Raw genomic sequence first — 137221 nt, 5'->3', positions numbered from 1 at the left:
TTAGGTATTTAGTCAGTATCAAACCTCATCTACCATTAAGTTAATTTACAGCCGTAATCTTCGAAGGATGGCCGTGTCGGAAGTACGAAAGCTTATATATCGCTTTAGTAAAAAGAAACTTATGAAATATTTTCAGAGAAAACTATGATGTGAAAAAATTAGTTTTTTTTATGTTACAAATACAAATACAACGCCACAACAGGCAAATTACCCAACGAGGTGGCTGACTTAAGAACATCATGGATCCCCGAGCCATTTTTTGGAGGCCCTACCTACTACTGCTACACTACACATGCACCCCCCCCCCCGCGGAACCCCCAACGAATATACCCCCCATCGGTACATGCGGGAATGTACGTGTAGTGAAACCTGACGTGAAGTTTTTTTTTGTTTCTCTGTAATGCTTGTTATGTGTAGTGCTGCCATCTGCCACCAGTTTTTCTAACTATGAGTGAAGTGTTATAATTTATCGTTGTAGGACTGTTGTTCTCTGTGGAGAGACTATTTAACGGGGAGATCGGCTCGCATTTGCGGCTTGAAGTTGGGAACCACAGATAACCAACTTCAGCCGACCACCGCTGTGGGGTTCGAACCCAGATCCTCGCATCGCGAGTCCGTCACTATAACCACTCGACCACCACAGCGGATGTTAAATCCACACGTGTGTCACATTAAAATTTGGCTAATAAAATATTTCGCACTTTGGTTCACTTTCCTTTATGCGTTGGAATGATGACTCTGCTCTAGCAGCTCTTCCATCTTCCGAAAAGATTACGGTAATTTAACTTTTTTTTATTACTAGCACAATCTGAAATGTATCAATACGTAGTTTGGAAAAAAATTTGAAATTCTTATTAAACGTAAAAGACAAAATCTAGAAGATTGGGATAAATTTTTAATGCGACTGATGCCGTGATGAATAAGCATAGACTTTATAAAAACCCAACTTGGACTGGATACCTCAAATATATGGCTAACCCTGAGCTAAGACAACATTCATTCAAACCTACCACAACTCCGGTCTATCACCATGGGCAATTTAATACCGATTGAGTAGTGCCGGAAGTATGTGCGGGTATAGGTACCTAACAGTCTGAGTGTGTATGTAGAGCCATGTTTTTGAATTTTCAGTACTACCAGTAGTATTATATGTGCTGGGCTAGTAAACAATAATGTTACGAAAAATATCGGTAGCGCAATTTGTTGAGGAACCCCCCCCCCCGCACCCAAATTAACAAAGCCATGAGGAAAAGAAAAAAAGAGATCATTCTATTGGCCGAGAGAACATTTTGGAAAAAGTCGGCCCTACGTCCAGAAGCGCGCCACTCTTCGAGAAATACGAGCAATGATTAAGTTTTCTGGAATCATCTGTCTCTCGAAGGTTCGACGAGTCTATAAAAATGATGCGATCAAGAATTTCGAATAAACTCTTCTTAGTTTTGTCTTTACGTCATGAAACAAAACTTCTGCCTAAACTTCATGAAACAAGCGCAACTCTGACAACATAGTAACGCTAGAGTCACACAAACACATATTCAGCCGTGTACCGATTCGTTAGAAATTCTCCAAAAGAACGTGTATGAAAATGAAGTGCACGTATACAGTCAGCCTTCAGTTTACGAACGCCTACAATTCTATTTAAGAAAACAGAAATTTACTCGGTTTACAAATCAGAAAAAATTGGACTGAATCCAAAGGAACAATAGAAAAATTGCCACATGGTGACTTTCTTCTTCTTTTTAAGTTCTTTTCTCTGAAATGACTCCTCTTATCCCCAGCGTGGCATTTCACACTTTGAGGAAGTTTATATCAAATACATTTTTCAGAGATGTGCAATAATCTTTGACACAGGGTCGACACACACTCGATGACTTTTGGAAACATCATTTTAACGTCGCACATTCAGGGTCTTCTTAAGAGCATCCTGGGTCCCTGGTCAAAGTGGTTTTTCTAAGGCTGAACGGGACATTTCCAAAATTTAAATGTAGATAGATCAAGAAACATAGAACAGTATTTAAATATTCTTGAACCCGTGGCCCCCACATCTTGGAGCAGGCCCCCCAGGCTGGGATCTTTTACGGGCCCTTAATGATTAATTTGTAGTGAAGAAAAACAAAAAATGATAAGAATCGTCCCCGGCCCTAGAGCTGGTGCCCTGTCAGTCACACCCATGTGGGGGGGGGGGGGGCCTGCTTGAACCACTCCCATTTGTTGAGCTATTTTCCTACTCAACCCCAACATTTTCCGAAAGGAAGGGGACAGGGCCGGATTAACCATTAAGAAAAATAAACACGTGCTTAGGGCATCAGTACTAAAGGGGCGCCACAAAAAGATATCAAATGGTATTTTTTTTTAATGTACAATTTGATTTTCAACATCGATCAGTCCGATAGAAGATCCTAATTGATCATTTTTGTCGCATCGCGGTCATTTTCTACACACGAAGGCTAATTAGACCGGGACCTACAATTCATTGCCGATTCCGAACGGCAGGCTTGTTTTTTATACTCATCGAGAGGTTGGTGCCCTAACCCCTCAATGGGGACTCCCTGCGGTAGCTATTTTTTCTGCGGTCATGTCGCCGTTTCTGTTGTACCCCTGTGTCGGGAAAGTTTTCTGACAAGGACGAACCGGGTATCGAACTCGCGACACCTCTAAACACCCTTTGGTACTTTAGGCGGGTATCTTATCGACCTGGGCTACCGCGCCCTAGAAGATCCCAAAATTTTAAAAACACTTGATTGTATAGTTGAAGATCATTATCACAAAGATGGCATAAAAGATGAGAAACTAATAATATTGCAAACTAGACCACACATTATTTTGCTGAGTTTTTCACAATTTTCATAAAGCACACCCCGGGCTGTCTTAACGTTATATCATACGCCCACATACAAAGCGATTTTTCTGAGAGAGGCACTACTGCCTAGCTGAGAATTCCTACCTACCTATTTGCATATTTACTCTTGAAAATCGGAACCAGATCTAATTGTCACTTGACACCCCTGCGCCAGAAGTGCCCAGATGGGCCCATGCAGCAAACCAAGTTCTACAGAATAAGGACAGGATTTTTGTGGGTCATTAGTGGATCAACTGTGTAGTTTGATCTATAGAAGTAAAAGAAATGCTACCATGTGTAAATTACAAACTTGAGAATGTATCTAAAAAGTCAAAATATCCAATATAAACGGTGATTCGTCAGAAATAAGATACCTACTGGCATGGTCGCAACTGGATACTTGGTTAGCCGGGGCAACCTCTCATTTAAGCAGCCCCTCCCCCTCGTAATGCTGAAGGATAGGTTGAATGGTGAAATTTGCGCCCCCTTTTGTGATGCGCCCGGGGCCTCAGATCCGCCTGTTCCCCCCCCCCTCCACTACATGCGGCTCTGTCTACTGGTAATATATTATGGCCATCCTAACATTTAATGGTTCTCCTGGGAGTGTTGTTGCAGTCATCAACCGTTCGTCGTAGTGCTATGGTTCTAATTTTAAAAATTCTCAAAATGACCAGAAATCACCCTGTACGAGTTTTGAAGATGAAAATACAGTGTACAACAAAATAAAAAATGTAAATTTTTGTACGATCCCCCCCCCCCTCTAATTTCCAATCAGACAGTTGTTGCTCTTTCTCTTCTGGGCCCAACGAACAAATCACATGTTTTTAACTGCATTATTCCCTGAGATATTTAAATTCAAAAATCGGAGACAGGTCCGGGCTTAGGAGAATTTTGCGGCCCAATGCAAAAAAAAAAAAAAAAAAAGTTGCGGGCTCCCCCCCCCCCCCTGAAAATTTTTTTATGTAGTTACCCCCCGATTACGAACGTAAGTCGTGAAGGGGAAATTTTTTTCACAAAGAAAACGCATTCTTATGCTAATTTTTTTCATTACTTCAGGAACGCGTTGATAGTCTGGATCGTTATCAAACACGATCCATTGAGAGGGACATAACATATAAATTGGTTTTACGAAATTCATGGATTATTAATAATAATTAGCGCGTGGTCCACCTGCTGACACTTCATCGTGGCTCGAATCATATTGAAAAGTCATAAAATTTTGTCATACTTTTAAAGCGCTTCATCATCTCCTTATCAAATATAAGTTGCAATTCGATAACTTTGATCGTTTTTCGAATTTTTTATTGCTATTTTTGTTTAATTAATGTAAATTAATAGAAGTAAAGGAATCAATTACTGGAATTCCATGACTTCCACAAGAGTAGGGCTGACAGGCAGGATCGTCGTAATAGCGTCATGGGCCCCCGAGCCAAGGGATTTTTTGGAGGCCCTACCTGGAAAATTCTCGAAAAATTCAACTACGTCTCGTTTTTCTGAAGCACCTCTTCTCTTGAGGCCCTTCGGGCACGGCCCGGGGTTGGGGAGGCATGCGTTAAGACGGCACTGCCTAAGGTTCGCACAAGGAGTCCCCCTTTTCCGGTTTGAATCTAGTAACCCTATCCAAATACCACATAATATGTATTTTCACTTATTTGTTCGGGCACACATATTGTCCGAATTTTTTTGTGGAAAGAAATAATTATTTTTTCTACATAAAATCGATTATTGCATCATGTCATCTTGTCTCCATCGAGACTCGAACCCAGGCCCTCTTGCATACCGGGCAAGCATGCTACCATCTACTCCACTGGAGACACGACCCTGCCTTCCTTATTTCACGCACTGTGGCGTGAGGCACTGAAGTAGAGACTAGTATCCTTAACTTCTGGAATTGGCCCCCCAGGTGGGACGGTTTTAGAGAGATAGATGGCTTTTTCTCAGCCCACGATGTATCAAGGAAACATTTTATTTTCTGGATAAATACTCGGAAAGAAATCGCATGAGTTGCCTGGAATTTCGAGATTAGATTTCAGCACCAACAATATATAAATCAAGCCTCCACCGAGCGTATATTACTGGAGAGAGTATGATGTCAGCGGTCTCCGCCTTGGCAGTGCTGAGAACAGTGTCCCCCAAAATCTTTCGTCGGAACATCACATGACTCAGTGAAAACAAACACAATCCCCGTTATTTTCTCACGGCATCCACAGGAATTTAAACAATAAATGAAAGAAAGCATTGGCGAGATAATTCCAGAATTAATGAAAGAAAATATTCTAGAATTAATGAAGGAAAATTCCAGAATTAATGGAGGAAAATCCATAATTTATGAAGGAAAATTCAAGAATTGATGAAAAAAATGATTCCAGAATCAATGAAAGAAATAATTTAATCTTTTTTCACCTTTAGATGAGGTCTTTATCCTTTTTTTTAATCTTTAAAACGCAATATTTAGAGACCGAACTGTACATTTCTATGGGCAAATTGCCAGGCGGGAACTTTGTTTTCACGGAGTCACGTTGCATTTGATGTCGCTGCAGTCGCGGCGGCTGGATGCTTCCTCCAGTAATAAGAGCCGTTAGAACCTAGAACTCCTTAATACACGTATATGAAGGCGTCTTATTAGAACCCAAAACGGCTCAGTGTAGCCCCGAAACGTACTGGCGTGGTTTCATTAGTTTATCATATTTGGCAAGAAATAATACTTTTCAATCTTAGAAACAAGTCGCCAAGATGACCTTATGTTGCTATCTTTCAAAACAGAACTGTATCTGGAAATCTCACGACCATGTAATCTGTATTTTACGGGACAAAATGACGTAGAACTCAGAAAATTGCAAACGTTCCCCCGTTATCACGTCATTTCTAGTAAAAATACGCATTTTGTGGATTTTCGTCTTCGAGAGAAAAAAGTTTTTTTTCAAACCGTGAATTTTTAATTCTAATGAAAATTTCCCATCCATGAAATTTCTCGTTTTGAGATATTGGTTGCATTCAATACTACTGTGCTGTTGTTTCATACATGCTCGAACCATGGCCAACTGTGGTCCTCGGACTTATCTGATGTGGCCTCCGACCTCAAACTTAATTTTGTAAACATTTTCAGATCACTTGAGTGACCGCCGCACAGTTCCAGAGCACACTTAGACGGTCCGTGGCACATTTACAGAGAACTTGAATGGCTCTTGGAACAGTTTGACATCAATCACTCAAGTGACCCGCGACATATACACAGATCACTTACCTGCGGCATGGTCTAGAACACTTGAGCGAACCCGACACATTTCTAGATCATTTTAGTGATCCGCGGCACATTTTAGATCACTTAAGGGGCCTTTGGAACAGTTCACATCGCTCAAGTGGCCCGCGACACATTTTAGATCACTTAAGGGGGCCTTTGGAACAGTTCACATCGCTCAAGTGGCCCGCGACACATTTACAAATCAGTCAAGTGACCCACAACATAATTACAGATCACTTAAGTGCGGCACAGTTCCAGAGCACGTAAGCGGCCTGCGGTGCAGTTCCACATATTACTCGTGGCTCAGCTCCAGATCACTCAAGTGGCCCACGCTATATTTCCACATGAACTAAGTGGCCGTGACACATTTTCAAATCAACGAGGAAGTGGCCCGCGCTCTCCTAAAGATTGAGTATCCTTGTATTACAGTAATGTTGAAGCGAAGGATCAATGGCAAGATTCCGGTTGGTCCGTGTAATCACACGGACTAAACTTTTTTCACTTCCCAGCTTATAAGCGAAAAAAGTTTCGTCATGATTCTTATCAGTATAGTGTTTTAACAATAAGAGAGCCGCTAGATCAAATGGACCCCAGGACCAGGGCAGCAAACAGATTTGGTGCCCCGGACCAGAGGGGGCGCAAATATAATCAATTAACCCCACCTTCAATATTAGAAGGACGAGGCACCAAAATGCGTGCTTGCATCGGCTAACTAAGCATCTATAGTTGCGGCCCTGTCCAGAAATTTATTTTTGAGGGGAGGGGACAGAGTAATAGAGAGCAAACGAATGTACCATGTTATAACATATATCTCTGTTATTTTCTTAGGTTTTGAGGGGATGGACCCCCCTCTCGGCACGGATGGACAATTGAGGGCTTTTACCGATTCTCAAAATTTTTTTCAAAAATACAATTTTATAATTACTTGTCATAAATTTGCAATTGCGCATTTCTTTCATTCATTCTAAATTTTCAACAATGGGGTTATAATTAACTCTCACATTAGATTTTAATAATGTATCTCTTACAATTATAAATTTTCATAATTTTTTACTTATTATATGTTCATATTTTTAGTTTTCATCATTATATATATACTGAGTATGCTGTACTAATGTGCAACATACTGAAAAAAAAAGCGCAGAACCGCTGACGTACGCAAGATGGGGTTCAAAACCCCCGAACAGAAGCCTACGCGGGGGAGGGGGTGCTCAGGGAACCTATATGCCCTCCCCAAGCTATCAGTGGATTTTGTTTTTTTTGCAGTGAAAAAAAACCAGCACCTCTCCTTAAGAAAATCCTGCGTACGCTACTGAGCAGAGACCAACGGGGAGATCAGTAATTTGGCAGATTTTTTTAATTGCTGGAAAAGAGACGTTGACACAAAATGAAATGTTGTTCGAACAACAAACTATCAAATTAAATTCTTCGGTGCGTCTTTCTATGCTTTGGTTTTACACTTGAAGTATTGGAAATATTGCACAAATAAATTGAGCTATTCAAAATTTCGTTTGTTTGTATGCGCTCACGTTATCAGGTTTCACCCAAGTTTTGTGCTTTAATCACTAGAGGAATGATGGATTGGATGGGAATACAAGCAACCTACTGTTTTTACATTGCTTTGCACTAAATACACTGCTGGCCACCGTAAATGCAACACCCTGAAGGAAGCATGCAAATAATATGAAATTTACAACATGCATTAGCGGAGGTGAGATATGCAAATGATTAGAATTTCAGCGCAGACACACATCGCGCGCGCCTGTGGCGCCACTTCAAAGCGCTATTTAAGGCTTGGAGATTTCGACGATTTGAAGTACGGCAATTGTGTTTTTCTTGTGGTTTTTTCAAAAAAACGATCAATTATGCCTCGTAGAAAACAGCGATCATCTTTTGATCAAGTATCCGAGTTCGACAGAGGAAGGATAGTGGCCTTCCGAGATTGTGGATTATCTTTCAGGGAAATCGGTAGTCGTGTTGGACGAAACCAAACAACTGTAATGCGGATATGTGATCGTTGGATGCAGGAGGGTACGACGGACCGACGTGTTCGATCGCATCCACCTCAGTGCACCACTTCACGTGATGACAGGCGTATTGTGCGTATGGCAGTGACGGATCGCTCAGCCACATCACGAACCATAGCACAGCACATTCAGTCTGTACCGCATCATCCAGTGTCTGCGCGTACCATTCGACGCCTTTACAGCAGAGTGGTCTGTCCGCAAGACGTCCATTGCTTCGTCTACCCTTCACGCAGAACCACAGGCGTCTCCGCCGCCAATGGTGCGATGAAAGAAGGATGTGGACGGCACAATGGAATGAAATTGTCTTTACTGATTTACTGACGAGTCACGCTTCTGTCTGCAACACCACGATGGTCGGATTCGAGTCTGGAGACACCGTGGAGAGAGGATGCTGAACAGCTGCGTTATGCACCGCCACATTGGACCTGCACCGGGTATTATGGTATGGGGCGGTATTGGATATCACTCTCGCACTCCTCTAGTACGCATTGCCGGTACTTTAAAAAGCCAGCGCTACATCTCCGAGGTGTTGGAGCCAGTTGTCCTTCCTTACCTTCAGGGCTTGCCCACAGCCATATTTCAACAGGATAATGCGCGACCACACGTGGCACGCATTGTCCAAAGGTTCTTCGTCAATCGCCAGATTGAATTGCTTCCCTGGCCAGCTCGCTCTCCGGATCTTTCGCCGATAGAAAACACGTGGTCCATGGTTGCTCAACGATTGACCCAGATTACATCCCCAGCTGCCACACCAGATCAACTTTGGCAACGCGTGGAAGCTGCTTGGTCTGCTGTACCCCAAGAACACATCCAAAGTCTCTTTGAATCAATGCCGAGGCGTGTGGCAGATCCAATGTGGTGATCTCCAACAATGGCGGCTACTCTGGCTACTGATTTTGGCAGGAACCACACTTCACAGAAGTCTATAAATTTAATCATTTGATGCTTGGTCAACATGTTATCTACAAAATAAATATTGTTGCGATATCTCTTGTCTTTCTTGGTGTTGCAATTTGGGTGGCCAGCAGTGTATTATGGGAAAAGAGTTAGTGGCCCCCTGCTGTAAAGACAGTGCAAGAAATATTGTGTCACTGGCGTTTTTCTCGAGCTAATCCCAGAAAGCACAAATGTGGTGAACTTTTTCTCGCTGTAGATTTTTTTTTTTAACTTAGTGAGTTCAGCCCTGACTTTAAGGATTGTAGGTGTGTTATCACTGAATTCAAGGTCTGAAAGGGTTATGGTGATGCTAGTGCTGGTGGATGTGTCTGGTTGTTATTTCGGAAACATACAGTCATGACTCCTTTCTTTTTTTAGTAATTTAATAGAAGAGAGAGAGACTTTTAGGACATGTTCGGTCGACAGTTGGAGCCAGACTGAACTGCAATACAAGAACACACTAGATAATGCCTAGCTAGTAAGTGGCATAAAAAATATAATAAAAATATAAAAATTGTAAAAGACAAGTAGCGCCACAGGATAATAACATTTTTTTTGTATAGGCTACCATTATTGCCAAAAAAGCAATACCCAAATACCTTTATATTTTCAAAATTCAATGTTATTCAAAATATCTTTCCATTTCTCGAATATCAAAATTCATAAGCTGGTGAATATAAATTAATACAGTAACAAAGGATAGGAATCAGACTTGTTTAGAAAAAGTTCAAAAGCACCTCCGCTCCAAATCCTAGCAAGTCTTCAGAGTTCAATGAAAATTTCACATCATTTTTGTAAATAAATCACAAAATAAATTGAAATTGAAGTATTTATTGATGAAAAAATATTAACTAATGTTCATTTACAATACGTATGATTGCAGCCACTATGCACATGCAAAGGACTTTCTAAACTTTCGATCATTTCTACTTTCTTAGAATAAAAGTGTCAAACTCTTTTTGAATGTTGTCTTTTTGGTGATTAAATGTTTCCTTTCCAGAACTGAAACTAATGAATCTCTGATATCATCTAGTGTTTTGTGGAGAAAGACCCCAGCTTTCATTTTATCTGAAAAGAGAATGAAAACAATTGTAAAATACTAGACAAGCAGTTATGATGAAAAAACATTAATTTAACAATTAATAATACAAACTGAAAGACCACAACAGGGAAATTTCCCAAGCGAGGACTGATGCTGGGAATAGGTTTTTAACTCAAGCAAGGACGGTGAGCAAATAGATGGTGTTCCAAAAGAGATGGGATAGTTTTAAAAAGATGGCAGAACAGGTGAAACCCCATTTTCACCTTAGCATCATGCATGGAACAAAAAACGTGCTACAATACACTTGAGCAGAATTGACTTCTGAGAGGGGGGGGGGGGGACAAGGAATTTCCTACAGAAAAACTACCAACAGAGTTACCAACCTTTAAAAAAATGATTTAAAATTATTGAAAATGATTACAATAGCACGTAAAAGGTGTTTTCTTTTGTAATATTTTTTTCTGAAAATATTTGAAATCATTATTGTAATATATTTAACATTTTGCTGACAAGGGAGGTGGAGGGTATCGGAGGAGGCCAAAATTCTTCTTACACAATACAGTAGACGCGGTTTATTGAAATCATGCATAATGCTATCATTTGGATATTGCTATCAATCACTAATATAAAATATAGAATGGACCAATATTGTAACATAGGCAAAAGTTCATTGATAGTTATCAGGACTTATGGCTTTTGTTATTTTTTTTTTTTTTCCCCATTTAGAAGCTGAGGTTTAACCATACTTTTGTAGGAGATTAAAAAATGTAACACCCCCCCCCCCCCATTGACAAACATTTCTGTATTCTGGATGATGATTTTTGCTTGCACGTGACATCGATAGGCTATCTGAATATTATTAGCTGCTATAATCCATGGACGTGTGAAGCTGCTTTTGTAATGAACTTTCGGCAATGCAGGCACACAAAAGATAAGATCAAAAAAAGAAACTTCAAATTCTCAGTCAATTATCCAAATCCAGTTTTTGATTGAAAGACTGTCTCGAGGGATCTATGGAACACATACAGTACATAAATTAAACACATGACTGAATTTAAAAAAAAAAACCCCAGCATGATTTTTCCTCAAAACAGTCCTAAATAATGTTTTTAGACTTTTCAGAGACTTAATGACTCCTCCTGATGTTGAAAGGCACACTGCAATAAAATCAGAAAATTTTGTGCCACCCTTAGACTCCATTTTAACAATCACATGAATTTCAGGCGACCATTTACCCATTTTATAATCACCACGTCGACTGAGATTTGTCAAACCCTGAGCTATATGTATAATGGAGTTGCCCTATTTTCATGTATCCTGTTTGACCAAGTAGGACTCAAGATCATCATTTGGCTTCTGGGTTTCTTTCGGCTATAGTTATCAATTGGTTATTGTTATCAGAAACTATACGAGTCCTTATTTTGGAAGAAAAAAATATTGGTTTGTTTTTTTCTTCTTTTTATGAAAGCCCCATTTTTTGTGATTCCAAAACAGGCCTTTGACGCTTAGAACCGAAGCTATGCCCACTTTAGAGTTGCATTTTTACCAGGATTGGCAAGTTTTTGACGGTTTAAACATTCACATCAAAAATCTCAAATATTGCTTTTCAATATAAAAATTTTCATTGGAAATGCATATGTTAATTACATGTAATGTTCAAAGTGACTGTTATACAAAGAATAAATACTTAATATGATTGTAAAATAACTTTCTACTCTAAAGAATTATTTTGGACAATATATGTTTTCTTTCTTACAAATACACTTTTAATAAATATACCCTTTTTAATAAAGCATAGCATAAATGCTGAACGAAAAACTATGGAATGATTTAATATTCCTCAATCCAAGATGATTCCTGATCCTCCAAAATTTCTTTAAGTACTTATATATGCGTATTGATATAAATCATCTGCTGTACTCTTTTCATAACAGAGAGGTATTTAAAAAAGTTCTTTTACATCATATATGTAATGTTGTTTTCTGTTATTATTAAATTATCTAAATAATCACTGATATTCAAAGCGATACCCTTATCATGCATAACATTAGAATATATCTAGCAATCAAAATAATAAATTGTAAGACTAAAATTTTCTCTAATTTGGCAGTGCTGGCTTGTATATGATGCTTAAGAAACTCTTGTAACTTAGTGCATGAGTAAGGATAAGTTTTTTTACCATGATATATGGTATATTTACTAGCATTTATAATGCAATGGTTTTTTTGACTGAAGCTGTATCTAAATATGCAATGGGCATCATGTCCTGCCAGTTCTTTGATTAAAAATACTTGTTAAAACTCTGGATTTATATGACTTAAGATATAAAATTTTTAGGTGAGAATAAATGAGCACAATTAGTGTATTAACAGATACTACACGAGAAATTTTATATGGAATAAAATTTTGTGGGTAGATCAGAAAATTTAAAATATCAAAATAGATATTTTGTGCTTAGTAATTATAATTCAAAATATAAAAACATGTTAATCTACATAAAAGTGTTTTGTTATTCAACCTATCTATCAGGTTAACAAAAACTATTTGACATCAGTAAGTTTTTGACTGTTTTAATACTGAGCTAAGAAACCTATAAGAGATCAGGGCTGATCTCTTATCATACATATTTTGAATAAACAGCTCCACTTTGCTAAGTAAATTGAACACAGGTAATCAGTAGTGTAGATAAAATTAAACATATGAAAGTGTTTTTCATAATGTTATACTATACTTATTGTGTTCAAAACATTATCCAAAAGCATTCATTTAAGATTTTGACGGTTCAAACCAGTTTTTGACACTTATGTCAAAAACCCAACCCTGGTTTTTACATCAAGTAATCTGTGAATGAAAATTTTAATGACATTTTATGAAGAATGTTATTTCTGACATTTTACTTGGGTTTAAAACACAATTTCTAAAAATCTATTGACTGTATCATTGCAAAATTTTATTATATTTTTGCCATTTATTGTTAAGTGTCATAAACCAAAACCTAAGGTGTATAAAAATCTAAGTATTTGTCTAATTGCAGTGTTTTACATACACGATATGTTAAGTGAGATTTCAAAAAATTCCCATGTACATCAATTGAGTGAAATGATACTTTTGCCAAAATTTGGGATTCAAATCAGAGTGAAAACGTAGTGTAGTTGAAGTTATATGATGCATAAATGAAATATAACTTTTTTTTAAAAAAGTATATAGAATAATTGAGGCTAAACCTAATCGTAATATAAATGAGAAAGTATTATAAATTAGTTATATAAACAGGGTTCCACTGTAAATAAGTGATTTCCCAAATTGTCTGGAAATACAATATCCTGTTCCCGGAGGCTCGAAAATGTCAGGAACTTAGAAACCCTAATGTCAGCCTCTCTCGCAAGAGTTTTCTTTAGGGGCAGCACACAAGGCTTTGTTAGGCAGCAGTTAAGCTCGAGCTGCCTCTGTTGGAGGGGGCCCATGGTACTATTTCTAATATAACATTGATTTTTAGATTCTTTCTGTGGTTTTCATGGCTATAACATTTTTGAAAAAAAAAGAAGGCACAATTGGATATAGAAAAATGTAGGTTAGCGTGCTAATGACTTCATTGCTACCAACATGTCATTAAATATAGAGGTATAAGCTCAATAACTAGAAAAGATGCATTAAGGAAGGGGGAAGAATCACAATTTCTTACCTCTCTGCTTTGGTAAGAGCCAAAGTGACTTTGCCAGTGCTGTACTTTGATTCCTGAACGTTCAAATAATATTATTTCAGCAGGACACTAGACATTCATCTTTCCGCTACCCTGACTTTTGCAACCTCTATGGCTAGTGCATCTGCTGGCAAAATTTCCTGACCTATGACAGACAAGGGTCTTCCACATTCATTTTTGATAGAAATATTTTGACTGCCTTTTCAAAGATCAAAATCTACAAAAAAAGAAAATCGTGTATTTCAAAAACACAACTCAGGGCCAGAACTGGGGGGGGGGGCAACAAAATTCGGAAGGGCTACTAATTTCACATGGGGAAAAAACACAGTTGCAAAATCATTAATCAAATTCTAGTGGTGGGAGCAGCAAAATCACACTTGGCCCCACAAAAATCACAGTAAACCCTTACAGCGGCAATCTTGAGATATCTTGTTAAACTTGATCTACTTTATTTTGGTCACCCCGAAATATCTCTGGTTCTTTTAGCACACTTTTATAAACATAAGTGGCAATTGCGATGCACATCAGGAAAATTTTAAAAACCACTTAAAGGGTTAAAGTTCTGGCGTAATTTCAGCCATTTTAAAGTTGTCGCCACTGGCGATTTCATGGTGGGGTGAACAAAAAAAAAATTTTTTAGCTTTGTGTTTGCTTTACACGCAAACAAACGTATAATTTAAGAAATATGTCAGATACTAAGGATATGTTTACGTAGATTAAATGAATTAATGGAAATACAGTGAACAAACATTATAACGACCACGTTCTTATCACTACCCAATTCTTCAACGTTTCCTATAGTGGAAAAACCATTATTTTATTCTAATTAGCTTATTTATTCAATATAAATTGAAATCAATTTTTTAAATGTATCATGATATCCTCATTGAACCTTGGTTTTCCCGCATGCTGGAAATTGACTAGACTACAAATTTCAATAAGCTGGATTCTCTCCTAATTTTTAAGGCATACCAGCTAATGCAGGAAATAGGCTACTGTAACTTTGATGCCAGTGTCCTCTTAATGCATGGGACCACCCCAGCGTGTGGGGTCGCCGCCCCCCCCCCCTCCTACAGCCTGAGGGCCTCGAGAGCAGCATGACTGAGATCCGGTTTAAATTGGACAGTAAGCATGGCAATTGGTGGGCAACAATTTCTGTCCAGGTGGGGGGTCCCTCATTTTTTCCTAATTTTTGGTCGGTTTGGGAAGGGCTTTCCCCCCCCCCCCCGGCACTGCGTACACCTCTGGGGGCCGTGATGCTCTTAGAACGCCCCTGCCCAGCAATTTTAATGATGGTCGTATCACGATTTCTTTGATTTAAGGAAGTTTCTGTGCATATAGCTGCATTAATGTCGCCCCCTCCCGAGAAAACAATTTTCTCAATTTAAGGTATGGAAATGCCGGTTTTACACAATTCGTTAAATCGAAGTTTGACACTTTATTACGAATAATTTTAACAAACGAATCAACTCACCCAGGATCGATGAGCAAAGAATATTGAGCCGAGTGTTTTCACATTCTGAACGCATCAACAGTAGTCGAAGTAGAATGTATAGTTTGTTGGCCGTTTATTTTGAAATTTCGACGCCAACCATGTACTGCCACTTTCTTCACCAAATTCCTCGCAGCCGGTAACCAGAGTTGCCAGGTCCTTAAAAAATTTCCAGCCAAAATCCTCTTCAAAAGTAGCCAAAAAGTAGCCCAAAATATTTGAACTTGTGCTGCCATCTATGAAGTAACAAGCGAGCTACAGTTTGACGATATTCTATCCTGCAAAAGTGGCTTATAACTCTTTTCCTGTCACTAACTCCCCCCACTTTTCACTTTTTCGTGAAAAAATATGTTTTTTTAGAATTTTGCGAAAGTCAGGGCTATACATTCTCTCTCCTGGAAAAACGGCCCAGATGTGGCCTCAAGTGTAGGCCGTCTTAAAAGCATCATGGGCCCCCGGACAAATTGATTCTGCTCAGCCCTCTATTCAGACTGCAAATTCCAACTTACCAATTCACATGCTTAATCTCGCAAATCTTAACCATATATCATTTTTTATCCCCCCCCCCCCCCCGCTCTTCATTCAAGGCCTCCGTGACGTGCCCGGGTTGGCCCATGCGTCAAGACGACACTGCCTCAAATTGTGCATAGGTGCCTACGAAATTTGGTACAATGATTTTAAAAATTAGGTATGGGTCCCAGACCAGATTTTTCACGGTCTAGTAAACAAAAAATTTAAGAACTCTTCTGGGTTCCTGGCAGGGCCGTTTTAAGAGCATCATGGGCCCGAGAGGCAAGTGATTTTTCTTATTCCCTACATGGAAAATCCCCGAAAAATACAACTACCTCTCGTTTTTCTGAGGCCCCCCCCCCCTCTTCTCTTGAGGCCCCGGGCCATGCTCGGGTGGGCCTATGCGTTAAGACAGAACTGGTTCCCGGGCTTGAGCCCTGCCAGCTCCACGCTTGTGGAGGCTACGGTTTCTTTCACAGGCTTCTGTGGTCTAGATACTGTTTCCCATCCGTCAGGCCAGAGCAACACCTTCTATAGCTGAAGGCCTCCGCGCGAAGCTCGTGACGTCACTGAAGTCTCCCTTATAGTGTTGGATATATTATAACCGATTGGCCGCGGTATCATGAAGGTTGGTTTTCAAACTTTGATCTAGAGCCTAGGACAGTTCCAAAGTTTTTGTTTTACGGTACCTTCAATCATTGGGTGGCAAAGGCATTATGGTTGAAAGTTCTGGCTTTCCATAGTTGGGTGAGATGTTCCCACCCCTTCTGCCTTGTCAGGAAGAAAACACAACATGAGGTGGGGACTAAAGTGAAAAAAAGAAAAACTTCTTTGCTCGCAAGCAAAGAAAAATAGGGAGAAATTCGCCATGAACACAATTTTGGAAAAATCGCCCAAAAAACCGCCACCCGCCAAAGCCAAAAATTTCCCGCCGAACCGTTTTCAAACCAGCCCAATTTGGCGGGAAAACCGCCAATCTGGCAACTCTACCGGTAACCAAAGCGCTTGCAGAGACCTCTTCAAGCGCTTTGCCGGTAAGCGGTAACCCATTCATTTTTGTTACATCATCGGCAGCCAATCATATCACGGAGCCGTTTTGGGTTTTAACGGGTCATAGCTTCAGAATCTCTGTCGTCTGCTTCTCTCCGGGTTACTTGTTTTGGACGTCTCCTTGTGTCCCGAAAAAATTTCTGAACTGGCAGTTCGAACTTCCAGTTCTGTTTGTGAGCTTAGCTTGTAGGGAACCGACTTCTTTTCTGTCGTCTGCTCATTAAGAGGCTCTTTATTTCGGACGCCTCTTTATGCTCAAATAAAATAACCGAACATATAGTTTGAATTTCCAGTTCAGTTCACGAGCTTTGTTTATAAGGAACTAAGCGGAATAAACAATATAGTTTTTTCACTTTGAACTTCATCATCACCTCAAAAGTCACTTTTAAGTTTGAGACTAGATGGCAGCACATTACTATAAAGTGGAGTGTGGAAAAATTCACTTTTTACAATCTTACCTGTTGTCTGCTTGTGTGGTGGTCCTTTGTTTTGGATGTCTCCTTGGGTCTTGAAAAAATTACTGAACTGGAAGTTTGATTTTTGAAACAAGGATGAAGCCTTTCAGCCCCCACAGAGACCGTGCGACCTGTGCAGCCACATGGGGCACCTCTCTAGAAAAGTGTGCCAAATCCGAGTTGGAAGATTAAAAAAAATTGTTGAGCTTAGAAACGTCATCGGGGGCACCAAAAATGGATCCTCTCACGGGCAGAGATTCCTTTCTTTTTTCTGCCCCTGTTAGGGGCAGAAAAAAGCTACGTAAAAATGCGAAAAAAGTAGTAGCCACTTTCGCAAAAATGCGTACATGAGGTACACAACGAGTAGACATCCAACCATCAATCATTACATTAGGGGTCATTCAAGTATTACGTCAGCATCGGGAGGGGAGGGGATTTCGGATTTGCGGACTTTTGATGACAAGGGGGGAGGGGTTTGAAGGTTGCTGACATCATCAACCACCCTTTTTGAAGGTATGAAATATTCTAAGCTGCTGACGAAATTTTGCTGACAAGGGGTGGAGGGGTCAAAAATTGCTAAAAATCTGCTGATGTAATACGTGAATGGCCCCTTAGCATTGTAGCATTTTGCTAAAGCTTTTCCCCTCATTGTCGCTTTTTTGCGAAAGGAATTTTTTTATCCAGCTTAAACCCTGGCCCCTACCCATTTGTACATCAAGGCCACCTTAAGACCATCGTAGAACAGAGGCCACAACTAGGGGTTTGGTCAACTGTGTCAAGCAAGCATTTTGGCACCCTCTTGTAATGTTGAAGCAGAGTTGGAAACAATTCAGAGAAGAAACCATAATCGCTGTTCTTAACTAGGGACGGTTCTTTGGCCATGCGCCATGCGCGGCTGCATGGGGCACCGCCAGGTGCGGATCCACGTCGATGTGTCGGGAGAAGCGAATTTTGTAGTTCGTTGGATCGTCCTGTGTTTTACGGGACAGGAAAATTTTCCAGTGTTATTCGATTCTTACCTATCGCCCCACCCCTGGATCCGTTCCTGAGCAAAGGCAGATATCTTCAGCTGCTGCGAATGGAGCAGAGGCAGAAATATTCAGCTCCGAATGAAGCGGAGGTACAGGCACCTTCAAGCATCGACCGTGTTGCGACCCTGCTTGTGGGAAGGGGCCTATGGGGGGGGGGTCCCCAGGGACGTAGTGTGCCTTCTCGGGGCCCTGGGACAGACTTTCTTGGGGCCTCTTGAAAAGATTTATTATCATGCAAAATAAGTGTATGTTTTTGGTAAGCCCCCCCCCCCCATTTGCTCAAGGCAGGACTCTGGTTGCTCCAGCCCTTCTACGGGCCAGGGTCCACCCGGGGGTCTTCAGAATAATAGGATTTGGTGAACTTTTTTTCGGAGCATTTTTCATACAAATTATTAGGTGAGCATTTCCAGCCAGAAAATAGGGTGTGGGGGCTGAGATATATCATTTTGTTCGGGTGCCAGGGCCGTCTTAAGAGCACCATGGGCCCTCGGGGAAAGTGATTTTTCTGAGGCCCTACCAGGCAAATTTACATGTATGCTCCTCGAAAATTTCAACTATATCTAATTTTTGTGAGGCCCCTTTTCTCTTGAGGCTCCACGGGCCGTGCCCGGATGGGTCCATGCGCTAAGGTGTCACTGCTGACAGGGCTCCAGCCCTGGGATCTGGGACAATAACCATAATTTTCTTCATGCAATAAATTCATTAAAGAAGGGCCCGTGAAAAGTCTGGCTTGTGGCCAGCAAAAGATCTCAGCCTAGGGGCGGACCCTGCTTCAAGATGTAAGGAGGGGGATGTGGAATTCACAAAAATAAAGAAAAACATTTTGAAACACGTTAGAACTACATTTGCAAATATAGATTAATTTAAAATTAATACAGCATATTCCGCTTAACACGGTCCCATTTAAAAAGTTTTCTCGCTTAGTACGACTTATTTTCGTTGTCTCCCAACATTTACTAACACTTATTGAAATTTCCCGTTGAAAACGTTTTCCCACTAACAACGTTTTTCATGAGTTTTTAGAAAACGCTATAAGTGGGATTCACTTTATATGAGCTCTTCAATGTTATTACTTGTTTAAAACCGTTTCTTGCCACAAACAAAATCCAAAATTGCAATCTCAATATTGGAAATTCAAAAAGACTCTCTGGAATAGGTTGTATATCGAATATTAACAACACTAGCTGCAATCAGCCTAAACCTCAGATATAATTTATTTAATAGTAAGCAATGAACTACCGGGGCTGTAAGAAACGAAGCGTACATCCTAAATGTTCGGAAATTCGTGCTCTTAAATGTTTTCATGCATGAACTCTATTCATGAACAGGTTTGGTTCTGGGCATTTTTCAAGTGTAAGCGAATGATGTTTTGGTGATAAAAAAAATCACCCCTTTCACTTGACGCCTTTTGCGGCTGCGTAGTTCGCAGGATACGCGCTCCGGCTCTGTTCATAAAGCAAAATATCTCTAATGTTGGTATTGTACTAAGTGAATAATTAGATTGAGAAAAAAAATCAGAGAGAAACGTGTTACTTTTTTTTTTGGAAGTTGAGTAGTAAAAATTATCAAAATTTAGGATTTATATATTGTATATCCGTCTTCCGGAATATATGAAAGAATGATTCAGATGGTAATGTTGAAAAATTCTCATCCTCCCTAGGGAAACATTACAGTTCAGACGTTTCCAGGAAGGCATGCAATTAACACGCCAGACGACAGTTGAAGTTGCCTCGCTCCGGAGCAGTCATCATCAAGAGATATAAATGCTACGGTAAGCATCGTCGAATGAAACTACAAACATTCACCTTGTGCGCACTATTGGTACCTCCAGATCAGATGGTAACTCCAACGAGAGGGGAGATTTTCAAGGAGCACAAAATTCTAGATATCTTTTCTAGCTCCTTTTTCGTTTGATGTTCTAAGCGTGCTTTTTTTTTTTTTTTTAGTTAATATATCCGTTATTCTTTAACGGCAGAAAAAAAGGCCAAACTTTTTCCAGGGATGAAGAATGTGACCACCTGCATAACATAAACTTTTTTCTTTTAGAAATAAACTACTGCCATATTTAATAACGCTAAAAATAATATTGTTGGGGCTTTAAACTAAAAACCAACTTTCACAATCAATAATAGTTTAATGGGAAAAAAATTAAATTTTAATCAAAAATTTCCAAAGCATCTGCCGAGAAAAGAAAAAGGTTTATTTTGAAAAAAATTATGTCCCCTGAAATTTTGCGGCCCGATGCGACTGCACCTTTGGCACCCCCTCCCCCCCCCCCCCAAGTCCGGTCCTGATCGGAGACAAGTTGGGAAAGAACCGCATAAATGAGGGAAAGAGGCTTATCCCTTAGCTTACATGTTCTTTCCCAACTTTTCGCAGATTTTTGTATTTGCAACAACTTTGTAATTGGGTTTTTTAGGACAGGGTGTCCATGTAAAATCATTTTTTTTTTATTTTGTGACACACACTGCATTTTTATTCTCAAAACTGAAGCAGTAGTTTCTGGACACATTTTTAGCATTTTTCAAATTGGAACCTTACCTCTACGAAAAATAGTTGATGAGATGAAGGGCGAATTAGCAGAAGCCACGATAGCCATGGATATAGCTACAATAGACCATGGATTTACTATATAGGCCTATATAGTAAATCCATGGTCTATCTAAAAAATGAAAAAAAGTTCGAAAACGTGCATTTTGGCAATTAAAAAAAAGGCAAAATTGGCACATGCATGTCTCTTATTCTTGCATAATTTTAAAAATTAATCTTTTAACAAATTTTTCATAAGAATTTTTCAAGAAAAGTATAGAGATCAAGCTGAATTTGGAGATGAAAAAACCAATAAAATTTAGCATTGTAATTTCAAAGCCAGAATCAAAACACTGAAAGGAAAATTTAGGATGCGTTGAGTTAAGAAGCAAATAATATGGAAAAACCCTTTTTTTGATTGAGGATCCATTTTCTCGATTTAAGTATGTAAAACTATATGATGGCTCATCTCTACTAAGTATAGACACAAATGTCGTAAGTAGCATTAGTTTTAAAGATGTTATCAAAGACTTTGAGCTAGAAAAAGTAGGAGAAAGCTTTTAGATAAATGAAGTAAGTGCTCAGAAATATCTATATATCTATATATCCAGATCATATATTCAACCTTAGACACAGTCACGGATCCACAGCGATAAGTCATGAGGGGTGGCTAATTGTGTAAAATTGTAGGATTGTCCTGTATTTTACAGGACAGGCCAAGTTTTACCTACCATCCGGATTTTTGGAGGGGCGATTACTCCCCACCCTACTTCTGGATACACTACTGGTCTTACATTAGTTACTTCTGAAATACTAAGTTTTATTCAATGCTTTTTTTTTCCATCGATAGATTCAACATTGTGTAAAATATACATACAGGGGGGGGGGGGGGGGCACCAAAATCATTTAAGTGCTTAGGGCCTTCAAACATCTTAAGCCTGGGGGCAAAGAACATGTACTAAATATATGGGGTCATTCAAGTATTACGTCAGCATCGATGGTGGGATGTCCGATTTGCTGACTTTTGATGAAGGTGGGGGGGGGGGGTTGGATGATGCTAATGTCATCAACCACCCTTATATAGATATGAAATATTCTTAATGGCATCTTATTCGGCGCGCCAAAAACGGAAAAAACCTTTTTATAGTTATTGGGCACCTGAACTAACATTCTTCCTATTGATAAGTCCCCTATAGAGCAACTTTAGTGATCCCTAAATGTTTCACGGATGATCCTTCAAGTGCGCTGCAAATGTGTCCAGGCCACTTAAGTGCTCTGGAACTGTGCCACGTATCACTCAAGTGATCCGTAATTATGCCACGGATCACTTAAGCAATGTGGCAATGTTCCACGGGTAACTTGAGTAATGTAGAACTACACTGGGAGTGCCGCTTAAGTGCTCTAAAACAGTGCCACATGTCATTCAAGGGATTTCTAAATGTGCCAAGGATCGTTTAAGTGTTTTGGAACTGTGTCGAGGATTAATTAAGCGATCTTTGAATGTGAAAGTGATCTTTGAGGCCTACTTCAGTGATCTGAAAATGTGCCGCGGGTCTAAATACTCTAGAATTGTGCCACGGGTCATTTAAGCGATTTGTAAAAATGTTCCGCTCAGTTCATTTTTACAAGCCACATCAGATAACCTTCAGGGCCACATTAGGTCTGCGGGCCAAGGGTTTTCTTAAAGGGTGGGTGGCAATGAATTTTTTTAAGAGAAATTTTGAGTTCTTAGCCTTCAAATAGCATTGAAATTAACAGAAATTGATTATAATAACATTTAAAGGTATTTTCCTTCGAAATTTTAATTTAAAAAAAATATTTTTTTACGTCTGGGGGAAAGGCGCACGAGCCCCCTATGCCCCCCTCCCATGTACGTATTTGATCCCACCAATATGCTAGGAGGTAGGGGGGCAGTGCTGACGAAATTTTGCTGACAAGGGGGAGGGGGAGTCAGAGTTTTGCTGACTTTTGCTGACGGGGGTGAGGGCGTCAAAATTGGCTAAAAATTTGCAAACGTAAAGGCGCGTATACACTAGCGCGCAGATCATGCAATGAAAGCATTCGCAATTGGTTGTTCAGTAATTTGTACGGTGTTGCGAACGATTCTTGAGCTTTTTTCAATGGACCCACCTGGAATCGGTTTTTTCAACGAACACAAAGGAAAGAAAGGAACACAAAGGAAGTTTGTGTACCCACGAGCGGATTAGAACCGCTGCAGAGGGGTCGTGCGTTGCAGGATCGGCGGGCTAGTGTATACACTAGCGGCTAAAAATCCGACATTCCCTGGTGAACTTGGCCAATCACAGAGGAGCTGGAGGGAGTTACTCTCGAACCGGTCGTTACTTTGTGGAAACTGTCGTGACTTCGGAAACTGTTCGGAACTTACAATGCGCAAGCGCGTTCTCGTAATTTTGTAATATTTTGCGCTCTTTTCTCATTTTTTTCTGGCTCTCATCTTTATTTTTTTTCCATCAATATTTTCTACATAATTCTCTTTTTTTCATAAATTTCTTGTTGGTTTAGGTTCATGTATTTGAGGTTAATTGATTTTTCTTTTATAATTATTTTTCCTACATTGTGTATTTTCCTGTAATTACTTTTCCTACATTGTGTATTTTCCTGTAATTACTTTTCCTACATTGTGTATTTTACTGTAATTACTTTTCCTACATTGTGTATTTTCCTGTAATTACTTTTCCTACATTGTGTATTTTCCTGTAATTACTTTTCCTACATTGTGTATTTTCCTACGTTACATGTACCTTTCTGTTCATATTTTTCCTGCATATTAAGTACATTTTCTTGTAATTATATTTTCTACAGTAAGTATACTTTCCTGCAAAGAAGGATAAAAAATCTGAAAATCCTCTTCTTGAGAAAATTCTACGTACACCTATGCCTTCCTGTAATTAACTATATGTTTAATTTCTGTCCACCCCTTTTAAATATGAATCAATAGAATTAAAGAAATCTTTGGTATGAAATAAAATAGAATTTACAATGTCTAAGTCTCTTCGCGCATGCCGTTTCCATGATTTATTCAATGTGGGGGGAAAAAAGGAACCAAAAAAATGATAAAGCTGTCTAAATTCATTAACATTCGAGCACTTTCAAAGTGGTTTACTACAATTTCTGCTTGTATCGCTGAACTTTTGTGACAAGCTTATGACTTTTGAATTTAGAAAACTAATCGTTTCCACAACCCTTAAGGTTTTTCTTGACTTGGTACACACTGTGGATACAACACATCCTCAGACCAATATTTTGGGATTAGCTCATGATTAGTGGTAAGTTATTAAAAGTTGTTTTAGCTCCACTGTTTGGGATGGTCAGCTCAAGTTGGTTTTTCAATTTTAAGGTGCAAATCTAAGCCAAACTCCCATTTAACCCTTTAAGTGGTTTTTGAAATTTTCCTGATCAGCATTATAATTGCCACATTTGAAATTGCGAAACCTTGCCATTACATGTGTGGCTTTCTATGAAGAGAACCCTTTTTGTATTATTTATATATTGAGCATATATTTCTCTTTTTTTTCTCGCTTCTTCTTCTTATCTAACCTAGAACAATAGCTAACTCTGCCCACTAACAGTTGATTGGTTGGAGGGGAATGGAAAACATTTTATTGTAAAAAAACAGTTTCACTGCATTTTTATAGAAGACAAAATATTTCGGTGTGACAGAAATAAAGCAGATCAGGTTTGACGAGATATCTCAGGATTGTCACTGAAAGGGTAAAAAAGGCCTCTTTGGGCAGAGCAACAGGGTCTATAATATTAAAAATTTAATTCATGATCATGTTTTATTTTTAATATTGTAGAATCGATTCTGCAATGTCTTATTGATGGCCTTATCCTCTCGGCTGTTAGAATAATTGTTTAGTCTACAGTTTATATCTGTTTATCTACTGTATATATATGTTTATCTTCAATGTTATAGAATGTCTGTGATCTCATATTGATTTTGATGGTCTGATCATCTATGCTATATCAGGAAATTGCTTATTCTATAATGCATAAAAATTCAAAACACCACGTACATCTGCATAGTATTACAGAATACTATGAAAAATAGCGTTTTCAACCTACGGAAATACAAGCAGCAATTAAAAAAAAAATTTTAATTTCAAAATATATAAAATCATTTTTATTTCTAATTGGCTTTGGAACTATGACATAGTGTGTGCAACTTTGTTTATTTATGTTAAACATCATTCAATAACATATGACTTAATAAAAAATTTTGTGTTCAAAAATTTTTTCCCTCTCACTGTGTATAATTATTTGTGCATTTCTATTATTCTCACAACCGTTCAAATATTACGTAAGCACCAATAAGGAAAAATAGGGTTTTATATTTGCTTTTAATAGCAAGGAAGGGAGGGATTGGAATGAAGATTATCTAAGCATTTGGATGAGAACATATTGGCGTGGCTTTCTTCAAATCGGGTTTGAAGAAAATTTAATATATCAGTTTATCGAGGATATATAACTACAGTACTTTGGCTAACAATTTTTTTTTTCATAGTTTTTCTGCCTTGGCCAACGGATGCGATTAATGAACATTTTCTCTGATACGAATGCAAGCAATGACATAAATCAGCTGCATCATGAGATGAATTTAAGCTAATCATTGCCAGAATGTCACTAGAGCATTGATTTACTCACATCCCCCTTTTTTGTAATCTGTTCTCCAGATGTACCAAAACACAAATGGATGGGGGACACCTACACACTCGACTGTGTTAATAAAGCTGGTGTTTGTGCGCATAGTTTAAAATAAAAAGATCTGTATCTTATACTCCTATAAATTCTCATTTATAGCTCTCACAGCTATTCGTTTTAGCGTTTGGCCAGTTTTTATCGTCTTTATAACATTCCTCGGTATTTCAAAAAACAAACTTGGTATTTTAAATTTTGGGCCATACCTGGAATAAATCAAACAATATTCCATAGAAACTTATGGGAAATTGTGTTTCAACAAACAAAAGTGATTCTGGAGCGAATTTCTTCATACAGTACTGTATCCTCATTCAGAGCTGCAACTAGATACTTTGTCACCCAGGGCAAGCTGGAATTTTGGCGCCCCTTGCATGTAGAGGAAGCAGTTAAAGAGTGAATTTGGAGCCCCTTCTGGTTCAGCACCCAGGGCACCAGACCCGTCTGTCTTCCCCCCAGTTGCAGCCCTGTCCTCATTTCCAACCAAATCTAATACAGTATCTCATACGACTAAAGACATAATTATCAAAAATTTCCTGTTAATTGAGCTTTCATCGCACTGATATAGATTTTTAATAGAATCATTTTTCATCCTTTTAATCAAAGCATTGATGTGTGATTTGGAAAATGATGCATCAGTAATTGGACCAGATTTTGACCACATTTGACATTTTAATGAAATGAAACTCACAGGGCACTTAGATATGCTACACATATTAGTAAACAGCTCAGCAAACCATGCATTGAAGATTATTGTTTAGATGAAAGGGGTTTTGAAACCAACTTGATCGATGCTCTTCAGAGCATTCAAAATTTACATGCACTATTAAGGAATCAAAAAGTTATTTTTTTAGTTTTGCTGGCAAAAGATGTTAGTAAAATATTATAAAGCACAATGGCAATTGATGGTTGTTTTGTTGATTCGTAGAGGTGCTCACCTCAGCAGTTAATAAATCCCGATCTATTCTACTAGGTTGCTTCAGATCAACAAGAGAAGTAAAGAGAGCCCGGGGGGGGGGGGGCTTACACAGGACCTACCTTTAAGGGGGGGGGGTACAGGGTAAAATATTTCCTCTCATCACAAGCTTTCAAAAAACATTTTAAATTTTCAGAAATTAATGAAAACAGTACAGATATTTTCATACGATATTTCATTAAAATTATTTGAATTTAAATTTTTAAATTCAATTCTTATCTCCTGGAGGTCACGAGGGGAATATACATTATACAATAAAATAATTATAATATCCCACCCGCGTATCTCTCCAGAGTGGGGAGGGCAGCCGAAGCCCCCTTGGTCAATAACGGTACTAATCTAGGAAGTTTTGGTCCAGTTTACTTGATTTTGCTGACAAGTGGGGTTGGGGAGGGGTAAAAACCCATAAAATTTTGCTTAAGTAATACTTGAACGGTCTATAGTTACGGCCCAACCACTTCCTTCTGGAACTATTTTAACTTTTCTCCAGCTCTGAAGGTTTCAATCTGTTGTTTACGCCGCTAAATTTACGGTTCGAGAGTAACTCATTCCCGCTCCTCTGTGATTGGTCGAGTTCACTAGGGAATGTCGGATTTTTAGCCGCTACTGTGTATACGCGCCAAGGTTTCTAGAATATATAAGGTTAAGTATTAGCAAGCGCGCGCTTCGGAATGAAACTGGTTTTGACGTCACCCGATTCCTCACATGACCCACTCAAACGGGAGCATAATGTAAAATTGTTGGTTTTTAATGAATTTTTTCGCATAGTCTTTACGCTCAAAACTTCATCATTTTTTTTGAGCGGATGCCACAAAAACCGCTTATTGTCAAGATATTTTTTTTTTGTCTTTAAAAAATTTATTTGATTTTTAATGAATTTTTTTCCCAACTCATGTATGCAATGTTAAGTCAATGGAAGCAGCTTCTCTCTTCCACGAGAGGGAAATTCTAGAAACCATGAGAGGGAAATTATCAGGAACGCGTCTTTACGGAGAAAAAAACATACAGGGAAAGAGAAATATTAGATACATTTGAAAGTGTTTAATAATTTTGGTTGAATTAAAAAAAATTTCTTGGTAATAAGAGTTATTATTTATTATTATTTATTATTATTAATTATTAATTATTATTTATTACTAGTTATTTATTATTATTATTATTATTATTATTATTATTATCATCATTATTTTGAACTCGCCCACACCTGAACTTGTTTAAACAGTTATAATGTAGTGAAATTGATTCCCAAACAGGATGCCACGGAACCGTGGGTATGGGGCAATAACAAGAGGAAGGGGTTTTCGTTCGTGTTTTAACTGCATTAAAAAAAGTAATCGCGCTCTTTCCTAGTGTAGTCTTAACGTATGGGCCCCACCCGGACACGGTATGGAGGTCTCACGCAGAGGTGGCTCACATGATAATGAGATATCGTTCGAGATTCAGCATGCAAATTGGTAAGCAATCACGGGGCCGCAAGGAGGGGGAAGCAGTCATGTCTGGTGCCCTGGACGCTGAACCAGAAGGGGTGCAAATTTCAACCATTAACCATAGGGGGAGATTGACTTGGAAGTCTGGGGGGGGGGGCGGGCAAGGTCATTATTGCTGGGGGGGGCACGATGATGATGATGATGCCAATTCATATATACATTAGATCAGTCAACTCCACCTTTGCCCCCCACGCATCTCTTCCCATGCCTTTAACCTCTCCTTCAATATTAAAAGGAGGCACTGAAATGCGTGCTTGTCCCGACTGACCAATCATCTAGTTGCGGCACTGTGTAACCATTTCTAGTTAGGTAGGGAGGTCTTAAAAAAGCAATTTTTCCGGGGACCCCAAGATTGCTCTTAGGACGACTCTGCTCTTCTCGCTGAGTACGGCAGTGCCGCGAGATATGTTAGGGATTATATTGAAGACAGTGAGACGGGGGGCTGTGATTCCCGAATGGTGAGCCACATCATCTTGAGATGTCATTGCTATTTGTACCGCAAATATTCTGATATTCTGCTGATACTTTTATTGAAAATTGTCTTATTACTACACACAGGCGTACGCAATATTTTCTCAAGGGCTGGGTTTCATTTTTTTTCTGATGGGAGTGGGAGGCCCGTCATTACAATATTTTCTGTGGGGGGGGGGGGGACAAAGAACTTATACTCAATATATGTATACATATATATCGCTTCTGGTGCATTTTTTGAAGAACCCTGCTTTATAATACGATTGGTTAGACCCAGCGTGCACAACTTCCGGTTCCCCATGGCCGAAAGTAGGCAGCTGCAAAACTTGAAATTTTATTGAATCCATTGATGAAAAATACTTCGATTTATTAAAAGACACACACATATGGTAGTGAATCTGCAGCACCCCACATCCTTGGATGGGGACCTTAATTTTTGAAAAGACCCCCAGACTAAGATTTTTATCTGGCTTTCTTGGTTGAAATTCAAGAAATTTTATATTTTTATATATTTGTAAACATAAGACCGATAACTAAAGCCCCTGCAGCCCGGTCTGCCTTTCCCATAAATTGGCCATGCCACTGTGATGAGCCCTCGGTGCAAGTGACTCACCCTATCAGACTTAAAGCGCCAGTTATCCTGATTCAAAATCTTATTTCACAGTATTAGACATCAAGGTCGCAACTAGATGCTTGGTCAGCCGGGACAAGCATGCATTTTGGCACCCCCTCATAATGTTGAAGGAGAGATTAAAGAGTGAAATTTGCGCCCCCTCCAGCACAGCGCCCGGGGCACCAGACCCACCTGCACCCCCTCCCCCAGTTGCAGCCCCGGTAGACATTATATTGTTTTACATATTTCTCTTGAACGTGAAGCTTTGTAACCACCTGCACTGCCCATACCCAGTCTGCCCATGCGCTAGAGCGGCCCTACTTACTGGGGCCTCCTCGTCGGAAATATTTTTTACGGATCCAAATTCGAAGACCCTCCCACGCACCTAAAAGAAATTTCGGTGGATTTATAGAGCAAAGATTAGTTAACCTCTGGGCCCAACCCCTATCACCAGGACCGCATAACTGTTCTTGCACCGGGCCGCTGAATGACTAAATCCGGTCCTGCCCCCGGGCCATAGTCACTGGAACCTGGGGTTGAGGCAGTTCGACCCCTCCCTAATAAATTTTACAAAGGCGCTGAGCACCCTCCCCATAATTAATAAATATACAATGCAACAACCACTGCCCCACCCGCATAAGGGCTAGAGTCCCGTATATATTGGACTACCAGTCTCCCACCCATAGTGGTGGGATGACAAGAGATTCCATACGGCTCGCGAAAAAGTGTTGTTAAGAAAGTACATAGTGCTTACAACACGATAATTGTATCAGAGAGAGTTTGTGGCCAGCAGCTAAAAAGTACACGCCTGGGTAACACGTATGCGAAATCGAATTATATTATATAATGCACTAATGATTGTGATGCAGTAGTAACTATGCAGAAATTATTCGAGCATCAATTAAACATTTTGAAATTAATTTTATCCCTGTTTTCATTGTCATATGGCCCGCAAACCTAAGAGTTTGAACATCTATGTCGGGGCCCAAATCAGACATGGGGGTTATCCGTGAACTGGATCAAAGACGTTTTGTTAATCAGTAAACGCATGTTGTTTAAATGCTGGAGCTAGTAGGCAGGGCCATAAACGGGAGGGGAACGGGTGGGGTCTGGTGCTCCGGATCCTGGGCTAAATTTTATCCTCTGACCTTTCTTTCGACATTAAAAGGGGACGCCAAAATACTTGCTTGCTTGCTTGCTCCGACTGACCAAGCATCTATTTGCGGTCCTGTCCCAGGGCAAATGCTTCACTTCCCCATGCGGAAATCAGGCCCTGTTCTATGTTCAATAAGTAATGTGGGCAGAGCCGCAACCGATGCTTGGTCAGCCAAGCAAGTACATATTCTGGCGCTCCCTTGTAATCAGGGTCGCAACTAGGGGGAGAGGGCAGGTGGGTGTCGTGCCCAGGGCATGCCCCCACAAGGGGTGGGCTATCAAGGCTCCAGCCCTGGGGCCCCGGGACGATTTTCATTATTTTTTGTTTTTCACGCTATAAATCCATCATAAAAGGGCCCGTGAAAGTCTGGTCGGGGGACCCGCTGGACCAGAGGGGGAGCAAATTTTCTTCCCAAACCTCTCCTTCAATATTACAAGGGGGCGCTAAAATGCGCACTTGCCCTGGGTGACCAAGCATCTAGTTGCGGAACTGCTTGTAATGTTGATTGAAGGAGAGGTGAAAGGGTGAAATTTGCCCCCTCCCCAGACTAAACCCGCCTGCTCTCCCCTAGTTGCGGCTCTGAATGTAAGGCCGAGTTATAAGAAAAAGATGAAAATTTATTCCAATTAATATATTCCCACTGAACGTTGAACATCAAAAGGCCATCATTTATGGGGAAAATATTTTCCCCCATTCTGATAATTCCCTTTCCGTTTCCCTTTTCGATTTTACAAACGTGCATACTTCCCATTGATTTAACATTGCATACATGGGTCGAAAAAAAAATCTGTCAAAAATAAAAAAAACTTTCAAAAAAATAAAAAAAATATATTTTGATAATCAGCGGTATTTGTGGCATCTACTCTGAAAAAATGATAGTGTTTTGTGAATTAAAACTATGCAAAAAAAATTATCAAAAAACAGTAATTTTACTCAGTGTTCCAACGGGAGACGGTCGCGTGAGGAATCGGGTGACGTCACTTGATTTTTCGAAAAGAGTAGCTAGAAAACCGGTTTTACAGCACCCCCTGATACGCGCCTTAGTACTTGAACGGCCCTCATGTGTGTGTGTACCCCCCCCCCACCTCCCGACGAGCCTGAAAACAAGTCCTTCAAATCATTATCACGTGATCCAAAAAAGCCTCATTGGAAATCAGATAAATTTAAATTTTGGCAAAAATGAACCTAAATTATAAGATCTAAATCAGAACAAATCAAAAAGTTTTGGAATTATGTTTCAGAGAAATAAAATCTATAATCAAAAGAGAAAATATAACCACTTTTCACATATTCAACCCGAATAACGCCCTATGTTGAAAAGTTAACAAATTAGCTGATAGATGACACTGCTAAATTATTTTTTTTCCGGATTAAAATGGAATCGAGGAGTACGTTGTTGAAACCATGCCTCATTTGAGACTTTGTAATCTCTCACAGCCATTTTGTTTATCGCGTGGGGATGCTCGGTAAAATTTGGAGATCGCATTTCTTCCGGTGAGGAAACAAATTAACAGTTTTGTTTATTGTTGGAGCTGTGGAATAATAACTTGAATTGCACGTGTGTGTTTTGTTTCTAGAGCGTAGCCATGCCGTCGGATTTCTACCTTCGATATTACGTCGGTCACAAGGGCAAGTTCGGCCACGAGTTCTTGGAGTTCGAGTTCCGACCTGACGGTAAGCTCCGGTACGCCAACAATTCCAACTACAAGAACGACACGATGATCAGGAAAGAGGCTTACGTGCACCCGTGCGTCATGGACGAGCTGCGCCGCATCATAGAGGACTCTGAGATCATGAGGGAGGACGACAACCTGTGGCCTCCGCCGGACAGGGTCGGCAAGCAGGACCTGGAGATCGTGATGGGCGACGAGCACGTCTCCTTCACCACCAACAAGATCGGCTCCCTGGCCGACGTCAACCAGAGCAAGGACCCGGACGGGCTTCGGTGTTTCTACTACTTGGTTCAGGACCTCAAGTGCTTGGTGTTTTCTCTCATCGGTCTGCATTTCAAGATCAAACCCATATAAATAATAACTGATTCGATATGTGACTAATAGAAGACATAAAGACTAACTAAAGAGTGTTATTGTATTGTTTTACGTGTAATTAAATGTTTCGTTTGTACTGTGAAAATGACCCCTTATCATTTCTTATGTCTTTACAGTTAATTACCCATATATGGTATACTACTGTTTGGCGATTAATATTTTTTAATGCCAAACTTGATGTAGCGCTATTTCTCAAGGTTTCTGAACAATGAGAACACATTATGTTAGAAAATGTGTGAGTGGATGGTTTTGGCGATATATCGCTATTTTGGCACTGTCGAAACTTGAAGACCTAAAGGTCACAAGTGGCACAGATTTTTGAGTGTTCAATTGGCAGTATTAATAAATCTTCACACCATAGCTCTTGGCGCAAGTGGTATTGCCATTTGAATGTCATTTCAACGCATGTGTGAAATATAGTTGCTGTATATATGCTCAGGTTTCGATATCAGTGAATTAGAAGTCTATACAAAATGAAACAACACCTCCACTAATTATGTAATTACTATAAAATTATATAAATTACAGGTGACTGGATACCAAGCGAAGGTAATTGGAAAAAAAAGTTGCATTCCTCTGTGCGGAAGACGGTTAATTTCTTATATACCTAATGTTCCCAAGTTTTGACTATGCCAAAGCACTCTTATATCGCTATCAACATCCTCTTGCCCATTTTTAAACGTTATTGAGTGTTATCATTTGGAAACCTTGGGGTGTCATTATCTGAGTGTCAGTGCAGCAACCATGGTTCGAACATGTTGTGTAAAATTATATTCAAATATAGTGGTGCCAAAAGCTATGGTGTGGCGATTTACTTACAAATGTGGTTAATTGAACACAAAAAGCTATGCCATTTATAATATGTAGGCACTGTAGTAATGTTGCCTAAAATTTTCTTTATGTAGTTTACTAAAGAGCAGCGCAAAATGTTTGGAATTTATGGCAGAATAATCTAACAACATGAAAAGGGATCACTATGCTGTGAAAAAAGTCCAAAGAAGCATTATTTTCTATCTTTCTTTGGGAAAAAATATTTCTGGAGCCTAAAAGTGTTTTGCCGCCTAGAATTTTTTTACGATTTGTTTAGCCTTGCTGTATATTACACTGGAAATATTGGAATTTGAGTTACAAAAGATTAGCTGGAACATACGCAAGTCGTGTAACAGTGTTGACTTAATTTTTTTTTTTACCCGCATGAAACTTTTTTCTCCTTGTATATCATGTACATGTTGTGTTCAGCGATTTTGCATTATCTGCCCGTAGCTTTGAGAGTACATTGTTGTACGGTTTGACTTTTAATAGCCTCAATCAGCTGAGATGTATGGCTGAATTTGGCTGGTCATGTACCGCTTTTGCCCTTGTGGTCCTGCAGGAGTTTTGGTAGAGGAAATCAAGTCTTTCTGAAATCAAGATAATAGCTGAGGAATGGAGAGGAGGTTTGGAATATTTTAGACCACGGAAGTCCTAATGAATTGGTACATAGTTCTGAGCAGAATGTACATTTTGTGAATCTAACGTTAAATTTGTTACTGTGTAATCCTTGTTATGGTGCTGCCATATATTTTTTTGAACCATGAGTGAAGTGTGATTGAAAAATTGCATAGTTGTAGGCGAGGGCGTACCCAGGATCTGAAATGGGGGGCAATTCACAGATACTAAGTTGATATCTGTGCTGTGTCAATTACTAAACTTTAAATTTCTCTTCTGGGGGGGGGGGCAGCTGCCCCTCGCTGGGTATGCCCATAGTTGTAGGCCTGTTGTATGTGTTCTCTCTGGGTGAGCCTTTTTAACGTGGAGATCAACTCTTGAAGTTTGGAACCACTGTGGCATCAATGGGGTTCTTGCGTGGTAGTGTAACTACAAAGAATTTAACGAAAATGTGTGGAATTTATGAAGTATCCTATGTCATGTTACAGTGCGAGTCCGTCACTATGACCATTCGACCGCAACACCACCAGTGGTTGGGGACTTAAAAACGACTCTGAGCAGAAATTTAGATTTTACTAAAGAAAGTTCATCAGGTCATGCTAAATAGAAATGGGAGGAGCCGAGTTCAAACCCCACTATTGCCAGCCTGGTGGTCAGCTGAAGTTTGTTTTCTGTGGCTCCCAACGTGGGTGCATATGCGAGTCTCCCAGTTAAAAGTCTTGCCACATAGAGCAACAGACCCCACAATGATACAATTATTCAGTCATTACACTTCACTCAAAGTTAGAAAAAATTGATGGCAGCATTACACAGAAACAAACTTCACATTAGGTTCACAACACATACACGCACATTCCAACGCATACCAATTCATTAGAAGTTCCACTGAGGAATATGGATGAGGTACATGTATGGTTTAGTAGTTACTACCTTTACCATTTTGTTGCAAATAGAAAGGAACGATATAAGGTAGTTTTTATGTGAAAACATTTGGGACTTATTGAAACAGTCATTATAAAGCATGGTCGTTAAAACGAGCATCTATTGTATGTACTGTGGCACTTGGAAAGTTATTTGAATCACTGAAACGGTATAGGAGAAAGTTATAAATGACCTATCTTAGTTTATAGAATCATAATATAGCTGCTGTTGCGTTCTTCAGAGCATGTTGTATTTGAAAAGATACTAAAAATTTCCCTCTCTTATCACCCCCAGGCCGGACATATTTCTGCCGTCATTTGTTCCTTGGAGGTTGTTAAACTCGAACAGGACATGCCTCGTTAAAATTGGCCGAGCGAAATACATGAGAATGTACCCGACTATGGTTGTTAATCCTGATGGTTCCACATACATGATCCGGTACCACGAACCTAGGCAAATTATCAAGGTATGTTTGCAATAACGACTCCCGACTATCACTTTTGATTTTGACAAAAAAAAATTGTATATAAAACGCCGTTAATTTAAACAACAGAACTTGATGCATATTTTTGAATCGTTCTGTAGATATATATGTGTTGCATTGAATCTGAGAAATCCATGATTATGCATAATAACAGACCGTTTTCGTTGGTTTTTTTATGTATAATTGAAGGACTGTACACACTCCACTTCCCATCTGAAGGAGATAGTGATTTATAATCCATAAAAAAATCTGGCAATTGTGTATAATCACTGATTTATTCCATTTGTTGTGTCACAGGGTTTAAGCTGGATTAAAAATTGCTTTCGCAAAAATGGGGAGAAAAGCTTTAGCAAAATGTTACAATGCTAATGTAATGATTGATGGTTGGATGTCTACTCGTTCCGTACCTCCTGTACTCATTTTTGCAAAAGTGGCTACCACTTCTTTTGCATTCTAAGATTTTCTTTTGTATTTTGCAAAAAATTCAACCGTAGCTTAAACCCTGAACACAGACATACATGTATACACCTCTTCAGTTGAAAAAAATCTCATTTACTCATCACTGTACCTACAGGAGCAAAAGCATCTTCTGACGGAGAAGGGATCAGATCACAGAGAGCGTGTATAGTGAAGGTGGACAAAGTTATCCATATTCTACTTCCGTGCTATCGCCAATGCCGCTAACATTTTTTTTTTTAGTGAATGTCCTTGCCTTCTGTATATGCCCATGAAGGTGCAACACTCAACTTTGAGGTGCAAATAAGGGCCAATTTACCCATTAAAAAGTCTTGCAACAGGCCTACATCAACAATTATTTAATCATCGCACTTCACTCATAGAAAAACTGATAGCAGGTGGGAACCTTCAGATTACATGGAAACAAATCACTTCAGGTTCACTACATGCACATTCCACTATGTACCAATTCGTAAAAAGTTTCGCAGAGAAATGTGGACGAGGAGCATGTGTGGTTTAGTGGTAGTATAAATAACACTATGTAGCGATGATTTTGTTCCAGTGTAGCCAGCCGCATTTCCCAATGACTTATGACTAAAAAAGGGCAGGAAATAGCAATGTTATGCTTTGAACTTTGCTTTAAAACTTGGGAGAGCTAGCTTTTGTTGTTTTCGGAGGTCATCGCACAACTCATGGACACCCAAGGGTGACCATATTTCGTTTAAACTAAAGTGGGCCATAGAGCCAATCAATCGTAAAGAAAAGGTCAAATTGTTTCCTATTACCGAAATGAGAGTTTAAGTAAAAAAAAAGCTGATTTGAGAGCAAAAAAGGAATTGCAGATTTGTTTTTCCTCGACAATACCAATCACAGTTACTGCCTCTACTTATTCAACATGGTGTTATACGATCTTAAATTTGAAAGGGGAAAATTTTTTTTATTTCACTTGTTTTTTAAAAAGTATGAATACTGCCATTATACATAAAAAAATTTCACAGATAAGAAATAATTAGCGTTATAAAACACCTACACCATGTATGTTTCCTGTGGCAAATATTAAAAAGGTGTTTTTATCGGATAACGGTAAAGAATGTGGAACACGAGGGACTTTTCAAAGAAAACTCAGACTAGAGAAGAAGCTTGCAATATCTTTGTTTCCATGCTTAATGGCTTCCTAGGTCATCACAACACCAGAAACCATCTTCAGCTTGGGAAAAAAATGTAAAAACTATACATAGAAATGAATATCAAATTTCTCTCCACATGTGCCCACATCACATTCTCCGTACTCATCTCGACAAATTCAAAGAAAGATTGGGCGCTTTAACCAAAGAGCACCTTCACCAAAGAATTCTCGACTTAAGCATCTATATGAAAGACAAACATCAAAAATATCACAGAGATTACTTATGGAAAGGGGAAGACTGAAACATATGAAAATGAAATGTGGCCTATATGGGAATAAAAGAATTTTCCTTTTTCTAGCCAAGAGCCTTCTACGTTTGTTCTGCAGACCCCACATTCGGCCTTAAGAGCTTTTTGTCATGGCCCGCCAATCATTTTTTAGAAAACTGTCAAAAACATTAAAAAGTTGATTAATTCTAAAAAGAAACAATTTTGAAATTAATAAGAAAAATTATTTCAGAATTAATGAAAGAAATAATTCCAGAATCGATATAAATTCAGAATTTTTAAAAGAAGTAATTTCAAAATTAGTGAAAATAACTTATAAATCAATGAGAGAAATAATTTTGCAATAAAAAATGGATAATTGCGTAATTATCAAAATAAATAATTATAATCGTTTTAAGTGATTTCAGACCAACTTTCTGATAATCAGAAATTTTTTCAGAATTGGTGAAAAAAATTACTTCAGAACTAATAAAAAATTTATAATTATCAAAATGAATTACTTCAAGGTATTGCGTAAAAACATTGCACAGCAAAACATCTCTGTGGCAAAACACATTGCAAAAATAAAAATATATCGTATTTCTCTGCATATAATACAAATACAACACCACATCAGGCAAAATGCCCAGCGAGGTGGCTGAGAAAAAGAAGCCCATAACAAATATGGATGTCATATATTTCAAAAATAAAGCAACCCAATTAAAAATGTAATTAGAAACATTATAAACAATACACATGATAAAATCTTATACAATGCCCATAAAGAGTACTTATGGTTGTCTTATTCTAAGAATGGATCGATCTTCTCGATTTACCCCATTCAACCAAGTCTATGCCCCTCTGTAGGTATGGTCTCTAAAACCTTACAGCATACTCCAGTCCAGGACGAACTAAGCCTTGAAAAAGCGGAAAAATGACTTTAGGAGAACGCGAAGAGACCTTTTTGAAAATGAGACCAAGCATTCTATTCGCTTTTTTGACCCCCGCTGAACAATGTTCAGAAAACCTAAGTCGCTCGTCAATGAGAATTCCCAAATCAGTGACCCTAGTTGCATCAGGGATAGTGACACCATTCAACTCGTAAGAGAAACGTGGGTTGCTTGAACCAAAATGAGCTACCATGCACTTATCAATGCTAAATGTCATGCTCCATTCATTTACCCATGCTGCAATCCTGTTTAAGTTGGTCTGGAGCAACTCCCTATCGTTTTGATTCCCGATTACCCTCATTAGCTTCACATCATCTGCGAATTTGCTAGTTATCCCATCAATACCCTGATCGAGTTTATCGATAAAAAGTTAAAAAAGTATGGGTCCAAGGACACTTCCTTGAGGAACTCCACTTGTGACGTCTGTCCAACCAGAGAATTCCCCGTTCACCATAACTCGTTGCGACCTATCTCTTGACCACAATTCTATCCAATTCAGCAAGTTGCCCCCAATTCCAATCTCGTGTAAACGCTTCAAGAGTTTGCCATGCTGGACCCGATCGAATGCCTTCTGAAAATCAAGGTAAACAACTTCGACATTTTTGGTCTTACCCAAAGCCTTAGTCACGTAATCATAGAAGCAAAGGAGGTTAGTTACACACGACTTCCCCTTCCTGAACCCATGCTGATTATCCGAGAATACGTTATTCTCGTCTATCCACTTCACAAACTGCCTTTTGATAATAAATTCCAAAATTTTTGAGAGGGCACTCATCAAACTCACTGGTCGATAATTGGACACAGCTTCTCTACTACCCTTCTTAAATATCGGAACAACATTAGCAAGTTACCAATCCCTTGGGACGATACCCTCAGCAACACTACTCCTGTATATCTGTGCGACTGGCCCTAACAATTCATTACCAGATTCCCTGAGGACCCTGGGATATATATCATCTGGTCCTGGTGCTTTGCTCGCACATATATTTTTTAGAAGATTTAGGACCTCCACATCTTCCACTTGAATATCGTTGAGGATTTTATTTCCCCATGCAACACCGATATATCGAATATCATTATCTCCATTAAAAACTGACGCGAAAAAGTCATTAAAAGCACTACACATGCCTACATTGCTCTCTACCCTAGAGCCTCCTATCGAGAGGGGGCCAACTGTCCCCTTACATCCATTATTGACGTATCGAAAAAATTATTTCGGATCAGAGCCAAAAGTTACAGTGAAATCTGACGATACTATGATCACTGGAAGAAAACTCTTTCCCTACCGAAACAGGTCAGAAACATGTTACACATAATCAGTGGATTATGTGTAAAGCCATCCGATTTTTTTATAATGAGCTTTATGATTTTATTACTGTTTTACTTATTTCTTGGGATATAGACTACTGCATGTTTTTTGAGATTTTGGAACGGAAATGAAGGTACGCTACAAATGAACTTGGTTAAATCAAATTTTTGGATAATTTGAATATTGAGAGTTTGAGTTTCCTATTCAATTTAATGTTGAAATTAATTTAATTCAATTTCTTCCTAATGTTGTTTTGGCTAATTCGAAGTTTGATTTAGATACTTCTTTCGCAAAATGTCTCTTTTCTCAGAATTCCTAGCAATGATTTTTTTTACCAGTTTCACACACTGGCTTTTATCTTCTTTATGTAGCTGGTGTTTTACCGGATCTATGGTGATTTCATTAACAATTGCTAATGGCAGATGCAAATGCTACTACTCAAAAAGTACATGCTTTTTGTAGCAAAACGTTTTGAAGATTCATTTCTTTCAGGCATTATTGTTTGTTTTTTGAAATATCAATATAAAAGTTTTTGCCATGTCCAAACAAGGTTCTTACGATTGTTCGATTCTGAATTATTATTATTTTTTTGGTTAACTTACGGATGTTTGGACATTGTTGGAAAAGTGAAGAATAAAGTCACACTGAATCTTTTCACGAAGTGGACGAAAACTAATGTAAGACAACAACAGTGTACAACATCCCTATTCCAACACTTGTAGAAGCTACAGACATGTTAGAAAAAATAAGGCTGTGAAATCATGTCTTTTAAATTCTCTAAATCAAACTTTGATTTAAACAAGATTTTGTGCAATGTTTAGGAGCATCCTAAAGAAAATTTTTCATGTTTATTTTGAAGAGAATTTCATGACGGATAGAGAAAAGAGATCCATATTTATAACTTTAGTTTGAATCGGGATAAAATTCCACCCATATGTTTTAATTTTTAATTTTAATGCCTGTAAGGGTCCTGTAGAACTTTTAGTGCAAGCATTCAATGCATTTTTCATAATTACACTATGTCTCAAAAGTTTATGGAATCTGGTTTTTTTCCCTTTATAACTTTTGTAGCACACAGTGTAATGAAATGCAATTTTTTCATAGAAAAGGAAGAGCATTTTTCACAAAATAATAAAAATTGTATGTATAATTGTTGCTTTGTTAAAATTATGTGTCCCAAAAGTTTATGGAAACTATTGAATACATGCGAATTTGAGACTCGTAATCATGATGCAAGGTTTGAAACCTATAAATGCAGTAAGACGGAATAAGGTGTGGGAGAATCTTTTGTTTTCTAGACAGCAAAAGCAAAGTAGCTTTCTCTGGGTGAGATTAACAAAATTTTGAGATTGAAGTTACAAAGTGAGCCTATTGAATATTTTTCAGAGGCAAATTGTTGCAAAAGCATAAGACGCCTTACCATCCAAAATTATGTTTTGGAAAACCTCGATATACAACTTCACACCATGATAGGTTGATAAAAAGAATGGTGTCTATACCAATGAGATGTTTGTTTGTGGAATTACCTAGGCCTCTGGTTTGAACATATCGCCAGCTATGTCTTTTAAAAAGCATTACAAAAACTTGTTTTATGGTTAATATAAAAATTGTCCATCAACTAGCCCTCTTGAAGCACCATATTCAAACACACAACACACCACATTTCAAGAGACTAGAGTGAGCTCAAAACCATGTAGCTTATGGAGCCAAATGGACCAGCGTTATTTTCAGTGACAGAAAGAGATGTAACTTATGGTCCCGATTAATATAAAAGATATTTTTTGAGGGAAAAGCTATGCTTATACTTAGCAGACATTAGGGGGGAGATTCAATGATGTCATGGGAGGAGGGGCTATTCCCCCCGACAAGGTCAAAGGTGGAGTCGACTGATGTAATGTATATATATGAATTCACATCATCATCATGCCCCCCCCCCCCCAGACTTTGAAGTCTGTCTTTGCCTATGCATAGGTGGCCTCCAAACTCAATAGACACGCATCTTAAGCAATCCTAGATAAGGGCAACAAGACCCACAAAAATGCATAGAGGCACTAGGAAATCATTTCACTCTTTTTGATTACATTTTAAGGAGGCAGAACTTATGGTTTTTCCAATAGCATCTGGTCTGTAATACAGGGTGTTTCAAAAAGAATCATCCGATTTAAAAAAAATCATAACTATTCAGCTTTTAATCCGTTTTGATCGAATAATGTATAGGTAAAAAGAGGGAAATCTCGAGTTTCACGCAGTTGCCGACTGGCAGGTAGCGCTAACGCTCTTCCTTCGTCCGCCACTTCGGTGTTTGTCAAGATTGGCGTTTTCCACAGTTAGAAACCGATTCGGATGACTTCATTTTCCACCACACTGGAGCTTGGACGTTCGAGAATTTTTGAACAATCGAATTCCTAAACGATGTTATCGGCCGTTCGGGACCTGACGATTCAAGATCGCCGGACCTTCCAGCGTGCGATTTCTTCTTGTTGTGGGGGGGGGGGGGTTTATAAAAGACTACGTTTATGTGCCTTCCTTCCATCTACATTAGCCGAACTGAAGATACAACATAACAGCAGCCATGAATGCAAACATGCTCGCGAAAGTTTGGGACGAATTTGACTACCGTATAGACATATGCCGCGCATTCCTAGGTGGACATATAGAGCACCTTTAATTTGGTTAGTAAAAACTTCATGATCAGCCATGTAATATAAAATTAATTTTAAGTGTCTATGTTCAATATTTTTCGTAATATACGCATTTCAAATCGGGTGATTATTTTTGAAACACCCTGTACAATATTTTTCAAACATTCGTGCATTTGTTTTGCAGCGTCTGAAAAATGATTTTTTTGAGATTCCATAAACTTTTGGGACATAATGTAAAAGCATTTTTTTTTATAAAAGTATAGTCATCCTATGACTATGTTGATAAATTGAATAATTACAACTTTTCTGTGTTGTCCCCTTGAAATTCGAATTCACCAAGTTCGACTGTAATTGCATATTATACCGTCCAGAGGAGTGCTCAGGAAGAGGGGGGGGGGGCTCGTACTCCTTTAGTTAAATGACACATTAATATTTTTTAATATTCTCGTTAAAAAAACTTAAAATATCCTTTACACATGTTTTTTTTAATCGATTTCTGTTAATTAATGCTTTTTTGAAGGTTGATAACTCTCTTGTCCGGAAAAAATTCCATGTCTCTCTCGCCTTCCACCCACAAACCCAAAGAATATCGCAGAGGTCTTCAAACTTTTTCTAGTGGTAAGAACTGTCTTTACCCCATCGTCAAGAGAAGAACACCCTTACGGCAAATTTGATGTATGAATGCATGAAAAGTTAGGATGATTTTTATTCTTGGCTGTAATTTGTACAAGGTGTTTAATTCGGACGTTGATCAAGTGCTCGCGAGCACGAAATCGAGCACTCTGGGTGCTTCAGGGAGGACCGTGGTGCTCGCGAGCAACAGGTTCAAGATGCCTGGAGTATTGTGTCGAAACATCGTCAACAATATCATAAATGAAATATTTTCAACTTTAAAAAGTATATAGAGTAATCGAGGCCAAAAAAAACCCCGTCGTATAAACGGAGAGAATCGTCTAAACAGGGTTTCACTACAAATAAGTGACTTCGGAAATTCCAGAGAACTTTCGGGGAATACGCTTTTCCTTTCCCGATGATTTCAAAATGTCTGGAATTTGGAAACTCTAATTCCAATCTACGTAAATCATATAAATACAGTGTGTAGCTTAAAATGCAGCATTTCATATTTTTTGTTAAATATTAACACATTTTTTTTCGTGATGAAATGATGGCATTCAGGGTACCCCCCCCCTCATTTGCTTAATAAAATCCCTCAAAATTTTTCTCGCCTGGATATTTTTATGGTTAGGGGCCATTCAAGTATTACGTAAGCATATTTTCAGCCATTTTTGACCCCCCCCCCCCTTGTCAGCAAAACACTGACCCCCTCCCTCCTGTCAGCAGCTTAGAATATTTCATATCTTCAAAAAGGGCAGTTGATGACGTAAGCAACCTTCAAACCCCCCCCCCCCGTCATCGAAAGGCAGCAAATCCGAAACCCCCCCCCCCCCCACGATGCTGACGTAATACTTGAATGACCCCTTACCAATGAATGGGTTAAAGAAGAAATTCTTTATATTCTATATGGTTCCATATACAGAACTATCTTAACAGCATGAGGAACCCTCGGGAAAGGGGAAAACTGGTGCCCCCACCCCCAACTAGCTATGTTACTGTCTATTGAACACCCAGGGCCGCAACTACGGGGGTGCACGCGGGTCTGCTGGTGCCCTGCGCGCCGAATCAGAGCGGGCGTAGATTTTACTAATCAACTCTTCCTTCAGCATCACATGGGGCGCCAAAATGCGCTCTTGGCCCTGCTGACCAAAAAACCTAGTTGCGGCCCTGATTGTACCAGCCTATAAATTTATATAATTTTTCTCCAAAGTTATAGATGTTGATTTGAATGACCTGAATACCAGATCTCATCATCATGAGGACTCCAGGCACTTTAGCCCCATCCCCAGGCCGTGCCTGGGTGGGCCTATGCGGCTTTGGTACCATGCTGTTTTGTCATTCCGCACAGAGTACACACGTTGGTCTACAAATATTGCAGGTTGATGCCGAAAACTATCGTGAATGGTTAATTAATTTAATGGTTCAACAGAAAATTCGTACCCCTCTTTTTTTTGGAATCTGGAAACCGTATTTCCATGATGGGGGTGGTGCGAAAATGTGTCTGGCTGAACGGCTCTGAGTATAGATAATACAGAACCGATAACTCTGTTTATTGTCCATTATTCAACAAAGGCCGAATTCGAAGTATTGAGAGAAAACTAATAGGTGTGGAAACAGTCGAATACACACACACACACACGTTACGATTTGGCTTTGTCACAACCCTTTGTTTACCAGCTGAACAAAAAAAAGGGGGGGGGGGTGAGGAAATTTCTACTACAATTTCTAATTTATTTTTAATTAAAAAAATTTTCCATGTGGCGATGTTTTTGATCGCGATGTTTTGACGTAGACCCTTACTTCAGAACCAATCAAAATCGGTAATTACCAAATAAATGACTTCAGAACTAATCAAAATTGATAACAAAAATAAGGGATCTCGATTCTTGCAATTATAAATACCTCAGTATGAGTTGGTGAACCACTCCGTTCGTGAACAACCTCAATTTGGCTTGTGATGTTTGAAAGATTAAAGACCCCTGTTCTCTGGTCTATAAGTGTTTAGTTTCATGATCAATACATTTTGAGTGTAACCATTGAGTTAACTACTGTCATATTTTTTTGCGATGATATTTCAATTGAGGAATGTATTAATAATCGTTACAGCTCCCGGTGGACGTGAGTCAACTCAGTGCTGCGGAACTCGAGAAGCATTTGAACAGGAGGAAAGTTGAGAAAAAGAAAGTAGTAGAAGATGACATAGAAGATACTTTCGACGTCAATAAGTACAGACATTTGTGGACAGCGGGGAAGAAATAGATGTGATAGTATACAAATTTGTTTCTGTGTAGCGACATGTATCATTAGCCGTGGCCTTATAAAACTTGTTTAAATCATGATGTTTTTTGAACTTGTATTTTATGAACTTCCAGATGAAACACACACACACACACAAATCTCTTTTTCTTGAAAACTCTATTTCTCGAAAAATTAAAAAATCCTTGCATTTGCAGTACTAAATCAATGAATCAATCTCTCTGTCTCGAAGGCCAAGCTCAATGATAGTAAATCGAAATCACGGGAATTCTTTTTCTTTCACACAAATCTGGCTTTTTTTTTTTTCCGGAGGCAGTGCTGCATGGGCTCACTCGGGTACGGCACGGGGGCCTCAAGAGAAGAGAGGCCTCAGAGAAATGAGAAGCAGCTGAATTTTTCGAGAATTTGCCAGGTAGAGGGCCTCAGTGAAATTACTTGTCCCGGGGGGCCTATGATGCTCTTAAGACGACCCTGTCTGGAGGTGTAGGAAACTGATAAGAAAGTGTTATTTGCATGACAGCCCATTATGTTTATGGGTCCTTTCAATTACAGGCGGATACTATGATAGATGGGGTAGATGGCTTGTTCAGCATGGCAAAAAGTCAGCAAACAGAAAATTCAAAATTGCTTCAAGAAAGATGGGGGTTTGAAACCAATCATGTCAGTGATGAATGATGATCTGGTGGTTCACTCGAATTTCTGAACATTAGGACATTACTAAAACACACTTGAAACTAGTAGAAATTTCATTTTCCGATTTGGTGGAAATGGACCAAATTCACTACGAGCTTGCAGCACCTTGACTGAAACTGAAGTTATGAGTGAGTGTATGGTTGACTCGGGTGGCAAAAATGCAGTAGAAGATGATTTCTTGAAACGTAACTGTGAAAACTGCCGAACATTCTGCAAAAACGCTGCGTCATTTTCTGGAGCGAACTGAGAAGATAGGGCTTGAAACATTTGCCTCAAGCTCTCTTGCTAGTACAGATGAGATTTTGAAGGCTCAAAGAGCAAAATATGCATCAATCTAAGTTTACGGATTATTTTAAATAAGGTACGTAAAGTAAATTGAACAATAAAATAATTAGAAAGTGTTTTAGTGTATTTCCATACAGTGTGATTGAACATTGATTGCGTAACCAATCTTTTACGGATGATTCTGCGGTTGAGCATTACATAAAGTTATGTGAGTACTGATTTCGTTTCTGATTTGCGTTTTAATCGGTACTTTCTACCTTTTCCTACAGTTGATAGGAAGTCGGTATTCAACTGGACGAAGGTCTCAACGGACGAAGAGAGGGCGTTTATACAAAGTATATTTATGGTCCGTTCTATTCTTCTCGAAGGTATTCAATGCACCCCGTAAGCTAAATCAAATACAAATACAAATACAACGCCACAACAGGCAAACCGCCCAACGAGGTGGCTGATCCCCGAGCCCCTACCTACTACCGCTACACCACACATGCAACCCCCCCCCCCCCCCGCGGAACCCCCCAACGAATCGGTACGTGCGGGAATGTGCGTGTACGTGTAGTGCAACCTGACGTAAAGTTTGTTTCTGTGTAATGCTTGTTATGTGTAGTGCTGTCATCTGCCCCCAGTTTTACTAACTATGAGTGAAGTGTTATGGTTGAATGATTTACCGTTGTAGGACTGTTGCTCTCTGTGGCGAGACTTTTTAACGGGGAGATCGGCTCGCATTTGCGCCTTGAAGTTGGGAACCACAGAAAACCAACTTCAGCCGACCACCACTGTGGGGTTCGAACCCGGATCCTCGCATCACGAGTCCGGCACTATAACCACTCGACCACCACAGTGGTCCTGCCTCTTAAAATTTTTTTTAATTAAATTTTAAATTAAATAAGTGAACATTTTGGAAAATGGATGTAATAGCTGCTGTGTACACTAAAGTATCAGAAAAAGTAACGTAAGGAGGGTGACACCCCGCCCTGAGGATCCGGAAAATTTGCCCCAACAGAGAGAGTGAGTAACAGTATGAGTAAAATCAAAAGTGAAGGAGTAACGGTGTGAATGATCACACGCACGCACACACAGTGGTCTTCAACCTCTAAAGTTGTGCTTGCCCCCAGAAAGTTTCAGGAATTTCAAAGTTCCTGGGGCAAGTACCTACACTCATGGGCCCCCACAAAGGCGGAGCTGACAGGATTCTAGCTGCTGCGGTGGTTAAGTGGTCATAATGACGGACTCGCGTCGCGAGGATCCGGGTTCGAACCCCACCGTCACCACAGTGGTGGTCGGCTGAAGTTGGTTTCCTGTGGTTCCCAACTTTGAGTCGCAAATGCGAGCCGATCTCCCCATTAAAAAGTCTCGCCACAGAGAGCAACAGGCCTACAACGATTAATTATTCAATCATTACACTTCACTCATAGTTAGAAAAACTGGTGGAAGATGGCAGCACTACACATAACAGGCATTACACAGAAACAAACTTCACATCAGGTTTCACTACACGTACACGCACATTCCCGCATGTACCAATTCGTTTGAGGTTCCACAAAGGAATATGGACGAGGTGCATGTCTGGGTTTAGTAGTAGTAGTAGCCCTGGGGGCCTGGAACAATTCTCATAATTTTTTGGCATTTTCACGCTATAAGTTAACTACAGAAAGACCCGTGAGAAGTCTGACCGGAGGGCCCGCAGAAAATCCTAGCCCATGAGCCCTGCTCTAGGATGTGGGCACCATGGTGGTAGGGGACTATAGCCCACCAACTCTCGCTGTTTTGCCTCCCCTCCTTCTTTTGCAGATGGCCTTGATTTACCATTGAGAAAATCCTACACCTGTACCCGGCGGGGCCCCTTGAAGGTACGTTACGGACCTGATGAGACCTATTGTTGTATGTGCAGCCATCTAACGATGAACTCGTGAACTTGCAGACGAGTTTCTGAATGTCAAAAGTGTGAATGGCTCTTTGTTTCTTTGATTAGGACGTTTCCTTATGTTCTAAAGAAAGAACTGAACTGGCCGTTCAGATCAGTTTATGGGCTTCACTCGTAAGGCACTGTACTGAATGCTGTCGTCTGCTTTATTGTAGGTTCTTTGTTTCAGACGTTTCGTTATGCCCAGAAGAAAACTGAACCAGTGCCATCTTAACGCATGGGTCCACCCGGGTACTGCCTGGGGCCTCGGAAGGAGAGGGCCTCACAAAAATGAGAAGTGGTTGAAATTTTCCAGGTAGGTCCTCAAAAACATCACTTGGCCCGAGGGCCCGTGATGCTCTTAAGACGGCCCTGAACTGAACCTGTCATGCAGTTCAGTTTGTGGGTTTCCAGTATTACGTCAGCATCGAGAGGGGGTTTCGGATTCGCTGACTTTTGATGAGGGGGGGGGAGGAGTTGAAGGTTGCTTACGTCATCAACCATCCCTTTTTGAAGATATAAAATATTCTAAGCTGCTGACAGGGGGGGGGGGTCAGTGTTTTGCTGACAAGGGGGGGGGGGATCAAAAATGGCTGAAAATCTGCTTACGTAAGACTTGAATGGCCCCTCGGGTACCACCTGCTAGAGCAGCCATATTCAACCTGTTGCTCGCGAGCACCACGGTGCTCCCTGAACCACCCAGGGTGCTCGATGCTCGTGTCCGATTTCGTGCTGCGAGCACTTGATCAATTCCAATTAAACACTTTGTGGGATGTGTGACCATGTGGATGTGGACCATGACCACAATTGCATTCACGGATTGAAATCATCCTGATTTTGTGTGCATTCGTTTGTCAAACTTGCTGTAAGGGTGCTCTTCTTTTGATGAGGAGTACAGACTCTGTGCTCGTGATTAGTAAAAGGTTGGGGACCCCTCAGGGTTGCTGCCGTAAAATAAATCGGGAAAAAAAATCTTGTGTAATTCATAATTTTGGGCGCTTTTTGTTGCACAGCTTGCTGTAATGTAACAAGGAGTCAGCGCCCCCTACATTCTGAAAATATATATGGATAGGACCCATCCACATGACTTTTTTTTTTAATTTCGATAATGTTTCGAGATTAATTTACACGTACGTGATTTTTTAATTGAAATAAAATCACACACACACAAAATTCCGCCGCTGCTGCTACTAGCTGTTGACGAAAATTCAAACTCGGATTCAATGGCTGTAAAGAAGTTTTATTTAACATCGGATATATATGAGACCCAGTGTCGTAACTAGCTGGGGCGACCAGGGCACTGCCCAGAGTCGAATGGGGCCCTCACAAAAAATTTACACACACTTATTTACATACTTTTTTCTTTTTTTAAGAGTCCTCAAGAAAATATCCGCCCCCGGGGCCTCCAGAAGGTAAGCTATGGCCCTGACTCCCAGGCTGGGATCTTTTGTGAGCCCCCAGACCAGACTTTCACGTCCCCCTTTTGTAACAAATTTATCAATTTATATCGGGAAAAACAAAAAATGAGAATCGTTATGGTCCACTTGGAAGGAGGGCCCAGAAGGGGGGGGGGGTCTAAATGCAAAATTCTTGCACAGGGCACAGGAATGGCTAGTTAAAGGGAAAGCACACTCTCCAATAACTCCCCATTCTGTCACCATCGGGGCAATTCTGGTCTGGTCTGGTCTGATTGGGGCAATTTAAAATAGTTTTACACGATTCTAAGCGATTTGTAATTTTGCAAACAGTGTAATGCGTAATGTCAGGGGGAAAAAAAAAACCAACGCAAATGTTAACAAAAAGTTGTTTTTAATGAATTACGAAAAAGTATACAACTTTGTTCTCATAAAAATATTTTCCAACGACACAAAAAAATACACAAAAATATATACAAAATTACACAATTGAACAAACGATATCGAGTTGTACAACATGACAACACATGGGATTCACTCGGTAATGATGTCACTTGTTCTAGAGAACTATACCATTACATGTAATAATAATAATATACCATGTTCATCATATCAAGTACTGCTTTGATTCTATCCATTGTAAATAGCATTACAAATCGTGTGCAAATTGGCATCGCATGAAAATTCACTGGTCATGTCATTTAGAAATAGAATTATAAAAAACAGGCACATGTTTTTGTACAAACACGGTTTTCAAAACATGGACACACCAGGATAGCTCGAGTCGAAGCACTATGTGCATGTGAAAGCCCCTCTGATAATTTTCTTGGGCAAGGATGGGAAGTGATATTGAATGTTGGCATCATCTGACCCGTCTTCATGCATGGGCACACTTAAGGCCGAAACACACTGCACTGACGCGACGTAATTTCCCATCATATCCGAGACGTTGTGAACTCTGGTTCGTGAAAATTCTGTTACGTGGGAATTCCACGTCACAGAATTTTGGCGTCGCTGAATTTCCACGAATCAGAATGCACAACGCCGCTGACGAGACGTAATAATCACGTCACGTCAGTGTAGTGGGTTCTGGCCTTTAGTCACGGCCCGGGGGACCTCAAATGCATGGGGGTGGGAGGGCACGGTGATAATGAGATTCGGATTGATCATTTGATCATTTTTTGTCGCACCACGGTCATATTCTGCACACGAAGGCAAATTATACCGGGACCTACAATTTATTGCCTATTCCGAACGATAGTTTTTTTTTTTGTGCGGTGTGGGACTCTCTGCGGTATCTTTCTCTGTTCAGGTCGCCGTTTCTGATGTACCCCTGCGTCAGGAAAGTTTCTGACAAGGCCGAACCCCGGGTATCGAACTCTCGCGACACCTTTACACATCCATTGGTACTTTAGGAGAGTATCTTATCGACCTGGCCCATGAGATTCGGTACAATGATTTTCGAGAGTGAGTATGTGAATAGGTAGGAAAGCATTTCCAACTATGTAGGGGCCCCTGGAACATTACTTTACCGGCGGGGGAAGCATGGTGTTGTTAAGACGGTCGTGGGCATCGCGTGGCATTAATCAAAGGCTCAACTTTGATGCTATTAAAATCTCAGTGGACTTATTGTTCAAGGGAATGCTTATACATGCGTTATGCCCGGCAAATGATTCTATCATGACGAAATCACGGGCAACTACTTGCATTGAGGCAACGACACTGATGAGATGGCATCGCGGCTATCGAATTTGGCGAGGATAATTTCTTGTACGCAACAGCGGGTAGGAACTGCTGGTGTTGATGTCCGGTTGCTTTCTCTCTCTCTCTAGGGACTCCGCCTTTCTGTGAGTCTGGTCTTGGTGATCTTGATGTTATTGGTGACCGTAACAGAGTCAACCACGAAATTAAGATGGCATCGTGGGGTCGTTGGCAAGGCTAGCATCTATCAAGAGTTGTAGAGAAAGGTATTGCGATGAGGCCAACGGTATCTATAGAAGCTGAATCATGGGCCATTGGACAAGTTTTTTCGAAGACAATGAATATAATTAACAGGCCTACAGAGCATCGTGGGCGTTGGTTTAAGATCCGCATTGAAGTCAGTGGAAGTATCAAAAAACCATCACCGGCCTAAGGGTGTGCGCGTGTGTGTATTTCATATGGCATCATGGGATGCAGGGAGGAAATGGATACACAATCATGGTGACACAGCTGAGTAAGGGGAGCCCCCAGTTAGCAATAAAGAAAGATGGGATCTTGCAGAATCGTTGGAAAGGGTGCATTGGGGGGGGGGGATGGACTACATTATGGCCAATGGGGCTGGACAATCAGTTTTTGGGCGATTGGGCGAGGTTTTACATTGGACAAACCAAGAAGTCATAATGGATCTTCCTGTGGAGCCAGCGAAGATAGATTTTGCCAGATGGAAAGTATGCCAAGGCTGAGCAACTTTTCCACATATGCAAATGCCCCTTTGCCCAAAGGCTGGGGCCGTTGTTTCTATGATTTTGAAGGGGTAGGGGGGTTCCATTATGTGAACAACATATATTCATTGGCAAATGAGACATCTTAAGAGTTAAGAGGGTTCAAAAATTGGGGGGGGGGGGGGGTTAAGCCTATCGCAACATCAAGGCCACAACGGGAATGGGGGGGGGGCAGGCCGTTCTACAGGGGGTATAAATTTCATCATTTCTCCTTTAACATTACGGGGGGGGGGGCACCAAAATGCGTTGTTGCCCCGACTGACCTGAAACAAGCTGCAGCACCCAGTTGTGGTCCTCGGCAACATATTCATATTTTTATCAAGGCCCTGACGTGTACTTCGGGGAGCTGCGATGTAGATAAGCATCCAGTGCTTGGCTGAATTTCTTCTACTCCTATTCAGTTCCCCTGGGAGGTCCTACGTGAACTTAGGGCCCCCCTTCCGAAATTATACGGTCCTGGTTATGATCTCTCAATCTCTTCAAAATAAACTGAAGAAAACGCCATTTAACAACGATACCCTCGATAGATGGCGCTACATATAGTGAGAAAAATGGACGGAAGATATGGGTCACCGATTTACACATTTTTCCCCAATTCAACCGTTCACAAAACGCATACATGGCGAGAAATTGGAAGCCAATATCATAAATTCAGATCTAAAAAAAACACAAATCGCATTCGCAAAACCTACAAAACAGTATACAGTATATACATACAACAAACGCTGTATAATGTTCATAAAATAAATTATTTTTACTGTATACAATAAAAAAAGAGACGGTGATTTCTCAAACCCCTTGTACGCAAAAATGGACGCCGTTTCACGTGTAAATGCATAAAAATCGTAGGAATTTGCATATTCTTCACCTGAAACAGCAAAGCGAAAAATGATTAATTAATACGCGTACTATGTGGTATAGTAAATTGTGAAATGAAGAAGATAATATAGTATACACATGTGCATGTGTGCCGCCTTAATGCAAGGGGAGCCTCAGGTGCATTTAAGAGCCCCCATGGATCACGAGTGATTATCAGTGGCGTATTTACAGGGAGGCTTAATGAGACCAGGGCGGCAGCGGCCCATTTGAAGAATGACTGGTCAAGAAAGTTAGTAGAAGGGGAGGACGGCACAAAATTTGTATAAACATCAATAAATACGTCTCGGACCAGACAGCTAGGACCTGAACTATGCCAGTGAGTGACCTAGAGAGTTTGCAAAAGAGTGATCTAGATCTCGCATTGTTTCTTAAATGCCGGGCCCTGACATCAGTCAAACCGGGCCGTGAGTGGTTCACCGTATCATTTTTGCCCATTTATTTCTTACTATTAGTCATGTATTACTAGGACTTTCACACGCAAAAAAATGAACCGGGCCGTAGACTTCCAAAGGTTGAAAACCACTGATCTAGAGCGTGTACAAGCTTGTGAATGACCAAAACAGTACCTAGAGTGAGTATTAGCATGTGCATGACCAAAAGAATGACCAAGACCGTGATAAATGTGCAAATTATCAAAAGAGTGACCCATAAAGCAAGGGGAACCATGTCAGTGAGTAACTAAAGAGTGATCCAGAGCGTGTACAAGTAAGACACAAAACACTCAGTGCCGTCTTAACACAAGGACCCACTCGGGCACGGCCCGGGGGCCTCAACAGAAAATGGGCCTCACAAACATGAGAACTAGCTGAAATTTCCGAGAATTTTCCAGGTAGGGCCTTAGAAGAACCAATTGGCCCGGGGGCCCATGATGCTCTTAAGACGGCCCTGAAAACACTGTGTAAGACACAAAACAGTGTCTTACAGTGTGTAAGCGAGTGACCAAAGCGAGTGTGTAAGTGTGAGTGACCAAAACAATGTGAAACATGTGAGTGACCAAAACAAAACAATGTGAAGCATGTGAGCGGCCAAAACAGTGTTCAGGCAAGCATGCGACTGACCAAAACAGTGTTCAGGCAAGCATGCGACTGACCAAAACAGTGTTCAGGCAAGCATGCGACTGACCAAAACAGTGTTCAGGCAAGCATGTGAAGGACAAAAGAGTGACTTATAGAGTGTGTGAGCATGGGAGTGAATAAAACAATGACTTAGGGACACAGGTGTACTTGCAGGAGTGGGGGGAAGATGGATGTCAAGCGGGTTATAGCACAGGGTGGCGAATTCGGGGAAAGAGAGTAGTCAAAAAAATTAGATTAGAATGGGAGAAGGTCGGCGAAATTCGTGTAGCGCCCGCAGGCGGAAAAAATTAATGCGCCTCTGGTGATTATGAGATCTGTTTCCATGGAGAGTAAGCACTGACAAGCTGCCAATTCCAACACGATGATCGTGTGCATGGCACCCCAGGACGAGAAATGCTACCGCTTTTCAGCGATTTTACCAATAAATAGAGTATTTATTACCAATACACCAATAAATTTGCGTAATTATGGCAACGTTTTTGATGACAGTTCGCGATGCCCCGTATTTTACAGTACCGTAATTTCACAGGCCACAACTATGTTCCAAACGCCCTTGCTCACTAAATCATCGATAATCGATAAAGTTGGGCTTGTTGTAGTAACTTGTTACTACAACAAGCCGTTCTGCGCTATTGATGTTCTGTATATTATAGGTAACTTAGTATTTACATATGTTTAATAAACGTTTTTGCTGTTGCGTGCGTGTATATAAAAATAATTATAGGAAAAATAATAGAAAATTGTACTTTGCTCTCAATTATGGCCCAAACATTTTTATGGACCACTAGTTGTTACCCGCAGCTTCGCTCGCGTGGATTTGGTAATCTGAAAATTAGTCATCGATGATTATTCCCCCATGTAACATTTGATCCCCCCCCATACCCCCTTGGGGGATGAATTTTCAGAAATCCCGTCTTAGTGGGTATCCACATTGTAAAATATAATACTGACTAAATTTCATATTTATGGCTTCAGCGATTTCACTTGGAGTGATTTCTGCATACGACCCTCCTTATTAAACTCCCTTATGAACCCCCCTTAGCGGTTGAATTTCAAAAAACCCCTTCATAGTTAGTCTTTCCGTCATGAAACGAAATGCCTAACCAAATTCCATGATGAGCTTCAGCGGTTTTGGCTCGGCATGATTTTTCTAGGAACCCCCGTTTTTGACCCCCCCCCCATAAGGGGTCGAATTTAGAAAAACCCATTCTTCATCTTCTAGCAAATAGGATAAAGATGGATATATGATAGTCAGTGGCGGATTAAAGTCCGAGGCCCCGGGCGCGAAAGAAAATATTGGGCTCCCTTAAATTACGAGAAAGTGTGAAGTTTAGGTTTTTCGGGGCCCTTTATAGAAGTCGGGGCTCCCAGGCGCGAGCCCGGTGCGCCCGCTGTTAAACCCGCCTCTGCATATAGTTGTAGTGCATTCTTTCAACTATGGTTCGCAGGTGATTTATAACACGAAATATTTGATGGACTATAGTTGGGACGTCTTGACACAACTACGGTCCAAAATCTAATTTCTAAAAAAATCCATATTTGAGCTGCATAAGAAATAAAAAAATGATTAATATTAATGCTTCATCTTTCTACAGGCAATATCAGGGATTTTTTTTTTTTGAATAGCTTGAATACAGAAGTTATAATGATTAATGTAGAACATGGTGTTATTTTGGAAAGTACGGTATTTAAAAAATCCCCCAGTGTTCCCCTTATTTTTTCTCAATGAAATATGGTCAGCTATTCATTTGAATTTTTTTGCGTCAAATACATTTTTATTTACTACGATTAGCAGCAGCTCACAGCCCTTTATTTCCCCACTTTCATCCATTTTTTTGCAGTAATTAACAAATTTGTCACAAGTTACATATTTCGGCTACAATCAGTGACATCACGTATTTAGGATCGAATTTTTCCCTGCATATTCGTTGATGAGGTATGGGCGAACCTAAGTAAGAGAAGGTGCAATTTTTAATTGAACCCATATGGGTATTAATAATATATAAATTGCAACAATTGAATGATTTTTCATTCAGTTAAAAGAGTTATTTTAAAAAATTATCAAGTCCGCCTGCGGACCACCTACGCCATCGCCACGGACTACGTATGCTATCACCACGTATGATCGCCATCCGTGGACCATAGGTTGAGAAACGTTTATTTATTTTTATTTTTTTTTTGATAGATAGATATTTCCTTTATTTAAGATTTTTAAACAATTACAAAACATTTAGGGGCTAATAATATTAACGGCCTTAAGCAAGCTTGAGAGCCCACAAAACAATATCCGATACATATCTGTCGGCATAAATAATAACGAGAGAAAAACACACACACACACACACATATATATACGGGGTGATTATAAAAAAACTATCCCGACATATGGGCCCCTAACTATCATACCATTGACAGAAACTGAATGAAATTTTGGCATAAGGTATTTTGAGGTATGCGCTCAAGAATGATATGGAAAACAACAGTGTCACTCTAACAGTTACGGTTACAGTGAGAAAATTTCGAAAATATCAAATGGCAACACCAAGTTTTTTGTATTGGAATGCGATCTCCATACTGAAAAACACTAAATAGCGTTGGAATGGCACCTGTAGCACGAAAATCCCCGGAGCTAGGCAAGTAAAAAGGACTTTGCCGTGCACCAGAGCATTAATGTTCGTTTCATTCGTCACACCGTTTCTTCGGCTGAGATCCCAGCCTGATTAGTCCTCCACAAGGTCATGTGGAAAACACAATAAAATGCTTTATTTTATGCTGCTTCTCTGTCCTTATTGGTTGTCCTCACTTTTAGTCTATCTACCGCCGGTGATTTTCATGCTACAGTTGCCGTTCGAACGCTATTTAGGGTTTTTCGCAATGGAGATCACATTCCAATAAAAAAAATTGGTGTTGCCATTTGATATTTTCGAAATTTTCTCACTGTAATCGTAACTGTTAGAGTGACACTGTTGTTTTCCATATCATTCTTGAGCGCATACATCATAATACCTTATGCCAAAATTTCATCCAGTCTCTGTGAATGGTATGATAGTTAGGGGCCCATATGTCGGGATAGTTTTTTTGTAATCACCCTGTATATATTATATAACACCAAGAAATAAGTGGCAACAGGAATGGAATTGATAAACAAAATATTTGGCATTTAGCAGCGTATGCAAGATAAGAAAAGATTACATTACAATATCAAACAGATAACTTAAATCTTCTTGAGTTAACAACCAAGATTTAAAATTGATAAAAAAAAGATGTACAAGAAGATTGTTCTTTTATTAACTCTTATTACATTGGAGGCAAAAATTCTGCCAGGGCGTCATCAATGGACAAAGTATTGGTTTTTGAAATGTGGTCCGCGGGATGCGTTTCAGAATAAAGTGAGTGCCTATGGCATAGCGGGGGAGGAGGGGGGGGCGATAGAAGCTAAGGGTATAACATAGGATCCTATATGTTCGCCTGAGTTGGGGCAACACCATCTATAGCAGAAGGCCTCCGTAAGAAGCTCGTGACGTCACTGAAGAGGGTAATCTCACCTCATAGCCATTTGAATAAGGGCCTTAATCTCACCTATAGCCACTGGATATAGACGGCTGACGCATGCGCCATCTTTACTCTTTTTTGTAGTATATCCAATGGCTATAGGTGAGGTGACCTTCTTCAGTGACGCACGAGCTTCGCGCGGAGGCCTTCTGCCATAAATGGTGGTGGTTGGGGGCGATAAGAATTTTTTTTTTCCTGAAGAAAGGGGACGATGAAACAAAATGTTTGGGATATAACCTAGTGGGTCTACACTGTTAAGTGCTGATTGAAAAACATTGGCGTAGATGAGTACACTGGTGTAGATGTGTACGTACCTCGAACATGCCAGGTTGACGGGCTTATACGGGTTCTGTAAGAGACGCGGAGACGTTTCCATGACCCTCAGCAACAGGTTGTCCAGGTAAGTCTCGATGTCGGATATCTTGTCCCTCAGGCTCTCGATTTCCGTCTGCTGGTGGATGGCTAGTATGACCAGCTCCTAGGGGAAAACACGGCACACAATGACAGACGGTCATGTTAAAAAAATTAATCACCCGACAAAAAATTTTAGAACTCTTCAAATCATTCACATCAATGGAATTCAATATTAGTTAGCAACTGACGTATAAGATTCATCGAAAGACTGGTTATTTGTGGAGATGAAGATTACAAGGAAGAAAATTCATCACCGCCCCCCCCCCCCACGGGGACTCGAACCCCGGTCTCTCGCTTTCCGGACGAGTGCCCTACCATCTAAGTTATGGAAGCAGATAGAATATTTCAACCTTGGAGCGTATATATGTTGAAATGCACCGTACATGGACGGCGTCAACAATCAACTAATAGCTCGTGAATGACATAGGCCAACCTGATGGCCACATGCATTTTCTTCCTTGTAATCTTCATCTCCACAAATAGCCAGTCTTTCGATGAATCTTGTATTGACAAGTGGAGAGGACATTTCTATATGCAAACTGACGTATGTACCCACACAGTGGATTCAACACAGTCACAGTAACGTTTTTCAATTACTTATTACCCTTTTCCATTAATACAAAGAAAAGAAAAAAGAAAACCGGGTAATGAGCGGTGTTTTCTCCCAAGGCCGGGATTACACTACTGATTTTTGTGATGAAAAATCTTATACAAATAAATACAAATACAAATACAACACCACAACAGGCAAAATGCCCAACGAGGTGGCTGATAAAAAGATGCCCATAAAAATATGGTTGTCATATGTTTCAAAAATACAGCAACCCAATTAAAAATACAACACTTGATAAAAACCAACCGCTCAAATGTAATCGATGAGCTCATTAGTTAAATTTTTCAAGTTTGATAAAAGTTTTTTATCAAACTTTTATAGTGTAATCCCGACCTAAGAGCCGGATTTTTGCGTCGCGTACAGCGTGAGGGTGGGGATTAGTTAAAAACCGAGGACTCGTACGACACTCGAAGGAACGATCCAGCTCTATGTGCGATTCCTGGAAGGGATAATCCAGCTTTTACACAGTAGGTACCCTCTTCTCTCACTAGAAGTAATTCAGATTTATGGGGGGTGGAGGCATCGAAGAAGCAATTCAGCTTTCATCCAACAACTAAAAAAGAGAGAGAACGATTCAGCTTTACACGGACCTCCAAGAAGCAATTCAGTCTTCATTCGGCTCTTGAAAATAATAGTGGGTGACGAAAAACCTGAAAAGTTTATGCACCTCTAATGTTATACATGTATATTCGACTGATTTCGAAATTATTTGTTCCTAGTTTTCTCATAACCAAAATCTCCCTTAATAAGCCAATCTATCCATAGGCTCTCATATTGTATCCATATATAGCTTCCACCATTCCCGACCTATTCCAGTATCCACCCCCACGGGTGATATCGGGGCCACTCTTATCAGACGTGGAGCCCGAAACGAAAATAATCTCGGTGCCCCCTAACCCCAATTTTATCAATTTTGTGGGAAGGGGAATCCGGCATCCAAGGATTCATGCAAATTATCACAGAATACATATACAAGAATGCTGAAAAATATATACTCACAAATGAAAATTCAGAATTAATGAAATAAAAAAACTGCAGAATATTGATGAAAATTCAGATTTAACGGGCGGAAAAAAAAATTCCAGAATTCATGAAAACTCGAAATTAATGCAAGAAATAATTCCAGAGAATTGATGAAAATTAACAATCGATGAAGTAATAATTGATGAAAATTCAAGATTAACAATTTATATAAAAAAGCTACAGACGATGAAAATTCAGAATTAATATAAGAAATAATTTGAGAATTGATGAAAGGTTCTAATAGTTTACTGTGAGTGTAGGGCCCAGTGTGACCGCACCTAAGGACACCTCTAGGCGATATTGCCCATTTCGGGGGGAAAAATGCTCTGCACAAACCCTGTTGACAACACTGCATCTCTCTCTCTCTATTTCTCTCTTAACAACATAAGACTTTCTTTCTATCAAACCGAACACAACTTCAGTCGATCGCGATGGGCAATTTACTACCGAGTGAGTTGAGTTGCGTCTGAAGTGTGAGTGTGTGTACTTAACAGTCTGAATGCGTGTATTGTGTTGCGTCTGATTTTTCAATGTTGTCATCTAAATTTCAGAAGTGAAGTGAGTGACGATGAGTGAATGTTTGTACCATTGTACAAATACAAATACAACGCCACAAAAGGCAAAATGCCCAACGAGGTGGCTGATAAAAAAAAAGATGTCCATAAAAATATGGATGTCATATATTTCAAAAATACAGCAACCCAATTAAAAATGCAATTAAAAATTATAAACAATATATACACATGATTAAATATTATACAACGCCCATAAAGAATACTTATGGTTGTCTTATTCTAAGAATGGATCGAGCTTCTCGATTTACCCCAACATGTTTATCGTATTTCTTTTTAAACGTGTCAATTGTGTTACAATTTACTACCTCCGGGGGTAAGCTATTCCATTTATTAACAACCCTATTGGAGAAAAATTCCCTGCGACACCATAACCTTGCATTGTCCCTCACCAATCGATACTGGTGTCCCCTTGTAAAAGCAGTCGATTGGCGGTGTACTAAAAGTTCATGGTCCATCCTATCCATCCCATTGAAAATTTTAAACACTTCGATCATATCTCCTCGACACCTGCATTCATCCAATGTAAACATATTCAAAAATTGAAGTCTCTCTTCATAACTCAAGCACTGTGTGCCAATAAGGACACGCGTAGCTCTTCTCTGCACCCCCTTCAACCAAGTCTATGTCCCTCTGTAGGTATGGTCTCCAAAACCTTACAGCATACTCTAGTCCAGGACGAACTAAGCCTCGAAAAAGCGGAAGAATGACTTTAGAAGAACGCGAAGAGACTTTTTTGAAAATGAGACCAAGCATTCTATTCGTTTTTTTGACCACCGCTGAACAATGTTCAGAAAACCTAAGTCACTCGTCAATGAGAATTCCCAAATCGGTGACCCTAGTTGCATCCGGGATAGTGACACCATTCAATTCGTAAGAGAACCGTGGGTTGCTCGAACCAAAATGAGTGGCCATGCACTTATCAACGCTAAACGTCATGCTCCATTCATTTGCACATGCTGCAATCCTGTTTATACTGGTCTGGAGCGACTCCCTATTGGTTTGATTCCCGATTACCCCCATCAACTTCACCTCATCTGCGAATTTGCTAGTAATCCCATCGATACCCTGATCGAGTTTATCGATAAAAAGTGAAAAAAGTATGGGGCCAAGGACACTTCCCTGAGGAACTCCACTTCTGACGTAGGCCGTACAACTCTCTGTGGCGAAAGAACATGAGACTAGTGTCCTCACCTGGTGGTTCATCTTTTCGTATTGGTTGATGACTTCGGCCGGAATGTCTTTGAGGACGTTCGGTAGGTTTTGGAACGGTGACGGACAGTTCTTGGAATCGTTCATGTTGGCATTATTGCTCTTCTTCGGACTCAACCCGATCTTGAGGCTCGACAGGTCCGGAACTTCGGTCAGCTGCAACGTGTGGCGCCTCAATGCTGCGGGAAGCAAAAGATCATGCCCTGAATGTGAGTTATCAAGGCTATATTATCATGTCCGTCCACATTCGAGGAAAACTGAATTAACGTAGAAAAGTAGGAGAAAAAACTACTCACAGTGTTTGATGGATTCCAAGGCACTCCTCTTCTCCCTCGAGGTCGGAACGACGTCGTTTCTGGTGACGTCGGACAGATTCATTTCTGATTTCGTCAGGTCTGAAATCATACACACACACATGCACGTTGATTATGATTTGCCAACAGCATCATACTTTTGATTATCGGAAGCTATAATCAATGAATAGAAGAATAACTAGGGGGGCTAGGATTTTTATGACCTAAAAAGCAACAAAATATGCTCCATAGAAAAATGCTAGGGTTACCATCCTATCCATAAATGCGATAGTTGCTAATATCGCCGAGAAATCGTCAATCATTGCCAAAAACGATGTCAAAGGCAGGGCTGGACAAATCCATGGCGACTAAAAAATTGGTATTGGCACTTAAAATTTTCTTTGCGTAGTTTACTAAATTGCAGGCTGAGAGGAGCACAAATTTATAGTAGATTATCCGACAACATGAAAGGGTCATTATGCCCTGAAAAAGTCAAAAGAAGCATTATTTTGGACCTTTTTCTGCGGGTAAAAACTTTTTTAAAAAAGTGGTGACTAGATTTTTTTGTTGAAATTTAAAGGAGAAGTAAATTGCCAATTGTTACTAAAACCGTCAATTGTGGGGAAATGAAGCTAGAGAGCTTGGGGGAGAAAAAATACCTCTTCATTGTTATACTGAAATATGCAAAATAATGCTCCAAAATCATGACAATAATGATCTATCGCGTAAAAATACCGAAATATGCAAAAATACATAAAAAAATATGCAGTCACAGAAATCCTAGCCCTAATAACAACCTATGTCAAACAAATGTCCTTGTCTAGACCAGTGGTTCTCAACCGGGGGCCATATGACCTCAGGGGGGCCCTAGGATATTCCGGGGGGGGGCACGGATGAAAATCTGGCAAAAGGGGAGCCACGGCTACTGATACGGGGGCCACGAAGAAGTTTGTGGAATTCAATTTTTTTAGTCACTCTGACTAAAAAAAATTTAATTTCAAACAAAATATGCGTAGAATATATTTTTCGCAATTTTTCCGCCATTCAAGTAGCATTAACATGAGGAAGGAAATAAAAAAAGCGTTGCATGTAATCTCGGTGGTTTTACGACTTGGGGGTGACAGTAGGCCCTGACACAAACTATAGAAGAGGTTTAAAGCAAAATGGAGTAACTGTAAAGACAGAAAGTTGTGTGTGTTCGAAGACTTTTCATTCAAAGAGGGCTGCCATAAAGAAAGCAGACAAAGATTTGTTGAACGTTCATTGACATTCTTTTGAGTGCTGGTAGTAAATGTAATCCAAGAAGTAGATGAATGAAAAATGAAAGCTTGTAAAAGAAGAACCCATCGTTTTCATGCAATTACAGACGGATAGCCATCTAGTTTAGCTCAAAGCTATCTTCAACCGGCACTGAGTGGTCTGATCATTGATCATTTTTGTCGCACCACGGTCATTTTCTGCATACGAGGGCTAATTAGACCGGGACCTACAATTTATTGCCGATTCCGAACGGCAGGCTTGTTTCTTATACTCATCGAGAGGTTGGTGCGCTAACCCCTCGATGGGGGACTCCGTGCGATAACAATTTTTTGCTGCGGTCAAGTCGCCATTTTTTGTTGTACCCCTGTGTCAGGGAAGTTTTCTGACAAAGACGAACCGGGTATCGAACTCGCGACACCTCTAAACTTGAGTGGTCTGATGGGGAATATATTTATAAAAATCGAATAAAGAACGATTGCTCGTGGGTTTTTTTTTAATGAATTTTTGGGGAGGGGTGTTCCAACACCCATTGCCTCCACTGAAAAGAAATAAAGTCGAATTCAGTTATAACGAACTCCAAGAGACCAAATCATACGTGAGGAAAAATACCCGCGAAATTAAATTGCTGTATAACTTAAGAAACTGTCATTGCATAAAATTACGGTTGTTTCAAAATCGCAAGTGTTCATATGCCATTCATTTCAATTTAACAGGAAAGAGGTGATTTCAAACATATTTAAGACGATCTTAACGTCATTTGGTTTGCTGATTGGTTTCTATATGCAATCCAAGCAGATAATGTATTGGGACTTGGTAGGACTAAGATTGACACCACATCTTTAAAGTTTTTTTAATCTATACTGTGCTAATGCTTCCTATTAACTCCCCTACTACTTAAGCCTACTGGCCTGCAACATCCCAAATAATTTCAATGCAATTTTCCTATCCTGTAAAAACAATGTTGTGGGCATTAGAAAAAAAAAATTCTAAAATGGCGTATGACCACATTTAAAGCAATTTAAATCCGTTTATTTGAGACTCACTGCGTCTGCTGATTTCTCAGAAAAGTGCAATAAATTCTCACGCAAGTCTTCATTTTGAAATGTCCACAACCGGCTCAATGCGTATCTTTGTATCTTTCAACCTAAAATTTGTGGTTTTTAGTGTTGATAATACGCATGCAAAACCAATTCAGCGACGCATTTTTCACAATCTGCAAAAACCTCGTGGATTTGATAGTTGGAAATGATGTCTAAATGCCAAAGATTTGGAGTTCGAGTCAAAATGAAAATGCCAAATAATTGAAATTGTGCTTCGTATAAATGAAATATTTTAATATTGAAAGAGCTATATATAGAGAGGTTAATCGTAACCGTAGTCAAACGTCTCATAAATGTGAAATTTTGTCATAAAACTGAGAGTGAGGCCCGAATCCCCGTGTGCACAAGTGGAATTTCAAGGCATTTACGCACAACCGCGAGCCCCCTTGGCTATTTTTCTTTTTTTTCTCCCCACCCTTTCTTTCTTCTGTTTCCTTCTTAAATTTATAAAAGGAAAATGACATAATCATTATAAAAAGGACTGCTTTTACATCAAAAATTGGCCTTAGCCAGAAATATATTTCGGAAGGGAAGGGGGCAACTGGTATTTCCGGGAGGGGCTATCATGACCAAAGTGATAGAAAGATAATAAACTTGGCGATGACCGATCTCTAGAGTCTACATCAGTGGTTCTCAACCTTTTTTTGTCCATGGCCCCCTTTCAACCATTTCTCATTCCTATGGCTCCCACTCTTAGATGAGAATCTAATAATATTGCAAACTAGACTTCACATTATTGCCAAGTTTTTCGATTAGCTTTTCACAATTTTCATGTACGCCCAGGGCTGTCTTAACATTATCATACGCCCACATACAAAGCGATTTCTCTGAGAGAGGCACTACCTTGCTAAAAATTCCTACCTACCTATTTGCATATTTACTCTTGAAAATCGGAACCAGATCTAATTGTCACTTGACACCCCGGTGCCAGAAGTGCACAGATGGGGCCCTTGCAATAAACAAAGTTCTACGGAATAAGGACATGATTTTTGTGGGTCATTAGTAGATCAACTGTGTAGTTTGATCCATAGAAGTAAAAGAAATGCTACCAGGTGTAAATTACAAACTTGAGAATGTACCTAAAAAGACAAAATACCCAATATATATAACGGTGAATCGTGTTTCAGTCAGTGTTTTGTTGACTTTTGCTGACAAGGGGGAAGTCAAAAATGGCTGAAAATCTTATTACGTAATACTTGAATGGCCCCTTATTTATATTTTCCGATGGGCTTGAAATCCTGATAATGAACCATTATTATGTTCACATGAACAGTTTTGTCACTGCGTTACGCAATGACAAAATCCGTATATACCGGGTGACTCGAAATGTTACGCCGTCTGCCAATAGCAGTTTTTTTTTTTTTTTGCGCGAATTCACAATGGCACTAACAATTTTAAAAGGGAATTAAAATTAATTTAATACTCTAGAATACTTTAAGACATTCATTTTTAAAAATATTGTTGGTGCTGCTACCTACTTTCAAAATGAGAAGTGCCTTATGTGGTGATGACGAAGCTCAGGTATAATAAACTAAATTCTTCATTCAGCTTTGCTCCTTATGAACTGACCTGAAAGATCAAACTTCCAGTTCAGTAATTTTTTCAAGACCCAAAGAGACATCCAAAACAAAGGTTTTCCATACAAGCAAACGACAGGTAAGATCGTAAAAAGTGAATTTTTCCACACTGCACTTTATAGTAATGTGCTGCCATCTAATGTCAAATTTAAAAGTGACTCATGTGGTGATGATGAAGTTCAAAGTGAAAAAAAACTATATTCTTTATTCCGACCAGCTCCTTATAAACAAAGCTCGTGAACTGAACTGGAAATTTAAACTATAAGTTCGGTTAGTTTATTTGAGCATAAGGAGACGTCCAAAACAAAGAGCCTCTTAATGAGCAGACGACAGACAAGAAGTCGGTTCCCTACAAGCTAAGCTCACAAACAGAACTGGAAGTTCGAACTGGCAGTTCAGTAATTTTTTCAGGACACAAGGAGACGTCCAAAACAAGTAACCTGGAGAGAAGCAGACGACATTACTGGTCGGACTTATTACTGGAGGGAGCATCCAGCCACCGCGACTGCAGCGACATCAAATGCAAGGAAATCACGTGACTCGGTCAAAACAAACTTCCCGCCTGGCGATTTTTCCATAGCAATGCACAGTTCGGCCTCTAAATATTGGGTTTTAAAGATTTAAAAAAAGGATAGAGGGAAGAACTCTTCTAAAGGTGAAAAAAGATTAAATTATTTTAATTTAATACCGGAATCATTTCTTTCATTATTTTTTGAATATTCTTTCATTAATTCTGGAATTATTTCCTTTATTAATTATTATTTCTTTTATTACTTCTGAAATAATTGCTTTCATCAATTCTGGATTTGTTTCTTTCATTAATGCTGAAATTATTTCTTTTATTAATTTTGGAATTATCTCTTTTTCATTAATTTTGGAATTATCTCTTTCCTTCATTCTGGAATTATCTTTCCTTCATTCTGGAATTATCTTTCATTAATTTTATTATTATTGCTTTCACTAATTTTGGAATTATCACTTTTATCAATGCTGTAATTATCTCTTACATTAATTCTGGAATATTTTCTTCCATTAATGCTGACATTGTCTTTCTTTAATGCTGAAATTATAACTTTCATTAATTTTGGAATTATCTCGTCCATGCTGAAATTATTTTTTCATTCATTGTTTTAAACTCCTATACGTGATGTTCCGACGAAAGATATTGGGGGGACACGGTTCTCAGCACTGCCAAGGCGGGACCGCTGACGTCCTAATCTCTCCAGAGGCTTGATTTATATACTGTTGGTGCTGCCATTTAATCTCGAAATTTCAGGCAACTCATGAGATGATGAGAGATAGAGAGAGTTCTTTGTCATTTTTTGGCATGAAATTTTTTTATGCGACGAAAATTTCGGTAACAAAATTCGTACATTTGCAACAATCGATTTTATGTAGAAAAAATAATTATTTCTTTCAACAAAAACACACGGACAATAAGTGGATGATCGAACAAATAAGTGAAAACACGGATTATGTGGTCTTCAGATAGGGTTCCCAGATTCAAAACTGAAAACGAACCGTAGGCAGTGCCGTCTTAACGCATGCTTCCCCACCCCGGTCCGTGCCCGAAGGTCATCAAGAGAACAGGTGCCTCAGAAAAACGAGACGTCGTTGAATTTTTCGAGAATTTTCCAGGTAGGGCCTCCAAAAAATCCCTTGGCTCGGGGGCCCATGACGCTATTACGACGATCCTGCCTGTCAGCCCTACTCTTGTGGAAGTCATGGAATTCCAGTAATTGATTCCTTTTACTTCTATTAATTTACATTAATTACACAAAAATAGCAATAAAAAAATTCGAAAAATGATCAAAGTTATCGAATTGCAACTTATATTTGATAAGGAGATGATGAAGCGCTTTAAAAGTATAACAAAATTTTATGACTTTTCAATATGATTCGAATGACACGATGAAGTGTCAGCAAGTGGACCACGCGCTAATTATTATTAATAATCCATGAATTTCGTAAAACTAATTTATATGTTATGTCCCTCTCAATGGATCGTGTTTGATTACGATCCAGAGTATCAACGCGTTCCTGAAGTAATAAAAAAAATTAGCATAAGAATTCGTTCTTTGTGAAAAAAAATTTCCAATTCAAGATTTATGTTCGCAACTCGAAAAGTTTGTAAGTCGGAAACAACTACATAAAATGTTTTTTAGAGGGAGACGCAAAATTTTTTTTTGCATTGGGCAGCGAAATTCTTCTGAGCCCGGACCTGTCTCCGATTTTGAATTTAAATATCTCAGGGAATAATGCAGTTGAAAACATGTGATTTGTTTGTTAGGCTCAGAAGAGAAAGAGCAACAACTGTCTAATTGGAAGTTAGAGGACGGGGGAAGGGAAGGGATCGTATAAAAATTTACATTTATCATTTTGTGTACACTGTATTTTCATCCTCAAAAGCAGTACAGGGTGATTTTTCGTCATATTTTGAGAATTTTTAAAATTAGAACCATACCACTACGACGAACGATTGATGGATAAAAGCTGTACCAACACTCCAAGGAGAAACCATTGAATCTTATAATGGCCATAATATTACCAATAGGCAGGGCCGCAACTAGTGAGGGGGGGGGGGGAGAGCAGGCGAGTCTGGTGCCCCAGGCGCATTACAAAAGGGGGCGCAAATTCAACCATTCAACCTATCCTTCAGCATTACGGGGGGGGGGGGTGCCTAAATGAGTAGTTGCCTCGGCTAACCAAGTATCCAGTTGCGACCCTGCCAGTAGGTATCTTATTTCTGACGATTCACCATTATATATATTGGGTATTTTGTCTTTTTAGGTACATTCTCAAGTTTGTAATTTACACCTGGTAGCATTTCATTTACTTCTATAGATCAAACTACACAGTTGATCCACTAATGACCCACAAAAATCATGTCCTTATTCTGTAGAACTTGGTTTGCTGCATGGGCCCATCTGGGCACTTCTGGCACAGGGGTGTCAAGTGACAATTAGATCTGGTTCCGATTTTCAAGAGTAAATATGCAAATAGGTAGGTAGGAATTTTTAGCAAGGTAGTGCCTCTCTCAGAGAAATCGCTTTGTATGTGGGCGTATGATAATGTTAAGACAGCCCTGGGCGTACATGAAAATTGTGAAAAGCTAATCGAAAAACTTGGCAATAATGTGAAGTCTAGTTTGCAATATTATTAGATTCTCATCTAAGAGGGGGAGCCATAGGAATGAGAAATGGTTGAAAGGGGGCCATGGACAAAAAAAGGTTGAGAACCACTGATGTAGACTCTAGAGATCGGTCATCGCCAAGTTCATTATCTTTCTATCACTTTGGTCATGATAAACTATCAGTCTGGTCACAATCACTTTGGTCTCCCGGAAATACCAGTTGCTCCCTTCCCTTCCAAAAGATATTTCTGGCTAAGGCCCCATGGAGTTATAGAATTTGTTGTTGCCCAGATTTCCCCCAAATATCCTCTGTTGCCCAGACCCCCTCCTGTCAAGTTAACGAGGCTCTTGGTGTCTTTGACACTGGCAGAATTTAAGACCACGATGCTTAGTCAATTTCCGTTTTACTGCTGTCACGTGACCGATAACGCATACAAGTCTTTGATGCGCGTACCAGTTTATTTCCCTACTGAATATATAAGTAACCATGAGCTTTTTCTTGGTTGAACTTGATCGGTTCCAGAATGGTATCGGAAACATCATCATCATCATACCGTTCTAGAGAAAATCGAAACAAAACTCAAGGAAATAGACCTCTTACAGATATCATGCCGAGATCAATTCGGTAAGAAAAGTCATCTAGTCTCCACCGGGAATCGAACCCAAGTCCTCATGCACACAGGGCAAGTGCGCTACCACATACACCACTGGAAACACGACCACTGACTTGATTTTTTCACGCACTGTGGCGTGAGACGCTGAAGTACCGGGGCGGGGGTGTTAGTAGCCTCCGTTAAGACGGGAAATGACCCTTTCATGCCACGGTACGTGAAATAATGAAAGCAGAGCATGTGCGGATCCCCCAGAGGGGAGGGGGCACTGGGGGTTCCTCGCCCCTTCCAAAAGCCAAAAAATGAGGGAGAAATCTATCTGTCCCGTAAAATACGGGATGATTCAACGAAAATAATTGTATCTGCTTCCATTGATAGCTGAATATGTCTGCCTCAGCTCCATGGGGAGCTGAAGATATTTGCCTCAGCTTTACTCGCAGCTGATGGGGTCTGCCTCCTCTACCTCATTCCCAGCAGAAGTCTGCCAGTCCTTCAATTTCGAAGATATCCACCTCCGCTTCATTTGTAGCTTTCGATATCGCCTCGGTTTTATTTGTAGCTGATGGTGTCTGCCTCGGCTCTATTCGTAGTTGAAAATATCTGCCTATGCTTTATTCGCTACTGAAGATATCTGTCTTGCCTCGTGCGTAGATCCGGGGGGAGGGGGGCAATCACCCATCAAAAAAGCCAAAAATGAGAGGGGAAATTTATTTGTCCCGTAAAAATACGGGAATGTTCAATGAACCTAAACAATAAATCCCCCCTCCTAACACACATCATCCTAGATTCGCGCCTGAGGCAGTGTCATGTCTCCATTGATGGCAGCGCACTCGCCCGGTTCGAAAGAGGACCGGGTTCGATTCCTGGTGGAGACAAGATGCCTTTTCTTTTGGAATTTCACCTCGGCATAATATTCATTAAAGGTCTATTTCCTTCATGTATTGAGCTGAGGAAAAAAGCTGTCTCATTCTCTCGAGACAAAACTGTTTTGAGTCTGTTGAGATGGTTATGAAGCGCATAGATCAGGCAGTGGCGTATTTATAGTGGTGCTTAGCGGGATATAACCCACGGTGGCAAGTTCAGAGGAGCGGCAAATTTGAGAAATGAGTTTTTAAGAAAATTACAAGAATGGGAAAAGGGCGGCGAAAATTTTTAAGTCCTCAATAAATTCGCCACTGCCCAGACAGCAAGAAGCAAACTAAGGGGAGTGACTTAGTAAGTTTGCAAGAACTTGAGAGAGCAAAAGGGTGACAGAGCGTGAGCAAACATGTGAATGACTAAACGAGTGACCTACAGAGCGAGGCATCAGGTCAGTGAGTTACCTAGAGCAGTGGTTCTCAACCTTTGGAAGCCCGCGGCCCGGTAAATATCTTTTTACGTAAATGAAAGGCCAGGTCATACACACAACTAACGAGAAATTAATGAGAAAAATGAAACTGCGAATCACTCACGGCCCGGTACTGGGCCGCGGCCCGGCGGTTGAGAAACACTGGCCTAGAGCATGTGCAAACACGTGAGTGAGCAAAAAAGTCACGTGATCTACAGAGAGTGAGCAAGCATGTGAATGACTGAAAGCGTAACTTTCAGAGACGGTATACTTTCAGGAGTGGGGGGGAGGGGTAGGCCAACTGGGTTATAGCACAGGGTGGCGAATTCGAGGAAAAGTAGTCAATATAATTAGACTAGAATGGGAGAAGGGCGGCAAAATTCGTGTAGCCCGCACGCGGCAATACCATAAATGCGCCTCTGAGCCCAGAAGCTCTATGCGATGATCTCAATTAAAAAAAAATAGTTGACTTGCGCCGGCATGAGATAGTTATTGAAATAAATTACCTTTCATGCGCGACGATATCCTGCTGGTCCACTCTCCATGTCCAGCTGGTTTCGGATCTGAGATACTGAACTTCTTGGTGAACCTCTTCATGCTCTACAGAATAGGGGAGAGAGAGAAGACCATTACACACACATTAAGATACGCCACTGAACACGAGTGCTATAGCGTGCTCTAGAGCGCAACGTGCGAAATTAGCATCCGTCACCACCGCCATCATTTTATTACAAAAGCGTGCCTTTCCGCCACCAACACCACCACCACCAGTTTAAGAAGTTGCGCATTGAGCGCAACGTTGTTGTACGTACCGGCGTTTCGCTGGTTACGTCGTAGTCGTCGTCTTCGGGTGGACAACGACCATTATTGTCGATCATGTGTTTGTTGTCCTTGTTTGGGACGTCCTTCTCCTCCTTTTCCTGGACCCTGACGTTATTGTCTTCCAGGCTGACGTCTTCTTTGATCGACGACGTTATCATGGCAGACTGGGGCAGCGACAGGGTACTCGACTGGTATAAATGAATACGACTTTGATTTCACATTGAATGTACATACGCAGGGCTCTTTTATGTATATGTTACGGTAAATGTGATAAATGCGGTTATTATACATACTTAACAAGCATTTTGTTAAATTCGAGAAATTTCCCTGAATTTATCGCTTTTACCGGTTATTATGCATAGTACGTAAGCGTCGTTGATAAATTTGTTACATTTCTCTAAATTAATCACTTTCACCTAAATTTAATAAATACTAAAAAAATTATCACTTTTACCGGCAATTATCCATAGTACCCAAGAGTCGCGTCGTTGCTAAACATGATAAATCGTACTATACGATATACTGTACATGATAATTCGTACATGTATTGCATCATTATATCGGTGTACGATCGTAAAATTTGTCATCATTATATCCATGGGGGGGGGGGGGGAGTACGACTTATTCATCACACACACTAGACTCATTTGGAATTTTTTTCATAATTACGAAATTAATATATTACATTAGGGCATTAGTAGGGGATAGATTTCAAGTATTTATCAAGTTTACCAACGACGCTTGTGAGTATTATGCATATTCGATGGTAAGAGTGATATTTTATCCAACAAACCAAGACAATTGGTAAGTATGTATAATAACCGATTTATCCTATTTACCGTAACGTATATATATATATATATATTGTACTCGGTCTTACTACCACAAATACTGTTACAAAATCTGGCAAACCGTAAAAGTGACATTTGTGGGAGTGGGGGTGGGGCTTCGGCAGAGTGACCCGTGTGGCACCAAAAAAAAAAAAAAACACCCGGTCGAAGAGCGCCAAAAATAGGACTCACACGGTAGTGATTTTTTCTGCAGTCGTTCTCGGGGGGGAGGGGGGGGGGGCAAGCTTAGTCTAAAAACGTTTGATCAAATTATCAAACTAAATTAACTGATGCATGGCCGAGGGTGTGAGTTCTGGTACTACTATGATTCCCCCCCCCCCGAGTAATTAATATGATTACTAGTACTATGATTTTTAAGTAAGAACGCAAATCTGTAAGCTGTTACTGCATGCTATAAGTACGGGAACTCAGAACATCACTTGACCCTGGGGCTCCATGATGTTGAGAGAGCATAGAACCCCCCCCCCCCCAACAAGAGGTATGCTCACTGAAGTCTAACCAAGAGGAGCCCCAAAAACAGACCTTGTTTTTGAAAAAAATTCAATTTCGTTCGCTATAAATTTGTGAAAAAATTAATCTAATAATAGAGATTTTATTCCTGGGTGAGGGGTTGATGCCTCCCCCCCACCCCCCGGATAAGACTGAGATGATAAAGCTATGCGATGAAAAGGTCCACATTTTTTTTGGCCATGGACAAAAAAAGGAGGTCAAGTAACACTGGGTTAATACCATAATATGAGGTGTTTATGAGAATCATGCAGCCATACCCGCACTCTAGTATGTATGGTATGTTTTGTCCAAATCCTGTCAAAATACAGTAAATTATCTCGGTAAATAGGTCTGTAATTTATTCCTCAAGTGGTAACGGTATTCATAGTATGACCAGATGCAAATACAAAAGGAATGATATCTTTTCGATTAGGACAATCATACATTTGTTCACATTGGATGCAAAAAAATGTATGATTGGTATCAATGTGTCGCGAGACACATTAATACCAATATTATCTATGGGATATTTAGCCATCCCGGCACATCACCGGGGCTTTATAATTTCCATAGCGATTTGGCCATTCAAATTTGTAGCCAAGCGAAATTTGTGGGAATCACAAATAGCTTAGGAAAAAGTGTCAGGTATTTGTGTGGGACTGACATCGAGACAAGAAACGAGCCAGCTAATTGTAGCAAATAGTTGATAATTATAGCCACCAACACCAAACATGCCCCCCCCCCCACACTCTGTCCCTTGCGAGAACGATAATTACAGCCAAAGTTTAATCGAGTATAGTTAGTACTATAATCAAACAGAAATCACGCCGAGAAAATAAAACGAAAACCGCTATATCCGGATCAAAAACGGTACGTATGGTCATCGTACACATGCAGCAACCATGCAGCAACTTTCCGATTCGGCAAGCCATGGACATTTTTTTTGGAGAATTCGATTTTCTATAAAATCGCCAAATGAAGCATTTCATTTAGATTTGGTGCAGATCGATAGCATGAACATTGATGTGGATAAGAAAACTTTTTACACGTACCTGGAGAGCTCCACTGATTCACCCCCATTCGAGAGCCCCCCCCTCCCCCTCCTGTACGTGCGTGCGTGTGTGTGTGTGTGGGGGGGGGGGAAGGGGTATGTATAACTGAACTGCATGTATACTGTATACTCACATAGATCGAGTTGAACTTTTTGGCTGGTTTGAAAGGCAGGTGGGAACTCTTGTCAAGGCTGAGCTCCGAGTCATTAATGCTGCTGTCTTCGTCGTAGGCCCCTTCGTAGGAGTCGGCGTCGCAGCTGCTCTCGCTCTGAGACGACAGGTGGGACCTCTTCATCCTAATCTTAGCGAGTCGGGCCCGAGGATCGAAGTTTTCAGATCGAAATGAGAACGTGCGACCCGGTATCTTTTGGATCTTATGACCTGCAAAATACGGTGCATCATTACCACAGCGTTAAAATGACAGGTACTTTTCCACGGGTAGGGGGGCCTCATTCGCTAGACTTGAAGAGTCTGAAGGGGGGTGTGCTTGGGGGCACTTGTGCCCAAATTTAAGTAATAGTCAACATTAAAAATAATAGGCCCTTACTGACACTAGCCGCGATGTTCTTCAGCGAGTTCCTGTGCTTGTTCTTCGTCATGGAGAAGTCGTTGAGGCTTTGGGTGTCGCAGCTGCGGACCACGAACGCCACCGACACTTCTATCTCGCCCCTGTATTTGTCGTCCGTGCGGCCCGTTTTGCTCTTCAGCGGATACCACCTGTACATATACACAAGAAAATAAGCATGAGATGTAACTTCATTATGTGAAAGTATCCATCACCCGTATATGGTATGTAATGATATTAAGGGCTTACTTATTGACGGGTCTGTCGTAGGACTGGAGCTTGCTCAACGGGACGGAGGTTTGACCCAGGAACTCGTCCATGCCGAAGAGGTTACGGTGGAAGACGGTCAGAGAAACCTCCGAGTCTCTCCTCACCAGACTTCTGAAAGATCAATCACATCGAAAATCATTTTGAGACGTCGCCATATTCTCAAGGTAAAAAGTAGCCCGGGAAAACATGATATAATTTCATTTGGTCGTATTGCTAAAGTCGTAAACGGGCATCTTTAGGAAATAATTGAGATGTCCCGATTTCGTCTCGTTAGAAATCTGGCCATCCCCTACATAAAACTAATCTATTCGATATTAATGCACCGAAACTAACGCTATATCAAGATCGATAATAAGCTGCAGTGGCCTAGTAGCCGAATAGGACTTGGCAGCTTAGGAGATTCTTGATCTCTCTCCCCAATAAACTTTGTAAGAGGGTTGAGGTTCCCCCCCCGCCCTCTACAAACGCACTCACTCTCTCCTGGGTACGTTCTTGAGATCCGTGAATACGGGACGTCCAGCAACCCTCTTCACGACGATTACTTCATGTCGCCGCCTCTACCTATCACGCCACAGGAGCGGGAGGGAAGTCTTTTTTTCGAGTTACACACAAGTACCATTTATGCAGAGCGTTAGAAGAGCACCCACTTGGTGGCGATTCCGACGTATGCTCAAACTAACGGCCTCTAGACGAGCATAACGTGAATTCTTTTGAAGAAACGTCATCAGGAGGGACTTTGACTAGCTTACAGTCTACTGGGGAAGAAAGGCCTACCGCAGTTAAGTCCTAAAACATGAAAAATCAACACTATGGTTTAATGGTCGATTATCCGATAACCACGAATTTGTCATCAGAATAGCATGCGCGTTTCACGGGTGATCAATACACGGGCGACAAACATTCTATTGACGGGCTGCGACAGCTGTATGGTCCAATAGTAGTAGTAGTTGAACTTCAGCCCTATTACATACACAGTCGTGAAGGATGACCAAGACTTCATGTGTTGAGAATCCTTCTTTTTAAAATTGAAACAATAATAATAAAACAAAATAAAAGGTGCCATAACGTCAGTCGATAGACCACTAGCCAATCATAGCCTGGTGCACCCCAACGTAAAGCAGTTGGCAGTAGCGCAGTAACACTGCACAAGGGTTTTCAAATAGCGCATTGACCGATGACTAACACGGCACAGATATAGATCTTCTATCGTGAAAATCGTATCTCGACCAATGCTTCCTTACATGGGCGATATCACCACTGGGGGTGGCGATTGCATGGAACAAAGGGGCGGTAGAAGCAATCAATACAACATGAGTTGACTTAGTGAGGGAGGGGGGGGGGGTTCCCGGGAAAAAGACGCAGATGATGAGAAAGATATATATATGCTTAGATGGAAGACTTAGAACTACTAGACTACTACTAAGACTTATATTTGAAGTAGACTGTGGGTTTCTTAACCCCTGGGAGAGATTTCAGGGGGTCCGTAAGCTTTGGATGAGTAAACAAATAATTTATTGCAAGATATACAGAAAACTGGATGTTGTGAAGATATTTATTATTTGAGATGTTGATTTTTTTTAAAGAAGGAAAAACTCATCTCTGCCTCTACTGGGAGTCGAATTCGGGTCCCTCGATTGCCGGACGAGTGCTTTCAACACTAAGCTACAGAGTGATAGCGATCTTCCTTCGCTAGAGCGTATATATCACAACATCCAGTTTTCTGTTTATCGCATCAAGTTGAGAGCGACATCATGCCATATATATATTGCCATCTGATGGCTTGTCGTCCACGAGCTATTAGCTGATCGTCACTGTTCATTGCACGGTTCCGTTCGGCATATATACGCTCTAGCGAAGTTAGTCTATCCCTGTCTGCTCTGTAGCTTAGTGGTGAGAGCACTCGTCCGGCAATCGAGGGACCCGGGTTCGACTCCCAGTAGAGGCGGAGGTGAGTTTTTCCTTCCTTAAAAAAAAATCAACATCTCAAATAATAAATATCTTCACAACATCCAGTTTTCTGTATATCTTGCAATAAATTATTTGTTTACTCATCCAAAGCTTACGGACCCCCTGAAATCTCTCCCCGGGGGTTAAGAAACCCACAGTCTACTTCAAATATAAGTCTTAGTAGTAGTCTAGTAGTTCTAAGTCTTCACATAAGTCATAAATATATTCACATCATTTATTGATAGGGGACGCTACACACCATTCGTTAGAAATGTTGTTATACTGATTATTTTCTTCAAAGCCAAATTGTACGATATGCGTCACGTAGATGATCTCCCACAAGATAGAGTTGTATTTTTCTAAACTGGGCCCTCAACCCCGCCGCGCTACGCAATTCTGAGCTGCGCAAAACCGGTTTTGGAGCGATGACTATGCGAAATCGACCATTAAAATAGTCCCCGCGGTTTTGAGCTGTGACTACACAGCTCAAAACCGGTCTGTCGGCGGGTGTGGATCCGACTTTATTTATATTCAAACGGTGTTCCGCTGAGATGGTACGGGAATTCCCGAAACTTTTGAAGGGAAGACGTGGGCTTGGAGGATCCCTTTTGAAAATTTAAATTTCTCGCGACCTTCCTACCCACTCTCAATGCACTTCGATGGCGCCATCAAGCTTCTATTTGAGAACTACGGCCATATGCCTTAGTCCCGATACAATTTTATCCTCAAAATATCACACAAGCAACCTCGAGTAAAACGAAACATTACCACTACTTAACGGTGCATGCACCTCATGAACATTTCTCCAAGGAATTTCTGACGAATTTATTGCATACAGGACCGTGTTGTGTATGTGTATACGCGTGACTCTAACGTATTTACGTTGTCGGAGTAATGCTCGTTTCATGTTATACTGCCATCTGTCTCCCATATTTCAAAATGAAAATGTCGAATGCTTGGATTTCAATGTCATGTGGGTAACTTGTTAAAGGTTATTTCTAAAGGTGGCTATATTCTTTGCACTAGTCCAGAATATTATGCTCTAATGCAGAGGGGTCAGTGGTATAACACATATACAGGTGAATAGTGATGTTTCAACTGGACAGCCTTAATATTTTTCCCTGGCAGGGGATGCCACCCAAAATTGTCAGAAAATTCTTTTTTTTTTTGGTACGGGGAAAAAAATGCAGTTAAAATTTTTGCCGATAGATTTCGCTGCACGAAATCAAGTCACTAGAAATATGCAAATTAGAGTCCTATAAAATGCAGAGTGCACGATTTTCAGCTCAGTTTTGAATTGTCCTACCATTGTCACTTACATAAAGTTTTCATCGTCATGTTGGCATTGATGGACACTTTGGGAAAGTCCTTTTACCTCAGCCACGAATCTCCAGCTGAAACTTTACGAACGCTTCGGACTCGGTACAGATTGAAGAAAGATTCTGTTGAGGAATTGCGCGATTTGCTTTAGTTCAGCGTTCTCTATCGACGAAAATTTGGACTAATTTTTTCCTGTACCGAAAAAATCTCCCCCCCCCCCCTGGTGAGAATAACCTTTTCGCTTAAACCGCATTAAATATACCAATTCCTTTTAATTTTTATAAATTTTTAAACTACTTATTTACGGGACACATTGTATATAAAAATGGCGTCTGCTTGTAATGTCAATATACTTACAAGTCGCATTCCTCGTACCATTCGGGATCCATGCATTTCTCTTTCACGGAGGTTTGGAACTTCTCTTTGCCCATTTGTATGAGTACAAACGCATCATTCGTAGCTAGAAAGAAAGAAAATGTTTACATAAATTTTACCATAAAACACTCACATGACATGAACATGCGTCTTTTCCACATGCGACTAAAGGTGAAACACACTACACTGACGTCACGTGATAATCACGTCACGTCAGAGACGTTGTGAATTCTGATTCGTGGGAGTATGTGACACGGAATCTCCAGGAAACACAATTTTCACGAATTAGAATTCACATCATCTCTGAAGTGACGTGGTGCAGGGGGGTCGCTTCAGTGATATGGAAATGAGTCAAGAACCACTAAGGTGATCTAAAGAAATGCAGCGGGCCTCTTGAGTAAACTGTAAATGTGTCGAAGGCCGTTTCGGTGATCTGTAAGTGTGCTGCTAGCCATTCAAATGATCTCGTAGAGTGCCACGGGTCATACGAGTGATTCGTATATGTGCCGCCAGCCGCTTAAATAATAAGCAACTGTACCATGCCCCACTTCAGTGAGCTGGGTTTCTGCCGCAGGTCACTCAAGTGATTTGGAGATGTGCTTGTGATCGCTTAAGTGATAAATGCGTCTGCAAATGTACCGCGAGTCAATGAAATAATCTGTAAATGTGCCGCGAGCCACTTAAGTGATATGATAATCTTTTTGTAAGCTACTTGAGCGGTTTGGTTATCCAACACGGGCCACATCAGAGAACTCCGAGGGCCGCACTTGGCCCGCGGGTCATGCGTTGAGCATGTATGATCTCCAAACACGAGCCTCTTTCCAAAGTCTAATTCAGTTTTAAATGAAATCACGAGTGAAGGACCGACGTTAAAAAAAAAATGTTGATACATTCCGTGCATTTATAACATTTATTATGGACGACATGCCAATGTGAGCTGGTCATTTTCACACAAAACATACTCTCGGTCTCTCTCTCTCTCTCTCTCGTAGAGATTTAAGAATCGGAAGACGACCCAAATAGATGGCACATTAATCGCGACTCGTACGGAAAAATAATAACCGGAATATTCAGTATGGTGCAAAAAAGGAAAGAAAAAAAAACGCTCGAGGATATGTTGATGAATTATATGCATTTAATGTGTCGTGATAGCGGACAAGATGGACGATCTGCAAACACGCGATTTCTTCAAACGCATCAGGGGACGTCGTTTGAATAACGGGGACGGCCTTTTGCTGATTCGCCAACTAAACCAGGCCAATATTTATTTTATCATCACTACAGTGATCTCCATTTCTTTCTTTTTTTTTTTTGCTAGCCTAGCCGAGTTCTAGCCACCAACTAGCTTCACCAAAGACAGAGGACACCCCCACCTTACGCCATACAGGGTGCATAGCTAGCTCACCTTGGCGGAAATTACTGGCGAACCGTAGATCCTACAGGCATGCTTCCAGTTAGGAAAAAGTGGTTCAAATAACGTGTAGATTTTAGAATACGTCATTCATATTGCGAGGGGTTGTACAATCATTAAAATAGCAAAATTAACTTTCTATACGGTCACCCAACACGGTCCTGAAATCCCAATAAGAAAGTTGTTGCCCCGTGTCTCCTGAGGTAAAAAAAAAAAAAAAAAATCCATACTTCTAAGTACAATATTCGCTGAGATATTTGAATTTTAAAAAAAAAATCGCTGAAAAAAGGTGGGAAAAAACAGAATAATGAGCTTTTCTGTTAATTTATGCCCGTTTTTTTTCTATATCATTTTCAGCGATTTTCGAATCCAAATATCTCAGCGAATATTGCGCTTAGAAACGGGAAAGTTGTTGGGCTGAGGAGAGCCAGGGCAGCTTTCTAATTGGATTTTTTAGGACAGATGCTCGTATAAAAAGTTAAATTTTTCTTATTTTGATAACTAAACAACATTTTACACAATATGAACGACTCATCTGAATTCCACTTGTTACTTGGATACTCTTTAGTAATAGGAAGTATGCCTCTAGGAAGTTGCGGTGCGTGCTGCTAGCAATACACCTCGAACGAAGTAAAAATGATGCTATTCCGATCGAAATCGTAAAACTGATCAAATTTTAATCACAATTACCTTTAACTAACTTTAACTGACACTCTGCAGTTTTTATTTATAATATTTTTTTGACAAATATATATAAAAAATTACGGTATTTTGATTTAAAAGTTTTATTATTGTATTTCAAAAGTTTTTAATTAATTCAGCAATAGATGGCGCTTGCCATAATTTCAATATACTGTATCTATATCAAAAATACGAATCACGAGGGTCAAAATTGTAATCGCGTCTTCCCTCACATAACCAGCCTCAACAGAATTTTTATGAATTATGCTGCGATTCCCGTTTCCCCTCGTTGGTGGCGTAACCACTGCTTGCAGAAGGTTGGGCAGAATGGTGCCCGAAAAGAGCATGTACCAGGTCCAAAATATGGCCAAAGACCCGAATTAGGAGCGAACACCTTTGACTACAATCGTTTAAATTCACTGGAATCGGGTTGAAAGACAGAGCCGCGACGGTCCGAGGTCCCGGGTTTGAACCTCACAAGCGACAGAGGTGGTCACTGAAATTGCTAGTTTTCTGCGGTTTTCCACCTTTGTGGCACAAATCCAAGGCGTCTTCCCTTTGAACAAACTTTCGCCACTTCTCAACTTCGAGAAACAGATCTTGTAGCATTTAAAAATTTCATTCATTCTAATTGACAACCAGGGCTCGAATTTTAATAGCAAGTCATATTTTAGGCTTTTTCGAGCTACCTGTTAGCGTGAGTGACCAAAAAATAGAGACAAGCGTATTTACAGGGAAAGGGATTTAAGCGGGCTCTGCGAGAGCTTAACGAGTTTAGCCCGGGACGGCAAATTTGAGCAATAATTGGTCAAGAAAATTATAGACTAGAATAGTAGAAGGGCAAAATTCGCGTGGCCCACGGGTGGCAAAACTATAAATCCGACAATGGACAAGTCCAACACTGGATCCAGTGACAGATCGAGGTATTTACTCTCAACATGGGAAGCGTAAACCGATAATAATATCGGTGTCATAATTAAGTAGGCCTAGTAAACTTTTTCCAGGAAAGCAAAAGGTGCTCGACCTTTGGGAGAGTGCCGGCCACTTCACTGGTTTGAAAACGTATCGCGAGCTACTTAGGTAATCTGGAACAGCGCCGCGGACGACTTGAGTGATCTAGGATTGTGCTGCGGGCCACTCGAGCAACATGAAACTGCACGGCGACTGAAACTGACTTGATCTGTAAATGTGATGCGGGGCGTTTATGTGCTTTGAGACGGTGCCGTGGGTCACTCAAGTGGTCTATAAATACTAGAAGCGTATCTACAGGGGGTCTTAACGACCCTGCAGGGCCGCAAGTTCAGAGGGACGGCAAATTTGAGGAATGAGAGGTTCAGAAAATTAGTAGAGTGGCAAAATTTGTACAGCCCACTTGTATAGTACATCCGCCTTTGCCTAAAGATCGAGTGACTAGGTCAGTTGGCGACCTAGATAGTTTGCAACATGTGAGTGAACAAAAGAGGCCTAGAGAGCGAGAAACCAGGTCAGTAAGTGACCAAAAGATTATGTATACAAGCATGTGAGTGATCAAATCAGCACGTGAATGACAGAAAGAGTGACCTAGAGAGCAAGGTAGCAGGTCGTTGAGCGACCATAATAGTGATCAAGATATTGAATATATACCAAAATAGTGTGCAAGCACGTGAGTGACAAAAATATTCACCTGGTAAGCAAGGGCACAGGTCGGTGGGTGACCAAAATATTGACCTAAGGAAGTAAGGGTATAGGGTGAGAGTGGGTGACCTAAATAATTTGCAAGCATGCGAGCTGCCATAACATTGTACAAGCATTTGAATTACGAAAAGAGTAACCTAGGGATTGTGAGCATTGGAGTGACCAAAAGAGCGTGCACGCACGTGAGTCATAAGAGAAAGGGAACGAATCAGTGAATGACTAAAAGAATACCCTAAAGAGTTTGCAAACATGTGAGTAACAAAAACAGTGTGTAAGCATGTTAATGACGAAAAATAGAGTGTGTAAGCGTGGGTGCGACCAAAACAGGGGACATATGGAACGAAGGATCAGGTCAATGAGTGACGAAGAAATTATTTAAGCACGTGAGTTACCAAAACAACAGTGACTTATAGACACAGGCGCATTTACAGGGTGACAAATCTGAGAAACGAGTGGGCAACAAAATTAGACTAGAATGGGAGAAGAGCGGCAACTTCTGTATAGAGACCTACGGGCGGCAAAACCATAAATACGGCTCTGGTAAATGTGTCGCGGGTTTCTTAAAAGATCTGGAAATGTGATACGGACCGCAAAAGTGATGTGCAGCTCCTCCGCAGGTCACTCAAGTAATCTGTAAATGTGCCGCGGATCACTCGAATAGTCTGTCAATATGTCACGTGTCACTTCAGCGATCTGGAAAGTGCCGCGAGTCCCGAAAATAACCTGGGGAATGTACTGCGTGTACTTAAGTGATCTGCAAATGGGCCGCTTAGTTCATTTTTACAAAATGAGGTTTGAGTTCGCGGGCCACACATCAGATGATTCCTAGGTTCATCATGTATGCAGTAAAGTGACCATCGGGCTCTTCCCGTGTCCATCGACCAGTGTGTAGTCGATTTATGAGCCGCCTGTGGGCTACACGAATTTTGCCGCCCTTCTCCCATTCTGGTCTAATTTTTTTTACTTTCTATTTCTTTCAAACCGAGCACAACTCAGGTCTATCGCCATCTATGGGCGATTTACTACCTAGTGAGTTGTGCCGGAAGTGTAAGTGCGCACCTAACCGTCTGAGTGATTATGCAGTGTCGTGTTTGTTTTTTCAGTGATGTCATCTATATTTCAGAAAAGAAGTGAGCGATGTGTTATGAAATTTTTCTTGACTGCTCTTTCCTCGAATTCGCCACCACTGTGCTTTAACCCCATGCCCCCACCCAACACCTTCTAGAGCAAGAAGGCTCTGCTTTAGAAGGTATTGCCCCACCCCACACCTGCAAGTACACCTGTGTCTCTGAAGTCACTCACATGCTTGCACACTGCTTTTAGTCACTCCCACGCCTTAACTCTGCTTTTGGTCATTCACATACGTGCCCAATGTATTGATCACTCACATGCTTGCACGCTGTTTCGATCACTCACATGCTTGCACGCTGTTTCGATCACTCACATGCTTGCACGCGGTTTCGATCACTCACATGCTTGCACGCGGTTTCGATCACTCACATGCTTGCAAATGTTTGTCACACATGCTTGTACATTATTTCGACCACACATATTTGCACACGCTTTAGGTCACTCACTGAGCTGGTACCTCGCTCTTCAGGTCACTCACTGAGCTGGTACCTCGCTCTTCAGGTCACTCGTTTGGTCATTCGCATGCCTGTCTACGCTCTAAGTCACTCACATGCTTACAAAGTCTCTAGGTCACTCGTTTGGCCATTGATTGACCTGGGCAGAAGAGGCTTTATCGAGGGCTATACAAGTTTTGCCGCTACTCATTCCTCAAATTTGCCGGCCTTCTGAACTTGCCGCCCTGGGCTATAGCCTGGTAAGCCTACCTTCCCCCCCCCCCCGTAAAGACGCCACTGGTAGTAACGGATTATGGCCACTAAAACTGACAGTATAAGAGCGATGGTGAAGGTCAAGTTCAGTGGTGTTACGTAGTAACTATCATCAACATCGTTACGGTTACCGACCTTCAATGGAGAACTTGTTTCAATTGTTCGTTCCTTGGGCTTCTTTTTCTTGAATGTTTAGTTTTTTTTTTATCTTTTCTGAGAGTGGAAGGCACCCGGAAAAAGCACCACAAAAGTTGTTCTTCCCCATAACATACATTTGTTATGTATGCAAGTATAGTATTATTGTATACGTAGGAAGGAAGTGGAATATAATCTCGACATGCCTGTAAAAAAAAGCAAACAATGGCTACTGAAAATAATAATAATAATAATAATGGCGTGGAGATTTCTAATGAGATTTCATTCGAGAAAAGAAATTATCTTTCGAGATAATTTTCGACAAATTTTCTTAACGGGTGTGGGATCATGATCCCTTGGTGAAAAAGAGGTCTTCAAATTATTGGTCTCCCTCATTCTCATTAATAACGAATATTCATTAGAGTTGCTCCAGAAATTGTCTTTCATTGAGTCTGAAATTAATTCTTTCATTGATTCTTAACTTGTCTTTCATTCATTCTGAAATTCTTTCATTGATTCTGAAATTATTTCAGTCGCAATTCTGAAATTTCTTTAAATTATGAAATTATATCATCAATATTCTGAATTTTTTTCTGATAATGAAATAAATTTCAGTCATCAATTATGAATTTTCATTAAATATGAAATTATTTTATTTGATCAATTATCAAATTCTTACTTTGATCTATTTTAAGTTTTCATTAATTCTGATTTTTCAATCGATTGTGAAGTTCTTCCATCGATTTTGTTAGGTTTTTTTTTTTTTAAACACTCCTTTCGTTATTACCGCATCCTTTGGAATGGCTGTACCTTCGAACTCATCAGCCCTACACTTAACATTGGAAGTTTTGAGAAGTGGATGTCTGTAAATAAATCCAGCTTCGTTACTAAATGCATTAACCCTTTCCGACCAGCTACCCTTTAAAGTTAGAATTTAAAAAAAAAATTGTAGGCAGTCTATTCAGGCCTATATATATAGAGGAGTACGCAGGTATAACTTTGTACAGATTACACTTACCGTCTCAATTTTCTGGGGATTCGGGACTCGATTTTAGGCAAGCTTTCGATGTAAAAAGTTAAAAATTGTGAAGAATAAAGAGATTAGTGTACAGCCAACAAAATAACATAGAATTTTTTTCCAGAAATCATTTTTTATCCGGAAAAAAAATTGAAATTTGAATCCGCTTCTTTGGAAAATAAGGGTTTTCAAAAAAATTAACACAGGGCAAAAGTATGGATCGGCTTGTGTGGTGCTGTTATCTGTGTTGATAAATAAGGTTCAAAGTGATCCCTAAACTAATTTTAATTTTTTGAATTTTTAGGTGTGACTTTTTCACACTGAACCGGAAAGTGTTAATCATATCATGACCGTTGAACGTTATACAGAGCGCCGAGCTCGAAAGAGCCCTATTCTCCTTCATCATGGAGTAACACAATGTTACATTGGTATAAAATGACAATATTTGTGAAGGGGAAAATGAAAAAAAAAGAAAAGAAAATAACACTTTGTTGCGGAAAATTGTCTTATCCACCAGTTTGTCACACATTTGATGTCCTCGTTCATACGACTGTCTCAAACCATTGCCTTAAAAGATGAACTATTGAATGTTTGAATATTTAACAAAAATATGTATACACAAGCACACGCAAATTTTTCAAAATTTGGGCACATATTTTGTGTGGAGTATGTTTTTAGTCCTTAGATGTTTCAGAAACTCGCGAGCATCATACGTGGAGATCTCTCTCAGGTGTTGGTGACGCGACTTTTCTTGTTTTTCAAAGTAGTTTCGAGATAGTTCCTTGATGTGGGAATACATGGACGACACCTTCAAATCTTTGTGCAGATCGGTGAGGCGGAAAAATTTTGGTGCTCCAGAGTGAAGTGCCTGAGGACGCGATTCTGGAATCGTTGTAGTTTGTACATGTTGCTGTTACATGCGAAAAAGCACAAGCTGGGGCACCATGTGTTAACACTGAGCGAATGATTTGTTCGTACATCAAAACTTTGTTCCTCAAACTGAGTTTAGACTTCGGATAGCAGAATCTCAATAGATTCTCTAAGAGGATCTGAGCATTTTTGATTTTGTTCTTGGTATGGCTCCTGAAGTTGAGTCTTTCGTCCAGGGTGACACCCAGGAGCTTAGTTCGAGTCGATGGCACGATATCTTATCGCTCTACGATGATCTTCGTATTTGATAGGATATCTCGGTTTGTGAGCCATATCATCTCACACGTAAGTATGGAAGTGCTAGTGCGGATTATGACTTCTAAGTTTCGTAGAAGTTGCTGCGTCGACGCATGCCTATACGTCATCCGTGATCTTTTCCAACTGGGTTTCCACTTCTGTTTCCTGCTGTGGAATCAGTAATAGGTATGTCTTAGAATAAACATTGGTATTTTTTCTAGTCTGTCTTTTTGGAGGTGTAGGTTAGTACACGGGTCGTGCAATTTATAGGAACTTCAACTGGCAGATGATTTGAGTTAAGAGCACTCAAAACCTTCGATTGTAGTTGAAACTGTAGGTTTTTACAAGCGTTATATCCCCCCTAAATGACGGGCCAGCGTAAGCCGATATTTTACGAGCTCTTACGAACAACAGACTCCTGCGACTGGATTCCAGTGCACCAGTGGTTCCAAATTTTTATCACTCGCGACTGCTCTTACCCCACACATTCGCGGTTCATCTACGGCTCATACCTATAGTTTAGTGCGCAGTCATAAAAGAACAACTTCAAAGAATAAATAGCCACACACATCAATTTTTCCAGCACGCCGCGACGCACACTTTGAGAAACACTGCAGGACATACTTGGGCTGCGGTTGTAGTGGAGCGAAGAGGTAAGCGGTAAGAGAATTGAGACTAGGAAGAAAAAATGCATACGGTGGACGAAGAGACATCCGCGCATAGTAAAAGAGGAGAAGGATAGAGAACATATGGTTTGAATGAAAATAGAGAAAGTAGGGTTCTGAACTGTGTGTGTTAGGGTGTGATGATAATGATCCCCCCGCAGAAGAGGGAAAGGGAAAAAAAAGGGGGAAACGGACGAATCAGTAGATAGCATAACATTAAGCGTCCCACCGCTGAGGGAAAAGAGAAAATCAGCAGATTGAGGCGAAAAAACAAACCGGATTGTTCAAGTCGCGCACCTCGTTGAGTCGCCTCTTTCTCTTCTCTGTCTCGCTACTCGAGTATGCGAGGTGTAGAACAAAACAATACAATTATTTTCGTCACTAGTCCCTATTATGCAATTCCTTACATCTTGGTCGCCTCACTAAGTGTTCGGTCAAAGAGTACACAGTTCATGCTGACTCCTTCACGTGTGGCCCCTCGCAGGGGGCGCTCTGTATAAGTGATATTGACTCTGCTACCTGCTGCATATTGTGTGCTCGCGTCCCCCCCCCCCGCGTTGCTGACATCATTTCCGACTAAGCCTCGCAGGAACAGTAGTTTAATTATTTATTTCTCTTGTTGATTCAACCTTAGCCTGTCACCTGGTACAGCATTTGAAACGCAGTTGGACTAATTTTGTACTACTTTCAATTTTTGTTACTAGTTTTTATTATCGTTATAATTTTTTTAAACTTTTTTTTACTTTTTCCTTTCTATCTTTTCTTCTCACCGGTTCCCTTTGCTGTCCGGCGGACTACCGACTGGAGTTTTCTCTAGCACGCGATCGCGCCCGCTTGGACACTGAGCTTATATCGCTAAGGCGACAGAATCTGGTCGTGCTCGATTTGTTCAGGTCGGTCTTCGTCAAGTGGCCGATGTCTGAAACCTCTTTTTTGTCTCGCGGACTCTTTGCGCCAATAAGATGAAGTCCACAGACCCTGTGTGTAATAGCACATAAAATTGAGGCCACGGAAACCTTTACAAAGTTATTTCAGAAAATAGCAATTTTAAAGTAATGCATTGGTTGTCTTTTCATCCAAGCTCGCAGAGATCCCCCCTTAAATGTCTTCAATCCCCAGGGGGGGGGATCTACTTATACCTGGTTGAGAACCTCTGCTGCAGCCAGTACGTGAATTTTAAAAAAAATTGAGGGCGGAGGACTGGGTTTCACACAGGAAACGAGGCTCTGCGCCTTTGTTTTACCCGGAGGTGGGGGTTATTAACCTTTTTCTGCTACGACGCAAAACCAACATTGAACATTTAGGAACCGGACACAACCCGCTTCAAATCTCTGAAAGATATCAAAGCGTTCCCGAAGGATGGGTGAATCCAGATATTTATATCACAGTAGTGCTTAACCTGGTGTCGTATGGACTTCATAATATTCCAAGACCGCAAGGGAGAAGGGGACTTGCGGCCTTGGAATATTCTAAGGGATCCACGGGTGAAAATGAGATGAAAAGAGTCACTATAAGTGGGGGGCATGGAGATGGAGAGCAGTGGAAAATCAGAGCTTTCTAGTGAAGTAAGGTGGGAAAAATGTGACTACTTCAGAACCCAGCAAAGCCGTCCATAGAACCAGAACCATCTCAACGTGGGAATAGCCCGAGGCCTCATATACGTAGAAGGGGGGAAGGGACCTACTTTTATTAGTAACTTCACTTACCTCTGACAATTTTTTCGGTTATCAAAGGCATCTTTACTTGCTTGACAATTTCTCTGGCTATAAATGGCAACTTTACTTGCCTTGATCAATATGTTTAGCAATATCCCATATTTTTATGAAAGAAATATGGTCAACCTAGGTATTTATCGAGTTGTGTATGAAAACACCCACTAAAGTATAGATACTTTTCTACCCAAAACACCTTTCACGGGACGAATAGAACCCTCCCCTATTTCAGGCGGGCTGCATTTGGTCCACGGGCCGGTGGTTGTGCACCCCCTGCCTAGTAGGGTAATGGTATTTTTACACTTACAAATAACTGGCCACTAAACAAATAGTATAAAAACGATGGTGAGAAGGTGAAGTTCAGTGGTGTTACGTAGTAACCATATCATCAGCACCGCGTTGCGATTACCGAACTTCAATGGAGAACTTGTTTCAATTATTCCTTGGGCTTCTGCTTTTTTCTTGAATGCCCTACCCATTTCTCATAGCGCCCAGGGCGATGTGACGTGAGATTTGTTCCAATAGTCCCGTATTTTGCACACAGACCTATTTTACATATTTAATGCGGCTCTTGGGAGGGATGATCACCCACCTTATGGATATGTGCCTGGCCCAGGATTCTAGATATCGATTTTATTAATAAAACTTTTGGTTCATAAAAAATTTAGTTTCAATTCAATTCAATTCGATAAGCTTGGGATATAGTAGAAATTGGGATAAGACGGGAAATATTTTCCAAATAACATAAGGGGGGGGGGGGATTATCCTGTCTCGCCTACGCTAGTAATAAAAATTTTTTGGGAACCGGGGGGGGGGGGTCACCCCCTCCGCTCTCCCCAAAGCCGGCCATGGGCTAAAACGGTTGGGGAAAACTTTTATAGACACCACGCCTTGAGGATTGCCCACGTGGGAATCCTGTTAACTACAACAACAACAAGGTGATGCACCCGATGAGCAAGCACTTTCTAGCAGTGCCGTCTTAACGCATAAGCCCACCCGAGCACGACCCAGGGGCCTCACAAAAACGAGATTCGGTTGAAATTTTGTAGGATTTACATGGCAGGGCCTCCGTTAAACCACTTGACCCGGGGACCCATGATACTCTTAAGACAGCCCTGCTTTCTAGTACTATTTCAAGCACGACGATATCGCTGACAGTGAACAACATTTTAGCTACACCTCCCTCCCCTTCATAAACGAGATCAATATGCCATTTCCCATCGACAGATGCGGAACTATCAAAGAAAAATTCCGAGGGGAGAATCAAGAAGTTAATCCACTTGGAAAAAATATGTATTTTCACGGCCTTTTTTGTCAATAACTGAGCCATATCTCAGCCGTTAATCACAACAACTCATAAAAAGTATACATTTTCGAAAAGAAAATCAAACGAGCTTTAATTAGGTAGTCATTTCAAATATCTCACTTGCCTACTTCGAGAGATAGACGCATTTTTAAGTAAGTGAATATACTCTCTAGACGTGAACGGGTTAATGGTTAAAAGTCACCATTTAAAACGCTAAAAAAAGGGGGGATAAAGCTCTCAAATGGAGGATTTACTTTCATTCTTCTATTGCGGTATGTATTTTTTAGTTTCCTGTGCGTCGACGCCATTATTCTCAGGGGAAAATACCCCATAATTCTCATGACTCCGTGCGAGAAAAAAGCGGGTGAAATGTTCAAGTTAATCCGAGAAATATTCCCAAGACATTTTTACGTGAAGAAAACGCTCTTTTTCATGCTCGAGAGAAGCGTGGAATTTTCTCGAACGCATTTTTTATAATAAAGCGCAATTAAAGGGTAATTATTGAAAACACTTTGAAAAAAAAAATCGCAAAATGGTTCACGGCGTTCCCTGGAGAACGCCCGAAGCGTTGGCTTCCTATTAAAGAAAATAAAAGGAGTACGAAAAAGCGTTCTTTTTACGCAACTGAACAAGTTCCAAAAAAAAAAAACATATTGGATGTTGTTGTTTTGTGGTTATGGATCGAATTTGGCCTGATGCCAGCATAAATAATATGACGTGTGGAATAGACACATGTATATAGTATTCATTCAGCTATGTTTTCTCGGTCGTACAAAAAATAAAATAGAATGGAAGACAATATTTTCTGGGAAGAGTTTTCTGTGAATGCATTCCATTTGCATGTCTCTGGATGTGCGCAGTGAAAAATGTGTCACCGGAGCCAATGTGTCTCGGTCCTATTGTCTCCGTTCACAAGGGATCTTGAAATTAAATTCCTATGAATAGGGTTTCGCTCCGCGCCTCTTGTATAAGTGTCAATTCATCTATGTAATGGTGGCCCATGCAAATACTATATACATTGTACAAGAGAGAAGCTATTTAGCTAAATCGCGCAGAATGTGAATGCCGTACGTACCAAAGACGCTCATTTACGGAGGGGGGGGGGGGCGGCAGATTTAGGCAGGTGCGAAGAATATACGGCCGCATCAGCCGTAAAACAGGATTAAAATGCGTTAGTTATGCCCTTCATTTTGGCTTTGGCCGCCAAACAATGTCATATAGCTTATATTAAATAGATTTACAGACATGTCTTATTAAGTAACACGTGTGCGAAAAAGTCGACAGACGTACATTCTGACGGCACCTTATAGCGTATCTTCCTGCATTGATTTTCCTAGTAAATGTATGAAAACATTTTTTAGGACCACCCCAACCGCTTAAAACAAGTAAATTTGAATCGAACCTATGAATGTCTTCTCATTTCTATGTGGTACTCGAATAAGTCACTCGCTACGGCCCTCAAGGAAGTTATTCGTCTTTTATACGGCCATCCAGGAATTTATCCAGCTGTTATGCTGGCCGAACAAGCAATCCTGTGGGCGGAATATGTGCCACAACCAAAATTTGTGCATCCAGAGTAAGAAAGAAAATAAAAAAAATTATATAATAAAACAATAAAGTTTGAGCCTGGGCATCTAAGAATAGAGCTTCCAGCCTCTCCCTTGTGGGAGAGCATGTGTTTAGTTACTGCAAAGGCTTGTGTGTTTTTCTAAGACCAGACTCATCCCTGGTAGATTGTTAAGATTCTTGTAGACATTGCGAAAAAAAAAACCCGCAAAATTTTTCCGACCGGATCACGAGTACGAGTATATGGCATCCATTGACTGGCGGGAAATCGAACTCAGATACACAGAAACTGCGACACGAAAATTTCAGCACTGTGGTGGAAACGGAACCCTGTGGTACACCTATTTGCATGCGGGATCCGGAAAATTCGCCAACGACCTTTCACCACTAGCACGTTTCGTTTTACCCGGAAATTTTGCCCCTGACATTTCGCCTGCCCTGATAGTGGGAGTGATCAAGTGATTGGGTGAGCGACTATATAAGTGGGTGAATGACCTTAGGAGTGCCTAAGTGAGTGAGATCGCATGAGCAAGTGAGTGTGATTGAATGATCAAGTGAGTGACTGTGTGAGTGAGTGTGTGATCGTATGATTGATCAAATGAGTGTGCGAGTGACTATGAGTGCCCAAGTGAGTGCTAGTGACCATATGAGTGACCAAGTGGGTGACCGTATGAGTGATCGAGTGACCATATGAGTGTGTGATTGACGATGTAGTCAAGCACTTGGTCACTCACTTACATAGTAATCAATCATATATATTGCTGTCCCGCCCCTAGAGGCATACAGCGGGTCACTTACATAGTAACTCACTTGATCGCTAATACGGTCACTCATTCACTCACTTGTCACTGACGGTCAGGGCAGGCGAAATGTCCTGGGCGAAATTTTCGGGAAAGAAATGTACTGGGGACGAAACGTTCCAGAGGCGAAATATCGGAGGTGAAATTTCCGTGAACTTGCATGCACTTGCCTTACACTTTTCAGACCAGTGACCTTCAACTGATACCGAAAAATCATCAGTCATAGGCGGATACAAGGGAGAGAACGAAGGAGCGAGCACAACCCCTTCCCGTTCAGTGAAAAAATAGTATCAGCATAGGCGGAAGCACGGAGGTACACATTCGCTTCCCCGTTCGAGGAAACCTATATCCGCTTGTGGGCCCCCAGTTAGATGTAAGGCCCCTGCTACTTGCACCGCTTCCAATCAAAGACTCGACCCCTCCAAACGCGTAATGCAATGCTGATGTAAATACTCATAGTATCAGACATCACCAGCACTGGGAGGTGCAAAATATAACTCAACTTTCATATCACTGTGCAGATTTGGCAGCCACCAATTTGGCAGCCCTCGTCGACTCTTCATTTGACCACATAAATGTCATGATTTTATCGCTTTTAAACAAACAGGTCAAGCCGACTAGCATTCGCAGCCCGCAAACAACCATTGTGCGGTCACTTGGAAGGCTAATTAGACCGTAACGTATAATCCATTGCTAAATCCAAATGGCCGCAGATATTTTAAATTATATAAAAAATACATTCCCCCCCCCCCCACCCCACAAAGCAAGAATTCGAACCCATCTCGGAGCATCCTTGACTTATCAACCTTATTTCCGGACTTTATTATATGACAGGTAGAGTATATGTCTAATGTCTGTGTCACGGATTTGGCCAAAAAAGCCTGATATACAATATTATTCGCACGTGCATCTAGATCCAACCTTCCATGTTACAAACACTCTCATGCCCCCACCATCCCACAAGAGTGTGGCTGACAGGGCTCCAGCCCTGGGGCCCGGGACAATTATCATCACTTTTTTTTTGTTTCTTTCATGCTATAAATTCACTATAAAAGGGCTCGTGGAAAGTCTGGTTTGGGGGCTCGTTAAAGATCCAGCCTAGGGGACCTGTTCAAGGATGTTGGGGTGGGGGATGCCATGCAAGTACCCCTTGGAAACTTGAAGAAGGCCTGCGCACTTTTTTGAAATCCAAAGAAAACTTTCGTATATATAGTAATGCCTAAAACGTGTCCCCCCCCCCCTCAACAAGACATGCACAAGACACCTTTCTTTAAGAAGACATGAGCAGGACACCTTTTTACACCAAGACTTGCGTAATCCCGAGAAATCAGTAGAAGGCATGCTTACGAAATTTATGTGTATGTATGAGGCTCGCGTATCTCCTACCACTAAAAATAAATGTCTAGGACAAGGGTGTTCAACCGTTACAAGCGTATGGATCGCTTCATTGGCTTGAAAACGCGTCGCAGGCCAGCTAAGTGATCTGGACGAGCACAGAAGGTCGCTTACGTGATCTGTAAATGTGCTGTGGGTCATTTAAATGATCTGAAACTGTGCCGCGGGTCACTCGGATGATTTGCAAATGCACTACGGGCCTAAGTGATCTGTATATGTGCCGCCAGCTAGGTGTATGATCTGGAGCTGTAACTTGAGTGATATGGAAGCACCACAAAGGGTTTGAGTGCTCTGTAACTGTGTCGCGGATTATTCAAGTGACCTGTCAATATGTGGCAGGTCACTTAAGTGAGCTATAAATTTGTCACGGGCTGATGAAGTGCTCTGGAACTGTGCCACGGGTCAAATAGGTGATCTGTAAATATGCTGCGGGTTCTTTAAGTGATCAGTAAATGTGTCAATACAGATCACTTAAGAGATCACTTCAGTGATCTGTACACGCGTCGGCAGCTGCTATAGTGGTCTACAACTGTGCCGCAGTTCACTCGAGTCACCTGCAAATGCGCCGCCTAGCTCGTTTTTATAAATCAGGAGTGAGATTAAGGGACAAATAAGATGAATCCGAGGACCGCATTTGGCCCACGAGCCATAAGTTGAACATGTGTGGGGCCTGGGAACCTGCAGTGACACCGGAAGTGTGTGCGTTCTTTTACAAATTTCACATAAAGCTTGCTTTTGTTTTTCACTATTTCCACGACTTTTCGTTTTTTTTTTTTTTTGTTCATCATTTGCCGATTTCTTTTTTTTCGCATTTTCCCTGTGAGTAAGCATGGCGTAGTTTCCCCCCACGGGTACGCAGGGCCGAAACTAGAGGGAGCGAGCAGGCAGGTCTGCTGTCCCGGGCGCAAATTTCACACTTTTACCTCATAGTTTAACATTACAAGAGGGGAGGCGCCAAAACGCATGCTTGCCCCTGCTGACCAAGCTTCCAGTTGCGGCTCTGCGGGTACGCACGCATACTACAGGTTGGGCAACCACTAATCTACATAAACGTACACGTCTCAAAAAAGCCCGAGATTACATCCCCATGACATGTAATTTCGTATTCGACGAGAAATCGTTACAGGTTTTCGTGCGAAGAACCAGAAATCGAACAACCCCGGTCGGTGCAATTATTAACCAACACGTAAAGGGCCGTAAACGTCTTAAAAAGAAACACGAATGTTACAAACGGTTCAATGATTCTGAAAGTAACGCTTTTTTTTTAGTCAGAATTGAAAAAGAAATAATAGTCATTACCTGCTCTGCCTTTGGCCCTGAGGTTTCTGGCTCGCTGAACTGAAAAAATACAAACAAAAAGCTAACGTTAATAAATTTTCAAACCTGTCTGTCAATCATAATTAATCAGTCCCAAAAAAAAAAACCCACTATTACAGGTTTTTAATGTCCATAAAATTCCGAAAAAAAAAAAATTCAACAATTAAATTTCCATGGACGCCATCTCCCGACACACCCTTCCCTTCTGTTTTTTCCTCAAAATTCCTGAAATTCACCAATTACAATGTCACCTTCACTAGATAAAGACAATGTATAGTCGTAATTATCATGATAACTGTGCCATAAGAGAGAAGAACATGTTTCTGAATAATTCATAGAATTATTTTTCTCTAAAGCCATTTTGGAGGCCATATTTTCTCTCTCCCCCCTCTCTATCTCTTCAATCCATGTTAAATGGCCGATATCTAACCGGAAAGGCGGGAGAAAAATAGTTATAATATATAATAATAATAATAATAATACAGAAAAAATGTTCGAATCGGGCAGCGGAAAAAGCCCTACCGAGCGAACAAAGAATCCGGCTAGTACGTACTACTACAACTATAAAGGCAAGGGCCTGACCCAGATCAAGTTTTGGAATCGCGGCCAAACGTAAACAATTGTGATGTGATCAGTTGGAGCATCGAGCCGTATAACGACGTCATTGGACTTTGGATATCTCTCTCTCTCTCTCTCACACACACACAAAACTGAATCATCATCATCGAAATGCCATTGGCATCAGAGTATGTAACGCCAAATAAATGACAAGAGAATAGACATGTTCACAGAACGAGCAATGAACTCATCGCCGATGTGACGGGCGTATAATAACAAGGCTAGTATAGGCAATACCGTCAAGACAACACTGTCCGAAAAATAATATAAAAAAAAATGAAATTAAAAAAAATGTGGTCGTTACGCCTAACAGCTAGGGACAGTGGCGTAATAACATAAAAAGGGAAGTCAGTTTCTCGGTGACCGCTGTAGGAAGAATTCGAGAAAAAATGCAGCCCGCGCTTACTGGTTGTTCAGCGGTGTAAAATTGTCAGCTACGTCATTGTCTTGTTACCACTTGCCCAAGTGGGAATGTTACACACAAAAGTGTTATGCACAAACAATGGTGCCCAAAAAAGAAGTAAATAATAGCTGGATACGCCTACCGATAAGCAATGACAGTGGCGTAATAACAGAAGAAGGAAAGTCAGTTTCTCGGTGCCATAATTGACCACTGTAGGAGGAATTCGAGAAAAATTACAGCTTTGCTTACTGGTTGGTCAGTGGTGTAAAATTGTCATTTACGTCATTGTCCTGGCACCACTTGCCTAAGTGGGAGTGTTGCACACAAAAGGGTTTTACACAAATAATAGGGTCCAAAAATAACAATAAAAATAATTGGATACGCCTACACCGACAACCAAGATCAGTGGCGTAGTGACAGAAAAAAGAAGCCAATTTTTCGCTTGCACATTTCACCATTAAGCTTGGGATTTCAAATTTATTAAAGAAATCACCGTATTGCGGCTAAGCCTGATTTCTGCATGGGTAGGGGGGAAGGTATTCACACAGGACCAGGGGCGGCTCTTGAGCCGTTCGACCCATGTGGCCGCACGGGGCTGCACCTAATGCGAGTTGAAAGAGCAAAAAACGTTTTATCGACCAAAAAAAAGTGGTCGGGGGTGGGTGCCAAAAATAGGTCTCGCACGGGTAGAAATATTTTCTCGAGCCGTCCCTGGCAAGGAGTAGAAATTATCATGCACCCCCCCTAATTCGGAAAAATAATTCCGCCTGCTAAACTAAACATGCTTGACTATAGTCGTGAAGGGGGGGGGGGGGCTACTGCATTCTTTTCTGAGGAAGGGCGATTCTAACAGCGTCAAGGGGCAACACAAAATAGACTAATGATACCGAAACAATAATTATACTTAATTTATACAGCATTTGAAGTCTATGAATGCAATGGAGAAGGAGGCTCGACGACTGCTGATCATCTTTGGTTTCCGTGTCCGAACTCAAAAACGAACTTCATCTCCTCCCACTCTCTACTCTTTGTCTCATTTCTCGATTAACATTGTTGTATAAAAATTTTCATGGTCAATTTGACATAGATACTTCTGGTATCTTAGCCAAACCATCCTACATCTCTCGAAGACTCGACCATTCCCTTAAAATAAAACCTATTTTTGCTTCCGCTGTGTGTGTGTGACTGCTTTAAATACAACTTCTTTCCTCATAAAATTGGTGAATGGAGCAAAATCCCACGCTCTATTGTCGAATCCCCCGCTATAACTAGTTTTTTGTCCAATATCAAACAATATTTTTGTCATTTTCAATCGCATCCTTTTGTATAGGCCCCAGGGCCAACAATATTATATAAATAAATGAAATGAAACCGTTAAATTGCTGTGCAAGGTCATCGTGGAAACAGGCATAAGGTTGTCAAAAATACAGAAGGGGAGGGAGGTTCGTGAACAATATTTCCATGGATATCACCGAGATGACGGCAAATATTGTTACGGTTGGAGAAGGGGCTCTGGTCTTTGGGTCGAATAAAAGTTCACGCCTATGGACAGTCAGGCCTCGGTGAACTCATGCGTTAAAGAGAATGGCTCTGTTCTTCACACACACACACTCGGGCTCTAGTAACAGAGGCATAACGCAGGAGAAGGGCGGGCTCAGGGGGCCCGTGCCCCCTTAAGCCGACCAAAAATTAGGGGGGGGGATTAATATTTCGTTGAAAAAATTAAAATATAGAAAGAAAATGCACTTTGTAACTATAGCAACTATATTAACCAATTTCTGTTAACTAATTAAATGGTTTTTTAAGAGTCATAACTGAAAACTTTTCGCGTACGCACCTGTCTGATAATTACAGCGGCTCACAATTTATTGTTACACCTTCAAAATTATTATCGCACTTTTACACGTTCGGGATCTCCATGTGGCTGTCCTTTTATCAATGGCTTATGCCTATAGGCTATACGGTATTTTTAAGGTAAATTATTTTGAATTTCATTTACCTTATTGAAATTTATTGGAAAAAATTACATATAAATCACAAAAAGAAGAAAAGACGAATTTTTTCTCTTTTTTACGAAATAATTCAAAAAAATTTTATAAAACTTTACTAGAATTTACTTAATTTACTCTACTTTGTCTACTTTCACTTTACGAAAGGAAAAATTTCATTGAATTTTTATTTGAAACAAAAACTTTATAACGAGTTCTTTTTTTCAAATAAAAGTATTTTAAATAAGTATCCAATTGATCACGAATCTGCACAAATTCATTAAAAAATTAAATTCGGAAAAAACAAAAGATTCAACAAATTTCTTTTTTTGCAACAAAACAATTCAGAAATTTCAATTACAATTTACATACTAATTTATCGTACAAGTTTTCCTTCAAGGAATTTTTTTTTTTGCCTTTAAATTTTCTCATTGAATAAATATTTATTCGGTAAATTGCAAAAAAAATGAAAAAAAAAATCCATTGAAATTTCTGAATTATTTTGTAAGAAGAAATACATTACAAATCTTTTTTTAATTGGAATGTGACTTAATGAGTTTCATCATCGAAATTTGGGGGAACATATAATGAAAAATATGACTATATAATAAAAATTGAATCTTTTTCCTAAATTACTAAATACTGAATTACTAAATTTCTTATCGCAATAAAAACTTTTTTTGCGTGTTTGTATTCAAATAATTAACCATAAATTCTCACTGGGATTTTAAATAATTAAAATTCATCAATTGACAAATTTTTAAATTTTTTTTTCAAATTTATAATTTTTTAAAATTATTTATGAGTAATCATAGACTCGAGCCCATCCAAGGAGCCTATGAATTCCAAAAAAGCTGCATATCAATCTAAAAATTCTAATTATCTCTACAAATATTCGTCAAAAAGGAAAGGTGGCTTCTACAGTAAAACTGACTTTACAAGTAAGAAAAAAAAAAAGATGCTTCCTCACCTGTAACCTGTACATGGGTCGGACTCCACATGACAAGGGTCACAAAAAATACATTCGAAGCGCTGAAATATCGAGAATATTATAATACATTCGTAGACATGCTTAATTATATTTTACATGACTGAGATAATATCACACACATTGATGATGGAGCATTTATTCACAGCAACGCGTTCTCGGTGACAACATAAACAAACTGATCAGCCAAGCGAGGTAAAAAAAAAAAATCGTGTCTTTACATTGATGTGTAACTATGAGCGCGCGCCTCCAATCATCTGGCGGCGTCTCGATAATATCCAATAGAATGGAAGTTTTTCGAAAATGAAATAACTGTCTCTAAGCTAGAAAAGATTTGATTCGTCAATAGATAAAAAATTGCTTTTGTTTTGCTTTTTTGATCAAAGTAACGAAACCTATTTACAGAAAAATATTTTTAAAAAATACTTTGAGAAAGCTTTTCATAAAATAAATTGATAATGAACAATCTGGGTGACCCATATCACATGTATTTTACAAGATAAAATTGTTTTCCTTTTTTCAGTCTTTTAGTTTTTTTTCATGTTTTTATTCTTTTTTGTTTTTTTGCTTCTCCTGTGAATAATATGTGATATGCATGAAAAAAATTATTACTTAAAAGTTGAAAGAAAGTCACGTTTTATTCACATGAAATCAATCTAGAATTTGTGGTATCAAATAAATTTTGTTTATTTATATTTGCCTAAGACTTCCTACAGACATCTTGGAACTCGTATTTTTTGTATTTTTGTTTATAAAACTATATATATTAATTGCTTAAACATCGAAATTGATTCCTTTTTTTCAACTCGTCTGCGGCATTCAGATTAAACAGATTTTTTTCCTCCAACAGTCAGAATCTGCTGACGGAAAGACCTTGTCAGTTAAAGTTGTCCAAAGCAAAGCTAGAGGTTTGTTTACTACTGGTACCATGGGGCCGTACGCGCGAATTTTCACCAATTTACGCTGTGTGTTCAATCCAAACTTCAGACTGATATCGCGCAACTTTTCTTCTTTTCATCTCCGAGCTTACCCAGAGCCATTTCACCCTCAGTGTTCCCACAAAGTCATCGCCGAGCCTTGTTCAAGGTGCATCACGTCCTCATCGTGGAGGTTTTCGGAACGGGAAGCCGAGGACACCGTCGAAGACGGCGCCGAAAACGATAAGCAACCTCCAGTCGACCCTTCGAAAGATCGCACCAGGGTCATCCCGCCGGAAGTGAGCATCCGCTACATGGCAAGTCAAGCTTACAAGATGACCTACGGCGACGATCCGGTCTGGAAGAAATATCGCCGCAATTTCAAAGGAGGCTTCGCTCCCAAGGAAACGAGGAAGACTTGCGTCAGGAAAGGCGTCATCAGTACGGGAAGTCCATGTCCTATCTGTAGGGATGAGTACCTCGTCCCTCATTACACCAACGTCAAGCTGCTCAAGCAGTTCATCTGTCCCTTCTCCGGACAAATATATCCAGTCGTGAAAACCAGCGTGTGCATGAAGAAACAGCTAGAACTAGAAGTGGCCATCGTGAAGGCCAAGGAGTGTGGTTTCATTACTTTCGATGTACCTTTCCGAGAGTATAATTACGAGGATTATTATCCTCAACTCAAGGAACGGGAAGCTTCTCGAGACAAATAGTAGTGTTATCTATCATACAAAAAACAATTTATGTAGTTGTACCATAATAAATGTTTGTTTGATGAAATTATTTTTCCCTTGTGATGTTGAGTGTTTGGAAACACGCAAAGGATAGCGGTAACACTATCACAGTGGTGAGATTCAAGTTATGCGGTAAGGCCTGTCTATAATGATACTGTAGTAGGGACCTAGAAAAAATATTGTTATAGACAGGTTATCATTGGAGACAGTTTGAATATCCAATGTTTACGTATGTATAGTATCGGTAAAATATGTGCATATAATATTGTATAACATAAAATATTACGTAATAGTAAATCATTTAAGAATCTGATAAAATGTAAGATTAAATGAGAGATGATAATATTCCTGAGGCCTGCATCTGACAAATTCTCAAAAGTTTCATTTTTTTAAAGCCCTTCTTTTGAGTCCTATGTAGTCCCATTGGTTAAGGCGACACTGGTTCTAACTCCTACCACTTTGACACTCAAGTTTACAACTGGTTCCTCCATAGATGTGATGACACTTTAACACTGAACCAGCTTTATGTTCGACAGTGCCCACCCAGAGACAGAGGCACCTCTTCTCCCCCCCCCCCGGTACCACCGGTTTGACAACAAACACCTGCGCACCATTCCAATTACTATCCCCTGCTATAATTTCTTATCACTTGTGTCAGTCCAAGATGAGTGCGTGTAAAGGCACGAGGATTATTATCCTCAACTCAAGGAACGGGGAGCTTCTTGAGACAAATAGTAGTGTTATCTATCATACAAAAAACAAGTTATGTAGTTGTACTCTTGGTTGGTGAAGTGGGTCTTGTCCAAGGCACTGGTCGGTCTTCCTAGTCAGCTGGTGGTGATGTATATAGGTAGCAATGACATAAGCTGAAGAGAGAAATTAAGTGGGGGGTGGCACCCTGTACTCGAACTTGCCTCCACTGGTAAACCGATTCAGAGATTTATTTCCTGCCTCACCCCACCTGATCTATACTAGGTAGGATGATAGCGTCAATTCATCGAAAAGACTACATACCCTTAGGAGGGATGTGCTACTTGACTTATATCTCTGGACCATATGGTGTTTTTCAAGATAAAAAAATTGGTATATAATGTGCTATCAGCTTTTTAAAGAGGCAAAATTATCGTTATAGGCTTGTGAATCTAAAAAGTGACACTTGCTATAGGCAAGTTCAAAATACATCGAGTAAATAGGAATTCCTCTGGGACCAAAGAAAATATTGTTGTAGGCAGGTTTCACTGTAATAAATGGTTTACTGTGAACTGTATAGGTTGTACTTACAAAGTACAAAAGATTGGATACCAAGTGGAAGTTGGGAAAGAATTCATGTGCCTCTGTGGGGAATCGAACAAACTTCTCAGTCTGGGCAAGTGCTCTACCATCAGGGTTTAAGCTACGGTAGCATTTTTTGCAAAATGCGAAAGAAAATCGCAGAATGTGAAAAAAGTAGCCGCCACTTTTGCAAAAATGCGTACATGAGGTACACAACGAGTAGACATCCAACTTTCAATCATTACATTAGGGGTCATTCAAGTATTACGTCAGCATCGGGGGGATTTCAGATTTGTGGACTTTTGATGACAAGGGGGTTGAGGGGTTTGAAGGTTGCTGACATCATCAACCACCCTTTTTGAAGGTATGAAATATTCTAAGCTGCTGACGAAATTTTGCCTACAAGGGGTGGAGGGGTCAAAAATGGCTAAAAATCTGCTGATGTAATACTTGAATGGCCCCTTAGCATTGTTATTGTAGCATTTTCCTAAAGCTTTTCCCCTCATTTTCGCTTTTTTGCAAAAGGAATTTTTTATCCAGCTTAAACCCTGTCTACCATCAAGTTACAAAGGGCTAACACTTTCTTTCCTTTGAGCCTATATGTGTGCTGAATGGGATTAGGTATGGGCAGCATCCTAACTCAGATCATAACTATTAACAATACTCCACTAGATGGCAACCCCCATAGGCCTATAAGTTGCTCTTGTGTGATCCTGTTCGGAGCCTATATATGCTCTAAGAAAAGAAAGTGTCAAGTCTTCTGCTCTGTAGCTTAATGGTAGAGCACTCATCTGAATTGGGGTTGGTGGTTCAATTCCCAGCTGAGCAAGGTTAAGCTGGATAAAAAATTCCTTTTGCAAAAAAGCAAAAATGAGAAAAGCTTTAGCAAAATGCTACAATGCTAATGTAATGATTGATGTTTGGATATCTATTCGTTTCGTACCTCCTGTACACATTTTTGCGAAAGTGGCTACTACTTTTTTTGCATTCTACGATTTTCTTTCACATTTTGCAAAAAATGTGACCGTAGCCCTGCAGCTGAGGCGTGTGAACTTTCTTTCCGAACTTCATCTTCATTTCCGCTTCGGTAGCTTCAGTCTTTTGTACTCGATTTGTGGTTCCCAACTTTGAGGCATGAATGCGAGCTCATCTTTCCATTAAAAAGTCTTGCAACAGGCCTACAATGGTACAATTATACCATCATTACGTTTCATTCAGTTTGAGAAATTGATGGCAGCACTACAGTGTTCTGTGTAATGCTTGTTTTCACATCAGGTTCACAACACATTTTCCATACAGTCGTCTTCGAACAACTGCTTATATTTTTATATTTCTCTATTGAGACAGCAGTGGATTGCCATGTGATTGGAAGAGTCTTTCGAACTTTGTATGTGCAGCTGAGTGACTTTGTCCTCTCTATAGGTTATACCTAGTTCAGTTTCAGTGGTTTCTTTCTTTCAGACCAAGTTCTATCACCACAAGAATTTATTGAATTATGCCAAAAGTGTGCATCGGTACCTAACAATCTGAGTGTGTATCTAGTGTTGTGCATGAATTTTACTGCTACAGTCTCTATTTTTCCATACTATGAGTGAAGTGCAATTGGTTAAAGTGTCACTCTCTGCGGAGAGTCTTTTTAACAGGGAAATTGGCTTGACAAATGTGTTTCCAGGAGGTTGCAACTGTGAATACATTTGGCTGTTTCTCAAGCATCTATCTTAAACCCTATATCCAGGCCAGTCGGATTGCACAGCTTCAAACCAGACAAAAATCCAATTTAGAAGAGAAGTTCGGCATAGTGCTGGAAATTCTGACTGGAGCAACAACGTGCATCATGTTCACAAGGAAAACAATATCCATTTAGTGTTGATACGGCAAACAAATCTGCATGTTTGTGCATGCAATGCTGAGCCACCTACCCCACCGGTTAACGTTTAGTTCGAAGTGATGGTGTGCAATCAGACTTAATGATCAGTTTTAGGGGTGTCAGGTAACTACAAAGCTCAAAATCAGGCCTACAGTGGTATAAATATTCAATCACTAAATTTCACTTATATGAAATATTGATGGCAGCACTGAAAAATTCTAGATACATACTCTGAGTGACTTGAGCACCCACATTCACATTTCCAGCACAATTTGTTCTGTAGTAAATTACCCATGGTGATAGACCAGAGTTGTGCTCAATTTGAAAGAAAGTCATTGAAGATGGTGTAACAATCTCTACAGTCCTAGTATGTGGATTATTGTCCTTTGAATAAGAATTGCAGGCTTTCTGCATGTCCAAGTTCTTGTCCCTTCCGTTGCAACACACCTGTTATTGGTTCAAGTTTTTTTAGGTCAATTGCAGTACTATGCTTCAAATTAAGTCTCATTTACATAAGTTGAGTGATTTAGTAGTTAATTAAATTTTAAGTTGTCAAGTACAGTAGGCCCTCAGTATTCATGATTTTTGTATTCACAGTCTCTTTCTTGGTTTTTTTTGGAGCACACTGTTGAGGTTCCGGTGATTCAAGGTGATGCTTTCTGGAAAGAACATAATTTCTGCTGGTCATTTCTTTTAAATTCCAGTTAATTTGAGACTTGACAAGACTTCTTTTACCAACTTTCCCTACATGTGAAAAACGTACCATATTCATGAAACAATCCATTGCAGATTTAAACTTGAGAAGGATTTGCTATGTTGCTCATAATGAACTTGCCTTCTAATTCTCACGATTTGCAGATTAAATAATGACTATACTGTGCAAGTATTTTTGCAATACATGACTTGCACACCTTTTTTATCGTACTTCCAGAATAACAATATCGCACACACAAAACAGCATTTTCTACATGAGAGAAGTGGATTCAGAGTTAAGTAGCAGGTGTAGCTACAGTAACGGCTGATCGAATTTCATGTTCTTGTTCATTGATATATTTGACTGTAGACTCATTTATGCCATAATAACGGGAAACCACAGCAATGCAGCTGACCTTTGTCAATTTTCCTTGCAAATTTTTTACTTTTAGAAACATTCGAACAACTTTCTTTTATAAATATTCTCTAAAGCACCAGAAAAACCTTTGGGAATGATTTTTAAATATTTATTTAACACTTACAACTGATTTGTTCCGATACTAGAATTATTACCTCAACTGTGTTTACCAAAAAAAAAAAAAATTGGGAAAGAGACAAGGAATATGAAATCTGTGAATACAGCGGGCCGACTGTATACATTCGGTTCATAACATATGCACACACACATTTCCAACATCCCAGGTCTTTTTCAACCACCTGCTTATATCTCTATTGAGATACACTAGTGGGCCATGATCTGGTTAGGAGGACAGGAGATATAAGACTTCAGCTATATCGAAAGACTGCATATGGTTTCCCATTCCCCACAATGAATATTAACCATTACCATTTGCGATCAAGTGAAATTATTTGAACATGATTCGTAACCTATCCAGAGAAAGAAAATTTTTTATTACTATGCTCGGATGCCTATTGATTTTCGCAGATCAAAAGAAGGGATGACAGCTCTTCACCTGAAAAACTCTTTCAGTTGATGATGACCAAGAAAACCGTACGAGAAAATTTAAATGATGAGCACTAATAGCCTTAAAAAATTTCACAAAAACAAAAAATAAATCAAGTAAATTTATCACAGGAAACACTTTTTTTTAATTCAACAATTCAACGCTTAATCAACATATCGAAAAAAGAAAAAAAAAACATGCCTCAATTAAATTGCACAAACACGCACATGTATATTTAGAATAAAACCTTGATATATAAGATGTCAACACCTATAACACTTGAGTACATTTCCATTTTGTGTAAAAAAACATACTCTGGAGTAAATCTTTACTGTCCTCTATATATATTAAATAAATAAATGACTGATAAAAACGGGTACGGAAACGTGAACCGCTTGTTATGATGTAGTTTTCTCTTCCGATTTTCTGGCCATGTCGAGCTGACAGAGGAGTGGTATCTTGATTGGACTGCCGTACAGCATGGTGGCGAAAATCACAACAGCTGCTCCGATGAAAAAATACCTGCCAATGAATAAAAAATAATATCACTAAGAATTGTCACAGCAATAACAATAAAACAAGAATTTTCTTTTATGGACTTGGGCTCTATACCATGGGGTACCTGGTCCGAGTATTTCCACCCACCCCCCCCCCCCACAAAATATTTTTTCCATAGCGCATAAACAGTAACAAAAACTACTCATATTTTTTCACAGGAAAAGGAGCGATAGCAATTGTCCCCTTCCAGGACAGGAAAAATCTACATGTCCAACTTAAAATAATGTGTGCCCAAATCGATATTTTATGTGCGAAAATGCATCGTTATGTGGCTGACAATAATACGTGCAGGGCTGTCTAGGATTTATCAGGTAAGGCCTTTGAAAAACCACTTGGCCCGGGGGCCCATGATACTCTTAAGATGGCCCTGAATACATGCCCTACAGATTTGTCCAGCCTTGTGTGATTTTTCTCATGTACCCAATAAATCTTCATGGTCTTGAGATGTTCTTAATATTTTGATATTTGGTCAACAAAAACGTGACCAGTTAGTTGAAGTCATAATATTCTACCCGCCCTTTTTCTGAATTTCTGCTTGCCCATTCTTGACCTCTGACATCCTTGTTTGCCCTACTCGAAATGCCAAAGATAGATGGAAGCACATTGAAGCTAAATTTGTCCTTTCTGAATCAAAAGAAATAAGTAATATAAGAAACACTATACATTTATACTTGTGTATATAAGCCAAGTTTTATTGTGTTCAAAAATTTGGGGGTTGTCAGATCATGTGGAGTTTTTGAGAAGAAAATATTCAATCAGAGTTTCCCCCTGCCATAGGGGGGAAGGGGGTATGTTAATTTCATCCAGTAAAGTAGGTTCCACCCGGCGCACAAAAAACAGAGCCATCTTTGCAGCATCATGGAGCCTTTAGGCCCAACAATGCACAGCTGCCCCCCCCCCTACATGATAGGCACAATTGATGTAAGGTTATTTAGGGGCCCCTCATGCACCAAGAGCCTTCTGGGCAATGCGCAGGTGAACTCATGCATTAAGATGAATCTACATGAACAGTGTTAAAAAAGTATCAATCCCCACTACATGATAATTCCAATATTTTGTCACCCATGATTAGTAGCCATCTTGCCAATCAAAGCCACCAAACAGAACATATTATACAACCATGCCTTCTTGCCACTGGTAAGGTTTATTACTGCCATCTTGTAAATTGTTTGTCAAGTAAATGAGAGGTTTTGATTATTTTTTTAGTTGTATTTTAGAAATATACATTTTTCTCTCTAAAATATGTCTAATTTTAGGGCGGAGGCTTATAAACCAGTTTTAAATTCTATGTTTTGATGTTCCTCAATTAAGGAAGGGGGAGTCAACTTATACGCAGATGTGCAAATCCTGTACATATCAGACCAGTGTGTGTCAGATCACTGGAAGTTAATTGAAAAAGCCCATATAAATAATATGAACATCTTCTATGCTCGAAGAAAGCCTGCCTAAAAACACTGGATTACTGGATGGGCTGGACTAATGTACAGTTGAATTACAGAGTCTACTGTATAGGCTTATACAGCAAATAATAAAACAAATAAACCTATTTTCCTTTGTACTCAGCAGCAAAAGGCACTACAAATCTATGAAAAAATATACAGATATATTTTTTAAACATTAGAAAAATATTTACATAGTTAAAATTTTCTCATTGAGTCACAAGTTGGACACCACCCCTCGTTCTACACCAAATTACAGTCAGACTCTCGATTTGATGCCACCATTTATTTTGTAGAATTATGGTGCTACGACAATACTATTAAATCATGATTAAATACTCTTTGATTCCTAAAAATGGAAGATTTGTTTGCTTAAATTTTTTGGCGCTAAGTGGGGTTGAACTGACGATGGAGGCACTATACCAGGGTTCACCTATATTTCAATGACTATGTAAAACCCAAATCACATAAAAAAAACTGCAATAACACTTATTGGCAAATTGATATATATACTATGAATTAATGTACTAACTCTGTAGGTCTGAAATCGCTCAGTAAGTAATATGAACATATGGTAGACAAGACAATGGAGACAGATGTGGCAAAACCTTTCAGAATGTTGTCTGCATACTTGACGACAGTTGCGACGACCAGCCCACCAAATGCCTGCAAAATTGAGGAAAATCTTTTAAATTAAAAAAGGTATGAATTACTCATTAGTTGTTACCATAACTTTTTGAGTATAAACGATGGATTGTATTTATCACTGAAAAATCAAACGCAACACTACATACGCACTCAAAACTGTTAGGCACACACACACACACTTACACTTCCGGCACAGCTCACTAGGTAGTAAATCCCCCATAGATGGTAATAGACCTGAGTTGTGCTCGGTTTGAAAGAAAAAAAGGATTGTATTGATGGCCTAGTTCAGAAAGGCAACAGCTCAAAAAATTGCATTTTTGACTTATGTATGCCATAAGAAGGGTAGAAAATGCCTATACACATTGCAAAATTACATCAACTTCCAAGTCTGCTCTGCTTTTACACTCCTACTGTAATTAAATCTGTACAGAACTGACAGTTTTTAATTTCAGAAACCATTTCAAGATGGCAATAACTCGAAATGTTTGTTTTTGACTTCAGATTGCACGTTATAAGAGTAGTTGTTTCCATACGATTTGGGAGGCATTGAATAATTCAAAATAATGTTTAATAATAAGTGCATCTGAAACATAATAAAGCAGTACTTTTATTGACAATTTCAATAAATATCAAGTGAGCCAGTTTTATTATAAACGTAGGCTCCCTTTCTTCAATTTTACAGTTTTTGATAGTGAAAAAACAGGGATACTGTTATGTTTGGCATGAAGATATTACTGGGGGGGGGGGTAAATTAAATAGGCAGTTTTATTTACAAATACCTCTCACAGCATCATGTTGAAAATGCAATTTATTTTGACAATTTCCCAAGATAAAAAAGAATAAGTTCATGGTTGCATTGCTTCTGCATTCTGTTAAAACAATAGCTAACCTTCAATCAATCACCCAGAAGTTTTCAGTAGTTGGCAACATGCAGAATGAAGACAATGCAATGCATGTCTTAAGTGAAAGGGGGAGAGGGCTTTGAAAGGAGGCCTCTATAAGTGTCATCCCAACTAATTCCAATTATTCATCTTGCTAAGAAGACTCAACATCCTTATAAGGTAGTTGAGATAGATACAGCAGACTAATATGATGCAAAAGGACTGCAGCCTTCCATTAGAAAAAATCTTAAAATTGATGATCTGACCTGACCTGAATAAAACGTTTTTCGGCGGTTCCGCGGCACGTTCGCCGTTCTACCGCTCTTAACGAACGGGCCAATGGGGTGGCCTATATTTTCAAGAAAAATAAAAAAGGGGGAGGGAAAAAATTTTGTCTGTGTGAATGTGTGTGTGTGATGGTGTGTGTAGGATGGTGTGTATGTCAAAATCGGGAAAAAAGTCCATATTTCAGGGCTACTGCCCACATTTGGTCGTGCTAAATGCTTAACCACTTATTATATATGACGAGATTTTGAAATTGTAGAGATTATTACACCAGTTCATCTAAGGGGGGGTGGAAATTTCGGGGAAAAAGGCCGTTTGATCTTATTAACGGCTAAAAAACCCCAGGCACCTTTATCATTGAGCCGTAAGAAATATTAAATATTTCTATGACGAGATTCTACTAGAGTGTTAGAGATATTCTGTTTGCCTTTAATTACAGCATTAAAAATTGCTGTTAAATATGATTTCAATTCCCTGCATTTCAAAGAATAGCTTGCAGCCATCTTCCTCATGGCGCCATCTATCAGTTCACTTCTCAATTATCAATCCGACTGAACATTCCGCAGATTCCCCGACAAGAAGAGCATTTTTTACACATATGAAAAGTTATACAAAAATTAGATAATAATAAAAAAGGGTCAAAATATTTACATTTCTACAATATATACAGTTTTTACAAACTTCTACCAGGGACGGTGGAGAATGTTCATCGGCCTGCCATGTTTAATGATGATTTCAGAATCATAGCTTAGGAATTCTCTAAGGTGTTCATATTCCGAATCCTTTATTGATTCATAGCAGCTTTTAGCTAGTTTTCGTGCTTGTTCTAGGAATTTATTGATTTTTAGATCACAGCGTAAATCTTCATTCCTCATATACCATCTTGCCCCCGTAAATCTACGAAAGCTCTTATTTTCAAATACTTGAAGGTCCGTGACATTCTTTTTGGTTTTAAATGCCCAAACCGGGGCTGCATAAGTAAGTGTTGCGCGTATAACCGAATTATAAAGTAGCATCTTATTTCTAAGGGACAGTTTGCTACCTGGGAAGTAGATCCTATTTAACATGCCCTGTTTTTTGGTTGCTTGTGCTTTTACTGCTTCAACATGTGCCTTGAAGTTCATTTTGCTGTCAAAAATTACCCCAAGATATTTTAAGTGTGGTTTAGGTCTTAATTTAGCGCCCCCTATTTCAAGATGATGATTTGGTCCATCCGGAGACTTTTTCCTTCTATGATACCACATGAAATTACATTTGTTGTTGTTTAGTTTAATGTCAGATTCTTGACAATAGTCCTCTACATCCTCAATTGTCTCTTGAAGGTTTTCGAATGCTTTGTGTACGTCCGTACAATGTGTTAATAAAAAGACGTCATCTGCATACTGACTTATAATCCCACGCTGAGGCCCAGGGAAGTCGTTAACATAGATGTTAAATAAATGTGGACCTAACACGCTTCCCTGAGGCACAGAAGCTCTTATCTGTCTAGGGGAAGAGAGTTTGTCCCCAATTTTAACTTGAAAAGTTCTGTTTTCGATATAACTCTTGAAAAAGTATATGAACTTGTTATGAAAATTTAATTCCATAAGTTTAACAAGCAACGTTTCATGATTTGTTTTATCAAATGCTTTTGCCACATCAAGGCTGACAGCACAAACATATTCTCTATGATTCAGAGCATCCATGATGAATTCGGTAGTCCTGAGTAATTGGGTAGTGCATGAATGACCCCTCCGGAAACCGTGTTGCTCGGAGCGGATAATATTATTTGTATGAAGGTAATAGAGAAAGCGAGAAGCAAAGATTCGTTCAAACAGTTTACTCATGTTAGAAAGAAGCGATATTGGTCGATAATTTTGAGGAAAAAGAGGATCAGAGTTAGTTTTATGGATAGGTTTTATTATTGCATTTTTCCAGAAACTGGGAAAATAGTTAAGTTGGATCATGCTATTGAAAATATTAAGCAGAGAAAGTCGAATGTTAGTAGGAAGAGTTTTAAGGGCCTGATTTGAAATATTATCATGCCCAGGTGCTTTTTTAATTTTGAGATTATTAATCACCTCATTAAGTTCACTTAATGTTGTTAAAGGGAGCTCCTCAGTTTCCGTGGTGTCCGGTGGATTGTGTGTGAAATAGTTTTGAATTTTCTGCCTATTTGCCATCTTAGTGGCCATATCTTGTATGTCATTTGGCGAAAACTGCTCTTCCAGGCTTTCGCCAAAAGCATTGGCTATGTCCTGAGGGGTAAAGACCACACCATTGCTTGCACTATGTATTTTCGTAATTATTTCCCTTTTGCTTTTGCAAATTTTCAGGGCCTTCCAGAGGGAGCCATCCTGAATCTCAAGAGATTCCAAAAATGCAGTGAAACGTTCATTCGTGAAGGCTTTGATCTCCTCATGAATTTCCTTTTCCATTTGATTAAGTTTCAACTTGTCCCTTGTCTGCCTGTGCCTTTGCCACCTTTTCCTGATCTTATTCTTTTCCCTGATTTTCCTTAGTATTAACCTAGACAGGCCATATTGATGTTCGTTTATTTTGACTTTTTCAGTAGCACTGTCAAGTGCAGTTTGAATGACATCTGTGATACAGGCAACATTAGTTTCAATTTCTTCTATCGAGTGGGATAAGAGCTCAAGAACTGGGTTATTTTCAAGTATCTGGGCAAATAGCTCCCAATTGGTTTTCCTGATGTATGGTACACTAAGTGCAAATAGGAAATCAATCCTGATTATGAGGGGATTGTGATCAGACTTCAAAAGAGCTGGAGACTGTATAGAAATTGATGCATCAATGTTCTTGCTAATTGCAAAATCAATTGTGTCTGGCCTATGAAATGGGTGATCTGGATAATGTGTTGGATAATCTGTGGCATGTATGTTTATTCCGTTATTTAGACAGAATCTGTTGAGAGCAACACCTCTTGAACAGTTATAATTAGAGTGCCAGCTGGCATGCTTTGCATTGAAGTCCCCCGCAATAATTGTGGGTGTATTGAGGTCAAAAATGTTCCTGAGGTGATTCAAATCCACTGCATTACGAGGTGGCTTATACAGAGATACAATATTTATATCCGTGTTGTTTATACTTACTGTGATTACAAGTGTTTCCATCGTGTTGGATTGTGGAATGTCTAGTTTTTTAAAAGGAATATTATTCCTGATTAAAACACATACCCCTCCTCCACGATTATGAGTTCTATCTAATCTAACACAATTGTAACGGTTGATTTTCAGTTTATCGCTGGGCAATAGCCAAGTTTCCTGTATAAGGGCGACATGGATATCTAGTTCAAATAAAGTTTCAGTGAGTTCCCTAATTTTGTGTTTAATACTGCCTGCATTCCATGAAAGAATTGTTAGGGGCCTAGGTAGGCCAAGATTGTTAGCGTATGTACCTATTGTTTGCTTTTTAATAGATTGATGACTTCTTTTAGGCCGCTTAATAGGGCAATAATTTTTTGACTGATCTCGTCATCATGCTTTAGCATTGAAGTAATATTGCATGTAGCATTTGTTAGTTTTTCAAATTCGTTGTCAATATTTGTTTCTCTGTGAGAAGAACCTTGTTTTTCTATTTCATTTTCCCCACTGGCTCCCTCCCCCAAAGTGAAAAGAGGGGAGACAATCGGTATGTTTACATTTTCGTTTGATGATGACAATGCTGATGTTTGTTTGCTAATTGCCTCAACTTGATTTAAAGTGTTATCCAGTACTTCTTTGGTTTCATGTATAATTTTTTCCCCTATGGCCCTCTCTAGAGAGCTTGCGTACTCTCTTTCAGGTATTGAATTTCCCTTATCTAAAGGGTGATTTCCTATCCCCAGTTCTTTTCCTCTCAAATGACCAAGGGGACGTTTGTTCTGCTCCGATTTAAATGGAACCCTTTTTCCTATTTCATTTTCAGTGCTGCCAGACTCTCGATCTAAGTCCTCCGGATGTAGCAAAGGGAAGTTATTATGTGACTCCAGGTCAGGTCCGTCCATATTTTGGTCCTGTGACTGCTTTCCCGCTAGAATATCAGCAAATGTTAGCCCTCCAGCTAGAATTCTGTTTTCATTTCTTGAGCGGTGCTCAAAATCGGGGTCTTTTAGCAGAATCGATGGCAAGGAGGGGATAAATACTCTTCCAGAATTCTCAGTTCTCTGCCTTTGTAACTTTTTGGGACATCCCCCGAAAAATGCTGTGTGTTTTACTGACCCACAGAGGGTACATTTTCGTTTACTTTTGTCCCCCTTATTTGGGCATTTCCCAGTGATATGGTTTTCACCACAAAATGAGCAGGACGGTTTATCGAAGCACGTTACTGAGCTGTGCCCTAGGCGTAAACAAAACCTGCATTGCAGGGTGTTCCTATTTCCTTTGTATCGTTCTATGTGAACAGGAATTTCAGCGATTTTAGTCAAATTAAAAATTCCCTTATTTTGAAGAGAGAATTCCACCAAATAAAGGGGATAATTCTGACCAGTTCTGTAATTCATGTTTGAGACCTTCACCACCTCAAACCCTTGACTAAGTATGTCTTCCGCTATTTCATCTACTTCTATTCCCAGAGGAAGTCCTCTAATTACTACCTTTAAGTGTCGGTCTGTTTTCAGTTCAAATGAGTAAAAATTGAAGCCTTTTTCCTTACAATATTTGGTGACCGATCGATAATCATTTTCAGAAAAAACTTTGATTGAGATCGTATTTGTCGTTGTTTTCGATTCAGGGGGAAATTCACATAATTTTCTCATTTCCCCAAAATTAGAGAGCCACTTGTTTCCCCAAGATGACAAAACAATGGGGGGAATATTATATTTCTTCTTTTTACGTTGGTAAGACACCTCTTGAAATCCGTCATCATCATTTTCGCTATCATCACTATTACTCTGAAAAGGGAGGGGGTCTATTTCCTCCTGATTAGATGTAAGTCCTTCGTCATTTGAGGGCATTTCCAGTTCTACATTAAGATCTGGGTTGTCTAGGTTATTTTCTTCATTGATCGATGGTATCACTTCTCTTCTAAAATCCGAAACAGAGCAGGACGCCATGTCAACAGCATGTTCTTTATCTTTCCCAGGGCTAATACTGATATTATGCACCTTTTTCTTTCTCTTGTTTTTTCCCCTCGGGCTCAATTCCCCTTTGGAAGCAGTTTTAGAGCTACTTCTTAGTTTACTTTTGTATGGTTCGTTGTCACTACTTTTATACTGAATATTCAGTATGTTTTCTTTTTCATCTTTCATGAAAGTCATCGCTACAGCATGTGGACATGGATTCCTCTCTATTTCGGAGAAAAATTTTACTGTAGCATGTACAATGCTGTCTACAAGATCTACACCATCATCCTCATCACAACATATATATTCACCAAAAAGTTCCAATACTTTATCAAACTCTACTGCTGTGGTGCAATTTTCGTCACCAACATTACTTAGACTTCTCTGTCTATCAAAGTATTCTCCTAACCATGGTTTGAGCAAACAGAAATACTCTACTGTATCAGAATCATCGTCAAAAAGTTCAATTTGCACTTTAATTCTATGAAATTGACCTCCTGCGGTGGAGCCTATTAGCGGACAAAATCTCGTCATAATCAAAGATAAGCGGCAAGCAAAAAGCACTTACCCTTTGCAGACAAGTTGACACCAAGGCACCGAACGCAGCATGAGCACAAAAATAAAAGAGCACTTTGGGGAACACAACACTCGTAGGGAAAGAAATTCAAAGCCAGGGGTCAGGCCAGGTCGTCGAATTTCGCCGAATGCCACCACAACCTTTGCTGTGTCTCGATTCAGAAGCGTCGGATGAAAGCTCTCGACTTGTTTTCTGAAAGAGAAATCAATGCACTCAGGTGAAACCTCAACCAGTCGAGATCCAACCCGAGGCTCCTCCTCGTCCCACTCCTCGTTGTCTTCCTTCGGGTATTCGGTAGTACAATCCGCTACTCCCGGATGAACTCGCAGGGGCACGTACCCTCGTTGACCATATACCGTATCAGAAGCTTATCTCTTGCGACCGTCCATGACGGTGACTTGTATTCCTTTGATTTGATAAAATTGATGATGTACACAAAGTTATGTTGAGTGAGATTAGTGTGGCAGGACTCACCAGACACCATATTTATTCTATAAAACCAGCTATTCACAAAAGGAATATCAGAAGATCAAGGTGCACAGTCAATAGCGTGGCAGGCTATTCTCGCCATCTTTGACTTTAGTTTATGAATCCATACCACAGATTGCACATTTGAAGAAGTTCGAACTTCTATCTTTATGCAAACCCAATGTAATTCCACGACATTATCATGCATTCTTTGAATCTTTACCATCTCAAAATGCAGTATAAAAGTTTCTTTTATGCAAAGTAGTGATTCAGATGCCTAAGATTGAAATGACATTTTCTAAAGCCTCTATGTTGTTGTTTCTTTAGAATTAGGCTTTTGCATTCAGATAGAATTAAATTTTCATTATTTAACTAATTTCTTGTTTATGAACATGTTCCCCAGACCCAACAAGATTGTACTAATGTTCAAAAAATCATTGTTTTTATGTCCAAACAATTAAGGAAACAAACTGAAAGCTATATATTGAACCCCATTATTAAAATACTGTTCAAAATCATTAAAAAATCTCTCATTAAAATTATGGTATTTATTTCATTTTTAAGACTGCCAAATCTTGGAACAAGTTCGCCTTATGTGCCAATTCAAGAAGGCGACAAGTCACAAAATTGAACAAAATGAGCCTGCAAATGAAATTCTGAGATAACTGATTATCAATTCAAAATTAAAGATACACATGTTACATACTTCATGCAAGCTTCAATGTGGATTTATCAGAGCAGAGTGAATCTTTAAAATGCAGATATCACATAGAATTTTGAGTTGCCTTTTTTGAACTAGGCTGTTGATATGTTTTAAAAAAACTTATCTAATTTTTTTAGTTCAGAATATAAGCCACTCTGCAACATAAAATGAACATGCACATGTGTATGTTATTTTTTCCCCCTCAAGAAGTTGGAATGAAAAATAATGAAGTTGAATAAAAATAAACATGCATTTCATTAAATAATCCACAAAATTTTTTTTTAAAGAATAACTGATGGCTTTAAAGAGGAAAGCAGATGGACTGACGTCTTCTCAAAAAACATGGCCAATAAACACTCTTATTTCTTAAGATTTCATCAGTGATAATACAGATCAATACCAGAATGTTTACCCTAAGATCTAATGAAGATCTCACTTCGTTTTGTGTAAATTAAAATGAAAAAGTTAATAGTGCAGTTGATGCTCATTATAACACCCTCTTTTTCCATCAAAAATGAACATTATGTAAAAGAGAAAACATATGGGATGGTTATTATATGAGAACATTTTGAATTTATCATAACTATATTTTTAACAGAACCTTTGCTATAATGCACGGTTGTTACAATGAGTGTCGACTGTATTTTTATTTCACACGTTATATTAATGAACTGGAGCATTAACGTGGTGGTATTTCATTTCGTGTCCGGAAAATTCACCGCCAGCAATTCACCGCCATGCAATTCACCGCTAGGAAAATTCACCGACCGACAATTCACCGCCATGCAATTCACCACTAGGAAAATTCACTGACAACAGTTTTAGTGCGAGTCAGTTAGCGAGGGAGTGAGTGATTGAGTTACTGAGTGAGTGAGTGACTGAGTGACCGAGTGAGTAAGTGATTGAGCAAGTGATCGAGTGAGTAAGTGATCGAGCGAGTGACCGAGTCAGTGATTGAGCGAGTGACCGAGTCAGTGATTGAGCGAGTGACCGAGTCAGTGATTGAGTGACTGAGTCAGTGATTGAGTGACTGAGTCAGTGATTGAGTGACCAAGTGAGTAAGTAATTGAGCGAGTGACTGAGTCAGTGATTGAGTCAGTGATTGAGTCAGTGAGTCAGTGATTGAGCGAGTGACCGAGTCAGTGATTGTGTGACTGAGTCAGTGATTGAGTGACCGAGTCAGTGATTGAGTGGCCGAGTCAGTGATTGAGTGACTGAGTCAGTGATTGAGTGACTGAGTCAGTGATTGAGTGACCAAGTGAGTAAGTAATTGAGCGAGTGACTGAGTCAGTGATTGAGTCAGTGATTGAGTCAGTGAGTCAGTGATTGAGCGAGTGACCGAGTCAGTGATTGTGTGACTGAGTCAGTGATTGAGTGACCGAGTCAGTGATTGAGTGGCCGAGTCAGTGATTGAGTGACTGAGTCAGTGATTGAGCGAGTGACCGAGTCAGTGATTGAGTGACCGAGTCAGTGATTGAGTGAGTGACCCAGTGAGTAAGTGATTGAGCGGGTGAGTGAGTGACCCAGTAGTGACTGACTGACCGAGTGAGTAAGTGATTCAGCGGGTGAGTGAGTTACCCAGTAGTGACTGAGTGACGGAGTAAGTGATTCAGCGGGTGAGTGAGTGACCCAGTGAGTAAGTGATCGAGTGGGTGAGTGAGTGACCCAGTAGTGACTGAGTGACCGACTGAGTAAGTGATTCAGCGGGTGAGTGAGTGACCCAGTAGTGACCGAGTGAGTGATTGAGCGAGTGATCGAGTCAGTGATTCAGCGAGCGAGTAAATTGGTTAGTGAGTGAGGGAGGGAGTGAGTGAGTGAATGTTCAGTAAGTGAGTGAGTGAATTGGTTAGTTAGTTAATTTTTTTAATGTAGTAGTGTCACAAATGATTAAAAAATCCGATTGTTCCGAAAACATATCCCTTCTCAGTGAGTCTATATTACAATATTGATCTAATGTCATATTTATAGCTTCAGCTGTTTCGGCTCGGCATGATTTCAACGTTGATCCCCACTCTTATGACGCCCTTAGGGGTTGTCGAATATGGAAAAACCATTTCTTAGTGAGTTGTGAGTCTTTACGTCGTGAAAAAAAAACTATTCACAAAATTTGATATATTTACAGCTTCAGCGGTTTTGGCTCGGCGATGATGAATCAGTCATGACATGTTATTTTATATACAGTACTAGGGGGCTCTGCCCCCCCCCCGCCATCTGTCAAACCCCCCCCCCTTTTCTCTTCACAACATATCTTATTTATTTCGTCCCACTTCATCAGCGTGCTATGAAAAGGGACACGTCAAAGCACCAGCTTACAGAAGAAGCGAATTTTATAATAATAAAGCAACAAAAAACAAATGTGATTCATCAAGTAACCCCAGAAAACTTCCCCATGGGGGTCCCCAAACTCCAATTCGTTGAATTTTAGGGGGGTGGCCCTGACTGGATTTATCTCGGGCTACCGATGTGTTGCAAATTTTACAATGTTAAACAACAAAAACCAATGAGATTCATTCAGGGACACCCGAAATGAAACCTATCAACTTTTCCATGGGGCCCCGACCTGAAGGCTTGTCGGACATACCCCTGTGAGTGGCCACGAAAATTTTTAATTTTTATCAATTTTGAAACGAATAAAATCCAGGGCTCACATCCAGTAACGGGGACCCCATACGCAGATTTTTAGTGGGGCACACAGACACTGGACTTATCTCGGGCTTGTGCTGTTGAAAATTCTACAATGTTAAACGACAGAAAAGAATGAGATTCATCCAGTGCCCCCAAAATGGAACGGGACCCCTGACTTGGAAGGAAGCTAATCGGGCATCCCCTGTGAAGGCCACTGCAAATATTCATTTTACCAACGAATAAAATCCAGCCCCCCCCCCCCACGCAATTACCCATGACCGAATTCGCAAATTTTATGGGACCTCAGACTGGATATACATTGGGCTTCCGCTATCGCAAATTTGTCAATGTTAAACCAGCAAGAAAACAATGAGTTCCATCAATGACCCCTGGAAATGAAACCTTTTAACTTCCCCATGAAGGTGTATGTGCAATCTCCCGGGTACCCCGACCCTGTATGTTGGGAGCACTGGTGATATATGTATATTTTACGTATACATACCTCTCGGCATGACCCCCACGATGGCAGGGCTGACAGATGCCGGAACGTTTCTTATCCTTTGTGATATTTTCACACTATAAATTAAGCACAGAGGGGCCCGTGAAAACGCTGGTTTGGGGGTCCACCATCTATTTCAGCTTAGGGGACCTGCTGTAGGATGTGGGAACCTCTGGGTACATGCACATAACTTGGTCCCGATATATGCTAGAGTTAAATGAAAACTTGATCCCAAAATCGTAACCGACTTCCGTAACACAAAAACGTAACAGATTTCCATCACTCAAAAAACGTCACCGACTCCCGTAATAAAAAAATTGTCACTAATTTCCGTTGCATAGGAAGTATATATATACGTATGTAGTAAATATAGAGTACATTTACTAGATACGCACTAAGGCGGGATTCCTCAAAGTTCATCACGTGAAATCGCGGGTAACAGCTAGTTCATCATAAAAAAAATCCATTGGTTACTGATGATCAGCGATGTTTTTTATAACATCAAAGTGATAACAGGAGATGATTTTAAGCATTTTTAGGGGGTTGATTTATCGCGTATCCACTTACTTTATTATCTTTTAATTCTGTTATTATCCCTTTTAACATTTCATTAGAAGTTTCTGAGTAAAACAGAGTTAATGGAATTTTGTTGAATATACTATCTTGTATTGGGCAACAGCAATTTGTAATTTATACAAATACAAGGCCACAACAGGCAAAACGCCCAGCGAGGTGGCTGAGAAAAAGATGCCCACAATAAATATGGATGTCGTATATTTCAGAAATACAGCAACCCAAATCCGTATCATCTGAATTTCTTCTCATAAAGTCATTATTTAAACTTTCCGCCATATCTTTAGGATATGGCACTTACTTACTCAATAGATCACTCACTCACTAGATCGCTCACTCACTTACGGACTGACTTACTCGCTTATTGAATCAGTAACTCACTCGCTCACTGTCTCACTGAATCACTTACTCACTGGGTCACTCACTCAGTAACTCAATCGCTCATTCCCTCGCTAACTGACTCGCATAGAACTGTCGTCGGTGAATTTTCCGGCGGTGAATTGCATGGCGGTGAATTGTTGGTCGGTGAATTTTCCTAGCTGTGAATTGCATGGCGGTGAATTGTTGGTCGGTGAATTTTCCTAGCGGTGAATTGCATGGCGGTGAATTGTTGTGTCGGTGAATTGTCGGTCGGTGAATTTTCCTAGCGGTGAATTGCATGGCGGTGAATTGTTGGTCGGTGAATTTTCCTAGCTGTGAATTGCATGGCGGTGAATTGTTGTCGGTGAATTTTCCGGCGGTGAATTGTTGGCGGTGAATTTTCCGTAAACCATTTCATTTACAGGTTGAACACCACTGTGGATTTACTGCAAGAATTTTATCTCCCAAAATTCGCAGATAAATATCATGTGCCTCTGTAGATAATAAGACTTTCTTCTCAGAGTAGTGAAATCTGTATGTATACACAGGAAATTATGAGAGTTGATTTATGTTTCATGCAAACAATATTGGAAAATTTTATGGAAATGACGGAAAGAGGAAAAAGATAATATACTGTTTTTTCTTTCACTGATTTCTTCAAAAAAATTTTTGAACTAATACGAACTTATCGGCTAGAATTCTTTAATATGCAACAAAATCAGCACAACACTTACCCCAAGAATTATAATGATGCCCGTTATATAAATGAGTAAAGATTCACAAAAAAGAAAATTACAACATACTTGGAGAAATATAACAGTCCATGTAGTGGTGTAATATCCTTGGAAGAAACCAGCTCTTGAAATCGGATGATAATCTTGTACAAGACAAACAAACAGTGCAAGGATAACGCTAAACAACCCTGCATGCAAGGGAGAATACAATTTAGTAGTTTTCCAAAACATGAATACAAAGCATATAAACTACAATAATAAATTAGTTGATTCATCTCTGTTATTTCATACACTTTATACTCAGGTATGAGGTATACCCCATAATGCTTGTCTATTTATCATGGGAAAAAAACAACCATCCCAAATCAATTTTTAAAATGCCATCTTCAATTTAAATAGTCAATGTCACCTACAGTGTAATAAATCATATAGTAAATGATGTTCTTTTTCCTTTCAGATTTCTTACACACAATGTTGTTTCTATATTGGCTATCGCCTCAAAAAAAAAAAAAAAAAAAAAGTATGAGAATCAGATATGATAAACTTTAACTATGTTTTTGACTGAATTTTTTTTTATTTTCTGTAAGTTTTTCCGTTTTCCAACTAAATGGACTAGAATGAAAATGGTCTTGTGCTGCCTAGACCCTATAACGTTTTTTGCTGTTTTAACCCTTTCTTTTTGAGATATAAAACAGGAGTTGGTTTTGTAGAGCCTCTCGTGCTGTGCAGGACTGCCTTTGCAACTCTGATCCTCAGAACCCAAACCATATGCCATCAAGTGCGGGCCGGTGTAATGATTTGCATTTCCCAACAACATGAGAGGCTGTATGAAACGCAGCTCTTGTTTTATGTTTAAAAAAAAAAGTCAAAACAACAAACAACATTTCCATTTTGACTCAACGGAAGTACAAACAGCTTACATCTTGCAATCTTTGAAATAATCTTGCTAGCCTTACAAGAAAACTTTCATCAAAAGATGAGTGCATAATTTATTTTGTACAACTTACCTAGCTGGAAGTTTCTGATCCAGAGCGATTGTGGTGATGTCTTGAGAAGTTTCTCGAAATAAACGCCGCTGAATCCACTGGAGAAACACGCAATCAGAACAGCGATCAGTCCGAAGAACTGTGATGATATACTGTGCTCAACATCATTAATAACTACTTGGCTTGATGGCATCTATGGATATCAAAGTGAAAAATTTGTTGAACTACAGGAAACAAATAATCTTGTGGAAACAAAAGAAATTTCATTGATCCAAGAAAAGCTTGTGGAAGAATGCTTCCAATTAAGACAGATTTAAAATGAATTTAGACCTCAATCTGAGAAATCAGTAGTTATTGCCATGGCAATCCCATCAAATGATCACATTTGGAGAACTTCTAAAAATGTGAAATTAACTAGATTGATAATTAATCTTAACCTTAGATGACTTGATATCGGTTCAATGGACTTCCAATCAATTTTGATTAAGATGAACAGCAAGCCATTACGATAAAAATCTACTTATCTAAAAAAAAAAGGTGTCTGTTTGATATGACACATGGTCAAACTAAGTTTAGCTCTGGTCGTCTAGCTTCTTCATACTACTGCAGCAAAAGAAGTTCTAGTAACAAATGGAAGTGCAGTGTGATGTTAGTAGGAAAAGATAATAACAGTAAAAGACGTGAAAATTGCAAAGCTAAGAAATGAACTGCCGTGGAATATGGTGTGGACAAAATGATGGTCAGAAATGACACCAAGTATAAATTAACAAGCTTCGTACTAAGATCAACTTAAGCGTTTCAAAAGGAACAATAAAAAAGCCAGATCTGACAAGCCCAACGAAACAGTGTTAGTTTGGTTTAGACAGCAATGTACCCAAGAAATAAGAGTTCCTATCTGAAGGGCCATTTTGCAGGAGAGGGTGATGAGCTTCAATAAAAGACTGAGAGGGAGGTGGTGTGATGAGTTGTTAAGGGTAGCTTGACAAATTTGAGAAGCAGCGGGCATTTGATCATTTTTATCATACCACAGTCATTTTTTGCACATGAGGGCATTCATTCGGCAGCCTTTTTTCCTTAAACTCATGAGATTGGTGAGCTAACCCCCTTGGGACTCAGTGCAGTAGCAGTCCTTTTCTGTGGTCATGCCACCATTTCCGTTGTACTTCTATGTCAAAAAAGGTTCTAACAAGGACGAACAGGGGGCCTAACTTTCCCCCATCTCGTTAATAGTGATTTTGGTTATTTTATAATACCTATACTTACTTGGACTAGCACAACACCAACCATCAACACGACTAGAGCAATCCATTGGGTGATTTCTAAACGCTTGTGCAGAATGGTGACAGAAAACATCGCTGTGGTCAAAATTTTCAACTGGTAGGTGACCTATTACAATCAGAAAATAAATGTGATAATTTCGAAATACAATTTGACATTTATCACTCTGAGAGCGAAATCAACACATATATACAGTAGACTTTCGGTAACTCAACACCCCAAAAGTATGGACAAATATGTCAACTTAAGCGGATGTCGAGTTAGCGGGGTTTTACTCTAAATTTTTGTCCAATCATTTTTTGTGTGCGTAATTATATACATTCTAACAACTGTATTAAATAAAATGCTAATTCTCATTCATTTTAATTTGGGGTTGTTTCAAAACAGAATCAAAACGTATAAAAAAAATTCACCTCATGAAAAATAATCAAGTATATTTGTTTGTTTTTTTCCAAAGAGAAAACAAAAAAAAAAATCTTCTACACTATTCAGTTTATCACACAATTGTTCGGCTTTTCCCTGACTGCGTAGGAAGCGACGTATCACATCTAGAGTTTTTAACGCATCATGGAGAGATGGTGCAGATACTTCTTCATCTGAACTTCCTGATTCTATTTCTTTGAAACATGAAGCCCTTGCTTTGGTTGATTGATTCTAGAATATTGTCACCTTTTAAAAGTCCTGAAGTTACAAGATCAGAGTCAATACTAACAAATTCATCGTCGATACAATCACTCATAGTGCTATTTATGCTTCCTCCTCACTTAATCTGGGAGGAATCTTCAGAGAGATCATCTTTCCCGAAGACTCAGAACAAAAACCAGCATGACAGAAGCTGTTCCGAATCATGGCACTTGTGCCAGAGTTCCATGCAGAATCAATCATTTCAACTGCATCTAAAATAGAAATTTTTGCATCCATTCTAACATCCACAAATTCACAAATTTTTTGTCTGTAATTCTCTGTAAAAAGTTTTCATACTTAGGATAATTCCTAATTTCCTTGATTTGAGACTTTTTGCGAAATCTTTTGCTTTCTCTTGAATTATTGGTCCTGATAATGGGATTGAGTGGGATCGAGAAATCTGAACCACAAAAGAGTCAACTTTTGATTTCAAAGTTAAAATATGAAGTTTGCGTGAAGCCATTGCATTCACGGCCGTAGACACTCACAATGACAACCAAATGACATATTCAGCGTCTAACCAGGCTTTAGCTCTTTTTCTTTACTCCTTTTCCAAGAAATAGTAAAACCGAGTTCTGCCAAAAACATTCTCTGCCAACAGACAATATCAAACAAAACTCGCAATAGATACGATTTTCATCCCTATTGGATGTTGAAATTGTCAACATCCAATAGGAATCACACCACACTTCAGGGATCATCCACATTTCTTTTGACCATGAAAAGAATGAAAGACCTGTCCTGGAAACGCCACTAAAATGATAGGCCGGTCAAGAGGCTTCAAACATTCATTCTTCATATGCACACCCCCTCCCCACCCACAGTACATAAAAGGGACCCATAAGGAAAGAACAAAGGAACATAGGATTATCGAAGTATCCACAGAAAATGTAAAAAATTCTTAGAATGGTAACACACGTTCTATTGTAAAAACCAGTCGTGGTAAAGGGACAAAAATCATAGTTGATTTAAGCAGAGTTAAGCCAAACATGTGTCGAGTTAGAGAGTTTCCCCTTCATTGAAATTAGTATTGGGCCAACCGATTATAGATGAACCGAATTATAGATGTAGAGTTATCCATGTGTCAAGTTATCAAGATTCCACTGTATATCCCCATTTGCTGAAGAATTCATTCGTTTGATCATTTTTGCAGCACTAATCACTTAATGTAATTGAGGCACTAAGTAGGCTGGGACTTACAGTTTTCAACAAATTTTTAAAGTCTGCTTTTTATATTTCTCCCTCTCTGATGTTAACATATTAACTGCTTCAAGTTTAACCATATACATGCACCTCCTACACACTCCTCTGTGGAATTTCTAAAGAATCGTTACATGACGGAATGCATGTTCTGAATGTATGTGTTTCCCTAATGTATTTATGTTGTCAGAGTTGTGCTTTCTTAGTGTTCTAGCTGGTGCTGCCATCTGTCTTCTTCCATAACTTGAAGTGAAAAATGTGGAAATCTTTAAGTTTACTGCAGCAAAAGGTGATTAATTTTTCTTTTGCGAGTGGAAGTTATACACACGTATATGGCAAGGACTCGGAGCAATTCAAAGGCACAAACAATAGAAAATTCTGTTGCAATCTTATAGATCTGGGCTATTTCACCCATTAATTTATTCAGATTTTTTTATTTGTGTAAATGAAGAAATGAATTAGAGAAGACAGTACACACCATTTGACAGGAGCATCAAAACTGTTTCAGGTATGCTCGGCTTAAGCGTTATGTAAGAGATTTTGCTTTTTCAATTAATTCTGAGTGTGTTTGAAGTTGAACACCAGAATTAATTAACAGTGACGCACCTGGTGCCACTGAGGTTTTTGCCTTGTACCTGCTTTTCACTGAATACATCATACCTTATTCTTATAAGGTACTCTTAGCTATATCACGTATGTTGCGTGATAAAGAAAAATCATGATATAATCAGCAACTTTATCTGGGTGATATAATGTAAGTTGAATATTCAACAGCGGTTGTAAATGAAAGCCGTGAAGTACCATAGTGTGTTGTAACAAGCTGCGATGTTATGAGGGTGCTACCATGTTCAATAATAAGTACTATATTATACAATTATAAAATACAAAAATAATGATAATCGCACCTGGTAAGTAGCAGCATCAAGATTCGAGAGTGCTAGAAATAACAAGTTGTTTTGGATAGTGAAAAGCCCAGCAGGAATGAAAACCTTCAGAGTTTCTTTCGGCTTGGACCAAACCTCGCGATGCATGAACTTTGAAAGACATGACAAAGAACCTATCAAAGAAAAATAGAACAAATAACTCCAGGGGTCAACATACTTCTGGTGGTTGGCAGAATATTAAATTATTCGTATTGAACCTCATACGTTGAATGTAAAAGTGATATGTTTTTCTCTATAATGTACAGATATTTTAGCGATTTGGGCCAACTCATTTAGTGAAAATAACTGTGAAATATGGCAGCATAATTTATATTATTATTCAAATTAAAAAATGATTACTGAATCAAATGGCAACATTAAATGAATATAACAAATAACTCGTTTATACTATCGGTTTTTGATAGTCCTGGCTGAAAAATAGGCTGATTAATGTTCACAGCACAGAGACACCATCACTGATTCAATACTTTACCTTGATATACGGTTATTTTAATGTAAGAAGTCATCCTTTTCTCCTCACGTTAAACCGTTTAACAATCCTATCTGAACAAAATATTCTTAAATTTGACTCTTGGAGGAAGAAAGCCAGTTTCTTCATAATACAATCAAAATCTGTGCAAAACTTTTCCCCTCACACAAAGGGGAGCACAAACATATCAATGACACCTCCAATACCATGGTAAGTTATCAGTTATTTATTACCTTGTAATATCCAAATCCTTCTACTAGTTAGGCTTTTTAGGTTTTTACCCACCTTTTTTTTCTGTTGATCAGCAGTTACTAGTAGGTTACAAGGTGCATGTGTGGTTCAGTAATAGTTGCTAGCTAATGGCCAGTTGGTCGAATTTGCACTAGAGTGGCGCAGTGGTAAGGTGCTCGTCTTCCACTATGAAGGTTACTGTCAAGGTCCATGGGTTTGAATCTGGCCTTAGAACATCAGCAACAAGTTCTTTACCTACCAAACCTTGGGCGACTACAGATAGATGGTGCCTTCATTTCCCACCCAACTCCACTGGTTAGGAAATTTCTGTATGGCGATATATGACCAAAGTTGGTGAGCAGTAAAGTAGTTGGTCGAATTCGATACTGGGGAAGAACATAAATAACAAGCTCTTCTCCCTACCAAGCCTGAGGTAACCACAGATAGATGGCACCTTCATTTCCTTCATTTTTTACACTGATCGATTGGTTTCCTGGAGAACATTAAAAAAACAAGTAATTTTTCCTACTGAGCCTGAGGTGATCATAGATAAATGGGCATCTTCATTTCCGACCCAACTCGATCGGTGGTAAATTGCTGTATGGCGATATGACCAGAATTGGTATGTGGTGAAGTGATCTATGTAAGGCAAATGTCGAGCATCACTGCAAATGATGCAAAACTTGGAGTCCTCATTCTGTGTTTACCAGATGTTGTATTGTTAAGTTTCACCTAATAAATTGCTTTACACTGATTTTTGCATGGTGTTCTTGCTGGACATTCCAGATCATGCTTTTTTATGTGAATTATGGTTCATATCAATGTTCTTAACTTCTTCTCGAAATTTTTATGCAGAGTTTTCAGACACCCAGTATAAATATTTGAAGTAATAAAACTTACCACACTTGATATATAAAACAACTAGGCAAGTTATTATCTTGATCATCTCAGAGATGACCACTGTCGTAGATGGCAAGTAACGAGGACCATTCACTTTAACCGTTCTTGAGTAACGCAGCACCAAGACTGATGCTGTAGTCTGTACAACCAATACAGCCAGAGATATGTACTTAATGTAGGGAAACATCTGCAGTAATGAAAAAAAAAAAATAGAGAAAGCTAGAGAAAACAAATTTTTACATCTTTTATTGCACGTAGTTCATGAAACATATATCAAGCAAAACATGACATTACCTTCTTAAAGTACAGACATAATGCAGCAATTAATGCTTTTTCATGTGTGTTAAAAGAGGGGGGGGGGAAGGAAGACCCTGACAGTGGTGGTTCAGTGAACAATAAGATATTGATCCACAAAAAGGTGTAGATCATTTTTATTTGTACAGTAAAACTTACATTCATAGTCGTTTTAACAGCATCATGGAACCATAGGCTAGGCAATGCACTGGAGGAAAAACCTACAAAACTGACACAATCAATTTGAATTGCTACAGGCCATCAGACAAACAGACATGACCGCTGACTGCCCAGAAAGACTATCTTGAGATGGCTTGCATCTTTTCCCAAGGGGTTGGATGGTCTTAGAAAACGTTAAAGGTCATCAAAGCCCACCCATTCACCAAGATGCCTTGGGCAAGGAGGCAGACATAACAAGAGCACTTGTTATGTCTGAAATTTTCTAGCGGCCTGCATAGTGGAACTGCACCTAAGCACTGTTCTCTCTAAGATGTGTGTGTGCATGGCAAAACACAATGAAAATTATTCTTTGCATGCAAAGTCACAAAGTAGACCATATGTGGATGTGGCATATTATCACTCTACACACGTAAAATAAAAATTAAGAGGAATATTGCTTTCAAGGAAAATAATTTGTCAGTGGGTGAGAATTTATGGCATAAAGATCCATGCAGGATGATGCCTACTTTCTGCGAAACTGTAGCAGGAAAATATTGATCATGAAAGAACAGTCTAGGAGAAGAGTCATCGTCATCACAAAGTATGGTATTGTATCCAACAACACCAGGCCTGTTATGTGATAGTAAATCAGTTGATGTATAGCTCCAGATTTATGAGGGTGTACAATCTTGGGGAATTACATATGCATGATTTTTAGTGGCTTGTTTTATGAAATGAATATACTAACTTAAATCTGTGGCGCCATGGCAATACACTGTCAATCATAATTCCAATTGTTCAAGCACACACTCTCACTTACACATTCAATCTCCAGCAATTTAAAGATTTCAATCGATATCAAGATTTAGTGAACGTAACCGTAATAATATAAAAGAATTAAAAATCATTTACAGACTTTAACCCACCTTCAAAAATCTCAGATTGTACAATAAGCAAGCATATTAGGTAGGCCTACACACAGTGAGTTCATACTTTGAATCCCTCTCAGCGCTAATTTTGAATTATGCACATTCCTGTTAAAATGTCAGAGAGGAACACTGTGCAGGTGATACTCAAACTCATGACAGACCCATAGCCTGACAAATATAGATGGCCTCGGTACATCTTTGAGAGGGGCTTTAAATGAATATTTTTATAGGGGGGGGGGGAGAAAGCCCATTATAGCCATGGCGCTCATAGCTGACAGGGCTCCAGCCTTGGGGCCAAAGGCAATTACGAACATTTGTTTTTTCATGCTATAAATTCACTATAGAAGAGCCTGGCTTGGGCACCCCCTCCTTATCCCCTGCCAAAGATCCCCAGCACAGTGGCCCTGCTCCAGGATGAGGGTGGTCATGTTTATAGTGTAAAAATTACTTTATAAACCTAAATATATTTCAATAAATATCACATTCAATAGCTTCAGCATCGAGATTATCCTTAAGCAGGGGCTCTGTAAAAAGATTTTTAGAGGTATATAAGGACCCCTTAAACTGACTTCATAATGTAAAAATCACCAATATAAATATAAGACCCCTATGACTAGGGGGCCATGAACATCAGAGATTCAAGCATAGGCCTATAGACTCAGTTTATACCTTTATAATAGTTAAAATATTGAGTCTTCCTAGTGAGGGGGTGAATAATTATCACAAGTATTTCCTCAATAACTAAGAATACTAAATTTGAATTATTTTTTAGCATTCAACATGATTTTTTTTTTTTCGATAACATGAATTCGTGAGATTCATGCACATGATATAGGACAATCTAGCGCGGTTTCTTACAACTTGAAAATAATAACAATAATAATTTACTGGGATATTTGAGGGTGGATCCGTTTCTTTTCTTTCAACGCTCATCTATGAGGGCGATCAGCAACACTATAATCGGAGCGGCGAAAAAATAACATGGTGGCGAAATGATCTCTCCGCCTCCTCCACCAAGTATGTACACTATGGTACAGTACCGACTGAAAGTAGCATCATCATCTTCCAAAATCTTTGTAAACAATCCCTCCTTTCCCCCCCACATCCACGCACTTCCCTTCCGAAGAAAAAAAAATTACTTGAACTGTGTTGCCAAACCGAAAGTGCTAAATTCGAATGCGAGTTGAATGATAAGGCGTTCAAGCTTAGAGGAGAAATAAGGAAAAGAAATTATATGCGTTCAAGAGGGCGGGAGGACTGATCATCGTTCATCTTCGAACAAAAAAAACCAGATTTGCTTCAGGTGATGCCTGGGAAATAATTGACAAGCAGCAGAAGATCGAGGAAAAGATACTGGCTACCATGGAGGAAAGAATAACAAGAGGTGACATCAGGAACGAAAATTGAAGCCGTTGTGGCAACCCTATGGCCTGACGAGTAAGCCCAAACAAACCGCTCTTTTCCCTATACTTAACATGTGTTTTGCCGGATCGAATTCTCTTAAAATATTAATAACTAAATAAATTTAAGCACCATGACCATTTAATGCGTCTTCAGGTAATCTACATGATCTAATAAAGGGGAAAAATAAAATCTTATCCTTATATAAGGGGTTGTTATATTTTTTCATTTATTTTTGAAAAAGGGGAAGATCACTTTTCACTCTCGATTCGTCATAAGTTTTTAGTTCGGTGCTTCAATTTATTTTAAAATTTTGATGCATCACATTAATGTCTATGGGAATATAATTAATTAAAATAATATGAAGCTGCAATAAAATGCAATTTCATAATTTTTTTCTTTTAACTGTTTATCTTGCCTTTTTGATATTCATCATTATGATAGACCCGGGACATTTCGAAAGTGTTTTAGGCTCGTGGGCGCTCGTTTTAAGCTTTACATGAGGAATTTTGATTTCTGAATCAGTTCTGAGGTGCTCGAGCACCTTCTGACAGGGCCGTAGCTAGGATTTTTGCCACCCGGGCAAACAGCATTTTGCCGCCCCGTGCCTCAAAGTACTGGAAGTGCTCGAACGTCGTCCGCCACTGTGTATTTATGGTTTTGCTGCCTATAGGCTGTACAAATTTCGCCACCCTTCTTCCGTTCCACTCTCATATTTTTGAATACGTATTACTGGAAATATATGCCGCCCATCCGAACTTTCCGCTATGTAGGTGTATTGAGAAAAAAATATTAAAAAATAAAAAACTTTTTTTACGAGCCGCGATAAGTCATCTCTCTGGCCTATAGTATTTAGAAAAACAATCTGGGCTGTTTTTTTTTTCTCTTCATTTTGTACCAAATTACTTTGCTTTCAAAGTGGTATGTGTACGAAAATTTGACAAAAAAGTTTCGAATTGAATTTGAAATCTAAAATTGTGTTTGTGTTCGAGTTTTTGCCTGGAATGGAGAAATATTTCTACAATATTTTAATATAAACAGCTGAAAGGCATTATATATGCTAATGTATCGCATATATAATGTTTTTCGCAAAACAAGTCAGATTTTTTCAAACACCGCTTGTTCAAGCGTCTTTAAACATTGTATTTCTCTCAGCACTGAGGTGTTACATACTTTGGCATAATTTTTTTTAAATTAAAATGCCGAGAAGAAATTTTGTGGCACAAGATTATATCTTATACACATATCTTATACTTTGTATAAGTGTAAATTTTGGTTATTTTTGTAAAAGGTTCCATGTTGTTGAAGTTAATAATCGAAAACAAATAACAACTAAAATTGCAAAAGCTCTCGTTCAATTGTATAAATATATCCAAAGAATTTGAGGGGAAAAAATCGAGTTCCTAAAGTGAATAGTAAATTTTTAAATGATTTTTAAAAACGGGGATGTTTCCCATAGGAAAGCATGGGAAGCCACGGTTTGTTTGGGCTTACTTGGTCCCTTTAATAGAGCGATCACTGGCTTCATCTGGCAACCCAGATTCCCCATGCTTTCTCAACGGAGGCACTGGTCGCGTCACCTCCTGTTATTCTTTCCTCCATGATTGGCTACAGCGATGATACTGACACCACGCTTCTGCTCAAAGATGACGGATGAGTTAACCTATTGGAGGAAGTATAGGAGGTATAAGACTCCTGTACTTCTTTCTGAGGTCAACCAAGGATTTTTAGGAACTCAAATTAATAAGACAAAAGTACAGGGGATGACCTCCATAGGAATTAGTAGAAGTGCAGATTTCACTGTGAGATACAGAAATTTAGAAACATCACCGGATGGGACATTTTTTATTCCGAAATTAGATGGCAGGACCAGTGCTTTGAATCCAACAGTAGAAACTTCTTCTTTGTCTGCCGTCTGCTTATTCAGAGGAACGTTTAATTAAGATGTTTCGAACGTCTCCTTAAACATTCGAAAAATAACTGAAGTTATCATACAGTTCAGTTTTTGGAATGTGTTCGTAAGGAACTGAGCTGAATGAAAAATTCTGCTAGCTCCACCTGAACGTCACCGTATTAGTCAGTTTTACTTTCTAGATTAGATGGCAGCACCAGTATTATGAATTAAATATTGGAAACCCCGTTTATGAGTCGTCTACTCATAGGCGGAGATTAACTTGGAAGTCTGGAGGGGGGGGGGGCAACGTCATTATTGCTGGGGGGGGGGACACGATGATGGTGATGTCAATTCATATATACATTAGATCAGTCGAATCCAATTTTGACGCTGGGGGGAGGGGACAGCCAAAGCCTCCTAGAGAGTAGTATCTAGGAGGCTTTGGGACAGCCCATGCATCTACTTATTCAGAACAACTTTGTTTTGAACGTCTCCTCATGCTTCTTGAGAAAAACTGAACTCATTATCCAGATTCCTTTGTGGGCTCTACTCTTAGGGAACTGAAGTGAATAAAAAAAGCAGCTCTTTTTGCTAAGTCACTGTTGATTTATAAATTAGATGGCAGCGCAAATACGCTAGACTAATCTGTAAAAATTTGCTATTTATCTGCGTCTGCTCATTCAAAGGTATTTCATTTCAAACGTCTTCTTATATACAAAAGGAAATGACTGAACTTGTTCAAATTCTTGGTTTTGCTCGTAAAGCCGGGTTTTCCTAGGAGTAGAACTCTTGCGCTATGCGCAGCGTAAAAACGCTAATTGGTTAAAAACCTGAAATTCAGGTTGTTTTTTTTTTTTTTTTTGTCAATCAGCATTTTTACGCTTCGCGCGCTGTAGGAACCTGCTCCTAGGAAAATGTTTTCTACGGTGCGTGCAGCGTGAAAATCACTGATTGGTTAAAAACCTGAAATTCACGTTTTTTAACCAATCAGCGTTTTCATGCTGCACGCGGTGCAGGTAACATGCTCCTAGGAAAACCTGGCTTTAGGAGTGAAACTGACAAAAAATTATGTTCCGGTGAAACTCTATCATCACTGCAAGAGTCACTTCTAATAGTCTAGTAGATGACAGCACCTACTGGGTAATTATCATCTGTTGTGAACAGAGTAAAGGAAGGCCTTAAAGAAGGCGCAAGCGTAGAGTAACAATACGTCCCGTATTTTCTGTATTTTTGGCCGTCCCGACTTTTTGGCAAAAGTGTTTCGGTTTTTCTCGTATTTTACACGAAGCCTACTTGAATTTGTATTCTTTATTGAAGTCGAAGATTGAAATTATTTTTCAACTAATAAATTATATTATGATAATTACAACTAGGGTGGCCATACGTCCCGTATTTCCCGGGACAGTCCCGGTATTTTCTCTTTTTTTGACCGTTCCGACTTTTTGGAAAAAGTGTCCCGGTTTTTCCCGTATTTCACACGAAGCCTACTTGAATTTTTATTCTTTATTGAAGTCGAAGATTGAAATTATTAGTCGATAGTTACAACTATATATGGGATATTAATCTCCCACATTTGCCTTGGTAAACGTTTTTTTTCGTGGAATACATTTTAATCCACTGCAATTTGCAGTAATGCATCATTTCCCGCCATTGTGATTTTACGTAATTTTAACAATATTTGGCAACTTTGTTCGCTTTTGGCAATAATTGGCGATGTCCGTATTTGGAATCTCAATATTCCGTATTTCTCTCGAGAGAATATGGTCAGCCTACGCAAGCGTGCATCTTCTTTGTGGAGTTATTCACTTGTAATCTGAAAGATAGGTGGCAGAATATAGAAGAAGAAATACTTAACAGCTGACCATATTTCATCTGGGCCAACACCAAAAAATAAAAAAACAGAAAAAACTCATTTGGTACTGTGGAAATTATTGTGAATTCAGTGGAAGTAATTGTGAATTCAAATGTGTTGTCTCAAAAAGCAAATTATAAATTGAAGTAAGCTTGATAAAAAACAGCCTCTATGGTTAAGCCTTTACTTGAGCTGAGCTCTATGAACGTGGATATTATTCAGTCATAGCCGTCCGCGTATGGTCATGCAGCAGCACGTGGAAAATATAGTATACATTTATCGTGTTTATCGAATCATTTATTGGTGAACGGATTTCTCACCGATCTTTACAAATGGCACCGCGAAGACCTCGACCAGCGAATAAGCACGTGACTAAGGGTAAAAGGCAAGCTTGGAAAAAGGGACAGAGCTCCAGTTACAATCCTAAAAGTACGAAATTTCGGGATGAGGCCAAACATCGATCAAGCGGTGGCGCCAATTCGTTCTTGACGCAGAAAGCTATAGCGTACCATAATAAGATACATCTGTCGTCGGAGCTTGGCTCCATCTCTGGCGATGATGTGGAAGATGATGATGACGCTCAAAGTGCTGTGAGTACTGAAAAGTCATTCGTGTCGACTTTCTCAAATTGTAGCAATCCGGCGTTTGACAAGTTGCTGCAACGATGGCAAAGCAACTCTTCGTTGCACAAGGAAATGTTGGCGGTCTTGGCTGCGGTGACGGATGTGATAAAACAGAAAGGTGGCAAAGAGACTGAAACCGAGTACTTCGCCGCTTTGATGACAACCTTGGACATTGTGGACACAGATGAGGCTAGAACAGCTGCCCTGTCTTTGCTTCTTATTGTGATTAGACGGATCCCACAGGCAGTTCTTCAGGCGAACTTCTCGAAAACGTGTCCTATACTGAAAGACATTCTTCTAAAATATGCGGATTCTGATTATAATGCCTTGTTGAGAAACAACTTGGGTTGCCTCTTCTTTTTCCTGAAGGCTCAACAAGATTTGTCTAGCTGGACGGAGAATGTCAAAGACATCTTCAGTTTCATGCTTGGATTTATCGTGCACCACAAACCGAAGGTCCGTAAATCGGCGCAATCCGCTATAGTTTCGTTGCTGAAATCATACACATCTCTGGATAGTAAAGAGGTGTCTATGCATCCAGCTGCAGCGATTGTGTCGCAGTTCTGCATTGCAGAACTCAGTTCGGCCAATGGACCCAGTCTCTTTCATGTTCTGAATATTTTGAAGAATGTAATGGCTTGTTTTCCTCGAGCCCATCTCAAGAGTTGTTGCGAAGCTGTGCTGAGGGTGATGACCTTGGGAAGTCCTCTAGTCGTGTCAGCATCTTTGAAAGCCCTGCTTGGTATGTTCCAACAGAAGCCTAAATACGAGAACCTGTCAGATGAACTCAATGTTAAGATAATCAAAGCTCTTTATGATTATCAGCCAAATATCAATGACACTCAGCCGCTGATTGATTGGTTGATGGTGTTGGCGAGTGCATTCGCAAACCTCTACGGATTGAATCCGTCGCTGTGCTTGCGTCATTTGCCAGATTTCTTCAAGCGTGCTGTACCATGCTTTCTAAGCGATAAGGAAGAAGTTCATCCAGCAGTTGGGGCATTGATTGTGGATGTTATCTCTGCCTGTATCATCCCAAAAAGTGATGAGTTCCAGCAGCTCATGCTTCAGAATCCTATCGACAATGTTGTTCATAGAATGTTTCAGACGGTGGAATCAGCTCTTAGTTACCAATATTTTAAGGCATGGAAACAAGTACTTACTGTCATCGCTGCATTTTTCAATGTCGCTGGTAAACATTATTATTCGTTCATGGTGAAATGTCTTCAGTCATTAGCTGACTTACGCGACACATACAAATTTCCTCACACTGCCGAACTAGATAAAGCAATTGGAATCGCCATTCAGAGAATGGGTCCCAAAGTAGTTTTGAAAGCCGTTCCTCTGCAGCTTGAAACAGAGGAGAACAAGTTAGATTTCCCAAGGAGTTGGTTGCTTCCGTTGTTGAGAGACAATGTGCGTGAAACCGAACTTGGTTTCTTCATAAAATATTTCTTGCCTTTAATATCTCGTATGAGAGAAAGGGTTCTCGACTGTGAAGCCCAAAACAAACTTGCTGAAGCAAAAACGTATGATATAATATGTACCCAGATATGGTCTCTCCTGCCAGGATTCTGTATAATGGCAACGGATCTGAAAACGTCATTCAAAGGTGTAGCGAGGACATTGGGCGAAGTCTTGAACGAACAGAAAGGTCTTCGGATCACTATATTGAGTGCACTACGGAATTTGATATCTAAGAATTCGGAAAACGAGGAAAATATCACAGAGGTCGCCAAATTTGCCAAAAATTATCTTCCCATCATGTTCAATTTGTACACAACTGAGAGTAAAGATAAAAGCGAGGAATTCTCTCGTTTGGCCGTCTTCAGTACCATAAAAGAATACCTGAAGATAACTGACAAAGAACTTTGTTGTAGTTTCTTCACGATAATCATGGAGAAGTTGAAAGACCCCTCGTTATTCACGCAGCAAGCATTGATCGACATAGCGAAAGCTCTGACTCAATATATCCGAGAAGACCAGCTTCAAGAGCTCTATAGATACTGCAAACCTCTCCTTCAGCACATGAACCATACCATACAGAAGAAAAGCTATGGCGTGATCAACGAAATATGCAGCGTTACATCGACCACGTGCATTTCTTTCATAAACAATAACATGGATGATCTGAAGTCTCTTCTACTGACTACTCTCTCAAGTTCTTCGGCCCCTGCAAAAGCCATGAGACTCAGCTGTTTGAAGCACATTGTGGGCCAGCTCACAGCCGAAAACAAGGAGTTCATTGTTGCCGTGGTCCCGGAGGCTGTTTTGTGTACGAAAGAAACTGCAGTTAAAGCAAGAACGAGGGCGTTTGAATTATTAGTTGAAATCGGGAATTGTCTGAAACGATGGGCACCGGATGACCCTAAGGGTTCCGTTCGTGATTATTTCCAGATTTTGCTGGCTGGGTTTGCCGGTAACCCTCACATGATGAGTGCGACTCTTCTAGCTATAGCCCAAGTTACTTATGAGTTCAGAAGAGACATAGACACTGAGTTGATCCATTTGTTGGTTGAAAATACCTGCTTGTTACTCACCTCGCGATCGAGAGAAGTTGTTGATTCGGGAATGTCATATATAAAGACATTGTTTACCGTATTAAGTACTATGGACCTGGCACAACATGTTGAGCCCTTGGTAAAAGCTATCACAGCGATATCTCAAGATAACCAACGTCACTTTCGTTTCAAGGCGAAAGAATTGTTCACCAGGCTGATCCGAAAGTTTGGATATGAGATGGTAGCTAAATTTGCCCCCGATCAGTTCCAGAAACAGCTGACAAATATCCGAAAGCTTGAAGCAAGAAAGGCCAGGAAGAGGTATGAGGGTGATGATGATGATGAGGAGGAGGAAGATGGTGATAATAAATTGGTACCTGCTTTGCCTCGTCACAGAACCGACTCAATCGACGATATTCTTAAAGATTCCGATGACGACCTGGAGTGCGACGAAGCGCCAGTCAAGAA

The 137221-nt window shown here is 39.8% G+C and overlaps 6 protein-coding genes and 1 long non-coding RNA gene across 10 annotated transcripts in view; 4 read left to right on the top strand and 3 right to left on the bottom strand.

Annotated features, from left to right (window-relative positions):
* Nucleotides 1-9786: 9786 nt before the first annotated feature.
* Nucleotides 9787-15339, bottom strand: LOC149065289 (uncharacterized). The gene is made up of 3 exons (XR_016195650.1): nt 15260-15339; nt 13768-14002; nt 9787-10111 (listed from the first exon to the last, which is right to left on the bottom strand). It is a non-coding gene; the product is annotated as an uncharacterized LOC149065289 (long non-coding RNA).
* Nucleotides 15340-31675: 16336 nt separating this feature from the next.
* Nucleotides 31676-44855, top strand: mRpL55 (mitochondrial ribosomal protein L55). Its single transcript, XM_089254193.1, has 3 exons — nt 31676-31765; nt 34963-35134; nt 44623-44855. Exons 1-3 carry the CDS (start codon nt 31731-31733, stop codon nt 44773-44775), a joined length of 360 nt encoding a protein of 119 aa, XP_089110319.1. The 5' UTR covers nt 31676-31730; the 3' UTR covers nt 44776-44855.
* Nucleotides 31760-32404, top strand: mago (mago, exon junction complex subunit). The gene has a single exon (XM_089254192.1). The coding sequence runs from the start codon at nt 31858-31860 to the stop codon at nt 32296-32298; it is 441 nt and encodes a 146-aa protein (XP_089110318.1). The 5' UTR covers nt 31760-31857; the 3' UTR covers nt 32299-32404.
* A 4590-nt stretch (nt 44856-49445) lies between the features above and the next one.
* On the bottom strand, nt 49446-98754 carry Rip11 (Rab11 interacting protein). 4 transcript variants are annotated; one of them, XM_089254167.1, is made up of 12 exons: nt 98549-98749; nt 94552-94590; nt 77867-77969; nt 74222-74353; nt 73955-74124; nt 73541-73788; nt 71006-71203; nt 70700-70793; nt 61189-61287; nt 60875-61071; nt 57373-57536; nt 50341-52419 (listed from the first exon to the last, which is right to left on the bottom strand). In XM_089254167.1, exons 1-12 carry the CDS (start codon nt 98577-98579, stop codon nt 52416-52418), a joined length of 1479 nt encoding a protein of 492 aa, XP_089110293.1. In that variant the 5' UTR covers nt 98580-98749; the 3' UTR covers nt 50341-52415. The 4 variants fall into 4 exon arrangements, with proteins under 4 accessions (XP_089110295.1, XP_089110293.1, XP_089110292.1 ...); XM_089254166.1 differs by having other exon boundaries at nt 52290-52419; nt 60875-61095; nt 98549-98715; XM_089254169.1 differs by lacking the exon at nt 71006-71203 and having other exon boundaries at nt 49446-52419; nt 98549-98754.
* Nucleotides 98755-99445: 691 nt separating this feature from the next.
* Nucleotides 99446-100266, top strand: mRpS18B (mitochondrial ribosomal protein S18B). The gene has a single exon (XM_089254234.1). It carries the CDS (start codon nt 99495-99497, stop codon nt 100197-100199), a length of 705 nt encoding a protein of 234 aa, XP_089110360.1. The 5' UTR covers nt 99446-99494; the 3' UTR covers nt 100200-100266.
* Nucleotides 100267-105138: 4872 nt separating this feature from the next.
* On the bottom strand, nt 105139-129581 carry LOC149065284 (UDP-N-acetylglucosamine transporter-like). The gene is made up of 8 exons (XM_089254195.1): nt 129371-129581; nt 127101-127287; nt 125462-125613; nt 122658-122780; nt 121416-121587; nt 120478-120596; nt 107547-107680; nt 105139-105539 (listed from the first exon to the last, which is right to left on the bottom strand). The coding sequence occupies exons 1-8, from the start codon at nt 129413-129415 to the stop codon at nt 105416-105418; spliced, it is 1056 nt and encodes a 351-aa protein (XP_089110321.1). The 5' UTR covers nt 129416-129581; the 3' UTR covers nt 105139-105415.
* Nucleotides 129582-133839: 4258 nt separating this feature from the next.
* LOC149065283 (RRP12-like protein) overlaps nt 133840-137221 on the top strand; it is a 4076-nt gene continuing 694 nt past the window's right edge. Inside the window, exon 1 of the mRNA XM_089254172.1 lies at nt 133840-137221. This exon is cut by the window's right edge and continues 694 nt beyond it. Coding sequence (XP_089110298.1) covers nt 133962-137221 — 3260 coding nt within the window. The 5' untranslated portion in view covers nt 133840-133961.

The sequence above is a fragment of the Pholcus phalangioides genome, unplaced genomic scaffold (genome assembly GCF_987345545.1).
Source record: "Pholcus phalangioides strain wild (caught in Gottingen) unplaced genomic scaffold, Ppha-v1.0 ptg000040l_1, whole genome shotgun sequence".
NCBI lineage: Eukaryota > Metazoa > Arthropoda > Arachnida > Araneae > Pholcidae > Pholcus > Pholcus phalangioides.
This window is presented reverse-complemented; position numbering and strand designations above follow the sequence as displayed.

Excerpts from the sequence above, each read along its gene's own strand:
- mRpL55 (XM_089254193.1), top strand. The coding sequence starts at position 31,731 with ATGCTCGGTAAAATTTGGAGATCGCATTTCTTCCG. Across the intron at positions 31,766-34,962 it reads TGGAGATCGCATTTCTTCCG|GCCGGACATATTTCTGCCGT; the intron begins GTGAGGAAACAA and ends TATCACCCCCAG. Across the intron at positions 35,135-44,622 it reads AACCTAGGCAAATTATCAAG|CTCCCGGTGGACGTGAGTCA; the intron begins GTATGTTTGCAA and ends TAATCGTTACAG.
- mago (XM_089254192.1), top strand. The coding sequence starts at position 31,858 with ATGCCGTCGGATTTCTACCTTCGATATTACGTCGGTCACAAGGGCAAG.
- Rip11 (XM_089254166.1), bottom strand. The coding sequence starts at position 98,579 with ATGTGGAGTCCGACCCATGTACAGGTTACAG. Across the intron at positions 74,354-77,866 it reads TGGTACGAGGAATGCGACTT|AAGTCTGGTGAGGAGAGACT; the intron begins GTAAGTATATTG and ends TTGATCTTTCAG. Across the intron at positions 61,288-70,699 it reads GATATCGTCGCGCATGAAAG|ACCTGACGAAATCAGAAATG; the intron begins GTAATTTATTTC and ends GTATGATTTCAG.
- mRpS18B (XM_089254234.1), top strand. The coding sequence starts at position 99,495 with ATGGGGCCGTACGCGCGAATTTTCACCAATTTACGCTGTGTGTTCAAT.
- LOC149065284 (XM_089254195.1), bottom strand. The coding sequence starts at position 129,415 with ATGAGCGTTGAAAGAAAAGAAACGGATCCACCCTCAAATATCCCA. Across the intron at positions 107,681-120,477 it reads GGACTGTTATATTTCTCCAA|GCATTTGGTGGGCTGGTCGT; the intron begins GTATGTTGTAAT and ends TCAATTTTGCAG. Across the intron at positions 105,540-107,546 it reads AGCGATTTCAGACCTACAGA|GTATTTTTTCATCGGAGCAG; the intron begins GTTAGTACATTA and ends ATTCATTGGCAG.